Source organism: Sabethes cyaneus, chromosome 3 (assembly GCF_943734655.1).
Source record: "Sabethes cyaneus chromosome 3, idSabCyanKW18_F2, whole genome shotgun sequence".
Lineage (NCBI taxonomy): Eukaryota > Metazoa > Arthropoda > Insecta > Diptera > Culicidae > Sabethes > Sabethes cyaneus.
Window position 1 is genome coordinate 232,464,544 of NC_071355.1, and position 144,179 is coordinate 232,608,722.

General features: G+C 39.8%; 4 protein-coding genes across 4 annotated transcripts in view; 2 read left to right on the top strand and 2 right to left on the bottom strand.

Moving 5' to 3' along the window:
* Positions 1-20,884: 20,884 nt before the first annotated feature.
* Positions 20,885-108,885, bottom strand: LOC128744636 (serine/threonine-protein kinase phg2-like). The gene is made up of 3 exons (XM_053841790.1): positions 106,480-108,885; positions 86,507-86,999; positions 20,885-21,506 (listed from the first exon to the last, which is right to left on the bottom strand). The coding sequence occupies exons 1-3, from the start codon at positions 107,931-107,933 to the stop codon at positions 21,171-21,173; spliced, it is 2,283 nt and encodes a 760-aa protein (XP_053697765.1). The 5' UTR covers positions 107,934-108,885; the 3' UTR covers positions 20,885-21,170.
* A 23,469-nt stretch (positions 108,886-132,354) lies between these two features.
* LOC128740872 (trans-1,2-dihydrobenzene-1,2-diol dehydrogenase-like) lies at positions 132,355-133,498 on the top strand. The gene is made up of 3 exons (XM_053836444.1): positions 132,355-132,559; positions 132,624-133,162; positions 133,229-133,498. The coding sequence occupies exons 1-3, from the start codon at positions 132,355-132,357 to the stop codon at positions 133,496-133,498; spliced, it is 1,014 nt and encodes a 337-aa protein (XP_053692419.1).
* A 45-nt stretch (positions 133,499-133,543) lies between these two features.
* On the bottom strand, positions 133,544-134,739 carry LOC128744637 (anaphase-promoting complex subunit 11). The gene is made up of 2 exons (XM_053841791.1): positions 134,590-134,739; positions 133,544-134,210 (listed from the first exon to the last, which is right to left on the bottom strand). Exons 1-2 carry the CDS (start codon positions 134,606-134,608, stop codon positions 133,975-133,977), a joined length of 255 nt encoding a protein of 84 aa, XP_053697766.1. The 5' UTR covers positions 134,609-134,739; the 3' UTR covers positions 133,544-133,974.
* An 8,195-nt stretch (positions 134,740-142,934) lies between these two features.
* The window catches only part of LOC128740873 (ATR-interacting protein mus304), a 3,142-nt gene continuing 1,897 nt past the window's right edge, over positions 142,935-144,179 (top strand). The window contains exon 1 of the mRNA XM_053836445.1: positions 142,935-144,179. This exon is cut by the window's right edge and continues 645 nt beyond it. Within this exon, the coding sequence (XP_053692420.1) occupies positions 143,094-144,179 (1,086 nt within the window). The 5' untranslated portion in view covers positions 142,935-143,093.

Below are 144,179 nucleotides of genomic sequence, written 5' to 3' on the forward strand. Positions count from 1 at the left end.
CGCGGTCACCAGAAATTCCAAATACACGAACTAACTCCTAGTTCGTCGTCATTAACGATTACCGTCGGTGGAAGTAACGCGTTTGTTTCCTTTGAGCCTCTTCCTTTGATGTATTTGGTCTTTGACGCATATATTTTTGGTCCAATCCTCCCAGCCTCCACTTTCATTCTGGCGTAGATTGTCTTCGCGGTCGCAAAGTCTCTAGCAATAATGTCAAAGTCATCTGCAAAGCCTAGGATTTGGCTATCCTAAATGAAAATCGTACCTCGCGTTTCGATGCGCGCTCTAAGGATCATCCCATCATGAGCGATATTGAACAGCAAGCAGGATAAGCCGTCACCTTGTCGTTGCAGTGTCTGGAAAGGACTCGAGGGTATCCCCGAAATGTGCACGAAACACATCAATTTAGGTCTGATCAGTTTATGTGTAGACCCGTTTTCGTATATCAACTGCCTTTGCTGGTCTCGACCGACTGTATCGTATGCTGCTTTGAAAGCAATAAAGATGTGATGCGTGGGTACATGTTACTCCCAACATTTCTGCAAGATGTGTTGGATGGTAAAAATTTGGTCCGTGCCCAAGTAACAACTCTAAAGCCACTTGGTTTTACTTGAAATGGCTGTACCGCGTCTCTTATAAACTTACCATAAGTGTGGCATAGCAATACAAAATGACGAACCTATCAAAATTGATCTTATCATGGCTGCTTGTCAAACCGCAAAAAACTGTTAGTATTATAAAGCTATTAAAACGGTAACACCCTGACCAAACAGTTTTTCTGCTGCTATTTTATGAAGAATACTAAAGTTCAACACTAAATCATATGGCAATATGGTCACGCAAAAGGCCATATTGCCATATTCTAGTATTTTGTTTTACCTCGCAAACGTTATGCATAAAGAAACTTATTATAGATCGCTTTTCCTGTCGCAGGAAGCAACTAAAATGAATCAGCAACCCGATCATTCGTCTGATTTCTTGGAGTCTTCTAGCCGCACCTTCTAGCTTGGTCACTCAATTACAAATTGAAGTATTTTCAGGTATGACCAGCCAGTGTTGAAAAATTCATAGCAGCAAGAAACTCAATTAGATTTCAAGCACCATGAAATTTCAACCTTGATCAGAAGCGCCGAACTCACATATGAATTTCTCTTGCTATTATACGCGATGTCTCTGTTACTATGCGATGTGAACCAAATTCAGCTGTGAGCATTTTGCTTACTTCTTCCACAGCTGGCATTTCATACAACGAACCAGAGAGCGAAAGAGAATTAACCGCCAGAGAAAACATCAGCAGCGAAAAAAGCTAGCACACATTCATGAATTAAGATGGCAAACAAATTAGCGGAATTTACATTTTTCCTTCGCGGGAATCGACATTTTCTTAACTAGAAAGTAAAAAGCCTAATAAGAACTAGATAAACATGTAGTTTAAAAGTGTGTTTTAGTTTAACTTTACGATTTATTTAGAGATTCATTCTCTTACGCTCACTCACAGTTACGTATCGCACGAGAGAATGCCTATGCTGTTCAACAACGATTTTGTATGTATATGTGTATAGCTCCGGGCAAAGCAGAATGTGATCAAGCGAGAAGAAATATGTGTGAGTTTTGTGCTTCTAGCTATGAAAACAGAAAAAATCACGCGTGAGTTTTTTCTGCATAGGATCAAGTTGACATGATTCACAGTTGATTTTGATTTTTGGTGAGTTTTGAGATTTTGAGTTTTTAACATCACTGTTAGCCACTCGGAGGCGCTGCGCAGGGGCTTGGGATGGCAGAACTATGCTATCATACTTACCTTCCCCGTTTTGTACCCTTTCATTTCAAAACAAACGGTACTTTACATAATACAAATTAAAAATAAAGATAAACATTTTATTATATGTTCGTATAATTTACCAGTTCTTGACAAATTTCCAGTTCTATGCGTTTTTATCTGACAAAAGACAACAGTTCAACCGTGCGAGTAACGACTACAATAAACGCAACAGATTTCTGTACCAATGATATATTCTGCGTATGCAAACGTCTCTGTGCAGGAAACCAAACCGTTTGTGGTATTCCGTAAATTCCAAGAAGAATGAAGCTGGTCTGCTACTGTTAGTTGATCTTGGTGAGCAAGCTATTAACTCTGAACTTCAGAAATGTGATCTTTTTACCCAACTCAACCCCTTATAAACTCGTTCAACGAAAGCTCTACCTTATCTGATCAGGTCGCCATTGCCACTGACTATTGTCCTTTCATATGCTGCTGGTCCGCACGGCATTCTGAAGCGTTCATGCTGAAGTTGTGTTTAGAAGTGTTGCTTGTTCCACTTACCAAATTATTCAACAGATCAGTGTAAATCAGTGCAAATTAACTGAACCGTGGAAACGCTCATTTATGCTCTCTTTTTAAATGAAAGAAAACGTTTCGTTTGTTCGGAATGACAGAGAAATCAGTTTTCAAACCTTTTGAGATCACCATCAAGGAGGCGTTTTCCCGCTCCTATTCTAGGCGGATTGTTGCGACACATTTGACCGTATTTGCATCACCGCAAGGTCACAAAATGGACAACGGCGGTCAAGTTGATGCTGTCTTCACTGATCTCAAGGCAGTATTTGATCGAGTGAATCACGGAATTGATCACCTCGTTCAGATCCTATTTGACAAACCGATCGCTTTGCGTTAAGATCGGAGCTTCTCGTTCTGATGTATTTACAATTGTTCCCGGCGTTCTGCAGGGGAGTAAAGTTGGCCCGCTTTTGTTTTCGCTATTTTTCAACGCACTTTTTGTTGCACTGCCATTTGTACGCTGTCAGTTTTACGCACAAAATATGTAACATCGTCGACGCAACAGTGCTGCGACTGCTTGCAACTAAACGCAGATCGTATATTGATGTTGGTGCTCTCGGCATATTTTGACACTTAGCATCAAATTTCATCGCAGACAGAGACCGATCCTGTTTGTATATTCAATTGAAATTCGTTCCTTGACGTAAAACGCTTCTCTTTTTGTTTCGTTGTAATCTCATTTTAAATGAATCGTGTTGGGTGTTGAATTAGTATTTGAAAACTGCACGAATTCATACATTACTCATAACACACTTGATCACCGCGTGCGATGGACGCGGTCTGACGCGTTTGGAAAACAACAATAGCTTCAACGGTAGTTCAGCAGGAGTACTGCCTTAGAGCCACTTTTGCTTGAATAATCCTACTAAATTCAAGCCGCTTAGCTTTATCCGCAGGCAGTAGCTCCTGTACTGAAGCTGTGCTGCTGTGCGGAAAGGATTCCAACCAACATTTTTGTTTAAGAATAGATTATTCAACTTTTGACAGCTGATTTCCATGGAACAAGTGCTTGATAAGCTATTATACAACAAAAATGTTACTTGAGGATGCCCTTTTTCCTAGGTCAGCACGCTCCACATCTTCCAGTGTAACACGGAGAGCTTTGCTTTGTGTTTCTCTTAGGATCATTCCCCACGATCCACAAAACTTCATGGTCAATTGCGGATGCCACTTGCTTATGCTACTCTCATCGAAGGCTAGTTTAAAACAAAACGTTCTTCAGTTATTCTTTGCTGAACCAGCATAGGAAAAAGAAAAAGAAGACAAAATCGAAGTGAACTCTGTTACTGCCTTTGGATTTACCTTTGCAATGTTTCAACTTTCAGTTCTATTCTGTGCTATCAAATTCATAGTCTTGTCTCTAACCACCACCAAGCCCCTGACAAGACGCCTTATAGTTACCTAACGTTGGAGGTACATTTAGGCGTTTTGATCCAGGTTGCCTCAGTTACAGTAAATCTAGGTTATCACATCAAAAAAGTGTTTTTACCGGTATGTATTATAGAAATTTACTTTGTGGATTCATTATCAGTTAAACGCGAGGCGAAGCACCCGGGCCCAACTAGTGTTTAATAACTATGTAATGAAGGAGATTTGATCATATGCGTGGAAAGATTTTTTTCGAATATTTACACCGAACTACGTAGCACCCTGTTTATGCAGGGAAGGTTACTGATGTTTACAAACGGCTCTTCTCAGCAGTCAAAAACAACGCAAGAGTGGTGTCGTCAGAATTTACCCTATTACATTTTATCACAAGAATGGCATGCACCATCACCGGATCTCAATTCCTCGCAATAGTGACGTACAGATTCGATTTCATATGGAAGAAAATCCATTTCTGGTAAGGAACGACTATTTTTAATTTCTTTTGTAGTAGAACTAAATGAATTTTTTCTTTTCTCGAAATTTTCATGTTAATTCGTTAATTCTACTGAGATGCTAGAAAATAATTTATAATCATTCTGACACTGTTTTGATTTTAATATGTGCTACTTCGAATGTGCTCTCATCACAAAAGCATTTCTGTAGGCGTCCTATTCTTATGATGGGAGAAAAAATAATCGCTTAGTAAATTATTTTCTTTTCAACCACAAGCGGTAAGCTATTTCATTTCACGCTTACCTCACGCTAAAACAGACCCGGTTACATATATATACTCGAATCCATAAGGTTCGCAAAGACTTCCGATCGTGTACGATCGTAACAGAGTCGCTCTTTCACGGGAAAGCCGCACGTTCGCAAAACTGTTCCGTCAAATTAATCATTTCATTTCATTTTTTTTCGCCAACCCACTCAAGACCTCGTTTTCTTCTCTCTTTCGTCGTCATGCGATCACAATTCAATTGAATAGTTTTACGCATCATTGAGCATAATTGTTTGCTAAATTCTTTGCTTCCCCCACGTTGTGCCATGCCTGTGCCTTGCACAGCATGCAAGCACCACGCCACCGGCGCGCCATTTCCAAGACCCGAAGGATTGTGAAGGGGTTGAGCGCTGTGGGTTTTGAACAACAGCAAAATTTATCGAACGCCATCACTCACTCCCGTGAAGCCTTTTCTTTCCGGCCGTATGGTTTTCTTTCGCAGAGCAGAGGGTCCTCATTGGGATGGATTTTATTTGTCACTTACTTCCGACAGAGTTAAACGCCGATCGGTGGTGTAATGTTGATTTCTTTTATTTGTTATTTAATGCAGGATTGGACTATTAAGAAGAGCTCGCTGTTTTCTTAGTTGTTGAATTGGTTATTTAACCATTAATTAGCGGCTCTGCGCTCTACCAAACTTACGACTCATAAACGGAATGTATGAAGCAATCTGTCACTCGTTCTAATAAGCCATATTGCGCCACTTTTCTTTTGAAGCCTGCCTGAGCACCGTTGGTTGGTTGAGTAATGAGTACTTTCATTTATCGGTACCTCAAAGGGTTTCGAACAAGCTTTCTTCGCAGATGCCGTTTGAGGGTTCTTGAATAATAATCGACGGTACATGAAACATTGACTTCACCGCGAGCTTATTGTTAGGTTAGCTCCTCCTCGAGTTTTTGAAAAAGTCGATTGTGCTGGATGCTGGCTCAAGTATCGATGTCACTTTTTCGAACTTACAACAGTCTAAGAGGTTCGTTGTTCCAAATTTCACTTAAGCATAAGTAGGTACTACACAAATAACGCAAAATATGCTTCATTTTTGTCGTTTCGCTTTGTGTTAGGTAGATGGGTTCTAAAGAGGAGGTTGCATTTAAAAGACATCTTCTTTCGTTATATTCCATGAACCACACGAAACGAAAGAGAAATTTTCTCATGGGTTGGGAAGGAGTCACTTTCAAAAGATGAATGGATTACAATCGGTGGTGTTTATTGAAAATTTGATCCCCAGGGGGAAAAGAGTTTAAAATACGCATTGATGTTAGTTGTACTATTGATTCAATAGTCTTGAACAATGCAATGTTAAATTAGAATCGTCGTATCAAAAATAGATGCTATCCTAGTAAGTTCCGTCAACCCAATGATCTTCTATTGAGACATAATTCACATAAAAAATGACTTTGCACCCAGCCTTACAAGCAGAACAGGCGCTGCTCATTGTTTGCAGATGCGTGGGAGTTAGACTTGACGGATGCTGCAAACGTTGGTTGGTTGAAGGAGACGAAAGGCAAATAATGAGAATATTTGAAAAATTCCTGCCGGTCTCTGCTAGTCACACTACTTTTTTTCTCTCACTCTCGGGTCGGTCTGGATACGGTCCATTGAAGGGAAGCGAAAATTAAAAGAAAAAAATCAGCATCGATAGACCAAGAGACGTTTTCAAGTAGGTAACAGACGTCTCAGGGTTACGTTTGAACGTCATCGTTCTTTGTTGTACGATGGACCTACTACTCTATCGGTCTGTTTGGACCACTTGCCGAGTGAGTGCTGAGTGGTGCGGCGAACCACGGTGAAGTGGATGTGGATGGTGCGTGTTCCTTGTTGCCACCTCTTTTGAGCATCGGGTTCCGGCTTCTCCTGGTGCGCAGTCAGACTGTCAGCTTGCCAGAGAGATCGTCCTTATAAATTATTTATACGCACATTCCTTGAGTGATTGTTCGTGAGAAATCGGTGTTTGCTAAAATGGGTGATTCACAGGATTTAGCTTGGAATTGGAAGAGAATGTTAAGGAGACGTAATGATTTTATTTATTCTGCGCAGTTGGATGCTGTTGGCATTAACGTGATTGTGATGAATGTTTACCGTAACTGCAAAACGGTTGACGCTAAGTAGGAAATGGCATCTAGAAATGTTTCATTTCCAGGTTAATAATACTGAAATTTAATTCGTCAATATTCTGTAGTAAAACTAGACTAGCTGAATAAGTATTTTGATTAATGTTTATGTTACAATTTTTTCTATAACAAATTAGAAAGTTCGAAAACAGACACTGATGAAGCCTGCAAATACGTTGTCGAAATACGTATCTGTCGCGAATAAATGTAAATAGTAGAATATTATTTGGAAAAGTTTTCTTTTTATTCAATTGCAGGTTTCGTATTCTAAAGGGTGTCCCACATCAAATTGCACCACGGACGAAACGCTGTAGAAAATTACCTAATGACCCGATCCTTTTTAAAAACTTTCAGACAATAAAATATAACCCATTAGTAAGCTTTTGGCATATTTATTTCATTCAACTTCAATACCATATGCTCGCACCTTACGCTTAACTCCACTCATAAGGTTATGTACAACATCTGACTGCAGCTTCTTCTGTTCGCAACCCCACTTTTTCTTCATGTGTTCCTCAGATTTGACCTCCTTGGGATGTTTCCGTAGTGCCTGCTTAAAAATAGCCCAGTATTTGTCGAAGGGCTTTAGTTCCGGACCGTTGGGAGGATGTCCTTGAGTATGAAATTAACCCCGCTGGCTTCATACCACTCCACTTGAATAGTGGCACGAAGCTAGATCCGGCCAGAAGATCGTAGGACCATCGTATTACTTAAACAGAGGAAGCAGACGTTTCTGTAGACACTTCTTGAGGTAGATCTGCCCGTGTACAGTCCCGGTAGACACGAACGGCGCACTCCGCTTGCCACATGAGCATATCTCTTTCCTGGCAAACTTTGAAAGTTTCTGCTTTCTTATTTCCTCCGGAACATCAAACTTGTGCTGGGCGGTGAAGAACGGTAGCCCCGGAAGCTGCCGGAAGTCCGCCTTGACGTAAGTCTCATCATCCATGATGAGACAATGATACTTCGTCAGCGTCAGGGAGTACAGTTTCTGGGCCCGTGACTTTCTCACCGTATTTTGCCATTCGTCACGATTTGAAGCTTTCTGTACTTTGTATGTATGCAGTCCCTCCCGTTCTGAATGAAACACTGGGACAAATTCAGCTTTAGAATTTTGGCTTCATTCCTGACCGAAGCATTGGGATTCTGCTTAAACGCTTCCACGACACGCTGGTGACCCTGATCACTAAAAGAACATCCATTCTGACCGAATTTCTCCTTCCGTTCGATGTTTCGTAGCAACATTTAACCACACGACTCACAGTTGAATGCACGATTCCGTGTTGTTTTCCGATGTCCCGATAAAATAGTTGAAGATTTTCCAAGTGCTTGCACAAAATCAATTCACGACGTTCCTTTTCGGGTGACGCCATTTTTCCAATTTTCGAAAAACTGACAGCGATAAAAATACAGTGTAAAGAATAAACTCTAACCTATTTCTACCTATATTTTCAAGAGAAAATACCCAATGGGTAATTTTCTACAGCGTTTCTTCCGTGGTGCAGTCTGATGTGGGACACCCTTTACTAAGACGCGCCAAAAAACTTTAGTAAATTATATTTTAATTTTTCTTATAGAAAAAAATGATGGACAAAACACGAAGAAACTCCGCAAAGCCCTTATCATCTTGCAGGTTGAAAGCTTCCACCATCTTCACCGTAGCTTAGCTGTGGTCGGTTTCCTAACGCAGCGTCACCACCTCTGGGACGCCTGGGTCTCCTAAAATGACTTCACCACCTAGCATAGCGTCGAATGGTGAATCCTTAGATATCTCCCAAGTCATCTGTAGGACGCAGTTCAATTCTCGATAGGGGCGCACTTGAGCTTTATTTGCGAATCTGCTCTTACTCGAATGACATAACCACCTCACATATAGTGATGAAATTCTGCCAAACTTCCACCATGTTCACCGTAACTAGTAACTTATTAGTGACTAAGTGAACATTCATTTAGTGACTATTAACTTATTAGTATCGTAGCACCGGAACTACAAAAGATACAGCAGGACTTTATTCAGCAACATTGTAGATAATAACTAATTCTGAAAATGTCCCATACCTAACTTTGTCAAATTTTGCTTGGCTGAGACGATATTGTAAAATGAATCAAAGTTGAGTCAAAGTCCCAAGTAGCACTTGTAACTAATCATAAAAATAAAAAAATACAAAAAGGTTGCACAGCAGTTACATTTAGGATACTTGTAACGAGTTAGGTTACATAAAATTAAAAATAGTTACTTTTTAGTTTTCTAGTGACAAAAATCTCAAAAAGTTACCAGGTAGTTACCAAATGACCAAATTGAAACCTTTTTTTTGAACTGTCAACAACTTGGTCGTCGCAAAACAGTCACCTTTCAGTTACGAGTTACCAAATAGTTACCAAGTGACACAAATGAAACCTTTTTCCAAACTGTCATCAACTTGCTGGTCGCAAAACAGTTAATTTTCCGTTACGAGCAGTTACGAAGTCAAAAAAAGTCGGCTAGTAACATTTTCGCAACAATTTGTTCACTGTTCCTTGTAAACACAACGGATTAAGGAAAAACTAGACCTGAAGAATATTGCTAATGGTAAAGAAAAACAATTGGTACACGGGTTGTGAAATGCTCTTGTAAATGCGTTTATTTACTTAATTGATAGTACTTGGAATCTTCTCCGCCCAGACATTGGTATTAAGTAAACAAATGATGATTATTCTCAAACGTCAAAACGATCAAGTTACATCGAAACGAAACCGGCAATGAAAATAGGTTACAGTGTAACTTAGAAATGACGACATAAGAAATAAGTGACTACAACAGATTTAATATTGGTTACCGTATAACCGATACCGTAACCAGGTCGAAGGCTAAGGTTACGTACAACTAGAATGTAACTGAAATGTAACCTTCTATGATTAACACTGGTGGTAACTGTTTTATTCAAACTGAAACTATTCTTTGATATTAAATTAACACTTTCTTTTCACAACAATCACTAAAAATACCTTTTCCCGATATCAACAATGTGAACAATGAACAATGGCTGCTTAAAATCATTTCATGCAATATGCCGAAAACGATACAAAACTTCAAGGACGATGGTGTAGTAGTTAGAACCAAAGGCAAAATGGCTATGAATTTTACTGTGATAGAAGTGATAGCGAAAACACCTTGATTTTTAATGGTTTCTAGGTGAATGCTCCACTAATTCATTTTTGCTAAGAATAAATTTAAAAAATCAAAAAATTAAAATTTAAATCTTTATATTTGATTGACAAAACATCAATTTTTCAAAGAAGTAAATAACGAAAAGCTATATTAAATAAGAGCGCGTGAATTTTTCAAAGCTAGAATCATGCATTTCACCATAAATTTGAAACTGCATTAAAATTTGTGTTGAAATAATAATTTATACACTCTTCTATATTCAACAGTTAAATTTACTGCTTGACATTGACAGCCATAGATTGAAATAATAAACCTGCTACATTTTCGCTATGCAATAAAAGTTACAAGATAACTAATTTGCCACCAATTGAAAGTCAATTTACAGTTTATGTGTAACTTCAATAGTAACCATTTTGTAACTATACATGTTACATATTGGTTATTGAGTAACTGTTAATGCAACCAGATTTAGTTACATAAGTTGCGCTATTTCGGTTACACAACTGTTATATTTTAGGTTACTGTAACCGAAGTTTTACATTTAAATTTGTCGCATATCAGCCGCTGCGACTCAATTGTGACAACGTGTGCTACTTGGGGTGATTGCGCCATCCCTGCTACCAACAAAACAAATAAACATCTTGTTCCAATACGTTATTCAGTTTTCGAAAAATAGGTAGTTTGTCGTAGTGGTCGTTAGCAAAGAGCCGGGGTGATTTTTGCTGTTTCAGACAGTCCGTCACCGTTTTCCCAGGAGTCGTAAAAATCACAAATTGCTGTCATCTAGCACGTTAGCTCCCTCTGTTCTTGGGGGGTCATTGAAAAGAAATGTTTTCGTCACACTGTCGACCGGCATTCTTACAACGTATCCAGCGCCAACTTTCACCCCAGATGTACGATAAGAAACTCTTCAAGCAGTGCTTGTAGCCCATAATTCAAATATAAAACTCTTATGGGAGGCGGTCCTGACCGACGGATTCGTTGATCTTTAGCAACCCGATTTCTCGTTTGACTTCTCGGAGATTAGGTCCTGGGACATTACAATCTTCCTTCTGCAACTTTGCCATTGAGGTGTTCATCAAAAAACTGTTGCCGCCTGTCGAAACGAGTCTTCAAAGATTAAAGAGGAAGAGTACCAGCACCGCGCAGAGAAAGTATGTTCGTGTTGTTAGAGAAGAATCGACCATCCATGGGAACGTGGTCAATCTGGTTCATTGTATGTCGGTCAGGTGATATCCAGGACTTTTTGGATACCCTTGCCTGGGAAAAACAAGCTTCGGATCACCGGCCCGCGTATGGGAGCATTTGCTCTAACTGTTTTATTCATACGGCCTAATATTGGGGGTTTTCGACATTTCGACACACTAATATTCAATAAGTTTTCGATAACCGTTGCAGTTCAATACCCTTTAATACCGCTTATTTGGTTTCGAGGTACAATGCTGGTCTAAAAGCCAGTCGTCATATGTTCGAATCTAGGTCAGGCAGTGTTGCTAGATAGAGTCAATAGGATTGTTGCACTAGCCCCGTAACTGTCCTGTACTCTAATAGGCGGCAGAAAAGTCTGTTGATAAATAAAGGACAAGTCGTAGAAAAGACGTTTAAGCACAAGGCTTTCCTTTGCAGTTCAATGCAGTCCGTTATAATTCGGACGACAAGAAAAAATTTCAGATCATCAGCGTAAAAGAGTTTACAACCAGGCGGGATAATAAAACACACCTCATTTAAGACTATAGAGAACAGTAGCGGTCCCAGGTTATTCCCCTGTGGAACACCAGACAGGGTAATGAAACTGTCTGATTCAATGTGGGCAAATTTAACAGAGAGCGAGCGGTCAACGAAATAAGATTTCAGCCACTCAGTAAAGTGTAGTGAGGCTCCGAGACGTTCATTTGCTGGACAAGAGACCGACAACCATTGTGGGGTCTATTTTATTCCGCAGCTGATTTAAGCACCAATGGTGCTCATTATAGATGCCAGATATAGATACATAAAGTTAAGGGGACATAAACGATTAAAACTTTTGAAAATACCATTATTTTTTTTAATTTCAGATTTTGATTCTGCAGTCTTTTCCGCTAATTTTGATACTAATTTTGTAGTGATCCGACCACGGGAAGCGGCCAAAAAACGATCATTTACAGAAGCGTTCCAGTGCGGCGTGGAACAGCCTCTTCGGAAAAAACGCCGCTCCTGAAAAACTACGATTTTCAAACTTTATGTAACTTTTTTTTAGAAACTACACAACGTATTGGAACAAACTTTTTTTTTGTTTTGTTGGTAGTAGCTTCACAAAGACTTTTATAACTTTTGTGCTTTGTAAATTAAACACAGCCAGATAAAAAAGAAAAAGAAGACAGAATTTTATTTTTTCGGTCATCTTTTCCTCTTCTTTTTCGTTTTTTTCAAGCTGCATTTCGTTTACTAACCTCAAAAGTTATAAAAGTCTTTGTGAAGCTACTACCAACGAAACAGAAAAAAGTTTGTTCCAATAGGCTATGTAGTTTCTGAGAAAAAGGTACATAAAGTTTCAAAATGCTGGTTTTTCAAGAGCGGCGTTTTATTCCGTCGAGGTTGTTCCTCGCCGCACTGGAACGCTTATGTGTATGATCGTTTTTCGGCCACTTCCCGTGGTCGGATCATTATAAAATTGGTATCAAAATAAGCGGAAAAGACTGTAGAATCAAAATCTAAAATAAAAAATAATGATTTTTTAAAATTTTTAGTCGTTTATGTCCCTTTAAATAAAAAAATACAGTTGTTGGGGTTTGTCACCGTAAAATTCTATATATTACTCTTGTTGACTTTTTCGGTGAGAAATAAGAACTAAAATGTTTTCAGCGGACGTTTCGACTTACTATGCTTCAGTCATTTACTACGCGTTGAACATCTATTCTCACTGCCTCGTCCTTTATAACTATGTAACTTTATAACGTTATAAAGGACGAGGCAGTGAGAATAGATGTTCAACGCGTAGTAAATGACTGAAGCATAGTAAGTCGAAACGTCCGCTGAAAACATTTTAGTTCTTATTTCTCACCGAAAAAGTCAACAAGAGTAATATATAAAAAAAATACAGGGTATGAAATAGGGAAGGCAAATGAGGAGCGTCCAATATAGCTCTAGCCATCCCAAGTCCCTACCTAGCGCCTCCACGTGGTCATACCTGGTAAAGCTCTATTGAGTAGCCAAGCTAGGAGGTGCGTTGCTGGGTGGTTCCCGGCCACCTGGTCTCAAAACCGCGGTTTTGGGCAGACGGTGGAGCCACACGGCCTAGCTAACAGGTAAGCCTAATAAGTTATTTTAATTATTTTTTTTGTTTTAGCTTATGAAGCATCTCCTGCTATATAGTAAAAACCTTGGCCAAAACGAGTTTTAATACTGCACATGGATACCAGAATGAAAATTTAAATTAACTATTAGAAGCATTTATGGAACCTCAAAGGACGCTACTCTATTCCATACGAAGGACTGCTGGTGAGATTGTTCTATTTTTACCATATATACCACATTTCATCTTAACAGTATTATTATTGATATCATAAATGTGGAAGGGTGGATGACGGAGTGGATTGCCAACCTGAATCCTGGTCTGAAGCAAATATGGCACTTCTCAATTCAGAACAAACAAATCATCACGTGGGTTAAAGTTGGTACAGCGAAATCGATTATTACATGGAAGGATCCTAATGCTGGAAGGCGACTCTTATAACCCGGGAATGCGCACAAGTGCCTCTGCTTGTGGGTCCGCCCAATCCCTTTTGGCCCTTCTGTAACAACATTAGTGTGAAATTCATTTGATAATCAAATTTGGATCTACTGTAATTCTACCCACATACATTGGCAAGTCCTTGAAATGATGGTGGCTTTCGCTACTACTACTACTACTACTACTTTAAATAAAAAAAATACAGATGCGGTGTTGTAATGCGTGGAGTTTGTTGTATATGTGTATTGTTGTGTATGATTTTTTTTCATTCACTCGTGGTCGAATTGTTAAAAAATTACTATAAAAAAGCCGACAAGTGTAGAAAATCGAAGTCTGAAATACAAAATTCTGATTTGTATCCTAAACACTGTGTACTTTGATGTTCTTAAAAATAATTATCTTTTTTCAAGTGCCTGTTGAAACAACTCCTATAATACCACAACTACGTGCTACGTTTTGTAAAACATCGATATCGGTTGGTACGCAGGTTGGTGTTGCAGATGCAACACCCCTGTATGCTAAATACCAATATGCTTCTGTGTATGGACTTGGACAGATTCCATATAAAAATTAAAAATAATTATCTTTTTATTCAGGTAAGCAATAAGAAGTCGAATTCAAGTTGGAATATTTAAGGTTAAGTTATAATATTCTCTCAGATAATTGCAAATAATTGCGGATAATTGCAGTTTGATCACAAGGTTGGTAAAGAACGACAGATCATGAAGGTACTTGAATGAAAAGAAGTTTTTTTTTAATTTGCCTTTATTTTTTACCAATATTAACTAAGTGTTTCTTATGAGGGAGTGAACGTGTTTTTTGTGAAAAACGAACATTGGAAGAACTGAGAAATTGATATGCAAAATGTGAAAAATAATTGACTGTCCAGGTGGTATTAACTAAGTGATTCAGCTTGTGCTTGCCATACTAATAAGAAAACAAACAAACACTGTCAATCATAAACAAGTTTTAGGCAAGGTTAATTAACTCACCTTGGTTTTAGGTTCATCACGCTAACAGTATATTTTCTCGAATGATCTTTGACTAAGGATTTTCAATTATCTTTAATAGAAATAGACAGTTACTTTGAACCCTACAGTATTTGAACATGTTGAAGTATTATTTCTAGACTGAATAAACGCAGTTGTTTCGCGTACCTAAAACAACCTTAAGAGATTTATTAGGTATCAGAACAAACTTCTGCAAAATAATTTTCGAATCTTTGTTGATTTTGTTTAAGTATTCCATTAAAATAAGGAATATATTTCATTGGATAACGCTCCGTAGTCAATTATGTAATATCTCATTTGTATCAACTAGGATGACCGCATCGCCGGATTAGGAAGCCTACGGACTCACCTTCAATCATCGTCTAAACCCCGTTCGAACCAATCACGGTCATATCGCATACGAGGAGGTGTTCATAGGAAAATCTGTCGGGAGTCCGTAAACCACATGAAAAAAGACCGTTTAGCGACTCTATCCGGTGTGGTGATCTCGTCAACCGCAAATGCCGAAGATCGAAAGGGAGCACAACAAGAGAGCAACTCCCACTACCCAGTACATCAGTACATCAACCAACGTCGTCGTAGACGACAACGACGACGACGATGGCGGCGACAATGGTAATTGTTTCTGCACGACTTGACGGAAACCCACAAAAATTCGATCCTCCTGCCAGCGGCGAATACACTATACAGCCAGCGCGCTCCGTTCAAGGGAAAACAAAGCCACAGCGCAAATTGACCGGATGAGTGACTGACGAACTGATTGACTTGACACCGACCGACCGGCCGGCCGTGGTCCAGAGAACGTCCAATCGGTATCGGTCCGTACGTCCGTCCATCCGTCTGGCAGGGAGTAGTGGGTGGCTTGAGGGAGCTATGTAGAAAGACGCGCGGCGGCAGGGTCCGTTTCGTGTCGCGCGCGAAATTCCAATTCTCGGGCATAATGAGGCACGGTATACCTAGCGGCAGAACGACAGATCCGTCGAGAGCCCGAGTCGAGGCGAGGCGGCAGCAGCTTAGCATAGGCGTTTGGAATTGTAGAATAACACATACCCACATACATACATACATAACTTCAACGAACGCGCAGCGCACGCCAACAACGGATAAAAACCATTCTATCACATAGGTAGCATGCGATTCTGGGCCCGGGTGGCGTTCGTGTGTTCCCAGAAATAGGTGTGAATTACTGCTGGGATATGTTAATCAGTGCGATTTGTCGCATAAACGTACGAGTATGTGAAAGGTTCGAAATTAAAACACAACGCGTATTAGTCAGTTAGTCGGTTGGATTATAGCAGGCACGCGAACGGAAGAAACTTGCATCGGAAATTGTGTACAAGTTATGCTTTCGTTAAAAGTTTTTCTCAACATAGATTGTTCGTGGGGTGGGTTTTATGCTATCCGCTGTATGCAACGCTGATGCAATGATGGTTCGTACAAAGTGAGCCTGAATGTAGGCAACAATAATCGATTTGTCTGATTTTGCCATGGCATATTTACTTACCACGTAACCGTTCAAGGAAAGTTTCAAGTGATTTTAATTGATTTTATAAGGAATTCTATATTCTTTAAGGAATTCTTTATTCTATACTATGTGTTCAATTACTTGTAGAGACTTTTTAAGAATATTAGAATTATTTTATTTGATATAATTACAGTGCTTCCACAATTATGGGTCACGTAACGAATCGTCGCACTACAAAATAAATTATTTTCCAGTTTAAAGTAAACCGTTTACCACAACAATCAGACACACTTCGAAAAAATCTTGTAATTTTACGTCTTCTGACCTGCACATAAATGGAACATCGCAAATTATTTCACTTAAAGGCTTGTTTATTACGTGTGGATTGATATAAAAACATATCTTTAAAAGCGGGTAAGGCTGCTTACGTTTTATTTTATGGAAAATTGCATCAGATTTCTATTTACGTCGAATGTGAGATTCATTTTTTCGTTCTGTGTATATTCTGATTAGGGGGAAGGGTTGCCAAGTGGCCGGTTTTTAGCCGGCCCGACCGGTTTTCCCTTACAAAGCCGGTGGTCGGTCAATCCGGCACTAAGGCCGGTTTTCCGACATATGAAACCGGATTTTTACTTTTTGCCTGATTTGTTAAATTTTCTGATATATTTATTAGCAATCCTGAGCAGCGGATCACTAAAGATAGCTATAGTTTTGCAGTGATAATATCTTGCTTCTGGCGGTAATTTACATTAAATTGTCCAGTAGCGCCAGGAACAAGTTGTTGCCACTCTAAAACTAGCTATCTTCAATAAACCATTGATCCATTCAATGTTCGTTGTGGTTGCGGCTGTGATACCCCGCAGTTCGGTATCTCCACAACTGACTGCTCATCCCATTTACATGGGACACTGTCAACCGACTCCCGCTTTCTTTCTGTGACGGTTACATGCTACACATTCCAGACAATATGCAATAATCAGCCCGGTGTCACCAATACAATCTCACATATGATTTGACAGCACCCCCATACTGATGGGCCCCTCGATGCTGGGCCCCAAACAACAATGGCCGCTACATAGAATTTTTATGAAGTGATTTTCCGCCCAGTGCTTTTGACGTTTAGAATTTAGGCATAGAAAAATGGCGATGTGCCGAGGGGTCGGAAATAATCCTCTAAAAATTAGGGGGAAGTCCCCCAGTACCGGAAACCTAAGGATTTTGACATATTTGTCAACACTTGGCATAACTCAAGTTTTTATTCACCGGAAGAGTAATTTAGAAGCCTATTTTCTAATAAAAATAGGATACACGTAATTGCATCACCAATGAATCATTTTAGAAGCCAAATGGGAAATCGATAAAAATCATTACTTAAAAAATGTGTCTCCCAGTACCGGACACTTAGCAGCAATCATAAAATAAACCAATTCAGGGCTTATTGCTTACTCACTTACTTAATTGGCCTAACATCTTACGACAAGGCCTGTGCAGTATAATTTCCCCATCTATTTCGGTTCATGGCAGCTGATCTCTAGTTCCGCGGGCACTCAGTGCTCGCCAGATCTCGCTCCACCTGGTTCTGCCACCTCGTTCGCTGCCATTTTTGCAGGATAGTTGTCCGGCATTCTAGCAACATGTCCTGCCCAACGTATCCCTCTAGCTTTAATCACTTTCGGAATACTTGGTTCGCCGTAGAGACGCGCGATTTACTCGCGAGACCATTTACTTGCACTCCACCAAAGATGGTTCTTAGCCCCGCCGTTCGAAAACTCCGAGTACTAGTAGGTCCTCTTCCAGCAGTGTCCACGTTTCGTGCCCGTAGAGGACAACCTGTCTAAATAGCGTTTTGTACAGTGTGCACTATGTACGGGAGCTCAGATTAATCGACCGCAAATGTTTGTGGAGTCCGTAGTAGGCCCAACTTCCGCTGATAATACGCCTTTTAATCTCACGGCTGGTATTGCTGTATTCTGTTGCCAGTGAGCCAAGGTATACGAACTCGTCGACTACCTCAAACTCATTCCCGTCGATTACCACGATGCTGCCTAAGCGGGCCCTGTCGCGCTCGGTCCCGCCCGCCAGCATATACTTCGTTTTAGACGTATTTATCTTCAATCCAATCTTCTCTGCTTCGCGTTTTAGTCTGGTGTACTGATCTTCCACCGCCTCAAATGTTCTTTCGACAGCATCCACGTCGTCAGCAAAGCAGATAAATTGACTGCATTTATTGAAAATCGTGCCCCGCATTTCGATCACCGCTCGTCTTATAACACCTTCAAGCGCAATGTTGAATAGCAGGCAGGAAAGATCATCTCCTTGTCGAAGTCCCCTGCGAGATTCGAATGGGTCCGACAATTCACCCGAGATTCTCACGCAGCACTGGATCCCATCCATCGTAACCATGATAAGTCTAGTAAGCCGGAAAGCCGTTTTCATCCAAAATTTTCCCTAGCTCTTGTCGATTTACACTATCATATGCGGCTTTGAAATCGATGAACAGGTGATGCGTGGAGACTCGGAATTTACGGCACTTCTGGAGGATCTGCCGCAGGGTGAAGATTTGGTCCGTTGTAGACCGACCCTCCATGAAGCCGGCCTGGTAACTTCCCACAAATCTATTGGCTATTGGCGATAGTCGATGAAAGATGACTTGGGACAGCACTTTGTAGGCTGTATTCAGGATAGTGATTACTCGGTAGTTCTCACAATCCAGCTAATCGCCTTTTTTGTAGATAGGGCAAATAACCCCGTCTTTCCACTCCTCCGGTAGTCGTTCCGTATCCCAAATCTTGACAATCAGTTGATGCAGACAGCCGGCCAACTTGTCCGGGCCCGTTTTAATAAGTTCCGCTACAGTGTCATCCTTTCCCGCTGCTTTGTTGTTCTTCAGCCGCTGGATGACTTCTTTATCTTCCTTTATCGATGGGGGTGGCACATCTTCATTGCTTGCTACACTAATGTGGTCACTTCCTCCGCTATCATGGTCTTCCGCCTGCACGCCATTTAGGTGTTCATCGTAGTGCTGCTTCCACCTTTCGATCACCGCACGGTTATCAGTCAAGATGCCTCTATCTTTATCTCTGCACATTTTGGCCCGCGGCACAGAGCCTTTGCGAGATCCGTTGAGTCTCTAATAGAACTTCCGTGTGTCGTACTGCTGCTCGAGTTCTTCGCACTTCTCCTCTTGGTGGCGCTTCTTCTCCTTGAAGAGTCGGGGTTGCTCCCTTCGCTTCTGTTTGTATCGCTCCACATTCTAACGGGTGGCCCTACGCAGCATTTGTACCCGCGCTGCGTTCTTCTCAGCCAATATCTGCTGGCATTCCTCGTCAAACCATTCGTTACGTCGATTCGGTGCCACACGGCCTAGGACGTTCTCCGCTGCGCTGCTAATGGCTGTTTTCACGACATTCCAACAGTCCTCAAGAGGGGCTTCATCCAGCTCACCCCCTTCTGCCAGCCCGGTTTCGAGAGATAACGCGTAATTTTCGGCGTCCTCCGGTTGCTTCAGTCGCGCTAGATTATACCGTGGCGGGTGCCGGTATCGTATGTTGTTCACAACAGATAGTTTTTGACGTATCATTACCATCACTAGGTAGTGATCCGAATTAATGTTAGCGCCCGGATAGGTTCTGACGTCGATAATGTCCGAAAAGTGCTGACCATCTATCAGAACGTGATCGATTTGTGACTCTGTCTGGTTGGGTAGAGGTTATGCTGGAAGAAGGTACTACGTATGGCCATGTTCTTGGAGGCGGTAAAGTCGACAAGTCTTAGGCCGTTTTCATTCGTTTGCGGGTGAGCGATGAACCGTCCAATCACCGGTTTAATTTGCTCCTGCTGACCAACCTGAGCATTACAGTCCCCGATGGTAATTTTGACATCATGTCTTGGGTAGTATTCACGCTACAACTGCGCGTAGAATTCATCTGGGACTTCCGAGGTGAGGGCTGTGCACGTTAATTATGCTAATATTAAAGAATCGGCCCTTGATTCTTAATCTGCAAACTCGGGGGTTGATCGGCCACCACCCTATCACCCGCTTCTGCATCTCGCCCATCACTATAAAAGCTGTGCTCAGTTCGTGTGTATTGCCGCAGCTCTGGTAGATGGTATGACCATCTTTATACTTACGTACCATCGTTCCGTTCCAGCATACCTCCTGCAGCGCTACGATGTCGAACTTGCGGCTCTTCATTTCTTTAGAAAGCACGTGGATACTTGGGTACAATCTGGATTTATTGAAAATCGTGCCCGCATTTCGATCGCCGCTCGTCTTATAACACCTTCAAGCGTAATGTTGAATAGCAGGCAGGAAAGACCATCTCCTTATCGAAGTCCCCTGCGAGATTCGAATGGGTCCGACGATCCACCCGAGATTCTCACACAGCGCTGGATCCCATCCATCGTAGCCATGATAAGTCTAGTAAGCTTACTCGGAAAGCCGTTTTCGTCCATAATTTTCCATAGCTCTTGTCGATTTACGCTATCATATGCGGCATTGAAAGCGATGAACAGGTGATGCGTGGGGACTCGGAATTCGTGGTACTTCTGGAGAATCTGCGGCAGGGTGAAGATTTGGTCTGTTGTAGACCGACCCTCCATGAAGCCGGCCTGTTAGCTTCCCACAAATCTATTGGCTATTGGCAATAGTCGATGAAAGATGACTTGGGGGTACAGGGTAGACCCTGTGATTTGCCGATACTGGTGAACCTTTGAACCACAGCGGACCCAGTCCACAGTCCATCGTTAAGAATTTCGAAGTGATTTTCAAGGAAACGAGCTCTAGGAAGTCAAATCTAGGAGCAGTTGTAATGTTTGGTTGACCCAAAAGTGGATTTTGTTCTTCAAAACTCCAGTAACTGTTGTAAGCAAAGCACAAAAATGTTCTCAAATTTTCTACCCACAGTAAAAAGACGCCAAACAGCACCAGAATCGATGTGGTAATTTTAATTTTGGAACAATGTTTCTTTATTATTTAGCAGTTGTCACATTTGCAGGAATTACGATTACTTAGTATGTACAGAAAATGACGGAGCAAATACTTACTTACGATACCGGCCGGGGAATTTCCGCCGCCGTTTGTCTTGTTCTATTGACTTATGTTTTGTGTATGTGTTTGCAGCATGCAGTAACCACCCCCTTCTCCTGAACCTGCGCTGGATCATCGCGAAATACAGTAAGTTAAATTAGTTATTGGCTAGAGTAGAGCTTAAGGGTAGAGCTTTTTGGGATATTGGGGCCATTCAAACCGGCCGCGAGGGCGCCTTCCGATTGGGTGGCGGTGGAGGTGGCGCCCGCATCCGGTTCGACTGGGACGAAGCGAGCACCGTACCGGCGGCTACCGATTCGATCAGATTGTGGTGCTGTCCTGGCACGATTCCGCCGCCGACCGTGGCGGTGTTCGATGATTCGTCCTCATCTTCGTCGGACGACACGGAGTTGACGTCCGAATTGGACGGCGTAGGCGAGGGTGGCGAGAGAGTTTCCTGCTCCTGCAGCATCGTACGGAACTCCTGAATCGATTCGTTCAGGGCCCACAGTTGGGACAGCAGCGACAGATCCAGCTGTCTTAAGCCGTACTGGAAGGAAAGAAGAGACGGAAAAGTATGTTAGTAGTTTGAGTTAGATAACAACAGCTATTAAATCGAAAATATTGTGGTGAAACTGTAACCAACAAGAACAGTTAATGCTTGTAGAGATAACTTTATCGCTGTGGAAAAGATAATTACAAATTGTTTTAGCGCTATTGTGAAGAATTTGTTCAACATAATTACTTCCCATGACAAGAAAAAGTAGTTTCCACGGCAGCGGTCATTAAAAACAGTTCGCTGGCAAAGCTGGAACGAAAGCAGAACTTTTTACCATTCTGCTAGAGCAATTGTGTAGTCACTTTTGGAATGTGTTTCTTTCCTATGGCATCATAGTTTTTAACAGACACATATAGTAGAACGATTGCTTCGAAATATTCACTTAAATTTACTTGAACTTAAACTTCGAAAGGCAAACATTACACCACACCGTTAGGTGGATTTAAACAGGTAACCTATACGGCACACAATGAAGCACCTGGGAGAGATAATTTTAAAAACTTGTTTTTTGCGGAATTCCCACACTACTAGAACGGTCATCACCAGCACAACAACCGGACCCGTTCTGAACTGCAACCAGTCGACAAATCACAGCGAGTAATTACTACAACAGCATCGTAAAATAAATGTGTAATAGTTTTCTCAAGATGATGAAGCTGTTTGTTATGGTTGTAGTAACTCATGCGCAAAGAATTTAAAATGTTTTGCTTAAAATTTCCGGTATTATAAATGCCTGAATTCTATTAAATACAATACATTTCACCTACCCTGTTATCAACATCCTTTCAAAACAATAAATTGTTTTTCTATCAGTTACTGCAATCTGGTACCTTCCGGCTGATCACCCACTGTATAGAAAGTGCATTAAAATTGGCACTATGATACTATCTATTACTGCACTGAAATGGTTTAAGCTCGCGATAAGCGCCTGCTGCTGCTGGGGTTGCTACCGCCGCCATCATCCGTTGGCTTTACGCCGTGTTCAATTAGTGTTATCTCCGATAAACAACCGGCGGCGGCCAATTGTGCAATTGTCGCTATATAAACTCTAACTCTCACTCGAGCGCCCCGCAGCAGGAAAGCTGCAAACGGATTTCAATCAAATGCCAGTTGCAATGCAGCGCGGTAGCGCGAAAAAAAAAAAAAACAAACGCAAATTTAAATGTGATTTAGTGACTTTCGACTGCAGTCGTCTGCACTAGGCTGCACTGCAGCCAAACGGCTGCCGGTCATTGCAATGGGAGGAAGTCAGCTTAACGAGAGAGGGAAATGTAACAAAGTGTTTAATCCTATTCAAGCGTACTAAAATGTCACACTTCAAGTGGTTTTATTGAGGAAATAGTGCGATGCGGAATAAGCAAAGGAGGGCAGAGGCAGCCGACTTCAATTCAAATATAATAAGAAAACCGCTCAGCTCAGCCCGGAGAAAGAAGGTCTTATTTCCTACGGTTCCTTTCTGGCTGATTGCCGACATAAGCTGCTCCGGTCCGGATTGATAGACGGGCGCAGGAAAATTGCAAATTACATAAAAAAGCACTTTTTCTCGAGTTTTATTTGTGACTTTAATCTGTCGGCGGCGATTATGAGGACCCTTGCAACCCGGCCCAGTAAGTCAGTAAGCTAAACTATACGCAAAGCCAGAGGATCAAGTGGTGGAGGTAATTGATTTGTTTGAGTTTCTATTTCTATGGTAGTTTGCGGAATTACCAGCCGATTAACGTATGATATTAACGTTTACATTATACCTCGAAAAGCAACCGTGCTATATTTTATACTTGTAGGAAATTTCCCATACGTAAAAGTTGCTCATGACCCCGATTTTTACTATAATTTCCCTTACCCATAAAAATTTGCAAATAACTTCACGCTAAAATTTTTATCTACGTTTCATGAAGTAGGGATATAAATTTAATTACAATTTTATAGGAAAATAAATGGCCACGGTATGTTAAATAATAACCGTTGTACCGTTGTCATTAATTTTACTGTAAAACTCTAATTAAATTTTTATCAACTGTTTTTATTCATAAAACTTAATCACAAAACTAGTGCACACTAAAATCTTACTGGTGTTGTTTTTTTTTTATTTGTCAGTGTAAAGGGCATAGATTACTGCATTTTATATTTATTGAAAATTGTTTCAGACTTACTTCTTACCCTAGTCAATTGCTCGAATCTTGGCTTGAACTTTTTCTTGTTGGTTGCAATTCCACTCTTTTTCAGTTTGCGCTACACAATGGATCAGTTTGGCTCAATTGCCCTTAGCTTCAGGGTGTTGATTGGGTTTAACTCCCGTGTGGAACAGTGACGCCATTGTCATTGTACCACTATTTGTTCGAATTCTAATTTAAAAGAGAACAATCTCTTCTGAAGGTACTGCTTCTGATACATTTTGTTGGTCACAAAAGTTCCAAAAACGTTATTTTTCACTCCGCTGCTGCAACTTGTCAAACAAGATTTTTTTTTCGGGAATTTCGACCGGCTGAAAATGGCCTTAGAGTATGTTTCATCATTCATAATGACGCAAAGTATGGATTGCCAGCAAATTCTCGTAGAATTTGGTTGAGCGTTTCTTTGTTTTTCATTACAGTCTGGTAATGGTAATATTATTATCGAGTGAATTCACGAATTCACGAGAAATTTTACGGAAAAATTCTTTTTCATTCTGATGCTACTCGATTTTACGAATTTAAAGCAAAGCCATGGGTATAAACATCCTTCAGAGCTTGACCCTTTTTTATCGACAGACCTCGCTAGCCGGTTATTAGAGTACCGTGAAAGCACCAGTCGCCGCGCAGTTCCAGTGGCTGCGCACCCGGCCATATTTTCATTAATTAGATAAAATTAAGATAAAACATATAATTTTATGCATACAGTTCTGTTGTTACACTTTTTCTGTTTATGTTCAGCAAACATTTTCGTATGCATATCAGAGTAACAAACGAGTTATATGTACCAATATATACCCTGAACAATCGTATCTGTTGCACAAAAGTAGCATATGCGTACTAATTTGGAGGCCATATACGTACTACAAAATATTAACAATTAAACAATTAACAACAATTCAACTTTATAAATCTTTTTATGCGATAAGACCTGACTCAAAGCGATTAGTTTTATAATGCTATACAATTCTTTACTGGAAGTCGCAATTCAATCACTTACTATCGTCAAATATGACAGAATATAAACTTGTGTGCATTACACTAGGCTACATTTATGATACTGAATTTATTAAAAATCAATCACGATAATTTGATATAAGAGTTGGTGTTTACTGGGTTGTTAGCATCGTACCCCGAAGCTAACTGGGAGGGCAAGTTTACGAATTTATATATTTCTTTTAGTATTGGTGTCGATTAAATTTTATATAAAAGCAACTTACTCCACATTACGGAGAAAATTCTGTAAACAAACCAAGGTGCACCCATGGGTGACTCTTTTTCGCTATCTCTTTTTATGACAATCGTAAGCATAAACGGATAGATAGAAACCCCTTACCAGGCCAGTGATTGTGAAGCTTTTTTTACAACAGCAGTTTTTACAATAGACGAAGGAAACGGTATAAAAAAAGTGGAAGGTTGGTTTCAAGACTACGCAAAGTTGATGTAATAAAATGTTGGTGCAGATCACAAAAAGCCTGCGGTACTGTTCTACCTTTGTGATTCCTCAATAACCTTCAGGCCAATTAGCAGATTTTTGATAATTGCCTAGCTATTAATAAGTACTAGCGGCTTGCAAAAAAAGCTGTAAAGGGAGCCAGCTATAACCGAATTCGAACCAAACTTATACCCTAGCCCTGTGAAGAAGAAGAAGAAGAAGAAGAAGAAGAAGAAGAAGAAGAAGAAGAAGAAGAAGAAGAAGAAGAAGAAGAAGAAGAAGAAGAAGAAGAAGAAGGAGTATACCGCATCTAGCGTTAATTTTCATTTTTCAGTTACGGCCGTCGTCCAGCGTTGCCAGACTTTGCTGAAGATAAATCCGTAGTTTTAAGATCTGCGTTTTTGTCAACGAGAAAAGGGTAACAATTTCGTTTCAAAATTAAGAAAGAAGCGAAATTTAATCGGAACAACAAGTTGAGCAGGTAGACGCCTTTCAATATCTTGATAGACAGATGACGTCCGACGGTGGTACCATGACTGATACAGTCACACGGATCAGGAAGGCCAGGGGTGCCTTTGAAGGTCTGCGAAACATTTGACGCTCAAACCAGATCACTTTACAAAATTTAATCAAATTTTATATTAAATAAAAGTTGATACTAAACATGTACTGCAGATTTGTTAGTATTAAGTATTTGTTAGTTTTGCTAAAAAGTGTAAATTAATTTCGATATGTATAGTTTACTAACGCTTCTTTTTACACGAAAACTTTAATCACTTTTTCGTTATGTACAGATACTAACGCTTCTTTTTACACGAAAATTTTTATCACTTTTTCGTTATCTTTTCATCGCATTTTTATCACGTTTGTGTTGAATTGTAAGAAGGCTAAAATTCAACAGTTTCTAATTATCGCGCAAAAAGAGTAAAGTTAATAAATGCAAATATACTCAAGTCTCTTTTCACACGTTTTTTCTTTGATTTTTCTTTCATTTTTTGTAACTTGCGTTCCCGATTTTCGGATTTCCTTTTTGCTTTTTCGTTTTCAGTTCTCGTCTTTTTCTAACTCTCTCCCTTCTTGTTTTTCGATTTCGTCTGTCTGTCTGTCTGTCTGTCTGTCTGTATGTTCCTTATAGACTCGGAAACTACTGAACCGATCGGCGTGAAAATTTGCATGTAGGGGTTTTTGGGGCTAGGGAAGATTCTCTTGATGGCAAAAGACCCCTCCCCCCCACTAAGAGGGGAGGGGGCTCCCATACAAATCTATGCCTATAAAAATGGATTTCTGTCTGCTCTATGTTCCTTATAGAAGCGAAAAATACAGAACCGATCGGAGTAAAAATTTGCATGTAGGAGTTTTTGGTGCCAGGGAAGGTTCTTATGATGGTTAGAGATTCCTCCCCCACTAAGAGGGGGGGGGGGGGCTCCCATACTAATCTATACCTATAAAAATGGATTTCTGTCTGTCTGCCCGAATGTTCCTTATAGAATCGAAAACTACTGAACCGATCGGCGTGAAAATTTGCATATAGGGGTTTTTGGGGCCAGGGAAGGTTCTTGGTTCTTATGATGGTTAGAAACCCCTCCCCTAAGAGGGGGGGTTCCCATACAAATGAAACACAAATTTCAGCATAACTCGAGTACTAATCAAGCAAATAAAACCAAATTTTACAAGTAGGTGTTTTTTAGAGACAAGTATTTTTTCTATGGTGAATTAAAACCCCTCTCCACTTTAGGAAGGGGGGCTCCCATACAAATACAAGTTTTCTCATAACTCCAGAACTAATCAAGCAAATGGAACCAAATTTATCATGTGGGTCTTTTTGCACGCAAATTTTTTTTCTATGGTGAATTGAGACCCCTCCCCTCTTTAGGAGCGGAATTATGACCCCTCTCCCTTTTAAGAAGGGGGGGGGCTTCCACACAAATGAAATACAAATTTCCTCATAACTCGTGAACCAATCAAGCAAATGGAACAAAATTTGACACGTGGGTGTTTTTGGAGACAAGAATATTTTCTATGGTGAATTGAGACCCCTCCACACTTTAGGAGGGGCGGCTTCTATACAAATTAAATACAAATTTCCTCATAACTCGAAAACTAATTAATCAAATGGAACCATATTTGGCGTGTGGGTGTTTTTGGAGGCATGAATTTTTTCTATGATGAATTAGGACCCCTTACCTTTTTAGGAGGGGGGGCTCTCATACACATGCAATACAAATTCCCTCATAACTCGAGAAATAACCAAGCAAATGGAACAAAATTTGACATGTGGGTGTTTTTGGAGACAAGAATGTTTTCTATGGTGAATTGAAACCTCTTCCAGCTTTAGGAGGGGGGCTCCCATACAAATGAAATACAAATTTCCTCATAACTAGAGAACTAAGCAAGCAAATGGAACCAAATTTGGCATGGGGGAGTTTTGGAGGCAGGAATTCTTTTAATGATGGTTTGAGACCCCTCACCCCTGTGGTAGGGGGATAAGGACTCTCATACAAATAAAGCAGAAATTTTTGCGTAACTCAAAAACTAATCGAACTCGAGAAATTTTAGACTCTTTCATAAAACATTAATCAATAACAAGACCACCAAAAACTATGAATAGTAACATTAGATAATTCCGCGAAACGGCCACAGGCCGCGAGTGTTGCCGGCGACCTGCCGTCTGAAGCGCCGGCCACTGCAGGGGGCAGCCCCCCGTAGAGATCACCTCTATCTAGGTTTATTTATTTTTCTAGGTCTACTGACCTCTATTACTTTCCTTCAGTTAGGTCACCCCTGCGAAATGGTACTTTCTACGAAATGATTTTCCGTGAAATGGTACATCCCGCGTAAGGTTTTTCACGAAATGGTATCCTGCGAAACTCTATATTCCGCGTTGTGGTCAACCGAGAATTGGTGTTCCGCAAAATGGTATTCGGCGAAATGGTTTGTAATGATGGCGAATATTTAAATGCTATCCGCTTTATTTTATCAGGCTAAGTAATGGAGGGAGTTGTTTTCTACTTTACTGTGAGGAAAATTTATATATTAAAACACCCATGAACTGCCCAGAAACTTGCAAAACTCAAGATTGTGACAAAGGTCATCCGAGATTCACGATTTATGTACAACACAGTTTAATTTGTGGCAATCCGAAGTTTGTCGGGTCAGCTAGTCTAAAATAAAAACATATTGATTTAAAACAAAAACATAATTGTCAAGTTCCCTTAACTAAATTAGGTGAAATTTTAAAATCATTTACCAATAAAATAAATGGCAGCACTTTCTGTGTATCCGTTTTTTTGTGTTCAACTTAAATTTGTAAATTTTATTTTTATTTTTATTTACGTATTATCCGTTAAAAAGACTATTTGAGAAAAGTGACTACTTTTTCCCACAGACGGTCAATTTTACTCAATCCAAACAAACACTTGCGTTTTATTATAGACCTACGGTTTACCGGTTTAACGGGTTTAATGACAAAAAACGGAGCGAAAAGTATGCATTATTATTCAAATTGTTATTGTGGGTATGAAATGGGGAAGACAAACAAGAAAGCGACCAATATAGCTTTTGCCATCTCAAGCCTCTACCTAGCGCCTCCACGCGGCCATACCCGATAATGCTCTATTGAGCAGCTAAGCTTGGAGATGCGATGCTGCATGGTTCCCGGCTGCCTGATTTTAAAACTGCGATTTTGGGTATACGGCTGAACCACACGGCCAGGTAAGCCTAATATGTTATTCTAATAATTTGTTTTGTTTTAGTTCGCCAAGCATCTCCTACTGTACAGAGAAAACTTTGGCCGCGACAAGTTTAAATAATGCACATGGATATTGGAAGTAAAAATTTAATTAATTATTGGATATTAGAAGCACTGATGGAAACTCAAATGACGCAATAATATTTCATTCGACGGATTGTTGGTGAGATTGTTCTATTTTTTGCCATATACGCTCTATTTCATTTTATTTTTACTATTATATTCATATCGTATATTACTGGGTACAAGAACACCTATGAAGATTGCGTGAATTTTTGTGCATCATCTTAAAGTAGGTGTTCAATTAACGTACCCATTTCTACAATCTTAAGGACATGGCCAGGTGTATGGTGTACTTATGGGTACACCATATCAGTCACCATGTTTCATGGTGTGTACGATTGTCTATGCTAAGCTATGCAATGCTATTATTATTCAAATTGTTATTGTATGCTAAAACGGAACAATCAGACAAAGAGCACGAACCCATGAACCTGCTGTTTAATTGTAAAATGTAGAACAATTGAGTGATGGTCCCATTTAAGCGGTTAAGCGCAAGTAATGAATTATTTCAAAGAGACTATAATGTTTGTTACCATTCTAATTTCGGTCGTTAAACTTTCTTGCGCTAGTCTAATCGCGCACCCAATAGTTATTTTTATACCTTCACTAAATAATTGAAATTCCTCTACTTTTTTCGCATTTCCCACTTGACATTTTTGTGCATGGGTAGGCCAATGATGCTAGTTCGCTTCAAACGAAAGCGACTTCTGGTTTGACGTTGGGAAATCTTTAGCAGTTCGGTCTAGAATTTCGTTCAATGGCAAAACTACAATAAAAATAAATGCCAAATTACCATTAACCTTTGGCAGTGTCATTTGCTGATCGGAATGCATAGCAGAGAAAAACGACGCCAGCAGTCCGGTCGGTCAGTCAGTCGGTAGCGCCCTTAGAGAACAGGTTAATGAAAAAAATTGTTGTTAACCTTCCCAGCGGCTGTATCACGACATCGATCCTCGACAAAATGCATTTCAATTTCCGATGCATATAATCAGCTTCGGTCTGCTCCGCAGCAGAAACTAGAAACGCGGGGCAACATACCAAACCCACATGCATAAGGTTCGGCCATTAGATCAGCGCCGCTTACAGATCAGTTTCTATCGAATGGGCTGTGAATTATCCTGCAGCCATCCAATCTAGTAGGTGCCATGTAGGTCCATTAATTACACGGTGGGTGTGCAATACCGGCTCCGAGGAGAAATTCCTTTCAGGCCGCGGCGCGGTAAATCTCAAAGAGCATTTGCTAGTAGAGCAAAGCAGGAAGCGTGCCATAATTCAAATTATCAATGGATGGCTCCTGCCTGGCTGCAAGGTAAGAAATCGGCTAGAAAACATCGATCATTTCTCTACCTTCATTACTGCCCGAAACTGGTTAAACAGTTCAGTACCGGTTTCTACCGTTAGTGAACCCAATCGTTTTGATAAACGTACTCTCGATCTGTCCAGGTCTGAAAAATCCTCGCATCCCAGATAATTCATTCGATTGTGCAAACGGTCCGAACGGCGCGTAATAACATTCCGCCCATCGATTACATAGCGTCAATCAAATTAAATCATACCGCACCATCGGCATTCACCCAATTTTTCCAGCGATCAACCGTAAACAAAATGCCTCTAAGCCATTCGTTTAAGAGAAAATAAGAGGGGAAAACAAACCGAACGGTACAATTTACTTTAATCGATTAGATAATTTACTGTCTGCGGTTCCGAAATACATATTGTTCACCGTTCATTTCTCATCAGCTTTTTTTTTTATCTCATGGTTTGAGAAAGCAGCACAGCATTGTATACGACTCTTTGTGGTCCAGTTTTCCACTTCACAATTTTTTTCCTGGTATATATCAAGCTATCTGTTTCCCTGGAAAAGTCACTACCGGCGCGCCGGTGGGTGGAGCGCACCGACAACGGCAGCACTGGTTGGGAGTTTCCCGCCCACAGATCCACTTTTCCATGGGTAGGCAATTTTTGGTACCGTTTCTTAAACGGCTGTAAACTGTTTTGGATTCATTCTAGTTCGTTTCCTGAAACACGCATTTTCTTATCAGCCCCTTTCGTTAAGTGTCCTAATGGAAAACTTTAAATAGAGAAAGGAAAAAATAACATAAAAACTATTTTCCGTTTATTTCTAATGATAGAATTAAATGAAACGCAGTTTTTCTCACCTGTTCTTTCATTTTTCATGCTCTAAGAATCGATGCTGCTACGCTCAGCAGTCAATCATATTGATTTTTCCACTCTTTTTTTTTCAATTACCGAAACAGCAGCAGGCTCTCTTTCGGCACTCCCAAGGTCAATGTCAGTGCAGTAAAAGCAGCGTTTCGTTCAGCTGTCAATGCCAGATGCTGGAGCTACCGCAGACAACCGAAGACGCCGAACGGTGGCGATCCGCGTGAAGTCCGCACATGCTGCGAAAGCATAGACACGCCGAGACTGATGGCGATAATAAGGCGGTAATGAGTCATTATTTTCATTTCTTTGTAGTGGCTATTTTGACTGTTGCTGCTGCTGCTGCTGCCACTGCTGCATCACGATCTGATGAGATACTGTATGAGCGAAAAAAACAATGTTTTTTTTTGCTTTTTGTTAAAACAGCTCCATTTTAATTATCAAACAACATACCGAACATACACTCCTGCAGATGGCCTTGAACGGGGAAATCAAGAGCATCTCGTTCAGCTGGTACACTGTACACTGTACCATATTGCCTTCAGGGTGTTGTTTATGTAATTTTAATTACTGGCAGCATGATGTGATTCATTGAGGCTCAACCTAACTTAAGCCTCACCTTGATCAAGTTGAATCTCCCAGTTGAATTTCAAGTTTAGGAATTCGTCAAAGTAAATCCTCCGAATGCTAACGAGGAAGTAGCAAAACCGTTAATGCATCAACCATTTGTTCAATTATTTTGCATTCGACCTTTAGCTTCAGCTGGCCCCCATTTGCCATGCACTGAAGGTTCCACTTATGTTATCATTAAATGCACCTGTCAAGAGGCAGTTTATTCCCGTCACAGGGCAACTAAACTGTTGTTTATGCAGCAATTTTTTACGTTGAAAACGCACTCCAACCGAGGCAAAACGCTGCAGAAAAAGCAACCTCTGCCTCCGGGCGACACAGTATTTGATCATCTCGACCTGATCGTAAATCTACCGGTACGTACTCGCAGGCTTGCTGGTATTTCATTTGCATTCACATGAATAATGGTCAAACGATGCCAGCAGCAGCAGGAGTAGCACCCACCGTTCGCAGTGAATTTCTTGCAAGTTCATCCTTTGCACACTCTCCGAGACGGGCATTTTGCAACAAAGTTACAAACGGTCAATTAATTTACCCGTGTAGCGACCGCGCGCGACAGCCAAATGGATCCGGTTCAGAGAACAACCGTACCAAATCGAAATGTCGTCGCTCCTGTCAACATTAGTCGGCTTAATCGATTCGCTCATTACTTCCTCACGACCTACCATAACTACTTTAGCTGGTAAGATCAGCGGGGCCAATTGAGCACCAGAAATCCATCCATCAGTGGTGATAATTCAATTAGCCTGACAGCGGACGCAGTTCGGCACTAGCATAATTCAATTTGCAGAAAAAGTACACTCGAATGTCTGTGAAACCCCATTGACATATTTGTTGCCACCGCCTCCACCGGATAATGGCGAAAGTGTTAACAATTGGTCACCCACCAGACGAGACGCAGAGGAAAATTTTTAGGCTTGGCAGGTCTCAATTGACCGTACCATTTATGAATGCTAATTGGAACGACGATAGGGTCAAACCGCCCGCTCGCCCTAGAAGGGAAAGCGTCAACCGAAGCTGGTAAAATTTCCGATACCCGAGAAGTCGTGGGCCGATTAATAAATGACACTTTATTAAAACCGCATGCTTGAGCTGAACCACCGACCACGTATGGATTAGAAATACATAATTTCTGTGTCAGATAGTATTGGGAACCATCCTCTCTCCTGGGTTTCTTCTTTTTAGCTTTTTGTCGGGGTGGTTAAAGTGGTTAATGGGCCAAATTATACCATTTTTAACTGAGTGATGAATGAATATTTGTAATCGGTATTAGATTACAGATTACAGATTAGATTAGATTACGGTATTATTTCATCATTGTGATTTAAATTTGTATGAATTCTTTATATTATTTAAACTTGTTTCCCTTTCCAACATTCTAAAAAATGCATTGGTTTTCAATGATGTAGGAAACATTATTTGACTACATGATAAATAGATAGATCCCAAGTGTAAGCCCTGGGGGACGAAGTGGTTAGATATGAATTTGCCCGAAGTTCAATCTAAATTGTGACGACCGACGTGCTCCACAAGAGTTTACAAAACTATGCACTTTTGAGAGGGGTTATATTCAGCTCAAATTTTCGAAAAATCGATTTTTTTATTTCATGGTCGTAGTGTACATATATTTAAGTATGCACACAGAATATAGCAGTTCAATCCGTCAAATATGAATGAAGTTACACGCGTATTTGTAACGACGTGTCAGGAACGGAACTTTGAAGGTAAGGAACGCGAAATTTTGAACGCGTGTTTCTCAAAACCGTTTTTTCAAAGTCGGTGCGCAGGATTTCTCGAGAGCCGCCGAACTGATCCGCTCCAAATTTTAACATAGGTGTGCTAAGGATATATGCTAGAAATTAATTGAAGGATTTCCCTCACGGATTAATTTAATTTAATTTTAATTTATAAATTTCCTAGCTGACCCGACAAACTTTGTATTGCCACAAATTAACCTGTGTTGTACATAAATCATGAATCTCGGATGATCTTTGTCACAATCTCGACGCGTGGGCGACGCTTCCGACGGCGAGTCACCGGCAACACTCGCGACCGTCTCGTCCTGAATGATCTAGTGTTACTATAGATAGTTTTTGTGGTCTTGTATTGACTAATGTTTTATGGAAGAGTCTCGAATTTCTCGAGTTCGATTAGTTTTTGAGTTTCGCAAAAATTTCTGTTTTATTTGTATGAGAGTCCATATCCCCTTACCACAGGGGTGAGAGGTCTCTAACTATCGTAAAATAAATTCAAGACTCCAAAATCTCCCACATGCCAAATTTGGTTCCATTTGCTTGATTGGTTCTCGAGTTATAAGGAAATTTGTATTTCATTTGTATAGGAGCCCCTCTCCTAAAGTGGGGAGGGGTCCCAATTCATCATAGAAAAAAAGTTTGTCTCCAAAAACACCCACATGCCAAATTTGGTTCCATTTGCTTGATTAGTTCTCGAGTTATGAGGAAAATTGTATTTCATTTGTATGGAAGCCCCCCCTCTTAAAGGGGAAAGGAGTCCTAATTCCCCTTCTAAAGAGGGGAGGGGTCCCAATTTACCATAGAATAATTTCTTGTCACCAAACACACCCACATGCCAAATTTTGTTCTATTTGCTTGATTTGTTCTCGAGTTATGCAGAAATTTGTGTTTCATTTGTATGGGAGCCCCCCCTCTTAGTGGGGGGAGGGGTCTCTAACCATCACTAAAACCTTTCCTGGCCCCAAAAACCTCCACATGCAAATTTTCACGCCGATTGGTTCAGTAGTTTTTGATTCTATAAAGAACATCCCGACAGACAGACAGACAGACAGACAGAAATCCATTTTTATATAGTAGATTATTTAATTTTCGACTTAAAGAACGTCGCACAGACATAATAAGAGGAAGAACGGAACAGATGAAAACAAAATAAATAGAAAAGAAAATAACGGAACAGGAAACAAAAAACGAGACTATAAAAGAGGAAACACGGTCGAAAAGAGACCATAAATGGAAGGGAAAAGAGAAAAACAACAAATAATTAGGACAGAAGAGGGTGAAAAACAGGACAGAAGGAGTGAAAGAGAAAACAGCGGGGAAAACGTATAAAAAAAGTAAGGAAAATAAGACAATCCACCAGTGAATACGGGACAAAAAAAGAAAAATATAACAAAAAACAAAGGAAACCAAAAGGAAAAGAATAATAGCGAGCGAGAGAGAGAGAAACCGATAAAGGAAACGAGGAGGACGGGAAAAAGCGACTTCGAAAACAGACACTGAGGAAGCCTGCAAGTCGTAGGCGAAATACGTATCTGTCAAGAATAAATATTCATAGCAGAATTAAATTAAAAAGTTTACTTTTTAGACCAAACTCGTGTTTTTAGTGTTTGACCTTGAAATGCGGTCAGCAATGAATTTTTTTTTGAATGGAGGGGAAATAGCGGGAAACTGGGGGGGGGGGGTTGTTGGTAGCTAGGTAGCTAGGCTTAACAAGTAGTCGTCATTCCCGCTCTTTTACCTCCATTCCAAAAGAAATTCATTACTTTCCCCTACCGTCCCTCCATCAATTGTAGAACCACCGTTTCAAAAAATAATAATTTTCCTTTTAATTTAATTTTACGGGAAAAAGGTCAAACGAGATATAAAAGGAGAAAGACGGACCCAGTGTAAAATAGGAAAATGTAACAGAAAAAGAAGAAACGAGAAACAGGAAAAATGGACCAAAGAAAAAAGTAAAACTGGAGAGAAAGATATTGGAAATGGGAGATAAAAAAGAAGAAAGCAAAGGGAAATTTGGAGCCAAAAACAGTATAAATGTGACAGACAAAAAAAGAAAACCGAGATATTTTAAAAGAAAAACGAAACACGCGAAGACGAAAAACGAGAAAGAAGAGTGTTAGAAAAAGACGAAAACTGAAAACGGGAAACAAGGAGAAAGCGAAACAAAAATTATAAAAAATGAATAAAACCCCAGAGGAAAAACAGGACTGAAAATAAGATGAATGAGACAAGAAATAAAGAAAAACGAAACAATGAAACAGAAAAAACGGAACAAAAAAGAAAAAACGACAGAAAAAGGGGAAGAAACGAAAAACAAAAGAAAAAAATTAGAACAAAAACCAAGAAAACGATACAGAAAAGAAAACCCGGAACAAAAGGTGAAAAAATGGGACTGGCAAAGAGAAATAAAGAAAAAGACAAGTGGTAAAACGTGTGAAAGAGTAAAAAGAAATATATCGATCTTAATTTTAGGTAAAATTCGAGTTTTTTTGTTAGATTATAGTCACTTTAACAGCTTGGGTCATTCGTGACTTCTGCGGGGTTGGGATTTGAACCCGGGTCCTCGGCGTGAGAGGCGTGAATGCTAACCACTACGTCCCGTCGTACGTAGACCTCGACTGACGAATTGTGTGTTCGATGTTAAACCCAATTTCAGGTCTTATTTAATTCTAATTTTATAGGTCAAATTCTGATCCCAAGTCCGATTTCAAGTACCATTTTAATTCCAATTTCATGTCTAATTTCACATGTTTGGAATCTATACCTTTAAAAATGAATTTCTGTCTGTCCATCCGTATGTTCCTTTTAGAATCGAAAACTACTGAACCGGTCGGCGTGAAAATTTGCACGTAGGGGTTTTTGAGGCCAGGGAAGGTTCTCTCGATGGCAAAAGACCCCTCCCCCCACTAAGAGGGGGGGCTCCTATACAAATCTAAGCCTATAAAAATGGATTTCTGTCTGCCCTATGTTCCTTATTCAATCGAAAACTAGGAGTTTTTGGTGCCAGGGAAGGTTCTTATGATGGCTAGAGATCCCTCCCCCCACTAAGAAGGGGGCTCCCATGCAAATCTATACCTATAAAAATGGTTTGCTGTCTGTCTGCCCGAATATTCCTTATAGAATCGAAAACTACTGAACCAATCGGCGCGGAAAATTGCATATAGGGGTTTTGGGGCCAGGGAAGGTTCTTATGATGGTTAGAGACCCCTCCCCCCATTAAAAGGGGGGGGGCTCCCATTCAAATGAAACACAAATTTCTGCATAACTCGAGAACTAATCAAGCAAATGGAACAAAATTTTACATGTGGGTGTTTTTAGAGACAAGAATTTTTTCTATGGTGAATTGAGACCTCTGCCCACTTTAAGAGGGGGGGGGGGCTCCTATACAAATGAAATACAAATTCCTTCATAACTCGAAAACTAATTAATCAAATGGAACCATATTTGGCACGTGGATGTTTTTGGAGGCATGAATTTTTCTATGATGAATTAGGACCCCTCTCCATTTTTAGGAGGGGGCTCCCATACAAATGAAATACAAATTTCCTCATAACTCGGTAAGTAATCAAGCAAATGGAACCAAATTTGGCATTTGGGGCGTTTTGAAGGCAGGAATTTTTTAATGATGGTTTGAGACCCCTCACCCCTGTGGAAGGGGGATAAGGACTCTCATACAAATAAAACAGAAAATTTTGCGTAACTTAAAAACTAATTGAACTCGAGAAATTTTAGACATTTTCATAAAACATTAAGTAATAACAAGACCACCAAAAACTATCAATAGTAACATTAGATAATTCAGCGCGAGACGGCCACAGGCCACGAGTGTTACCGGCGACCTGCCGTCGGAAGCGTCGGGAGGCAACCCCCTACCTTATGTCAACTTCAATTTCAAGTGATTTTCAACTCTTATTTCTAGTCCTGTTCCAAGTCTAATTTCTAGTATAGTTTCAACTTTGATGTTAAATCTAGTTGCACCCAAAAATCTGCAGTTATCAACTTAATCGGCATTTTTGTTATAAGTAATATAGGATTCGCCATCCTAGGTTTCCCTGATTTTCCAGACCAAAACAATTTTCTGAAAGGTCCGGTTTCCCCTCCTTTTTTTTATTTCTGGACACATTTGGTCAGCATAAACCTTGTCTCTAGCATCTAGATGAAACCTACAGCAAAAGGTCAAGCGCAATCAAATTTACTGGTATGTAGCGCCATCTTACGGAAAGCAATAGTCTTCTTTAAATTTTAATCCACCTCATTCGCCCCAAAAAAGAACAAATACTGAGTAAAGTTCCACATTTTTTGTTTTACCTAACATGAATACGGTTACTTTCCTTTGGTGCTGATTCAATTCCGCTAAAAACTTCGGCTAGTAAATGGCTGAGTAAAGCGTCGGTGCCTTGCGCAGCCGTAGGCATAAGATAGACCCTAGAGTGGTTCACAGCTTCTTATTAGCAGTGCTTTAGTTCTACAGCAACAGCAGTGCGTTTCGAATGATCGCAAGTTTCGTAAACGTTTTGCTTCATCCGGTTGTGAGACTCTTCAAAACAAATTCCAAATTCCATTATTTCTTTGTGACAACATTCCAACGCCCTTCTCCTTAAAACTTCAACCTGCCCACTAAGAAAAACAAACACCAACCTTGCATTTTATCGAAAATTGGTAACAATCCTCCCCGTCTCGAACTTGTCTCGTCAGTCAGATCGATCGTTCGTGGATTGCCTCACTTCGCACGAATTTATGGTATCGTTCCAAACAAATCAGAATCAGTAGCTGCACGACGTTATGTCCCTCGTATGCAAATTTGATTACCGCCAACAAAGTGCGGCGATGACTGCAAATGAGTCCTGATGAAATCTCACATACGATACGTACGGCACAGCCTTAGATTATACCATCATCATCATCATCATCATCACCGTCGTCGTCGTTCTGTTGATTAATACGGTGACTTTATCGCTGCGATTTGAAATTTAAATCAGATTCCGATGATCGTGAAACGCATTTGAACGCTACCTGAATGACTAATCAAAACTAACGGAACTCCGAAACTCCGAATTAAGGCATTCTCTCCTGCCGATGACGTACGCTTAACTGTGCACGGGTTGGGAAATGTCCAGATCTACAGGTCGGTTTTGCGGTGGTACAAAAACAGACTCGAACTGCGAAACCATTCTGAACGGAATGTATGGCACGTAGATTTGATTATTATCATACAGAATGAAGAAGGCATTTCTCACGGATACACACGGCACATCAGCATAATTAGCGGGGTAAGCCATTCTGGGCAAACGAATAGCGAACTGCACAATAAATGTAGCATTATTCACTAATTATCTCATCAGGGCACTAAACTGATAGGCTGGTATCATCGTAACTTTATTTGTCCGTCTGTCGGTGAAAAAAATGGCAACATATTTTCAACATACCAGCAGCAGCACACAGCTAATCTTCAGGTGCAAAATGCATTTCTGTGTTCATTCCTCCTCCCCTCTGACTATCCACTTACTTGCTGGGTGTTGTTTTAGAGCATGTGTGAAGGCATGTGTGGTAATTGAAACCTCACGAAAGGCCGTCTGCTTGTTTGCTCAACGGTTGTGTCTTTTAATTTTTGTTTTTAACACCTTCTATCCTCTGTCCTACTAGCCCAAGCAGCCACTTGGGTCTGTGGGTATCTCAGGAGTATCGGTTTTCTCGGTGCAATTTCGGCGAAAGCTGTCCCCACACAGTTGGAGGTTTTTTGAAGTCGTAAAAATCAAAATAAACAACATTGTCATGTGATTATGGTCGGTGTGATTATTATCAGTATTTTTTCGAGATTTGAACAACATAGTAGTTGAGACGGTTCGAATTCTGGTGAAATACCTTCACTTTGTGAATCTTCTAAAGGCCCAAACAGAATGCGTCAGCGTCAATATGACAGTAAACCCATGGGAACTGACGGACGCGTTGACGCAGCATTTTGTTTTGCCCTCAAGTCGAGTGAACCTATATATATTCTATATGTTTTATATGTTACAAGCAATAAAGGAACTCGACAGTATGGATCAATTACAATCGTACGATAATTACAATAGACCGTTGTATTTTTATTAAAACATGTGACTTCTTTTCGGTCTCAGATTTCTTATGAAAAATTTATTTGACGTTTCGAAGTTCTATGTCGTCATCCTTGGAGCAAAACTTTAACAATTGTTTTCTTAGTCAATTGTTGGGATGTAAACATTAAAATGGTTATTTTGTTTAACCCTCTATAACTACAACCTTCCAGGCACATCACAACCAAACTGATATTGTAATTGAAACCTAGATTCAATCTGGTTGTGATGCGTGGAAGGTTGTAGTTATAGAAGGTTAAACAAAATAACCATTTTAATGTTTACATCTCAACACTTGACCAAGAAAACAATTGTTAACGTTTTGCTGCGAGGATGAAGACATAGATCTTCGAAACGTCAACCGAAAACGCCAAATAAAGTTTTCGTAAGAAATCTGAGACCGAAAAGCCACATCTTTTAATAATCAATTGCAATCTATTCACGAGTTTATTTAAAATTTATCAGGCTTCCAATGTTGGCAACGCAGCATTCTAAGCCGAATAAAAAAATTGATGTTCAAATCAATTTTGTTCGATTCACAATTATAGTTTTTTCCAGCGTTAGTTCGCTAGCTTGAATCACGCCCAGTTTTTCAGAAAAACGTATACCAAAATTAAATGCTGCAAGCGGAAAAATTGCACATTAGAATCCGTAACTACGGTGAAGAAAAGCAAACCGACCGGTACACCAAAAGCAAAGCAAAGCCTTGGGTATAAACGTCGTTCAGAACTTAACCCTTCGTTATCGACAACAAACAATGAAACCAACTTTGTTGTTTCATTCTTTGAGCAAATATACAACAACATCGAAACATACTTTGCTTAACCAGGCATGTTATAGAATCTAGATCACCCGTCCAAAACTATAGAATTTTTGTATAAAAAATTCTAAAGGTAAGAAAGATAATTTTTGGGTATCTATTTGTGAATGGGAAACGAAAAACACAAGGTCTACCATCGGTAATGCCACACGGTACTGATTTAGCAAGCTCTCTGACTGATATTTGCGAATTGTTTGCCAAACATATTCAAAAGCAGAATTATTCCTGCTCAGCAAATCAACGGGGCTCTTCTACATAAATGTTCAAGAGTGTGTTCTAGAAATACGTATCCTTACGATTTCCCAAGCAGACGTTAAAAGTGCGTTTTACCTGGACCTGGATCAGATGGCATTCCATCTATTATTTTTAAGAAATATTGTAATGTTCTCTGTGCACCTCTCACTGCTGTTTGCAATTAGTCTATATCCCAATCGATGTTTCCAAATGCTTGGAAGGAGCTCATTGTATTCCCGATATTCAAAAAGCAAGACCGTGCCGACGTGACCAATGGAATGGACCGTGGAATTTCCTCTTTGAGCAGTGACTCTAAACAACTGCTTGAGATTCTTGTCAGCAAGCCTCTAATGACGAAGCCTAGCAATATATTTTCTGTGATCAGCACGGATTTTATCCTGGGTGATCTACTATCACTAATCTTGTTGGATTTACATCATACTGTATACGAAACATAAAAAATGGTGCAAACTATAACCTACTTGTGGTAAAAGTGCTCAACGGTCAAATAGATTCCCAGAAACTGCAGTCTATGATAAATTTCCGTGCATCACAACGTGGGCAGACCTTCTCTTCGATGCATGTAAACTAATTTCACCGAACGAACTTCGGTTATTTTGAACCAATAGCATTTTATGTCACAATATTCAACAGTGTTGATCATCTGTTTGAATTTGGTGAACCTACTCATTTGTTTAAAAATAGATTAGTTAGAAATAGTTCGTTTTAAATGTTTCATTAACACACTTTATCAGATGATGACAAATAAACAAATAATTGGCGGCCAATCTAGCTTGGCTCAATCCGCAGATCTCCCAGCTTGGGTAAAGAAGAACGTTATACAAACTTAATAAGCGTTGCAATGACCCTCCTTTACCTAATTTTCCGCTCTTTCTCCCTCTCGCCTTGTCTTCTCTGAGACACTACCAACACCTTTGCTTCATTACTTTCATCTACCATTCACTCTTCACTACAGTTATAAAAAATTCTTTAATGCCTGACTTTATTATAAAGACCAAGGTAACAAAACACGAGGCTGATCTAAATTACACCTACCTAAAAACAGTCTATATTTACCAATACAGTTACAAAAATCCTATGTTTGCTGAATCACTAATCTAATAAAGATTTTTTCTGAACGTAACAGTTCATAACTTTTCCATACTACTCGTATTTCCCACAACTTTCCCATAACGGACCACAGACCTATGATGGATTTTTTTTCCTAACATCTTTTTTTTTTTTTTTTTCATTTTATCAATATAGGGTCCCTTGAACCTGTGTTCGTATCAATGCCTCACATAATCTAGAGTTGGCAAAAGTAAGTCATGGCTTACTCATAAAAATCAACAAAATGAACTTTTTTGTGTGGTGAATGACCCGTCGTTTAAACCACTCTATAATAAACAGAACAACAACAACTTTTTTGTGTTAGGAGCTAGACATGATTTCTTTAGCAAAGCTGTACGAAACGGAAGAACAAGCACAACAAGCTGAAGAAATGGTTTTTGTAACCACATCGAGTGCAGAATTATAGAGCATTTTCTTTGGAAATTCATTAAAACTTAATTTTTCATATTTAACTTTTGTAAGTTCCACTTTACAAAGATACATCGCTCTAGGCAATTATCGGAATACTTAAAACACACGTTTATGCAGAAGTCCGCAAATCTCTAAGGCCTTTACTTGCAAAGTTATCGCATATTTAAACTTTTTTCATATCTTTTTTATTCATAATTAATGTTTTGCTACTTTCAAAGGCCCAAATGGTGCACAACTAGACGCTGTGGTAATCCTTCGCATAGCAGTTGAAATGGGCTCTAATTTAAAATGAAACCAAAATAACATTTTTTGAAGTTTTCTAGGAATCAAAGAATTCGTGAAGATATTTTGCACAATCATTATCATTATGCTAAAATAAACAACCATATTAATAGTAGTCGTAACTGATACATCTTTTCCAGTGAAACTCGATGCAAAAATGTACCCGGCTTAGAGAGCAACACAGAATTGCTATTTGATCACTTAACCGTGTTTCGTTGACGATATTAGCGTCTCATCATGCAATTTTACTGAGCACGACCCATCATCCGATTCCGGTAGTTGTCGTGCCGCCCCGCCGAGTGCAGTGTACTCTAAATGATATGCGTGATAATGCGAACGATATCACGGGGCTTCCTATAATAGCCGCACGTTGAGGCTGGCTGGCTGACTGACTGCATTTGCTAAGCTAAGCGAAAATCCCATGAAAAACGAACATGGGAAAGTAAACATTGTATGTATGCATACGATGCGCCGCGCATTAAGCCACTTGGCAACGGGTGCAGTTAAACGGTAGCAACGGGACTTACGGCCAAGTGCATACGGAATATGGCGGACGTAATCAAAGGTTGATGTTCTGTCTATTAAACCCTCTGGCGGACCGGCAGCAGCAGCCGGTTGAAGTGCGAGAACCAGAAATCTGTAGTTTTGCACCACACCCTGGCTACGGATTGGTATGCTAACGAGCGCCGATTAGCGTTAAGTATGTAGCTTTATTGGTGCGTAGACGTAAAACAGATCAGAATGCTTTGTTCCGATACGATGATGATAATGTTAAACTTTCTAGAGCAAAACCGGTCGGATTAAATTATCGCACATTACCGTAACTATTTCCATGGTAATTTCAGCTTACTTTCAACTTCATTCATGCTGTTACTGCAAAGTGTTACAAAATTCGAGGACTTCTACAATGAACCATTCACAATCATCAAGCTGCGGTAGCTTCAAGGATAACCAATTGTACCGAAATTATCAATTTCCCAAAAAAGAGCAACAAGAGCTGAACTGAGCCGAGAGCAACAAGAGCTGGAATAAGACACCACAAATTAGAGGGCCCACAGAAGGCTAGCATTGCTGCTGCATGTCATAATTTCGGTTTCAGTGAATGCTGAAATCTCCTCTTTAATTGCTGGCTTTAAAAGCGATCAATGCAAAGGCCAGCCAGCGCAAGTAAGGTCGATAAGTAGCACGAACGGCTCCTAGGAGCTGCCTTCGTACCTACGTGTAAGCTGACTGATATTTCGCTCGTTAATTATAGACTAGTGGACCGCAATTTTTTCGTTGTTGCCCCGAAGAATAGCTTTCCGAACAATGATCAATGTAGCCCGCCGTTTAATATATTCGTTCCCATCGTTTTTTGTTAAATTTAGTTGCTCAGCTTATTGTTTTCGGAGACAAAATGATCAATAAACCTTGATTCAGTTTATTGTATTACGGAAGGATATTGTTCCGAATTCTAAAAAATCATCACCTCAGCAACACCTTAGGTTGAAGCATCTTGAACATCTTCACCGTTATATCTTCCCTCTAATGGATACTGTATCACATGGAGGCAACTTCCAAATTGCGCTAATTCCTCTCCAAGACCATCTCAGCATGAAGATTGGCCTTTGAAGACTGATAGCTGGGAAAAAGCAACACACGCGGCTCCGTTGCGTTGGTTTAACATGTCCACATCATGCTTGAAAGAAGTACATGCTAAATTGGTTTAACCCTACAAAATAGTTAAGTGTTAACTAACTTTTCATGACGTGAGGAAGTGGGAAACAGCTAGATATGGTTATAAAAATACGTAAATTGATTTTGGTATTTTTATATTTTTTACTGCTCGCATAAGTTTCCCTCATAGTTTCAACTCAATTCCCGTGGATTTATTACCATCATAGGCCTCGATATAATGTTAAGCGCTTGACTAATTCATTATTCCTACTTCCAATTCATTACAATGTTTCAAATAGAAAAAAAAGCCTTACTTCACACCACATTTCACAAATGTGCCATCGAGCGCCCGTACTGCCACCATCAGGCGGGGCAGTAACTGGGCAATGGGATCGTTTCGCTTGACGAGGTTCCTGCTGGTCGAATTCCCACCTAAATCGCAGCGTTAATGATCGCAACGATTCCGCATTATGCAATTCGGTGTGTCGGTGGTCGATTCGGTCGTTTTGTTTTGATTCTGTTTTTCCACTGCACCACAATTGCAATGCAATGCAGTGCAATACGATGCAGATGGTATACTGGTGACTGACTGTCTATGCTCGATTCGAAGAAACGCGAATCGAAATGAATTCGCGGGTTACAATTTGATTGGGGCTAACTTTGAGGAAATGAATGGTGGAAAATAATACCGGTGCCGTAAGGGCTTTTGGGAGTTCAAATTATTATACAGTTAAGTGTGCACTCCGAAGAACCGATTTTAAGCAAACATTCTTCTTCGTCATACGAACCCAGATCGTCATTATAACAACAAATCTGTGCACTTCGAGCAAAACCATTCAAAATTCCATGTTGCGAAAATTTATCGACACAAAGAGCATCTCCTAAGTGTCCTCTGCGTAGGTTCTAAATTCGCATTTCTTTAGGAATTATTTCATCCAAAATATTACCGAAAACGTTTGTCATCTGAAAAAAAAGCTCTATATGACCATGTTCGATAAGTATGAAAGTGCACGTGAGTATGTAAGCTTCGCTATAACTTCAAAACGCCCAAATGGTTCTTCATCTAACTTGACATACAGGTTTCTTGACAAAAAGGAATCGACACAGAGTGGTTGAAAAAAAGGACAAACCGTGGCAGGAGCTTGATGTGTTTAAAATGGTATTTTCCTATACGCCCGACGTTTCGGCCACTAATATTGGTCTTCCTTAAAACATTGAAACACTTGAGTCCCGAATAAGAATGCACGTAGGTATTTTTCGAAATTATTGTACAGGTTTGGGCTGAGTTTTGCATAAGCCAAAATTTCTAAAAAATACATGCAAAGAATTATCAAATAAGACTTACACGCATCTTCCAGTACTAGACTGAATTGCCACTTGATAGCGGGGCAGGTAAAGAAACTACGGGTGACTCGTTCGAAGGAAACAATGATAATCCTGTTCTCAATGTTGCAAATTGAGTGAGAAGCAAACGAGGCCCACTTTCACGCGAGCAAGGAAGACAATCGTAGCATCTTCATGTACGCAAGCGTACGGCAAATAACCGCTGGTGCTGTGTGCATACATTCTGTTACCTGCACACTCGTGAGTGCAAAGCCTCGTAGCGTCTTTCTGCACAACCCGCTCACGAAGCCAACAACTCATGAGCTACTAATAGCTCGCGAGTGCCCCATTAAGGTGTAGGGCTGCAGATTTTCCTTTACTTCTTCTCTTTCTTTTCATTTTACGCCATCGCTTGCACACGTGGGTAAGAGTGTGAGCCTTGCGAGCGATCGGTATCAACTACCCAGGTTACACTGACGAGCGATAGCGCCGACTGTTGCTGATAGCTAAATACACACTCGTAAAAACTCATGGCAGTGCAAAAAAAAAATAAGAAGAAAAATCCAAAAGATGCTCATGCCAGGTTGTTAATTAGAATGAAATCGTGCGTATGAGAAAATAAAATCACACGAGCCTGCAAACCATACTCACCCTAGTGTAAAGACCCGACCCGAAGTCGACGTCGGAGGATTATGTTCGTAAGGCGTGTTCTAGCTTCCAGCAGCGTCATCTTGAAGATATCTATACCTATATAAATGGATTTCTGTCTGTCTGTCTGTCTGTCGGGATGTTCCTTATAGAATCGAAAACTACGAACCAATCGGCGTGAAAATTTTCATGTAGAGGTTTTTGGGGCCAGGGAAGGTTCTTATGATGGTTAGAGACCCCTCCCCCCACTAAGAGGGGGAGCTCCCATACAAATGAAACACAAATTTCTGCATAACTCGAGAACTAATTAAGCAAATGGAACCAAATTTGGCATGTGAAGGTTTTTGGAGGCAAGAATTTTTTCTATGGTGAATTAGGACCCCTCCCCACTTTAGGAGGGGGAGCTCCTATACAAATGAAATACAAATTTCCTCATAACTCCAGAACTAATCAACCAAATGAAACCAAGTTTAGCAAGTGGGTGTTTTTGTAGGCAAATTTTGTTTCTATGGTGAATTGAGACTCCTCCCCTCTTTAGGAGGGGAATTATGACCCCTCTTCCCTTTAAGAGGAGGGGCTTCCATACAAATGAAATACAAATTTCTTCATAGGTCGAGAGCAAATCAAACAAATTAGCAGGTGAAGGTTTTTGGAGGGAAGAATTTTGTCTGTGGTGCATTAGTACTCCTCCCCACTTTAGGACCCCCCTCCTCTCCTAAAAAATACGTTTTAAGCATTTTTTCTTAAAGTTTAAACGTGAAAACCAAATCCATTCTTGCTTTCCATATACACGTTATTATTTCCCATGCAAAACCCTACGAAAAGAATGACAAAACGAAAGAATTTTTTTTCCGATTTTCGGTAATTCTATTGTTTGAATTTCCATTTTTGTTCCGTGCTACAAGTGTTAACTCCACTCGTACACTAAATTTTGGAGCTCGTTACCCTGCAGAGCCCACACACAATTGACTGCACAAATCGTAGGTGGCTATATAATCGCATTATATACCAGGCTACGTCCGAACAACCGCAGGGGGAATGGGTAGGAATGTTAGTATAGCATCTACTTTTGAAAGTGCAGGGAACCCATATTACATTCATATATGTTACAGGAAAGCAGAGCATATCGTGTTAGTGGGGCAAGGCAAATAATAAGGATCATGAGGAATATTTATTCAATAATGAACTGTATATAGTACATATTGAGTATATATGGGCAAAAATAGAACAATCTCACCAGCAATCCGTCGCGTGAAATACAATTGCGTCTTTTGAATTTCCATCAGCATCTAATATCCAATAATTAATTTATTTTATAAAAAAAAATTAATTTATATCCCACAAATCATTTTTTTGCCCCCCGAGTTTTCAAGCTTCAAAGAGGGGGGGGGGGGATGACAAAAATTTTGCAAATACTTTGACAATGATTTGCAATCGCCGTATAAAAAAATGCCTGGGTTATGTTTCAGACACGACCGGTTGGCGAAGAACTACGTTTTGCGGACGTTTTTGTGATGAAAGGTTGAATATAAACAAACAACACAAGCAATCGAGTTGAGATTGCTTGCTGAGTCCACATGACGATATTTAAGCCTGAGTACCACTGGTAGGGTATAAGCTTAGATCGGAGAGAAATGTTGACCTGAAGCTGAACAGCTCGAGACTCGAGCATCGAATGAACGACAATAACAGTTTGGCTTTTCTTTTTACAGTATTTCAGTAGCCTTTACAAGTGAGGAAAGCGGGGCTACACAAGTGTCTAAAGTTTATTCTTCTTTTCCTCCTTGAAGCAGCAGCCGTATGCTTGGTGTATGTAATAATCGTCCGTGCCTGTGAAGGGAAGTTATCGCATGGAAAATGTATAGGAAAAATTAACCTTGAAAATTTCCGTTGATTTTCACTATCTAGCGATTGAAAAACAATCTTTTCATGAAAATCACACATTGCGGCATCTTATGTGAGTCGAATGGTATGCGAACCAACAAAATCCTTTTTGAATTGGAGGAGCTATTAAGGGGGCATAGTACTTTTTCAATTTAAAAAATCGAAATTTTTTTTGATTATTTCGAAAGATTAACATTTTGACCATATGTGTTTCAAGTCATTTAGATGAATTTAGAAGAAGATGATGTACCGCGCATGTCTGGAGCGATTACACAGCGAATAAAAACTTCAACGTCGTTTTTCTCGAAACCAGGTTTTGAAAGTCGGTACCATAAATATCTCAAGAACGGCTCAAGCAATTCTCATGATTCTTTTTTTGTTTGAAAGCCAACAAAATTGTCTAGTGTTTGACCCATCCTTTTTTTGATATTACAATTTTTGTATTTTTTAGAAATGTTTAAAGTCAATTTTTTCGACTAAAAACGTTACTTTTATGTTTAAATGTCCGCCATTTTGTTATGCGTTCGAATTTTAAAAAAGGATGGGTCAAACACGAGATAATTCAATATACTTGTCGTTGTCATGTCGTTTAGGAATTTTTCAATTCGGATAAGCCCCCCAGCGCCAATCCATGGTACCGTAAATCATGTTTTTTTCGAATGATCATGTTCAAGGAGCCGTAAGGGAGAGGGGAAGAGGTTCACATTTGCAAACAAAATTGTAAATATTAGTATAAAATGCAATGTTTTGAATGCAAAAAACCCGAATCGATTCGCTTTTCGCGTTATCGAGAAAAAAATATTTGAAATAAGGCAAAAAATATGGTGTAAAAAGTACTGTGCCCTCTTAACAGTCAAAATCTTTCATTTTTTCGTGACGCTGGCTTGAGCCTAAATTTTGGATCGACACCCTGCGGTAAAACGTAGTTCTACGTCAAAAATATTTCCTAGACTACAAAATATAGAATCTAGTTCAGCGGAATTTACAGATATTGAAATAAACGACTTTATTTCGAAAAATTATTCATTGCTTGTGAACTCCAGTATCGAACGAATGGTGCAATAATAAAGCGCTTTAAAGCAAAATGGGTCATTGAATTCACCGATGATTCTAAACCCACAAATCTTAAATGTGAATGATTTTGACCTTGCCATTTATGGCAGAAATGTGAGACTTCAATGTCAGCCTCTCGTTGACAGCATAACTCAAAAATACTTCACATGTTCCACCGTACCAACATTTATTAACACACCAACACTCCTATTTCATAGAAGAGGCGACATTTATAGAGTTATAGGTTTCCCGGGGATTACAATTTAGGATTCTCATACAAAAATTTTGGTTCTATAAGCATATTGTACGAATCTTGTGCAGAATTCCTCCACAGGATTCCTACGTGTGAAATCACAGAGACTCTGAGCGATTGTTTTTTCTTCGTTCGGGCAGTTTAGTTCCGGATATTTCATAATCAAATTCTATTGTGCGATAATTGATTACCCGTGTAATAGTTAATAAATAAATCTAAATGATCCTGTAGCACTCTCGCAATCCACGATTCGTCAGACTACAAAATAATTTATGGAATCATCAGCGATAACAACTTCTAAATCTATTGAATAATAATACTGCGTCGTCGATGTAGATACAAAAGAACAGTGGTCCCAAATTACTAGCTTGTGGTACACCAGAACTATTAATAGACAGATGCGGCAGACTAGCTGGCTTCATACTAAATTACAGTATCAAAAAAGTTTTAATTATGTCTGACTTTTACCCAATTGTGCTTCTTTTAAGTCCAGGTACGTTTCGGATTCGCTTAACTGTTGTTTGAATATTGTTCTTTAATTTGTTACAATTTTATTGTAATTTATAATAACTTGGAAAGCTTTATTAATAATCTGAACATCCCCAGAAACACACAAATCTCTTCCTACTACAATTTAGCACAGGGATAGGCGACGGTAAGACGCGTCACACCAACATGGCTTGGCCGTTGATATTCTTGCTAACGCTACGCGGCGTGCCCCGATTATATAGCCCGTGGCGGCCAGTTATGCAGTGGAAACTTATCCAGCATAATATATGCCAACAATCATGCGAATGTTGCGCAATCCGAAATCTTCACAGGCCACCTCCACCTGCATCACATGCATCACGATGATGCATCATGGATGGATCAGGGCAGATGAACATCATCACGTGGTCTCGGAGGAGAAGTGCATCTTGCTTGCTTTGTCAAGAGCGGATAGGAAAATATGCCATCGAGTTCCCTTTTGTATCGCGTAGTCACATTATTTCGATTTATGAGTTCATTGTTGTCTTTGCTGACTGAAAGCGAGAGTTTTTGCGTAGATGCGCCACATTGTACGCCATGAGACGGATGGGAAATGTGTGTACAATTCCGTTCGGTTTGTTGGCAAACATCCCCGAGTGCAGGACATGACGCCGACCGTGTCTCTTTCTGTTCGTACAGAAATTACGTGTTTTGCACAAAGTTTTCGAATTGGGCCAACAATCGGAGCATGAAGGTGAATAGAATTAGCTTTTGTTGTGGTAATTTGCTTACTGCAAAAAATCCCGAATTTAGAGGCCGGTCACAAAACCTTCGGCCTCATATGCTTAAGCTCATTGGGGGTGTGGACTCTGGTTTGTCGCCTAGCCTTATTATTTGCGATATTAACAACGAACGTTCGTTCATTCGTACCGTACGTACCAAGTTTGTGTAATCCTATTTTTCAGCACCGTGCTCCATTTGGGCAAATGTCCAACCAGCAACCTCCAACCACAGTGCACTGAGTATGCAGAAGCATTAAAAGTGCCACATGCGGAGAAAAGCCAATAAAATGAAGCAAAATGACATTATGGAAATGGACAGTAGGCAGAAAGTGATAGCGGATTAGCATATGTAATTGCAATATTGCATTATATTCACCGCACACTCTGAGGCAATATTCTCGTTAATTGTTAACTGGTTTGGTCGTGTATTGACCAACATGGATGATCGCTTTTAAGCTCCACTCCAATTACCGATAATCAAAATTGTATAAATAGATTTTATAATTAGGACAAAAACGACAAGAAAATCCCTAAAATAACTGTAAGTTGTGGCAATGAGGTTTAATTATATACGTCAGCAGTCTTTCGATGAGGAAGTTGCATATTGATCGACACACGTGCAGCGTTTCTACATCGTGGATAAATGAGGAAATCTTCCCGATAGATATTAAATGCAAATGCTCTCGTATCGCTGACCGTCATAACCATCATCGGAGTGATCAACACCGTACTCCCAAGCGCGTGACAAAATTAATGCAACTCGAGAAATTTCCTTGCGCTGCACTCTCTTTACTGCCCATCTGATTTATAACCCAACACAGCAGAAAGAAAATATTTTATTAAATTTCTCCAGCAGATACATGTAATGTCTGTCAACGAAGGCAATGAAATACTCACGACTGCAACAAAACAGGACACCAGTTAAGACTGATGCTGTTTGCTCGGTGCGACATCCCACTAATTAAATTTACCCCGCTAGACAACACCAAGTCCACGCACTTTTCACTAGTTAGTCGAATTAGATTTGCATCAAATGGCTCACGGACAAAGCGAGTGCCTGTTGACCACTACTAGCTACTCTCGAGCGTCCATTGCAAAACTTACTGGCAGGCCAGTTGTCACGACAGACGCACACCGGAGAAATCTCGTCCGTTCCTGTGGTCAGGAGCGTTCGCCCAGTCATAAATGGTACCTCCGCAGATCGGCACTGCAGAAAGGTACATCATTTGAAAGATGCAACTAGAAATTAATCGCAATTAGGCTGTCTTTATTAATTATTCAGATACCTACGTGTTTCATTTGCAGTAAAATGGTAGGTCTGTTTGTGCCACGACACTTTTATTGCTCTCGTTTTCTTTTCAATTTAATATTACACGGAGGGTACACCACTTCGGAGCTGGGCCACAAACAAGTGAAGGTACGACACAATAAACTGCAAGGGTCAAACTCGTATCATTAATGCAAAAAAAAGTTACATAAATGCAATTTAATAAAGATTTTTTAGTGTTTGTCTGGTAGTAATGCATTACGGTTTTGAATTAAAAAGCCAAACAATTACAATGAGAAAGTCAGACATAAAAATTTTTCACCCGTGTCTAACCTTGGTTCCAACATTATCATTTTTTAAACATACATGTTCTGGGTCGTAAAAAACGCTAATTTCACCCATAAGAGTTAGATTGCCTTTTACAGCCGGCGAGTGAGGAATGCTTGTTGGCATTTGCTTGCACTTTAGTTGAATGCTGTCGCAGTCTTATTTATTTTTCGTAATTATAGATTAACAGAAGCGTCTTGTCCCTCTGCAAGACACCGCCCATTGAATAAACCACTTTAATGAAAAACTGCTGTTTAACTGCTAGAGGGAAAATTTACCAATTCAATTACAAAACATGAAATTAAAATGAACTAAATTTAAAGGATAAAACAAGCGACTAAAATTTAATAATACCGTGCCATAAAGGGATCAATTAATCTCCTCGGCCGGAAGTTTTTTTAATTTTGTTAAATTTGTAGCATCTTACCACATAGATTAGAAGCAAGCTTCTCACGAACAGCTAATTTTCACCCCGATTTATGTGTTATCAGCCTATTCGTTTATGTTACAAACGCAACCGTTTACGTTACAAAGCAACAAAATCGCATGTAAACGGTTTATTGTTTGTAAACACAGTTTATCTTGATTAATACGTTCGCTTCCAGCTTCCGCTACACATGCACAATTCAATTCAATTCTGCAACACGGGACCCAATATTTTGCTAGATCGCTGGAAGTTGCAATTGCCGCCGAGTTGTAAAATTCGCATTGCACCAGTTTAGGTTTGCTGTTTGTTGCTGCTGCTGCTGCTGAAATGTTACAAGATAGCCTCCATTTTTCGCTAGCGAAGCAAGCAACATCGAGCACGTTTCAAGTGTTTTTAATCCAAAGCGGTACATGTTGGGAGTTATGAATTGCAACACCCACTTGCACTTGTAATCGCACAAAAAAGCGGCAAACTCTCTCGAAGTGGGCTCCGCTATATCGCGACTTGACTTGATCAGAAATCCGTGATCGAAAATAAAACACCGCGCACACGGCAGGTAGGTACTCACCTGAAAAGAAACCGAACAGAAAAACAACCATTAGTGAAAGAGAAAAATATAAATGTTTCACAGGCCATTACTTATATGTACTTAAAACAACGATTAATCTGACACATATGACACAGCGCATAGCGATACGCGGATTTTTTTTCTTCTCCCGGACCCGTCTGCTTTTCCACCTGCACGTCATCTTTGGGGTGTTCATTAATATAGGCAACAAAGTCGGTAACATTTTTCTTCCGACAATCCACAAACGCGCTCGATTTTGTTTCCGCGCACCCAGACAAGAGAGTAATTAATTTTCATGTGCAGAGAGCAACGCACCCATCACGATGGGAAGCTGCCGAAAGGACAACAACAACAACATATTTTAAAGTAGACGCCATAGCTCATAACAATTTATATCTTGTTTTCGGTGCGAGCCGGATTACGCGAATTGTGTCATATTGGGGACCTCTCCGAACAACAAGCAAAACTGTATGAGTCGTTTTGATATCGTAGATATTTTTACAATCGCGAGACTTTCTTGCCGAAAAAAAACCGGGAAAATAAACAGGCAAAATAACGACCGACCGAACAACTGACAAGTTTTTGTTCCAACGCAAAATGATTGCCGGTTTAATAATTTTACACAGGAGGATGCTGACGAGAAAGAAAGTCTGTGAGCGTACCTTTCGACAGCAGTAAACGGAACCCGAACTGCCTACCTACCTACATCTATACGAAACGAACGTATGTGGTGAAAAGAATATGTCAGCTTAACATTGGCCATGTCAGTACTTCCTCTAAAAAATGAGGCAATAACCGGTAGGCGATACAAAACTACGAAGAAGAAAATATGAACTATAAATAGAAATCAATTATTATTAACAGGTAATAACGACCAACTGAATGTAAGTAGGTTTATGCTTTACAAACTGAACGGAACTAAATGAATGAAAAAAAAAATGATCAGATGCGAGGAAAGTTAATATTTTTTAAAAAGGAGGCACATCCGTTTCATAAAATCATCAAAATATTGGTGCAAATTGATAAATTGGGAGTCAATTTAACATTGGTGGTCAATGGCAAATTCCATCATATCTCAAACATCGGGCCCTTAATTTGACTGGACCATCTTCTCCATTTGATTTATTCATAAATAATTTTTTGATAAAAATAAAACATTTCCTTTTAATCCTATTATTTGTTTATACTTCGATAAATAAGCGGCAGAATAGATCCGATAACAAATCAAATTTTAAGTCTAGTTTCTAGCCCAAATTCAACTAAAAATACCATTTTTACAATACAATTTTTTTCAATGTCAATTTCAAGTTTAATTTGTAGTTAAGTTTTAAGTCGTATGAATAAAACAGTTTTCCCGTGTCCAGTCCCGTGTAAATCTTATGGGAGAGTTTATTCTGACTCTTTTATTCATACAACCTATGTCCGATTTCAAGTAAAAATTCAAATACAATTTTGAATCCTATTTCATGTTCAATTTTTTGACCCATTTCAAATCCTATTTTATGCTGAATGTCAAGTGCACTTTTAAGTCCAATTTTAGGTCAATTTTTATGTCCAATTTCAAGTTCAAGTTTACCGCCCAGTTAGCTTCGAGGTATGATGCTGGTCTAACAAGCCAGTCGTCGTATCTTCGAATCTCGGCTAGACGGTGCTGTTAGATAGAATCTATAGGATTGTTGCACTAGCCTCGTAACTGTCCTATACTCTAACAGCCGATCGCAAAGTATGTCGATAAAGAAGGGGCAAGTCTTAAGAAAGACGTTTAAGCCCAAGACTTTTTTTTTCAAATTTAATTTCAAGTCCACCTTGCCTTGCAGTTTGAAGCAAAGCTTCTAGTCTAATTGGTCCAACCAAATTTAAGTCCAATATCAAGTCCAATTTTATGTTCCATTTCAAGTCCTATTTCATGTCTAATTTCAAGTCTAGTTTGAAATCTAGATTTAAGTCCAACTTCGAGTTCAATGTTAAGTTCATTTTAAACTCCAACTTCCAGTTCAATTTATAGTTCAAGTACAAATTAGTGGAAAATGAAATCCTATTTCATACCAATAAAAAGTCCAATTTAATTTCCTATTCCACGTAAAATTTCAAATTCAATTTTTAGTTCGATTATGTGTCGTTTCAAGGAAGTAAAATTCCGAGTCTAATTCCACATTAAGTTTCCGATTTTGAAATTAATTTCAAGCCCAGTTACACGTCCAATTTCAAATTCAACTTCATGTCCCATTTTATGTTCTATTTCATGTCAATTTCAATTCGAATCTGAAGACCAAATTAAAATCTTATGCCAACTCCGTATTATGTCTAATTTCAAATCTACTTCAAATCAAAACCGGAATGCCCAAGTTGGGACACGTGTACCGTCTTCTCTATGACATTTAGTGTAAACAAATCCTGAAGGTTTATACCGAAATCTCGAAATTTTTAGTCTGATCGGTCAATATAATTAGGCTAAGTAAATTGATTACGTAAAGACAGATCCGCCATCCTACGATTAGTTGATTTTTCTAGCTTCATGCTTCTGAAAGGCCGATGCCCCACCATTTGTTTATAACTGGGTTTATAACTAGCATGCTCAACAAAGAAACAATGCTTTCTCAGTTTTTCACACTGTACACTGAACACCGGACATAATAGACCGGACATTGGACACTGACCACTGCATATTGGACATTGAACACTCGATAATAGACATTGGGCACTGAACACTGGACACAGGATACAGGACACTATATATGGACATTGAACACTGGACACAACACATTGGGCACTGGGCATTAGACATTGGACACTGGGTACAGGACTTAAGACATTGGACTCTGGAAATTGGACAGTTTACACTAGACACTGCAACTGAACTGAACTGTGGAGCATTAATAAATCAAAGAATGTCAATATTTGGAAAGGGATTATTAGAGCCCCACGAAATTTGACAAAGCGATCCTGGAAGGGTATTAGGTTTTATAAAACGAGTCGAGCCTAACTGGGATCGTGTGCTATGTCAACCATTGTCCTTCACACCTTAATTGTGACAGAATATTTGGCTAGCACCAAAACAAATATTGGTCATACAACAATAGTCCTTATCAATGGACGCAGTTGTGATATAGCTCTACAGGAAAGGAAAAAAACTGAACGTTCGACATAGGACATTACCCAAACAGCACAATTTTAGTACTTTTAGTCGCATGAACTTAATTATGACAAGAATTAGTCATATGTTGGTTGCCACTACTGCTTTGTAACAACTGTGTTAGCAGGGTAGATACTGAATACTGGACTTTAGACGCTGGGCAGGTCGCACTGGACACTGCAAACGGACATTAGGCATTGGACAAGGGATGCTAAGATTTGGTTACTAGACATTAGATACTTGATTTAGTCATTGAGCACTGTGTATTGGACACAGTATACTGAACACTAGAAAATGACATTGAATTTGAACATTAGACACTGCGCGCTGGAAACTGGAATTTAATTATTAGACACTAGATATTGGACATAGGATATTGTATATTGGACACTTCTCACTGGACTTTGGACACAGGACATTGGATACTGAACATTGCACACTGGACACTTGACTCTCGATAATGGACATTGGACACTGAACACTGCATATTGGATACTGGATATTGTACACTGGACTTCGGACACAGGACATTTCATACTGAACACAGGACTTTGGACACTTGTTACCGGGTACTGGACTTTAGACATTGGATATTGGGCACTTGACAGTGGACTTTAGACACAAGGTGCCGAGCACTGGACACAGACGAGGATACTGAACACTGGACAATCGACTTTGGGTGCTGACCATTGGAAAATTAACACTGGAAACTGAACATTAGATTAAGGACACTGAACACTAGGATTCATCCTAAACTGCGCGTGGATGCTCTCATAGAAAACAGTTCCTTGCTGACGGTACGTGCTGGGAACTGACGGAGTATTGAAGAACGGATTTCAAGGATGATTTTGAAGCTTTATGCCAATATATAAAGTACAACGAGAAAAGCAAAGGGCCCATATTGTTGCTCTGCGGTACACCCGATTTATTGATAAATGTGGAAGAAAGACGTGAGCTAAGCTGTACACGTAGTGTTCGATCGCTTAAGAAGAAACATAACCACTGGACGAAATGTGGCGATGCACCAAGCCGGGAAAGTTTTCCTCAAATTATTCGATGATCCATACGGTCAAACGCAGCCTTCGGATTGGTGTAAACTTCGTCGATTTCAGATTTCTGCTCGATATGCGAGATGCAAGTTGACGTGAAATGCAAAAGATTAGTGCAAACAAATCGTCCTGATATAAATCCATGTTGATCGAAGAAAATAAATCTTTAAATAAATCGTATGAGCAAGAAGAACAACAGTACTTACAATTATTTCAAAAACCTTACACGACGCGGAGAGGCTAGTTAAACCACGGTAATTTCTTATGTGGAACATGAAATAAATTAGGATCGTTTTGAGTGAAATGAAAATCACTGAGTGAGCATTGAAATCTATGGAAATTTAAAAAACAATCACTGCAAAACAGATTGATATAAAATTAGGTTTTTGCGTTGACAGTGTCTTAAATTGGCCCTATCATTTCAGCTATTGATGAAATAGATTCAAATTGTCATATATAATATTTTACTTCGGTTTGTAAAACGTTATCAAAATCTGTATAAAATAAGATGATTCTTTAAATTTGTTCGTAAAAAATAATTACACCTACAAGCAGATGCAAATCAAAAACATTTGAAGAACGAAAATGGAAAATGATTGACGGAAATGTCGTTCTTTTCTAATAAGATCTTAAAAGAATTCTTATGGGGTAAGCTCGTTTCGGTAGATTTGAAATTGATCTGTACGTTAAGTACCGGAAGGCCCCACTACGCGATCAAAAAGTAATGCGAAGCTTTTCTCGACATCCTTTTATAAATCGATTTTGTTGTTATAATAATTATTTCCAGCAGTATTGAAGCTGGTCAATTGGTATTGATTGATTCTTTTCATTGCATGATGTTCATCAATCAGGTCAATAGCATGATCAGTTAATAAAGCGATCGTTAAATACACCAGTAAAGAGTTATATACTCTTTATTGTTACCAACCATTTGTTTCAATGGTAGTTGAAGTACAATAATCTCAGACAATAATCGGTCATCGACGATCGGGTCAGCCATTAGAGAAATGAAATAAACAATAAAGAAAAAAATTTCTGTAACTCAGGATGCAACATGACGTGGATGCAGCATGATGAAATAGTAACATTTAATTCTCAACTTGTAATACCCTGCGTACGTTGGCATGTGTTCAGCTAAATGCGAATTGAACGTAACTATCGATTTCCTGTCTTACATCTTATTACTCATCTGTTTCTAAAAGACGCAATGTAGTTTTCTCTTCTTTGTGCTAGAGATGTAAACTGACCAATCGCTTTTCGCTTGTGAGGTATATTTACTCATAATATCTTTCAAAAATGCATTTAAATGGTAAAGATTTAAGACAGATCCTTTAGGATGAAGTGAAATAAATCTGTATTCATTCACAAACGGCGAAAAAATTGACTATGTACAACGACTCCTAGGAAAATTGTACATACGAATTTCCATATTTGGCTCAACAAAAAAAACAACTGTTCCGCCGACCACGCCATCGATTAATACTGATAGCATAGGAACACTACTCGTACCTATTCGATAACTTTAACATAAAGCAAAGCAAAGCCTAGGTGCTACATTCCGTTATCGAAACTTGACCTTCTGTTTTTTTATATGACAGACTTCGCAGCGAGCTGTTGAGTACAGAACGATTGCAGGGCCAGTTGCTACGATCCTATTGACTCTAACAGCTTCTCTCAGCCGAGTTCGAACATTTAACGACTGGCCTATTGGGCCAGCCAGCATCATACCTCGAGGCCAGCTGGAAGGCTTAGACAAACTTTGACATACAAAATATAAGTACAAAAGTTATGTTCTCTCTTAGGTAACATTTCCAAAATATGGTTTTCCTTTTCTAACGATTTTTAATCTTCTGACAGCATTATTTTTTGTTCCTGAGTTATGACCAAACAGCTAACAATTAACGACGGCACATGACCACTTGGTTAATTTTCGTCGGTCAATGGAGGAAACCAATTACTTAGACTATTAGACTCGTCAAATGATTAGTAGACAATGACTAAAGTAATAATACCGTATAGTAATTATTATTGCTATGAACACGTTCTATGTAATTTGATTAGGCTTATACACCGATAAAAAAAATCTGTCTTTTCAATGAATAGGTAATTCGGAACTCTCCTCGTGCCACGCAAATTAATTTACCTGCTTTAACACAGTAATTATCATACACTCAAATCCACTCAGCCAAAGCTTTTAAACAACACATAAAAGCTTTTGCTCAGTGTATACTAGCTTCTTCGTAGTATTGCTCAAGGTTGAATCCATTTGCCTCTGAAATTTACGCGAATAAGGTGTCTTCAATAGGTACACCCGGACGGTAGGTAATTACCGTAGAACCTGAAACCGACTCGTGAAACGATGAGTCAAACTGCGTTTCGCTATCTCTAAAATACATTTTTATTCAACAGGCAAAACACGAACGGCTGTGTTTTCCCCTCACAAGCCATTGCTGGAACGTAGATAATACGAGCCCAGCAGTCGGTTGGAGCTAAGCCGTGTGAAGAATGCACTTTTGGATTATTCCCTGCGTCACACAAAAAAAACTCGCTACTGGAATGTGTTTACGTTTAAAGCGCGAATCAGTTCCGCAATAATTCAGCTGACTTTGCATGTCTGTTTGGTGTGATGCATTTTTTCCGGATAGTTTCAAACCACACGACTAAAGCAGTGGATCTGGCGAGGAAGGCACGCAGGCACATGCATTCTTGCTGATCGATCCAACAAGTGCTTGGTGGGATGATTAATCGCTCAATTAACCTTCGCTTCCCTGAAATGGTTGGGTGTGATAAACTGCAAGATGAACTTACTACCGATGTCAAGTCGAATCAGTAAGATAATCTATCAGATAATTAAATGAGGCGTGCTAGTAAACAGCGCTAATTTTTCGTGGAGAAAAAAACAATTGTAATTTCAAAATGAAACACACCACTATTTATCTAATCGTTCAGCATAAACATTTACTACACACGTCTCTTATGAATTACAAATGCGACCGTAACCAGCCAACGGAACGGACCATTCACCACCTCGCATCAGGCAGTGAACCGAGCTCCGAATTTCTCCCCGTATGACTCAGGAGTTCAGTGCCATGCCTTCTTGATTAGTATGTATGTTACCCATCCGGTGTCGCTTGCCAGACTATAAACATTTTATACCACTTACGATAATCCGTTTTTGCCGGCCTGCATTAATATTGTGCAAAAATCATCGTGTAACGTCCCATGATTGCGGTACCTCATGGTACCAATCTCCAATCTGACAAGTGGGGGCGAACCGGACGATGCGGTTTTGGGATCCCCTGAAAGAAGATCACGTACCTACTACCCGCATACGGGGGTCTCGGTCGGTTGAAATTCAATCAAAACTCAGCAAGCAAATGCCTCCGTAGTCAGGGCTTGCATTTTGGACGTGAGAAAAATGATCAACCACCGTCCGTCATCGGTGTCGTCACAGTCACAGGAACGGGTGAAATTTGCGCAAAGTCCGGATTCATTGCACGAACGGACAGATTAAAGTGATCTGGTCCGGTTGTCAAGGGACAACACAAAAAGTAAAGTGAAGCGGCACGCAAAGTATAGTAGCACGAGTTTAATTCAATCAGGCTACTCATTGGCCCTCACTAACCTATCATAAACATGTTGAAGTTTGAAATGAATATGTAGCACTAAAACATTTGCAAACTCAAAAGTGTCAACTTTTACATTCCATTGTTGTTTTTGTTATGATTTACTTTAAGTTTGACCTTAATAGTTGTTTCACTCAGCCAGCAATGCGTGTCACCAACGAAGCGTAATTTGAACGCGAATAATAATGTTATGCCTACGATGCAAGCTGAACTGTTATGAATGGATTGCAGCATTCTACTGCATACATAAAACTAATTGATGGGTTGACAACATTACAGGCAATATACAGGCGTCAAACATTGTTGGTTGGTTTCATGTTATAAAATTCATTCAAAGCATGAATTCTGCTGATTAATCTACTCCACCGGCACAGACATCCTGCCGCACTTGCAATCGCAGTCGTTCGTCACTCACATCTAGATCGGTCTAATTTACCGTGTCCAATGAAATTACTTCACCCAAACCGCCAACGGCCGCGGCAAGGCAAGCAAAGGTTCGTTTTGAGTGCTCTCCTCCGGACGGCCATGTGTTAAACAGCGGACAGCCTACGAAAGGCCGCCAACCAAAACCAAAACACACACTTGCGTAACCCGAGACGCCGCGATCAACGATGCTTGAAGGCAACTCGAGGCTAATCAGTGCAAGCATCGAGCAGGGACTGGAAAGCCAAAAAAACATATAGGTTATGTACCTATGCTCTGCTCACTTCCATTAGCATCGTCGACATCTTATTTCAATCTAAATAATGCCGGTCGCTCGAGGGCCTGCCTGCCAGTCTGTCTGCTTTGGAAAAGTAAACTCATTGTTTCTTCTCCTTTCCATGCGATATGCCCATGTAAGCACTTTACCGACCTCAACCGGTATTTGTAGTGTATGTAGGTATAATGTGATCTTCTCAATGACAACTGGGGCGGCAGATCACGTTTGCCGCCAGAGGCCACGCGATCCGACTGAAGCAAAACGGTAAATGATCTACATTTCTCTATCTTTCTAGGAGGAATGGGTTGTTTTTCTCCTGGTCTGATGAATTATTTAACGGACTATTGTGAAGAAATAAATACCTGCATTCATTTATTGCTTTCAAGTTGACACATTTTTCTTTCTATAGAGAAAAACTGATCCAGAAAAATTCAACAAGAAAATTTAACTAGTGTAAAGTGATTCAATTGGAATTCGAGAATCATAAGATCGCAAATTTCTTTAACGAAATTAGCTGCGACATATCGTCATCGTCGTCATCGTGCTCGTGCTATTGAAAACTGTCGTCTCTATTCAACTCGATCATGTGCCACTCGTCGACAATTTCCCAGTCGTCTCAAAAGTCGCAAATCACTTTTGACCTGCTCGGCCCATCTTACATGATAGCCCCCCCCGCTGTAACTGATGCCGATGAGCTTGTTTAAGAGAACTATTTTCATCGTACTGTCGTCCGACATCCTTACGACGTGTCCAGTCCATCGTAGCCTACCGACTCCTTCACTCTTGAATGCCCGCTCCTTACTAGTGTTGTATCCTCGGTCACCAGCGATTCCAAATACGCGAACTCATCTACCACTTCTAGGTCGTCGCCGTCAACGGTTACCGCCCGTGGGAGGCACGGGTTTGTATCCTTTGAACCTCTTTCTTCCATGTATTTGGTCTTCGACGCATTTATTTTTAGTCCAAACCTCGTAGACTCCGCTTTTAGTCTGGCGAAGATTACCTCCGCCGTCGCAAAGTTCCTGACTATGATATCAAAAGCATCTGCAAAACCTAGGAGTTGGCTATCTTTGCTGTAAATCGTTTCTCTTGTTTCGATGCCCGCTCGTCGGATCACCCCCTCAAGAGCGATGTTGAACAGCATGCAGGATTAAGCGTCACCTTGTCCCAATCCTCGCCGCGTCTCGATAAGACTCATCAGTATCCCCGAGATGCGCTCGAAATACATCACTCGATGGAATGTAGTTCTGATCAGCCGCGTCAGTTTATCAGAACTCAGAACACGGAAAATCGTGTTCGTGTATTATCGAGCATAGCTGGTCGACTGTATCGTATGCTGCTTTGAAATCAAGCAATACAGGGATACCTCGATATAAGACAATTTACAATTTCTAAAAGTTGTCTTATATCGAAATTGTCTTATATCGAAACATGGTTTTTTAAAAAAAAAATTGCATTAGCGGTCGCCAGTTTTGCTTTGTGTTATGTGTTGAACTATTTATTATTGTTTGAACTATTAGTTTTTTACTATTTTTGGGGTTATTTTGAAATAATGAACATCTTCCTGGCTCCGATTTCAGAATGGAGAATCAGCTCTGGTATCGTTATCAGCTATGTCAAAGGGATTTGTTTCGATATAAGACAAAATTGTCTTATATCGAATTGTCTTATATCGAGGTTGTTTTATAACGAGGCTGTCTTATATCGAGGTATACCTGTATATGTAGCGTGGGCCCATTGTACTCCCGACATTCCGCAAGATCTGTCGGATGGTGGAAAACTGGTCCATAGTTGCGCAAAATTCTATGAATTCCCTAAGAAACCTTGTGCTATCGGTGACAGCCGGCTTAACAGGATCTAAGTGAGTACCTTGAGGCGGTGTTTATCAGCTTCATGCTGCGATAGTTGCATCAGTCGAGCCGATCACCCTTTTAGTAGATGGGACAACTCCACTCTTCATTCTCGGTTTTTTGCTCAGAAGTTGCTCATTTGACTACAGCGCCTCAAGTAAATAGAATTCGAAAAAGTAGTGTAAAGGGAAATTGTAGAGCTAACTATTATCTACATTATTGTTGAAGAAAGTATAGTTTTATCTTTTGTATTTACGGCGCTATGCGATTGCTACCCCATTGGTAGCCAAATGAACGCTCGTTTTGCTACCAACGGGATAGCAGCCCCATAGCGCCGTAAACACAAAAGATAGAACTATAATTTCTTCAACAATAATGTAGATAATAATTAACTCTACAATTTCTTTTTTCACTACTTTATCGAATTCTGTTTCGTTGAGGCGTTGCAGTCAAATGAGCATTGACGCTAGGCCGTCAACGAGGCCGCAACCGCGGTGCTAGAAGTGGAAACCTCGAGTGCACGAAACGATTGGTTTGACGGGGAATGCCAACAAGCGACAGAGAGATAAAAGAGAAACTATCCAAGCATATCACAAGAGAGAAGAGAGAGTGCGGAATGAGTTGACAACGATCCTGAGGAAAAAAAGCGCCAGAAGGAGGACAGAAATCGTGAAGAACAACTATTCCTGGCTAATGACACGCGCAAGTTTTACGAGAAGATGAACGAGAAGTTGTACACACCTAAACCTGAAATGTGTAGAGACGAGGGAGGGGATCTAATCACGAGCGCGAGTTAACCGGAACCGCCGGAAAGGACCGACTCCATGCGGAACTCTACAAAAATGGCCAAGAATCGTAAGTAACGGCATTTCATTGGATAATTTACAGGATTTGTGAGTAGGAGAAACTACCGGAGAAGTGGATGGAAGGTGTAGTCTGTCCCATCTACAAAAACCGGCGACCGGCTTGATTGCTGTAATTACCGCGGCACCACGTTGGTCAACGCCGCCTACAAGGGTGTACTCCCAAATTTTGTTGCATTGTCTATCCCCAATAGCAAGAAAATTCGTAGGGCAGTATCAGGCGGGATTTATGCGGGCCCGATCAATTTTTTACTCTCCGACAAATCCTCCAAAAATGTCGAGAATCCTTTGGAATCGCGCAGAGAAGGTGCAATCCGGCATCGAAACGAGAGGAACGATTTTCAGCAAGAGTAGCCAACTCCTAGCCTTCGCAGACGACCTTAACATCATTACTAGAAAGCTTGGAACGGCGGAGACAATCTACGCCAGACTAAAAACAGAGACTAAGAGGATTGGGTTACAAATCAATGCGTCGAAAACCAAATATATGGTAGGAAGACGCTCCAGAAAAAGCAACGTTTGCCTCCACGGATAGTGAATACTGACGGCGATGAACTGTAAGTAGTCAATGAGTTCGTAAATTTGGGAACTCTGGTCACGACCGACAATAATACGAGTAAAGAGAACCAACGAGGCATTCAAACTGGAAATCGAGCCTACTTTTTTCCGCAAGACGCATCGATCGCCACACAAAGCTGACGATGTACAAAACGCTAATCAGACCGGTAGTCCTCTACTAACTTGAGACAGTAACTTTGTTTACGGAACACATACGTGCACTTGCCGTGTTTGAACGAAAGGTGTTGCGGATTATTTTTGGCGGAGTACAAACAGAAAGCGGAGAGTGGCGGAGGCGTATGAATCACGAGCTACAGACACTGCTTGGACCGATTTCCATCGTATACCTGGCGAAAATTGGGAGACTGCGGTGGGCCGGCCACGTCCAAGGATGCCGGACGACTGTGCAGTGAAATCCGGTCTCTTCAAGAACCCCACCGGCACCAGGAATGGAGGGACCCAACGTGCTGGATGGCTCGGCCAGGTTGAAGTCGATTTGCGTGTGTCGAGACGCACAACGAGTTGACGACGAGTAGCCCCCCCCCCTCCCTCCTTCCGCAAAAATCACTTATGTCCAAGATTATTCGCTTTACTTGATTCACTAACTACAAGTTATTTTTCCTTAGTTTTCGCATTGTTTCGACTCTAACAGTGCGGTTATGTGAAATCACACATTGCTTTCCCAGCACTGATGAAAGCTGTAAGTAGTAAGTAGCAACCGAAATACATATTTGCTAAGTATTTTTGAGCAAGGGAAACAATTGGTTCCACGAACTATTTTTAAAGTGAACATTTTGTGCACAAATCACACACCTGTGTAGTAGAAATAAACGAAAAAAAACCTTTTTCATTCATAATCATTCTACCATTCCCTGATAAAAAGACTACCACTATAGAAAATTTTCAAAGGTTGAGATTGAAATTCAGCATGTCCAGTTAGCTTCGAGGTAACATGCAGGTCTAACTGCAGGCGGTGCTGCTAGAGTCAATAGGATCGTTATCGTAATTGTCCTGTAATCTAATAACCGGCTGCGAAATCTGTCTGTAAAGAAGGGTAATATCTAATGACGGTTATACCCAAGGCTTTGCTTTGCTTTTTGCCCACTTTTCCAACATTGGATATAAATCTTACGACCTTATCTTTCGGTAAGACATAGCCACTTCGTCAAAACAAGTTAACATTGAACAATGAGCCGACTATCAAATTGTTCAAAAATGAATTTATTAGAAATTAGTGTTGTGTAAATTGAAGAAATATAATACAATTCGTTTACCAAATCCTTCAAAAGCATAACACGAGAGAGAATTTGGCCAAGTATCGACGAGCGCGGAATGAGAGAACGTTTAATGATTTAATTTTTTTTATCAATTGTGGAATTTGGCTTGTTGTGTTTAAGTACAAATAATAATTCCGGCATTAAAAAAGGCAAACTGGGATTCCAGAAGCGATCGCATAGTTGACATAGCTGATTTTGTAATTTCCCTTCAGGGCAGCACAATTACGAATACCGCGAATGATTATGATGAAGGAAACTGATTAAATTTGAAAAGAAAATAAACTTTAATTACTAATTCAAAATTTAATAAGAAATAAAACGAATTGAACAATAATAGAATAAATGTGCAAAATTCTTGATTTACGATAAATAATAACCCCCATAAAGTTGCTAATATGCTCATTTGGAGGTACTTGTGCTCTCCTTGCCGGAATCCACGAAGCGTAAACACAAAAACGCATAAATGCAATCCCTGCTAAGAAGTACCGCTCTGTTTGGCGGATTTCCTCAACCGTCCATCCAAGCCAGCTAGCGCTATTTATTTGCGATCTCACTTTAGAGAACATAATCTTCACCAGCTTACCTGTGTTTTATATATAAACAGCTTTAACGCGAAGATTGACACCGGAAACAATGAAAACAAACGGAACGAACGAAACAGAAACAGAACCCATTTCGCCGAGGTTATGGGAAGCAGTTTCCGGTTCGGTCGGTTCATTCAATGGAACGTCTTTTGCGGACTTTTGCTGCTAATCGGATTCAGAATCTGTGAACCAACGCGACCGCGCGCGGCTCGGCTGCAAAGAACAATGACACCTGAGTTTGCTTGCACGTTTCAGGTCGCCTTGTGAAATGAAGCTCAACCAGAAGTCTTCTTCTTTACTTTTTGCTGACAGGTCATTTGATTATGATTGTTTTATGATTGAGATTTTTGGCCGGAAGTTTCGACCTGGTGGTGTCCGTCGCCGCGTACAAGGCTGTTTATTTCGGTGTAAAACGGAAAGACGAGCATAATTGTTCGATGGTGGTGCGTTCGGGAATGAAGTGGATTTTCCCACACCTGTGCAATTAAGTTTTTTACCTGTTTCACAAGAGATGGTTGGTTAACGGTTTTTTATTCTCTGGAGGTCTCAACGAGGATTGAAAACCTGCAATAATTGAAAGAGTGATCCAACGGCATTGCACTGTTTTCCGAATCGAAGCAAATGTTTGCCGTAAGACGTAAGCGTTCTCAAAATTCAAAATCAAAATGAACTTCTCACGACTTTATGTGCTGTTTGATTTAAAAATAAATTGTTTTTCTGTTTCTCAGGAATATGGGATTTCGAAATGTCAAGGTTGTAGAAACGTGTTGCACACCACATCGTCCGAACATTTTAACTAAATATAATAAAAAAATGTTATTCGAAACTACAAGGATCCACTAGCAAACTGTTTCATAACGAACAGAATTTTTCAATAGCATGTACCTGACCAAGTGTCGTTCGCAGTAACAACATCAGCCGGCAATCTCCACAGCAACAACGTGATCAATCATTCGTTCCGCGTTCTTGAGCAGTCCCTCTCGTCGATCGACGAGAGCCCAACCTAGCATTTTTCATGTTGCACATATTGAAACGATCAGTGTCAATTCAGCTCGAGCTTGGATACTGGTTTTGATACAGCGATCAAGCGTTCGTCTCATTGATCGTCGCAATCGTGGCGATTGTAAAAAAAAAGACTGATCAAGCCTCGACTCCCTGCAAAGTATCGACACTCTTACTTTCGATTCGTTCTGCCGGGAAGAACTGTAGAACGTTGGAAAAAAATGTGCTCAGCTCAGGTAACACTTCTTATGTGAAACTTGACCATTAATTAGTAGATTTGAACCAGACGATGTTGGTTCATCGTTGCTGTGGGTTAAAATAGAGACATTTCTTGTTGGAGTTATGCGACGTGTAGTCTGTAATACACACACTGTTTCTACATCATCGAATGAGGGTGCACATCGTATCGTGCGAAGAAAAAGCAAGACTTGATTTGCGGTTTACATTAAGCAAGAAACTTGTTTCTGTTCCAAGGAATATATGGTATATCAACAAATCTGTAGCAACAACAGGAAAGAAACATGAATCAATATATGGATCATCGGAGCGTAACCTCAATTTCGTTTTTGCTATCTGTATGCGGAGGAAATAAAAATAAAGAGATGCTGACATCTCCAACCGGTTTTCACAGCCGCCGAAAACAGTCATTCCCGTCGAAGATTTGCTTGTTTCCGGTTCTCATGCGCTACGTCGTCGTTGTCGTCGTCGACATCCGCGCAGCGCGGAGGAGAGACAAATAACCGGATATCAAGCGTCAGAATTCCCTTTCTCAGCGCCCGGGGCGGTACGTTCGAGCAATCACGCTCGGTTCGGTTCCACAGCAAATCGGCGATTATTTTGGACGGTGTTAATTCGATCTGTTCGGCGCATTTGCAGCGAAACCGGTTCGGTTGGATGAAATCGATCGTTTCGGAAAAGTAGGGCACCACCGTGCGGCGGCGGACGGTGGGTGGATGCATCTGACAATAACAACGATGAATTCATTCGAGCTCTGTGGTGATAATAGACATTCGGTTGACATTGGATGACATTTCTGTTCAGATTATGATGAGAGTCAATTTGATTTTTATTTCGATTTTAATGGAGGAAATGCGTTTCAAAAAAAATATTTTTTATGTTTTAAAATTACACGTCTTTGCACTAATTATTACAAGAAAATGAATGGAAATGTTTTTTCTTGTCGAACATATGTCGCAATCAGTTTTCCAATGGTCATTTATGCAAATGGCTGTGGTACGACTGATGTTTTTGTCACGAGCGACCACCACGCTTGGCGCTACCGATCGTGAGCTACCACGATCGATAAACGGATGTCACTGTCCTACACCCCATCGTCACCGACAGGAACATGTCGCAATGGTCCATTAGATCTGCAGCAGCCCATTTCGATACCGACAATTCAGACTGTTTAATCTACATATCGGACCGTAATGTTTGTGCAGCTAACCACCATTAGGCTGCTGCGCGGGTTCAGTAGACCACGTTTCATAATTTATGATCACGATTTCGTTGACGACAGCACGTTGCATAGGCACTGTGCATTGTAGTGTCCCACCAGCCAGCGCAGCAATGTCCTCTAGATTGGCCGGCAACCGATGAATTCGTAGGTCGATTCGGGGATCAGCAGGAAAAGTGTCACGATCTCTTTTTATAGTAATTTCGGTTGATGGATACGATTACGGATAAAGAGATGGAAAAAGGCGGACACTAGTACCGAAGTTGCAATCGATAATTTTTTACCAGCAAAGCGAATGACCAGAAATGTTTATGCAAATCAGCACGAGGGCGAATAGACAAAATCGCTTGCAAACACCGATTTGCTTGGTTATATTGAAATATAATTGAGTATTTCCTAATTTGCAATCATTTGCTTTAAGGTATATTTCATAATAATCGTATAAAATCGACCGAAAGAACCCAGAATTTCATTCAAATTATGTACACGTGCACATGCACAGTTAAAAGGACAAAACATTTTAAAAAATCGAGATATTTTATTTGGCATGGCATAGCATAATTTGATTTCGAAATCTTCTATTTACAAGAAAAAGAAACTTTCCGATTTTCTCCAACATCGTTTATTAAAAAAACTGACACCTCTTAAACCATGTATTAACAATTAATATCATAAGATTTAGATCCGAACGGCTAAAACTCCTTTATTACGAAGTTTCATCTCTTAAATGAAACAAACTAAGTTTAGTTCTGAATAGAAAAAGTCGGTCATGTTTCCTAGCTTCAAAAAAGATCGAATGTATTTCGGAGTTAAACGTCTGTGAGATCATAATATTCAGCTGCAATTGTTACATCTCTTCGCGGATGATGGAGTTTACTACTCACTACTATGAAGCGATCGGTAACGGTCATCAGGTAAATGCCCAAGCAACACAATTTTGATACGTCTAGTTGTAGTGACTTATTTATAACCGGAATTAGTCATATAATCAGTTTCCACAACAAATCTATAACAATTGTGTTAGTACGGTGTGATCTACATGGACTTAAACGCAGCGTTTGATCGCGTTGACCAGGACAATGTCATTAAAAACATCGACGGAATCTTAGTTCAAAACCAGAACCCTACAAGTCAAAGTTGACCCAATCTTATCGCATGAATCCTCTACTTGGCTTAAGCGAGTGACTCGCGACTTCCACAGTATTGAATGCTTAGTAATGCTTTACGGGTCGCCTGTTCGTTCTTGATTAGAATATTGTAGTGCTGTATGAACTACAACAACTACAACAACGCCATTCATCGCTTCGAAAGCATCCAGCATCGAAAGTATCCAGCATCGCTCCATACGCTACGCACTTCGAATGCCTTGGAGAAAGCCAATGAGGAATACACGACACAAGGATCGCTGTCAGCTCATTCGCATTGACACCCTTGAGCTACGCCGAGAAACCGCCGTGCCATCAGTGGTCTGCAACGTGCATTCAACCGAGTTTCGGCAGTGTTCAACTTTGATCTGTCTCGGCAAGTGTTACATTGTTTCGATGTTTACTGTATTAGGTGTTAAGGGCATTGTTGCCTGTTGTTTAAATTATAATAAAGTAATAAAAGTACAACTGCTCTGGAGTTCCACAAGGTATCAACGTTGGACCTATTTTATTTTCCTTATACTTCAACGAAACGAAACTTCAACGAATTCAAACAACGGTGCAATGCACACTAGTTGATGTCGAACATTTTAAAATTTACAACACCGTTGAAAATTTCGCTGACTACCACGTTCTTCAAGTCACATCTTGGAACAGGCAGAAGTTATAAAAGACTTATGTTTATACTTAGACGCGAAGCTTATGTACAGACAGCAACCAGCATCAGTGGTGGACAAAGCTGATCGGCAACTCGGGCTCATATCTAAGATATCACAGGAGTTTAATGAATCACCTTGCACCGGGCACTGGTTTATGGATTAGTTGGCTCTTACCTTGAGCTTTCGGCTATTATTTGGTCTCCGCATCACATGAATTGAATAACTGTCGCATCGAAAATACTTAGCGAAAGTTTGAAATGTGTGCCCTGAGAAACCTACGATGGGTTGACCCACTGATCACTCAAACCGCCTTAAGAATACCTCTGTCGGTGGCTTCACTCAAAAACAGGAGGAAAAGCGCTAAGACTGTTTTTGCTGTTAAATTTTTTTCCTCTCAGATTTGCGGGGTCTATCCCAGGCATTTAAGAGTTCAGCTAAGTGCTAAGTATTGTCAGTATATGCTCAGTATGCCAGTCCTGATTATTGTATCTTTGTTATTTTAAATTACCACTGATTACCAAAAAGAAGAGCTTTTCATGCCTTCCCTGTATTTCCCCAAATTTATTAAGATACTAGTCAGATGAGTAATCATTAAATAAAACGACAGTGTTTACGATTTTGGTTTTTTTTTTGGAAAATAGGAGGTTTCAATATTTTTGAATATAATTCGTTCAAAAGTTCATTAAATATGCTGACGTTTTAGCTTACATAAAACTCACCGCGGCCCATATTGTACAATTTTGAAAAAAAAAATCAGTCATTGACCAATGTTTTAACATACCCAAATCTATTGACAGGGCATGCAATAATTAATGTATTGTAATGTATATTTTAAAGTGATCATTCTGGAAGTGATGTCGGCCGCAACGATTGGCGAAAATTCTATTTCAAAGGATTGACCAATTCCGTGTGAAAAGTCCAAATCTAAATCAGATCCAACTCCAAAACCAAATCAAGTTTCAAATCCAAATCCAAAGCGAAGTTCTAGTCCATATCGAAATTCAAATCCAAATCGAAGTCTTAATCTAGGTTCGAATTTAAGTCTAGGTCCAAATCTAACTCTAAATCCTGATCCACATCGAAATGTTAGTACAAATCCAAGACCAAAATCCAACAGCAAATCGAGGTGCAAACCCACATCAAGGACCAAGTCCAAATCTAAACCAAACTCTATGTACAAAACCAAGCCCAAGCTCAAAACGAGCTCCAGTCCAAATTGACGTCCGCATAGAATCCAAATCAAGATCCAAGTTTGGATCGAAATTTAAATCTAAATCTAAGCTAAAATGTAAACCCAAGTTCAAGCGCAAGTCAAAGGCCAAATCTGAGTTTAAATTCAAGTTCAAATCCAAGACCAAATCTGTGATAATATGCAAGTCCAAATCGAGGTCCAGACCTAAATTTTAGCCCCAATTAAAGTTTAAACCAAAGTCCAAATCGACGTCCGCATCAATTTCCAAGTCGAAACCTAATTTAAATTCAAGTTCAAATCGAGTTTTAAATCCAAATCAACATCCAGTACAAATTGACGTCTTAAGTCCGCATTGAGGTCCAAGTTTAAATTTCAGACCAAATCCAAGTCCAAATCTAAGTAAAAATCCTAGTCCAAAGACGAAAACGAGGTCCAGTTCAAATTGAGGTCCAAGTTCATATTTAAGGCTAAACCTCCAAATTCAAATACAAATTCCAAATTCAAGTCCAAATTCAAGTCCAAATCGAGGTCCAGTCTAAATCGAGATCCAAACTGAGGTTTAGGTCCCAATTAAGATCTAAAACCAAATCTAAGTCAAAATCCAAATCTAAGTCAAAATCAATATCCAGTCCAAACCAAAGTCAAAATCAATATCCAGTCCAAATCCATGTCCAAATCGAGATCCACGCTCAAATCTAAATCTAAACCAAAGTCGAACGTCAAGCCCAAATTTAGGTCTAGGTTCAAATTTAGATCTAAGACCAAATCTAAGTGAAGAACCAAGTCGAAGTCTAAATTAAAGTCCAGTCCAAATCAAGATATCCCAGTTCAAATTGAGGTCCAATCCAAATCGAGATCCTAGCTAAAAACCTAAGTCCAAGCCAAAGTTCAATTGCAAGCTCAAATTGAGGTCTAGGTCCACATTAAGGTTCAAATTTACATCTGAGTTCAAATCTAAGTCAAAATCCAAGCCCAAGTACAAATTCAAGACCCGTTCAAATTGACGTCTAGTCCTAATTGACGTCTAGTCCTAATTGAGGTAAAGTCTAAATTGAGGTAAAGTCCAAATTGAGGTCCAAGTTCAAATTTAAGACTAAACCTAAGTTCAAATCCAAGTCCAAATTGAGGTTTAGGTTCAAATTTAGATCTAAAACCAAATCTAAGTCAAAATCCAAATCTAAGTCAAAATCAATATCCAGTCCAAATTGAGGTCCAAGTTCAAATCTAAGTCCAAATCTAAATCCAAATCGAGATCCACGCTCAAATCTAAATCTAAACCAAAGTCGAAAGCCAAGCCCAAATTGAGTGTCAATCTAAATCAATATCCAGTCCAAATTCAGGTCCAGTCCAAATCGCGGTCCAGTCCAAATTGACGCCTAGTCCAAATTGAGGTAAAGTCCAAATTGAGGTCCAAGTCCAAATCTAAGTCGAAACAGAAGTCCAAATCGAGATCCAAGCTCAAATCTAAACCCTAACCAAAGTCCAAATTCAAGCTCAAATTGAGGTCTAGGTCCACATTAAGGTCCAAATTACATCTAAGACGAAATTTAAGTCAAAATCCAAGTACAAATTCAAATCAAGAGCCAGTTCAAATTTATTTGTATTTGTTTTCTTGTCTTCGATATAAAATCGTACAGACTCAATATTAAGCTACGTGTCTTATTCAAGTTTTTAAAGGTTTTTTCGTAATACCAAACTTGTGGACACAGGAGATATATGAACCATTATGTCCATAATTGGTTCTATGGGCTGGTAAGTTGAGGAAAACTTCGCAGATTTCTCCGAGGGACGTTGAAGTTGATTTGCTGCAACAACTCAGGGCAATTAATATTTCCTTCTATAATGTCGAATACAAACATTTGCTGGAGTTTTCTTCGCCGTGCTGATAAAGTTTCCAGACCAATGAGCATGCAACGGGAAGGGTAGTCAGGCAGATTTACTGGGTCATTCCATGGGAGTCCACGTAGTGCGTAGCGGATAAATTGTTTTTGCACTCGCTCCAACTTAACGACATGCACCACCACCTTCTACTATGTATATTTATTCTTAGCAGTTACGTAATTCGCCTACGACTTGCAGGCTGCTTCAGTGTCTGTTTTCGAACTCTAGAGTCAAGTTCAAATTAAGTTCCAAGCTCAAATCTAAGTCCAAACCCAATCCCAAATTGAGGTCTAGGTCTACATTAAGGTCCAAATTTACATCTAAGATCAAATCTAAGGCAAAATACAAGTCCAAGTCCAAATCAAGATCCAGTCCAATTTCAGGTCCACTTCAAATTGAGGTCCAATCCAAATTGGAGTCCAATCCAAATCGCGATTCTGTCTAAATTGAGCTCCAAGTTAAAATCTGAGACCAAATCCATCGACCACTGGTCCACATTGAGGTCCATGTTCAAATCTAAGTTCAAGCTTAAGTCCAAATTAAGATCCAAGTTCAACTCTAAGATCAAATCCAACTCTAAATCGAAGACTAATTTCAAATATAGAGCCAAGTCCAATTGGAGTTCAGAACTAAGTCCAAATCCAAATCTCAGTCCAAATCCAAGTGCATATATAAGTTCAAATCGAAATTCAATCCAAATCGAGAGCTTGTCCAACACCAAATCCATGTTTAAGTTCAAATCCAAGTCCAAATCGAGATTCAATCCAAATGGCGGTCCATTTGCAAATGGAGGTCCAAGTTCTAAGTCCAAAACCTAATTTAAATCTAAATTTAAATTTAACACAAATCTTAAATGCAAGTCCAAATCGAGATTCAAGGGCAAAACGAGTTCAGTCCAAGTCAAGATCCACTTCAAACTGAAGTCCACGTTCAGAACTAAGTCCAAGTCCAAATCCACGTCTAACCCAAGTCCAAAACAATGTTCAAAGTCCAAAATCAACTCTAAATCCAAATTGAGATCCAATTCTTATTGAGGTTCAGATCCAAATCTAAGTCCAAATCCAAATCTAATTCTAATTCCAAACCTAAATCGAAATCCAAATCAAAATTTATGCTATTCTACGTAAAACAACGTGCCCCGTGATTGGTTCTGTCGCTTCAAAGATGGTGATTTCGACCGTTAATGAACGTTCCCGGGAAATAAAGTTAAACATCTTCGAAGACGCCGAAGTGTTACTCGATTAGAATCGCTGCCAAAGGTACGAAAAGCTTGCTTTAGGCCAAGCCACTTCAATGCATGGGGAATGATTCAAAAGCAAGAAAGTTGGGTTCCTTCTGATTCGAAGCTAAGGGGTGATACCTGCTTCAGCGGCCAATAGGAATAATTTTCTTCATCGCATTATGACAGATGACGAAAAATAGAGCACTGTGCGAAAAACGACCATAATACGAGCAGAGGCACGAAAAAGTGATTCTACAGCATGACAACCCTCGGCCTCATCTTGTCAAATCTGTTAAAACCCCTTTTGGAAACACACAAACGGAAAGTTCTACCCCACCTGCCATTTTCCACATATACTGCGCTATCCGATTAGTACTTATTCCGTCTAAATAGTCTGACCAATCAATAGTTCTGCACATGTGAAGACATCAAAAAATGAATTGATTCGTGATTAGCTTCGAAAAATTAAGTTGTTTAGCCTAACGAAATTCCAGACCTCCGTCAGAAAAATGAAGCTAGCAAAGGAAAATATTTTGAACGATTCATTTGTAACCCTGTTTCCACAATCCAATTCAATAAAAACATTAGTTACACACTTAACTAATGTTATTGGTCTAATTATTTTGTTTTTGTGCATGTTAGGTTATAAAGTCCTAGCCTTCTAGAAGTTATAAACCGGTTTGAAGAGTTACTTTTCTTAAAAACTTCATTGCTTCACCGAACTATAAAATAAACCAACGAACCCAATGCGGGCGGGTATAATGTATCAATCACTACAGAGACGTAGTTTTAAATTGTGATTTATTTGTTTGTAAGAGACCGATCTAATAATCTTCCGTAAACAGATAAGCCCCTTAACGTAGATGTTCGTCGTCATCATTTTCTCTGCACGCAAATATGGGACGGCTTATACCTCGAGCTAATGCTATTCGTCGTATGTATAATGGTTGGGAAATGATGGGTGAAGTTTTCACACTTGAAAAAAAAATGAGCAGACATTTTTCTGTACGGTTCGACGGCGTCGGTAATCGATTAGCTCCGCTCGCTCGAAGGGGTATACATATCTCGTATGCTAATTTGGAGCTGCCTTCTGGCGATGCGCTGCGCTGGAAAGAAAATTTTTCTACGTGCTCAGGAGAAGGGCACGCAAAAAATGTTACCTACTCAGGGTTTAACCACCGCAGAACAAGGAACAGGAAGAACCAAGAAACCAGCTGTAGGCCTACTAAATTGCAGGTTGATTCCCTTGCGGTGCTTGCCAACACAAACAACAGATGTTCTCTCGAGTTTTCGATCTTTTCTGCATAACTGTTTTTTTCTTTCTCCGATCGGCTACATTCTACGGCAGTTAATTTTTGGTGCCGACTGGAACTAATCGATCTTAACAAGATTTGCCCACGTTTAGAAGGCACTGACTTAGGTTGAATGGCTACTTCTATGTAAGCTGTTAATCGTATCTTTCACAGTATCATTGGTGAGTGGCTCTTTTGATTATTTTTGATTGAGCCACTTTATACTTTGGCAATTTACTGCAATTCTATGGATCGTATCATGTTATTCGGTTGAGGCGGTTCATTCGCCTTGGTCGATAGAGAGGATTAACATGTGTAATAACTATTTATTAACCATCGATCGCACGCGTTCCTATACTGACAGTAGAAAAGCGTTACTGCTCCGTGCCTCGCATTAATATCCGATTCGATCGAATAGCCGGGGGTTGCACTTTGCACTTTCACTAACTAAATACCATCATTATGGGGCTACTAAAACTGAACAACATTCCGTGAAGGACGTGAAACCGCCCATAGTGGCCGCCGCGCTAGACCGGTAAGCGAGCGATACTAGTCTAGTCGATGTGAAGGCGCGTATGCACCACCTCCAATCAAAGTCGAACTTGACCGTTCCGTTCGGACATGATAACTGTGTGGCTATCCATACGGTTTGGAATCGCGAATGCTAGCATACTAATTGCCGCAGCACATTAAAAACCGCTCGTAAATCGTACTCACTTCGCGAACGCAGTTTACGGTTGTCTTTGCGTGCTGGATTTCCTATTCAAAGTGGATATAAAACAATTTAAAACCTAAGTTTGTATGCTATATTTATGTTGCAGTAAAACGGCGCGTTGAATTTTTATTGCAACCCCGAGAAAGCAGGTTTCGAATTGACACGCCCTTTCTTTAGCTAAATAATACCTTTCGGTCTGGAAATATGGATACTGTGCGAAGTTCTTAATTTAATCCTAACTTTAGCGTTGCATGGCCTTAAGCAAAACCGGTTAGTGGTTTTTAGTTTTTAAGCTAATGTTGTTTCTCAGAATATTGTGTATTTTCTCTGCATCCTCGTATAGCACTAAATCAATTTTCACTGTTTTTGACGCACCACTACCGTGATGATGATGATGGTGCATACCATTCAATCAAGCTAAACCACTTGTTAACGTGTGTTGCGGCCAACCGTGTTGTTGTTTATTACCCAATGCTGGTTGGAACCATTTCGCGCTATTCATAAAGGCTCCATCATCACACCCACTCTGCCCACTGCTGCTGGCTGATCGAATCTGACTGATTTGGACCGGCAGCTAGCGGTTGTTGCAATTGTTTTATATATAGGTTATGCACCTAAAAAAAACCGGTGTTGTGCTGAAATTTGCAAGGTGCAGCGTAGGCAAAAAAGCGCGGACATAGACCGTGTATGCAAAAATTTTCCGCCAACTCCAGCTAGCGCTGCAGCACAGCGCAACGGTTTGGCGAGTCGGGCTGCATTTATGCGGTAGTCAGAGCATGGAAATGTATGTACAACGGAAAGGTCATGTTGTGCAGCTCCAACCTGATTGTTGGCTGTTGAAGTGCTGTCAGGTACATTTGTAAATTGCTGATGCAAAACCGAGATGGAAGCGAGGGGTAAACATCACCTGAAATGGACCTGGCAGTTATGCTGGCGTTCTGTGCTAGCGTTGGCTGAGTGTCGTGTACAAAACGAGTATTATTGGTGGTCGTTGAACTATTTTTATTTTATTCAGCGGGATTTTTTTTGCCTGCAGAACACAGCCGGGCGGAAAATTTTCCTCTCAAATGTTAACAATCAATTTTGTTTGTATTTTATGTATGTTCATGTCTAAGCGTGATTGATTGTAAAATTGTTTGCATTACAAATGTGACTTTCTTATTTTATTGATGCTACACTACTCAGAAAACGGAACATTATTACCTTCTCGCGTGTGCATTTTCTGCGCACATGCACACGGTGAATTCAAAATCATTTTCAAAGTGCTTTGCTTCACTTGCACTAATTTCCATGGCAAGAACAGCGAAACTGCACTAGACTGAGACGCTACACACGCAGAATTGTGTCGGTCATTAGGCAGTGCAAAACCCGTGACCTAGAAGATATGAATGGGTTGTTCCGAAGTGTAAGTGATGAGTTGCAAATGGTGCAGTTCTTTTTAATCGTGCACAGAGATCTCGAAACTAGATGCGTCATTCAATCGCTAATGGTTTCTCACGTTTTTACGTAGCAATTAGCATCATGCCATGCGGATCTAAATCAGATGGTGAACTATAATTGCACACAGTTTCAACGGTATGAAACATATCTGACCGTGACACGCATTTGATGCCACCCTTTAGGTGAGCGAATGTTGGTTTCAGTAAGCAGGCCTCAGTTCTTGTTTAAAATGATTCGCCCGTATCATGTTGAGTACCAAGCTGGTTTCCATGAGACTCGCTCCTCGAAGGATCAGATGTTTACCCTCCGTCAGTTACTAGATAAGTTCCGGGAGTACAACTCAGAGTCATTATATGTTTGTGGTCTTTAAGGTGGCGTACGATTCGGTCAAGCGAAACGAACTGTGGTAGATAATTCAGAACATGGTTTTCCGATGAAACTAGTTAAGCTGATTCATGCAACCCTGGATGGATCAAAACCACGCGTCGGAATAACAGGTGAGACCTCAGTCGCTTTCGTGACGTTAGATGGACTCTTGCTGGATGGATGGGGATGCACGCTCTAACCGACTATTCCACATTGCCTTTTAAAGTGCAATATGAAGAGCAAACGTGCAAGGAAACGGGATTACCATCATGAAATCTCACATACTTCATAGTTTTACGGGTGACCTCAATATCAACGGAATCAACCATAGAGCAGGGGAAGAAGCCCTTAATTTGAAAACAGCGAGGTTGGGACTTACCATTAACTCCGTCAAAACGAAGTACATGGTTGCTGGCTGCGAACGCGGGAGTCCAAATGGTATTGGTGCCTAGGTGGACCTGGACGGGGAACGATATGAAGTAATGGAACATGAATTCATATTCCCTATCGTCCCTTCATCAATTGTAGAACCACCGTTTCAAAAAATATTAGTATATATGTATGACCGCATTTCAAGGTCAAGACTAAAAACATGAGATTAGTCTATTTCATAGGAACGGGGCCTTTCCCCAAATACCCGCGCTGAGAATCGCGGCTAACACGCTGACAGACGAACAACGTCACGTGTAGTACCTTGCAAGTCGTAAGGGCCTACATAGTGTCGTCGTTCTGCCAGTAAACATATCTCGGTCGGTGGTTATCTACAGTAGACGGAGGAAGAGGCACAGTTTGTGTCTAAAACCCAACCAGACGAAAATAAGTGGGTTTTGCAGTCTCCTTTTGTCCAGCGCCTCTATGGTTCAAAGGTACAAGTACCAGCGAGCCACATGCCCTGGCAGGTGTTGTGGGTTCGAGTCCGGTTATAATTTCAGATTATAGCTTGGTTCGACCCATGCACCTTCCAGCATTGGACAAAAGGTAGGAGTCAAAACGAGTACTTGTTAAAAGTAGCTACCAATATCCCCCCCCCTCCTCACCTTTCCGCTTTTTCCCTTCCTTCACCAAAAAAATTTCATTTCTTTCCCCTACCGTCCCTTCATCAATTGTAGAACCACCGTTTCAAAAAATATTAATTTATATGTAAGACCGCATTTCAAGGTCAAGACTAAAAACATGAGATTAGTCTATGTCTATATTTCCTAACACGAAAAAGTTATTTTTTTATTTTTGTTATAGTAAGCGATGACTAACTTTTAACACTTTTATACTAAGCAGGATATTCATACGAACAAAAGTGCTGAAGACCATAAATGATTAAATGAAAGCAAAAGAAACTAGGAAAAAAGTTCCACTTTTCGCCCTTTTGGACCACTGCGATGGTCCTTGATGGATATGAATCAGGAATCAGGAACGCTGCAGGAAGCTGGTCGACGAGTGCTTGGGGTTTTTGGGTGTAAAATTCTGCGAACAAAACTTAATGCCAACAGGAAAAATGGAGTGTGGAGCAGACGCATCATGTGGCATAAAAATCTGGCTTGATTTTTGAACAGTTTTGTAATGCATCGGGCATTCTGGCCACGAACACCCAGTCCAACGTAGCATGTCGCCTTGTCCTTTTTCCACAATATCAGCATATTTCTCGCCTGATTTTTGAATAGGTCGTATCTGCAAAAGAAAGATTCTTTTCGTGTTTCGTCTCTTACGCTTCTACCGACGATGCAAATGCAATTGAAGGTATATTTTTCGAAAGAAATGGTTACTAGCGTCATTACCTTAATATTTTTTTGAAACGATGGTTCTACAATTGATGGAGGGACGGTAGGGGAAGGTAATGAAAATTATTTGGGAAAGGAGGGGAAAGAGTGGAAAGGAAGTGGTGGTGACTCCTATCTTTTGTCCAATACTGGAAGGTGCATGGCTCGAACCAAGCTATAATCAGAGATTATGACCGGATTTGAACCAACAACACCCGCCAGGGCGTGTTTCTCGCTGGTACCCGTGTAACTTTGAACCATAGAGGCGCTGGACAAAAGGAGACTGCAACCCGCCTTATTAATGTAGCGACGTATCGGATTTTGTTATTTTTAGACACATAAATTGTGTCTCTTCCTCCGTCAACTGTAGAAACCACCGACCGAGAAGTTTTAGTCTAACTTGTTTTTACTTTCAGGACGACGACACTATGCAGGCCCTTACGACTTGCAAGGTACTGCGTGTCCGCGATTCTCAGCGTGGGGTTTTCGGAGAAAGGCTCCGTTCCTTTGAAAGTTGACCAAACTCGTGTTTTAGTCTTTGACCTTGAAATGCGGTCAGGCATTAATATTAATATTTTTTTGAATTTTTTTGATTTTGTCTACCCCCGATTTTATCAGCTTTTTATCCCGATTTTGTCAGCATATAAATTTATTTTGTTTAACTTTTGTGCTTTTAAACATGGTGTATAAAACTTATCAGCCTGCTTGAAACTATTCTGATTTTCTGGGGAGAGTTTCTGAATAAAATGATGCCTTCTTGCGAGTAATTCGGGGTCAAAATTAGAGTATTGTTATAGTAAAAGTTCTATAGTTCCTAAACAAGCAAAGATAGAGGTATATTATATTCAGCAATGTTGTGTATTTTTACTATTTGTACAACTTTGTAAAACAGGAAAAAGTCACACAACAACTACAAAAATAGCTAAAATAGAAAAACTGATTTTAACGATTTTGCATTTATGAGAAATAAGATTTTTCTAACATTGCTGAAGAGATAGAATGTTACTGTGTTCAGCAAAATGTCTTGTAATAATATGCTGTAAAACTTCACAAAACACATCAATGTGTTATATTGAAACTTAAGAACTTTTCTTTGCTCTTTTAGAGGAATTAATCAAAATTTGAATTCCGCTAGACGATAGAACCTTTAATTTTAAGAGACTCTTCCAAAGGTTCCATAAACCTAAAACCAAGTTTGCCCGCTCAAAGCTAATGCGCACCAAAAAAAAAAAGGTTCTGGACCAGTGTGCTGTGCCCGGTTCATTGAGGTTTCGGTTGACTAATAAAGGGTTAAATTTGATTTTTAGTAGAAGTCTTCGATATTGCAAGATCATAAGTCTTGAATTTTGAAAAAAAAATTCCGATTTTGTCAGCCCAACATTCAACATTACTGTATCTTTATTTTGTTACAACCAGTTTTCGAAAATTGCAAAATTTTGATGACGCGTTGATTTCATCCACCGATACAATTTAATGCGCATATGCTACAAACCAACGGAGACTGCTGAAAATTTATTAATCATTGCGGAGATTCCACCTATTTAGACTCACACGCGAAAATTGTTAGCCTGTTTATTTTCTGCATGTCCCACACATGTTTGAAATTTAGCAATTTGAACCATCAGTTTCTCACTTTTGCCTCCCCACTGCACCCCTCCTTGCTTGACAAACATATCTTCAATGTAACTGGTAAGTACAAGATAATTATTAATAAAATATGAATTTGCATAGGATTCTTAAAATTGCTGCAAGATAGAGATATTTTGTTATGGTCGCCAAAAACCAAATCGAGTAGGATGATCTGACAGTAAAACTTTAATTTTTTATTGCTTTCAACTGTTCCCCAAAGTTATTCTGTATGTTATAATACGCATTTTTTCTTAAGACTGTTTTTCAATAAATAAATTGGATCGAGTTTTAATCGCTTTAATTAGGTTTTACTGTGTGTTTAGGGGTGAATTGGGCAAAATGAACTACTCTTGCATTTCGCACAGTATGGAATGGACGGGATACTTTCTGGTTGTTTTGGTGTTTTGCCAACATTCGGAAGTTAAAGCAAAGCCTAGGTGCACATTTCGTTATCGAAACTTGACCTTCTGTTTTTATACGACAGACTTCGCAGCCAGCCAGGACAATTGCAGGGCCAGTTGCTACGATCCTATTGACTCTAATAAACCCTCCCAGCCGAGATTCGAACATACGACGACTGGCTTATTAGGTCAGCGTCATACCTCGACACCAACTGGGCTGGGAGGCATTCGGAAGTTATTTGAGTTTATTTCACGGGCGGCAAACAAATTTTTATACCGTTTAATTGGCTTTTGCAGTGATTTTTGGGGGTACTAGAGCAAAATGGACATCTTTCCAAGATGGGACTATCACCGATCACTTTTTTACATAGGAAGATACCTACTTGTAAGATTCCAAATCAGCGGCTTCTAGTAATTAGGATTACTAGCTCATTTTGCCCATTGTACAATGTCTTGAAGTAGTAAGAATCTAGCGATAACCTTCATGAAATGGCGATTGAACAAAAGGTTGGTACCTAACAAAACACCAGAATTGCTAACGTAATCTAGTTTCGCTAGTTCTTGGACGTCGATTCAGCAATGAATCCAATAGTCATTATGCGGTAAAAAATCATAACATAACAATGCCAAGAACAACACGTAAGAAACCAGTTTCTACGGCACCAGCTTATGACCATAACCAAGAGCTATTGTTATCGACGAGAGTCTTTTATATTTAGTTTGGTGATAATTAGATATTACCCAATCGACTGAATTAACATATTCATTTCACAACTGATATTTAAAAGTAAGAATTATTTACAACCGATTCTAATTCCACAAACGGTCGTCAAAACATAATAACGCTTAAAATGCCAGAGATGTTATTATCTGTAAGGTTGTATGTATACGTTTTATTCTTTTTTTACAAAACTAAATGGAGGTTAAGAATAACTTATTTCTAATTACACATTGCATGTCGAAAGATACGTGCTGCTGCTTGTTACAGTTAAATACAAAGGATGGTCATGAATAAATAACTTTTGTAAACCTTTTCATACGAAAATGGTTTCGACTATATTTTTATTATGTTGCTTTTATTAGACAAATTATAATTTCATACTCTGCAAAAACAATAGACCGCTAAGCAGGAGGAAATCAGCAAATGAGAACAGGCGGCCAAGGTAAGTAAGTCGCATTGAAGTAACTTTCCCATCATCATAACAAAGTTTCATGATAAAATTAAGCTGAACGGCCACTGCTAACAGATGTGGTCCAAAAAAAACGTCGTCGTGTGAAACAATAAAACCTAAAGTTCATTCGAAACGAATTCGATTCACTCGGTTCAAAACGAGTTTCTATCACCATCGGCAAATCGGATTTCAATGTCGTTGTCAAGTTGTCTTTATTAGCACCTCGCCGAAAGTTATTTGTTTTTCGCTGTGTGACCGGAAATTGAATGGTAAATCCTAAACAAAATCCAATCAACAGGAATAATCATTTGAAACAAATATTCTTATCGTTTAAAATTTGCTTGAGCGGTTTTATGCTTCAATAAGTTTAGGCCTCCACGGTTAGGAACGTTACTGACCTAATTTATTAGTTAAAAAGTTTCACTGCGCTGGAATATATGATCAACAAATTTCTGCATTTTCGTAAACAATATAATCATATCGGAAGAGGAAAGAAAATATCACAATATGATCAGAACAATGAAGAATTTCACATCATCAAATGCAAAAGTTACAGCTTATCGATTGAAAACATACAACCAACAAAGACCAAACGAAAAGGCCAGAGCGATTTCCTAGCTAGTTGGCAACAGCCCAATGAGCTCAAAACGCGGCAAAAGAAGATAATCAGCTCAGACAGCAGTAGAGCAGCAACCAATCAAACAAGAAATAAAAAGTCAACATATGATAATTGCACTCGTTCTGAACTTTGCAGGACGACCGCTACAAATGAGTCAGCTTCGAAAGTGGCATACGTAGGAAAAAGTTAATTCTGCGATCAGATTGCGGTCGTGAGTGAGTATATTCCAGCAGGCCCAGCAACGTGACTCATTCATACAAACGATTTGGAACCTGTTATTGAGCGAGACTTTAACTTTAACTGAAGATTACCTGCACATACATGACTCAACGTAAATATATGGCGCAGATTGGAGGCTTTAGGCAAACGATATAGGAAGTTGTATGAAAAAAAACAACCAGTCGGTTTAAGAAGTTAGCATCATCGTTTTAGAGATTGGAAAATTTTACGCTTCGAATTTTATATTCGCCGGCACAGAGTAAAGCTTCAAGATGGTAAAAAGCAGATTCCTATTCTATTTGCTTTACCTGTTGCTTCTTAGAGGTTTTTGAAGTGGACTCAGAAGCTCCCTTGTTTGCAGCGTGTGAATTCAAAACAATTTGCTTCAGATGACTCATGCCAGTCGAATGTTTACCGATTTTTAACTGTACAAAAATGTTATTTTCTAGTTGATTCTATAGACAGCAAAAAATTGTTTCTAACAACAACTTTCGAGGTCTCTACCCAACTAATTTAAAACCATCCACCAAGCTGCTTCAAGCGACACTCCGCCGGTAGGATCAGCCGATAATAATTAGCCACTCTGTCCACTCACCAAAGTACCGAGCAAGAGGGAGAAAGGTCATCCAAACGAAGTAGCTTGATTAATCAACCGCGCAAACCGTCGTTCGTCGGCGATCGCCATCGGTCATAGAAAGCTACTTCCGCTGAGTGAAAGATCACAATCAACTTCCCAGCGAACCTTGCGAAACCACTTCAACTTCACTCTTTATCTGACATAAATAATGATCTTCTCCTATAGACCGGCGGCGGACCTGGGGGCCCACTTTCCGAGGAGACCTTGCCACTACTTTCGCGCATAGCGACGAGCACACGCGTACTGACCTAGAAGCCGAAGTCAACGCGGCGACTACCAGTCCGTCTATTCACCCAGCCAGCCAGCCAGCAAACCAACCATTCAACCATGGAACCAACTAAGCGTGAAAAGTGTTGAATTTTTAATTTCGTGCTTAAGTTTCAATAATTCAGCATCGAACACTAGCCGTGCGAGATCCAACAGTGTGGATGATGCTGCGATCAGTCGGTAATGGTCGGTCATTTTCGTACCTCCTAGCTCTTGCTTTTGCATCGACGAATTCGGAGGTCACGGGGTAGCTTTTTAAATCTTCCACTCTCGCCCCGTTCGATTGCGCTTCCTCGTTGTTGGCGGGGTGGCGATTTAAATTACTATTTTCGTTCGACTTCCACACGGCGCCGGCGTGGCTTTCGGGTTGGGAGCAACATTGATGGATCGGCGAAATTTGTTTAAGACAAACGAAACACGAAAAAGAAATGAGCATGTTGTGTGAATTTTTATTCGCCTGGTTCAAAGGCTATTATTTTCAATATGCTATTAACGCTGCTCTATTGAAGATTAACCGATAAAACGTCAGTAGAGTGTTGATATTGAGAAATTATTACGCTAACGGATTTTTAATGACCGGCATTAGAAACCAGTTGCTGTGTGCAGCATAAATATCCATCCCTCAGTATACTTCTAGCGCTGTGAATCACTGTGTCATGTTCATGCTTCCTCTAAACAACATCAGCAACTTACCATTTCTCTTCGCAAAACAGCCAACTGGGTATCCAGAGTGGTGGGTTTCCTGGCAGCACCACCGCCGCCACTGGATCCTCCGCTGTTCGGTGTGACCGGAATACTACTACTGCTGCTCACGGTACTAACCGGTGATTGACCACGCTGTGACACAAGAGAGGCCATGCTAACGCTTTGCAAATTAACTCCCATCGGGATGAACGGGTTCGTCGGGTGGTGATTCAGCGACGGTGGCAACTGCTGGTGCGGCTGATGTTGCTGCACGGGCGGAGGTTGCAGATGATGTTGCTGTTGTTGATGCTGAAGCTGATGCAGCTGCTGCTGCTGCTGATGGGATGACTGGTGCTGGTGGTGTTGTAGTGACTGCTGCTGAAGGTGCTGCTGGTGCTGCTGCTGATGGTGTTGCTGATGAGATTGAAGCTGCTGGCCAGCCAGATCAAACCCGCTAAGACTCTTCGGCAGTGGAGGCAGTCCCGGCAGGGACATCGTGATGCTGCAATCAAAAGAAAAGTGATCATTAGACAAACGATAATTGGAAACACTTTAACAACGAATGATAAACCAACAACAATAAATCCTACAATGACCGCATTTGATTCTTTTCTCATCAAGCGAAAACTACCAGTTATTAAATCGACGAACAATCCCAGTCTGTTTAGCATTACAAAACAAAATTCACACAACACACCGAATGAAATTGTTAACCCGTTTCTCATTCATTCCGTTCTTAATAGCTCGGTAGTTCCAGAATGTGGTTTTCAGCTCTAAGGTGTGGAACGATGCCCGATTCATTCCTACCTACCAAACAAAATTTGAGTGACCCAGATCTTTCTTTCGAGTCATCTTTCCAGTGTACTTTCTTGGCCACAGAAGATCTGCGCCTGAGAAATGGTAGCTCGTTTTTTCCCACTAGTTAAGCCCTCAACACGCATTATACAACGTCGGACCAAATTATGTTGAAACTTTGCGGATAATGTACATTGAAAGCCGTACCGAACAAGCGGGACATTGCGATTCGGAGTGAAACCCCAGCTAGGTATAACCCGATTGGCTGTGAAATATTAAACCGTTTTAACAGACTGTGGAACATCATCATCGACAACACGGGCTTCAATATATAAATATACGGCGGCGCACGCAATACTACATTTCGCGTGCATGGGAGTGAGTAGCGATATGGTCGTTTGAGACCATGTCTAAGCCCATCTACACGCCCGACTGGCGCCACGGCGAAACACGAGCCTCAACAACCGACATCATTGCGGTGCAGTTTATTACTATACAAAGTACAATATTGGATTTTCATTGATTACACGTCGCCGGCTAAAGCAGAACGTGGAAGGTGGTGAACTTTACCATGAGCAAATTCACGCAAGTTATCGCAATGTCGTATCTTAAACGACCATCTCCGGGTCGACTTGAAATGTATCCACTGACTGGTTTATTGTAAGTATTCTGAAAACATAAAAGCAAAGCAAAGCAAAGCCTTGGATATAACCATCTTTAAGACATTATCCTTCTTTATCGACAGTCTTCGCAGCCGGAAACAGGACAATTACGGGACAACAATCCTACTGACTGGTAGTACCGCCCAGTCGAGATTCGAACATTCTACAACTGGCGTGTTAGATCAGCATCGTACCTTAAAGCTAACTGGGTGGTTTATTTTTTAACATACAAAACCGTTTAGTTCATCGTCATTTTTTTGACAAGTTGCAGATTAGGAATAAACATGATTCGACGTCAAAATTACGCGCCTGGTTTTTAACATCGTCGCCTCCCAGTTGGCTTCGGGGTATGACGCTGGCCTAAGAAGCCCGTCGTCGTATGTTCGAATCTCGACTGGGAGAGGCTGTTAGAATCAATAGGATCGTAGCAACTGGCCCTGCAATTGTTCTGCACTCTAACAGCTGGCTGCGAAGTATGTCGTATAAAAACAGAAGGTCAAGTTTCGATAACGGAATGTAGCATCTAGGCTTTGCTTTGCTTTGCCGAGAAGAGTTATTTGGATTTTCTTGTAGATCTATTTGAAATTATCCGAGAATTCATTCGAAGTTCTTTACAAAGATTTATTTGAAGTTCTCTGTGGAGTTACTTTCTCTTTCTGGCTTTTCAAATTCCCAAACACAGACAACATATGCGTATACAAACCGGTTACTAACTATGAATCAATTTTCGTGCCTTAACGGTTGCAGCTCAGACCATTTTTGGGAGTTTAGTTCCATCTTTGTTATAGAACAAAGAAAACTGTAAGAAAGAAGTTATGCCTAGGTAAATCAGAATTTTCAACTTCAGAGGTACAAAAACAGCAAATATCGGATGGAACCTTACAGGTGTAGTTTAAATTACAAATAGCAGGGCAGTGTTGTGCGGATAGGAGACACGTGCTCGTGAGTAGTTCAGTACAAGTTAAGTTGATTATTTTTATATTTAGTGTAGGATTTGGGTAGAAAAACTAGTGAGCTTGTCTGCAAAACTGTTTTCGATTCCAAAACGTAGCTAATTCTAATTTTTTCCATGTTAATAATTCACCTTTTAAGGTGGATGTGGAGGTGCTCCGACACGGATCAGAGCCAATAAACCTGATCCTTTTCGTTAGGTTATAAGTTGTCAGCAAGTTCATTACCCTCGATTCCGCAGTAATCGGGCACAGAAAGTTGTAAAACTGGTCATATAGCCCCCACAATGCTATGCTGCACCCCCAAGCTGATTTGTACACGCATTTACCGGATTTGAATGCCCGTAGTACATCTTGATTGTTCGTAAAGATACCGGTTTTGTATGCTTATATGTAAAGCTGCCAGAATTTAGGTAAATATCTGCGATCCACAGGGTCGGAGAAAGAAGTTGTGTTCGAATGCCGTTATAATTGGCTAATTCAATTCGATCCGCTGATTCCCCAGCTTGGGTTAAGAGGAATGTTATACAAACTTAATAAGCGTTGCTTCAATGATCCTTACGTAATTTTCCGTTTTCCCTTGAGGTCTTGTCACAGTCTGTTTGGATATTTGGTGCCCATTACAAATTGGCACGATCTGCGGATTCCCCAGCTTGGGTAAAGAGGGATGGTACACTTCTTAATATTGCGTTGCTTCAATGACCTTCCCTTATCTAATTTTCTGCTCTTTCCCTTTCTGTTTGGATACTACAAAAACACCTTTGTATCATCATTTTTTCCTCGCATCCGTCTCCTCCGTCGATTGAAAAATTTATCATTATTAAAAAAAATCAAATTTCCAGTTTCAAGCAACCATGGAATATTAATTGAAAACAGCATGAAAACGTATGGAGGTCTGTGCCTAGGAAAACGAACGAGGGTTTCACGTAGGACTACGAATGCGGGTACAATTCGACTATGCTTGGTAATTTGAAAATGTTCAGCAGTTCATTACGCAAATTTATAATTTACTGTACTGCAATAAATGCCCTAAAACATTTATATAAATTTGTTAAATGAAGTTAAGTTTAAATATCCTAAATGTCTACACTATGTATATAGTTTTCATCAGTTTCTTAGAGTTTGTAGTTCCACTAAGAGTTAAACCATCAGGCTAACAAACATGTAGACAGCCAGTTAAAATATCAATTAGATAACGTCTCCTGCATCTTGCAAGTTCTTTTCGACACTCCACTTTACAGCTTTTTAATACAAAAATACAATTGAAGCCTAGTATAGATTGCAAGCGACTAACTGACACAAAGCAGCAAATGAAACGCTCAAAAACTATTCTCGGATTAAAGAGTCGCTGATTTTCCTCGCTATGAGAATTGCTACGTCACATCACATGCACAAGTATCCCTTCAGCCCTGTTTCCGTGCAAGACAACAGTTTCGAACAAATTCTTGCAGTATATGGATGCAATCTGTCAAAAGGAAAGGATGTCGTTTCACTTTTAGGACATCAAATTGGACTAGATTCAATGTTTAAAGATAAAATCGGTTGAAGAAAAGGGGTGGGTTTACACTTTAACAAAATTGATTAGTTTCAGGACATCAAATTGGATTAGGTTGTTCAAACGATAATGTTCAGAAATGTTTAAACGATAAAATCAGTAAAAGGGGTGGTTTTGCGCAATGGCGTACTTCCCAAACACAGAAATCAAATTGGTATAGGTTTAAAAGTCGCAAAGAATCTTCGACGTGTTGGGACGGGGAGGTTTTGTTAATTTTTTTTTTTTTTTGTAAAAAGAAATTACACTAAACAAATGGTGTGTCTGTCGTCCTTTCCAGTGAAGCAAGGCGATCACGAAAAAAATGTATGCGGATACAGGAATACCTCGATATAAGACAATTTATAATTTCTAAAAGTTGTCTTATATCGAAATTGTCTTATATCGAAACATGGTTTTTAAAAAAAAATTGCATTAGCGGTCGCCAGTTTTGCTCTGTGTTATGTGTTTACGGTTTTTGAACTATTTATTATTGTTTGAACTATTAGTTTTTTTCTATTTTTGGGGTTATTTTGAAATAATGAACATCTTCATGGCACCGATTTCAGAATGGAAAATCAGCTCTGGTATCGTTATCAGCTATGTCAAAGGGGTTTGTTTCGATATAAGACAAAATTGTCTTATATCGAATTGAATCGTTTGTTTGAGAAACCCCACAAGTCCACTCGACACTATTGTTGGAAAACAACAAAAAACTGATTTTCTCAAAATGTTGAACCAATCCTTATATTTTGTGGTATGAGGTTCTATGATAATATCTAAAATATATTATGTAGACTTATCTTTTGATCAAAACAATGACTCTAGCTGAAATTACAAGGCTTTAAAGTTGATGGATATTTGGGGTTTCTCAAACAAACGAGAAATTGACAGTGCACTTAAGTAGTTTTAGGCCGTTTCTATTAAAACTTGTTATCTTTCCATGCTCATAGTATGTAATTTGCTACCATATATCACTGAGGATGTTAAAAAAGTACGTACCGCTAAGAAGAAGAAGAGGGGAGGGGCGCTAAATATTATTTATTAAAAATTGTAAAGTAGAATAATTCAAGTTTTAGAAACAGTTTTGTACTTTTTTAATCCAAATTTTTATCATGGTTTGCATTTACCTATTAAAAAATAAAAGGTAAATGGAATAACGGCGGTTTTTGAATTGCATAAATGGACCACAGTAACACGAATTCACATCGAATAGAATACCTTGATACTTTGCTAGTAGTAATTAAACATATTATAACCAGAAAACAAACATTTTAAATCTCCAATAACAACTGTACTATGATTATGGAGCAAAATCTGAGAATAAGGGTCTGTTCTCAAATTACGTTATACCAAAATGAAACGGAGATACGTGAACAGCACCTTAAATACTTCGAAATGAAAAACTATTGATTTTACAGTTACTCGGGAGAGCTCGACGGATTACTTACATTAGGAAACAAGTTTACAAAAAAGATAAATAGAAGATTAAACCTTTTATTTATATATTGTGCTATTATTAACATTGTATAGTAAATGGTGTGTTACTGCTTTTGTGAGAAACGCATAGATAGTTTAGTCTGTCGATTTCTGGAACGAGATTGCTACAGTTTTCACTGCATCTAGATTACAAGTACGGTTTATTTACGTTTATCTTGTCGACTAACTAATCCAAGCTTATCTGCCTTTGCAATCAGCTCGAACTTTTTCAGTTAAAACATCCTTTTCTTTTCGATTTCATACGCCGTTCTTTTACTTTTAATAACTTTCGCCTTGTATTCTGTAGTCCGCCGAACACTATGTTTCTTCTTTTTGACTGTGTCCAACTCGTAATTTTTCGATTCCGAAGACATTTTTATACTATTGAGTTGTGTTGCGAATGCTGCTTACAACATTGAAAGTAAATATTGAATGATAATTTTGTACCGATCGCAGCGCCGCTCTAGGTGATTATCGGAAACATGGATATTTGGGGTTTCTCAAACAAACGGATATTTGCAACCCCAATTAAAAGGGGTTCGTGGAACTAACTTTTTCTGGAATTTTGAGGGAAGGTGTGGATCGCCTTAAAGATTCAAAAACCGTTAAAAAGTCAATTTTCATAAAAATGGCGATTGTGGGGTTTCTCAAACAAACGATTCAATTGTCTTATATCGAGGTTGTTTTATAACGAGGCTGTCTTATAACGAGGTATACCTGTATTTGATCATGAAACCTTTCGTTAATTTTCACTATTTAGTGATTTAAATGAAAATTGTGATAAAAACCACATAATTGATACATTTATTATGAATCGAGAACTATGAAACACCCCTAGTAGCACACTTTAGGTCCATTTAGTTGGAGCAACCGGATTACGACTGAAATTAGTCATAATTTGGTTACCACAACAACTTTATAACAATCGTGCTAGTAGCGACGTAAATGTGAATGCACATTCCGCCATAACTCCGGAACGCCTGGATGGTTCTTCATCCCCATCATTTTAAATGATATGTAAATGATAAATGCAGTAGGGGCAAAGGGGAAGAAGCGGCCTCTTACAAGGAGGAGGAAGATTTAGATTGGTAAAGAGGTGGGCTTCCCTTCCATTTGGATAGATAGCACTTGTACAAGTGGCTAAACGAAAGGCGATTTCTAAAAGGGGGATGGGATTTCCATTGACAAGAGGCAGGTTCCAAAACGATAAAATCTTTGTCTGGCTTTAAAGGGGTTATCGAAAAGAAGATCTAATTCTTGGAAAATATTTAAAATATGTCTTTCTTCTTCACTGACACTTAGAGCCTTATTATGCAAGTTATATCGAGTGGCATTTTTCTCAACCGATTTTTTTTGTCGGAACATCATTATTCATAATTTCTGCGACCATTGTTTCGATGTGTTGTAGTATACTGGTGCTCTACTGGTTTATTTTGGTATTATAGAAGTCGAGCTCGTCACGATTCTGTCACTACTGGTAAAGAAAAATTACTCGACGGTCGATAATACGACCATTTCGCTCTATTCGACAGTGACTGGGACGAATCGATTTATTTACTCGCCTTACCAACCTTTCACTAACCAATACATTACACAACGTTCACCAAAGAGTTTTTTTAAATATTGTTTTCATAAACCATGCGCATATGCTAAATTTCATGAAATTCAGAGACTCTTCGGCCCAAATCTGTAGGATAATTTTGAAAAGCCACAAAACAATAGCACAATAGCGTTTTGGTTGCTCTTTTAAGTTATAACCGAAAAACTCGCTTCAACAATGCATACCAAGCATCTGATGGAAAGGTGCGCTAATATCTCAGCGATTTCCAAATCAATTTTCAATATAGTTAAATAAATCAATCGGGAAGTCTTGTACGAATCAACACCAAAAATTAAACATTAATGATTTTCGAGTGTGTGCTATTTATACAATTGCCAAATGTCATGCCACATCTTGTTTTTAATTTTAAACGAAGTGTATAGTTCATTTTCGAAGTCACGATTGCCCAACTTTCCAAGCACAGACGACGTAACTGTACACGATCTGACTACTTAATTATTGCCAATATTGCCATTCAACATGTTTTTCAATTAATTTATTTATTTATTTCTGAAGTACAACATGTGAATTTTTATACTGTTTCGACGTGCTTATCATTAAGGTTTTTTTAATTATGTTAATCGAGTATTTTTTTAGAGTTATAGAACAATCGTTTCGACTGTTATAAAATTTTGCGCATGAGATTACATAGACAGGACAAAAACATGCTGATGTTGTATCTTGTATCATGTCAAATATGCATTTTTTCAATAAAAAACATAATACTGTACAAGTAGCATAACTTTTTCTAACAACATACACTACACGCCACGCGTTGGAGCATTAGGAGCTTCATCTACAAAAAGTAGAACCACGGTTTAACGCTAGTGGTGCTAGAGCACCGCAGTGCACTTAACGGCCTACAATAGTTTTTCTTTTCTTCTTTACATAATCACACTTTTTACAAACCGCCCATTCGCGAAAAGCATAAGAAGTTGTATAACAACTTGCTTGCTGATGCTCGCGTTGAGTGTTGTGGGACAGACGTTTAAGTAAGTAGTATTATGGCCCGATAACTAACTGCAGCTCGCAAATCATAATCTAGCTTAATCCGCATCTATCACAGACCGTCACATTTCGCAGATAAAATTAGCAACTGTAACCGAGCTTTTAAGTGGGCTCACACATTGGAAACATGCTCTCAAGCACCACCGGCAAGCATGCGTTTTTGGCTTGATCGGCATCCGAAGAGTTGAATAAAAAAATGCTGTCTCCAGGAAATGGGTTGGCACCGTTGCACCGCAGAAAAATCTCACATATCTATGGATGGGCTTTCACGTGCGGGGTTGCTGTTTCGGGAGGGAAAAACTGGCTTCTCGCCTGTCATGATGATAGTTAGTCAGCGTCAGTGCCCGTGGCTGACCGATGAAACCATACCGGGTACGGGCGGAAAAGTGTGCCATCAAAGTGTAACTTTAGTACTACTATTCGAATGGTACTCAAAACCGAGGCCGGTTTCTAATAAATGCGCACACCTTGCAGGTTCGATAGCAGCGCAGTAGCACCATTTACCGGCAGATACGCGGTGGAAAATCATTCATCGAAATGCATGCTGCTGTGGTTTAGCGTAACCTGGAGAGTGTTAAACACTCATATGTCTCCCAGCGTATGACAAACGAGATTTTTTTTTCGCAGAGCAGTGGTTATAGACGTATGCAAAAATAGTGCCGCAATGCAATGGTAGGTTCTCATAGGGGCAAAAGTTGGCTAGCATAGCCAGATGTTGTTACCTAACTTCGGTGACAATCTTGATGGATACTTGTTTTCACGAGATTGAGGACAAAGCATTTGTTATGACATCGGTGGGATAAACTTTGTACAGAATTGCGCATTCGTGGCACTGCGGATGGGCAACGCATGATTTGCTATATTTAAGGCAATTTTTAGCCCACAGTTGTATCTCCGCCTCATGCCTGTACTTAAAGAATTATGAAAAGAACCCGTTTACCATTGAAAAAGCGGCGCACAAAAGAATAATATTTTAAAAATTTTCCACGTGGCAGAACATACCTTTTTTTTGTTTTGTTTGTAGTTTTGTGAAAACTTTTTCAAAAGATGCATTTGCTGAATTGAAAATGTACTTGCGAGCACCTCATGAACACTCTGTCTTCCAGGGCAGAATCAGTTGTGGGCCCGACAAAGAAGATTGCTAATTTGTGGTTGTGTAGTGGGTCGCCTTACTTTACGCCTTACTGGAAACCCCTTGCGCACACGCGATTTGTTGTGTTGTTGGTGTTTTTTCCACTATGCTGTTGCAGAACTTTTTAAACTGGGAGAGAGAAAACCACTAGATCAACCACAAATTAGCAATCTGTCAGCAGAGCTTACGCTGCTATAATCTTTCATATGCTGACAGAGAGCACTTAAATTGAATATCAGGTATCATTGTGATTTGAAATTATATTGAAATATATAAAAATAGTCAACAGAGAGCGCTTACGTCGAATGATACGCACTCTGTTGTTTAATATACACTGAGGCACGGAAGTTTTAACCAGGCTACTAACATCAGTACATTGCTGTATTACGAATTTTTAACATTTTGAATCCCTTATTTTTCGGGCCCACGACAAATCCTGTCCCAGATGACGGAGTGTTCACACTAACTGTAGTCTAGGTGGCACATGTATTAGTTTCACTTTTGTACAAAACGTGTAGAGAACGAGCTGCAATTCTTACCACAAAAATATGGCGACTTGTCAGGGCCTGGTTTTAGTTACAGACAAGGCTCTTACATATTAGATTATTATTATTAACATTTAAAAGAAGTAATCGTTGTTGGCAGGCAAAAAAATTGAAGCAACTTCACGAGGACTTCACAAAGCCCAAACTGTTATTGCTATTTCTTAATAAAACAAATCAACAATTATGAATGATGATCTCGATTGAGCCCTTTTCTCCACACGCGCGGCAACAAAAAGTCAGACGAAACATAAAATTAAAAAATAAGCATGTCTGGCCAATGATCCCTGTATGGTGTATGTGCAAAGATGTGCAAAAATCACCCCCAATTACATTGCCTACGGTGCCCATTCGGTGCAGGTATGTAGCGTAGGTACTCGGAGGAGTACAAAGTGCTCACTGATGGAAAGAAAGCGAGATCAACCGTTCAGCCGTGCCAAAGTAGGGCGATAAACAAAACTCAAGGCGAAATCTTAGACAGCGTCTACCACCATTCCACCGGCCGATTGATCGATGTGTCCATATAATAACTACGTAGTTTGAGTTTATTATACAACTAAAAATTGGGTTTCGTGTACTCTCTCGTTCGCGAGGACCATCAGCTAGTAGTTGTCGGAGGCGGGTGGCTAATATTTGTAGCAAACTGAACCCAAAAGCGATGGGCAATGACCATCAAGCGAAACTTCAACAGCCCCTTGGTTTTGTCTGTGGTGCAGCAGCAGCAACAGCAGCAGGGCAGTGGAGCGCGAGAAAACAGACAGTTTTTGCTTGCCATCGCTCACTATTTTCATTTTGTATGTTCATCGTCATACGGTCGGTGGTCATGAGCGGTCCTCCGAGTTTTAATATCGCGGTCAAAAAGTGTGCTAATGGTATGTTTTCACGACGTTTACCGAGAAGAAATGAGTTTTTATTTTGGCGGATGTCAGTAATGATGATGACAAGAAGAAAAAGCAAACGGCTACAAAACTAGTGATGGGAATGACTATGTTGACGGAACATAAATCCCACCGGTAATTGACTGTTTACAACTTTATTATAGTTCGGTCGCACTGTAACGGGGGTTTAAGATGATGTTCCGAGTGGTGGAAACAATAGGTCGATTTGGAACGATGGCGGGGAAAATAAAACGATGTCACACTGAACATGTTGATTGTATTATATTCGTACTAGTTTTTCAACTTACATACACCACGACTTCACAGGTGTTGAACCCAACGCACTCGGTGAGCTTTGCCTGTGGGGCACTAATCGGATGGCTACTACTGTACGTGCCCACATCTCAAATCTAATCAATTTATTCGCGTGTGCAACAAAGGTTTTAAAATCATAATTAACCCAATAGGCCAACAACCAGGGTTAACTAACAATTGCCTACCGAATGGGATCTTTAACGAGTTTTTTTACTTCTACGCTTGCTTCAGCACTAGCTTCCGCTCACTATTATAGCCTGACTGAATATAGAAAAAAATTAATAAGGGTGCACATATCAAGGTTTAACCACACTACACCTTTCACATAATAAAAATACTAGCTTTGAAGGGTCTTAGAAAAAAAAACACACGCACTTGTCAGAAGCTTTCAAAAAAAAAACCTTCAGTCGTGTAAAATTAAATGAAAACTCTACATAAACCTGCGTTTCCCATATTTCGGCAACCAACTGATCATGGCTGACATTTCAATTTGAGATCGAATATTTCTTGGCGTTACTTACCAACCAACGGATTCAACGTGAGTGCTGAATTTGATCCTAAACTATTTAGAAGAATTCAACCATACATAACCAATTCGTAAGGCTAATTTAAGGTTATGAAAAACTTCTCGAAGAATTTCTTTGCTGGAACACATTCCTTGACATTTGTTTGCGCAAACAAATCAACGGAAATGAAACTAGTATTAAATTGTAACCAACATCCTACCACCAACCGTCGTATATTTCCGCATCCACTCCTCGTCCCGCACATATCTGCCTTTCTATGAACACAATCTTAACCGTAAGCCCAAAGGACACAAATGAAAGAACTTTTGTACAGGAAAGACAAACAGGAAAGTTGCTTGAAAGTCTTTATTTTCTATCGTAATAGCGGTCATAAAGCCCTCGCATAAACATAATTAAAATTTATGGTGTTACAGATTTTGCAATGAATTAATACGACTATAATTTTGATCCAACCGTTTGACTCACGTGATCTAGGAACGACATAGAAACACAGTTCACACAGCTTTACCCCAGTTACTGAGTCCAATTATCTATAGCTAGTAAACGGCACTAACGAGAACGTTTGAAACTTTAAATCCGTAAAGAGAAGGTATTTTTCTTGTCATTGGATTGAGGCCTTTAATACTCGAGCGTTGTATAGCCTTGTCAAACTATTAATACTTTTCCTTGTTGAGATAATAGTTGCGAAGATTTAACCCAGTTAGGCACTCTAGTCCGTCTCATGTTTATTATCTGATAGAGATTTTTACACCATATTTCGAATGGCTCAAGCGATCCAGTACTAAGAATTATAGTCTGTTTTATACAAATGTTATACACTTTTTTATTTCATCTAAACACAGGCAAGCTTTTCCACAGTTTTGTTATATAAAAGGCGCTTTGCCTGGCGATATTTCTGCAGATGTCATTTAATGTTGTCATTTACAACCATATGTCTCCATTCTCAGAGCTTTGCTATGACTGCTCCCAATAGCCCTTCATAGAAAGGTTATGAGACAATAAAATCGACGGACAGTCACTAGTTAACAAGAGTATTGACTTTTTTAATTACTTCCGCTTCGCAATAACCCTTTGGTTAATTGCGCCAGATACAGGATGCGCGCCCCCGATACTATTTGGCCCAGAAGTGCGTGTAACAGTACAGGGTGTTCCGGTCAAAAGTTGGTCCTAATATCACGACAAGAAAGCGTGTAAATGACCTAAAATATATATATATATATATATATATATATATATATATATTTTCAATTTTAATTAGCATAAGATACAAAAAAATCTGCTTAGCAACCAGTTGACCGAAGCCGTATTGCCGGGCCTTTCATTAAACTTCGGCCAACAGAATCTGTGCAGTTCACCTTGTTCGCCGCAGAACGCCAGTTTGCCTTAAGCAGCTATCTGTTTTCAACAAGTTCTTTTGGTCTTCTTCAGGCTCTCTTTTACGATGGTCCAATACTTCGTGGTTGGATGAAGATCTAGTCTTTTGGGAGAGTTCTTTTCCTGGCACACCAGCTGCACATTGTTGGCGGCATGCGAAATCCGGCCAAAACAGCATGAATCGTGTTGTTTCAGAAAAGGTAGCATACGCGACGTTTCTACACACACTTGTTCACGAAAATTTCTGGTTGCAACAGCACCGGTTGCAATGAAAACCGGCCAAATCTGTTATTTCTTAACGAACTTTACAGTTTGCTAATCGAAAAACGAAAATCTTGTCTAGGAAAGTGGAAGACTTCGGGTTTATTAAATGTTGTTTTCCTTAATGAGTCAATTAACTATGTTCGCATACAAAATTTCTTGAAATTCCGGAGCCAATCGGCCCAAACCTGTACGTCGTGATTCACTATCGAACAGTATTAACATTTCAGCAAGTTTGTTATTTATGTGTCGCAGATTTATTTGATTACAACGGCCACGTGAGAAAAATCTTCAATACACAACTAAATAGATTTTTCTGAGTAGAGAAAATCACGGAAAGTAATCCGATTTCGATATTATAAATAAAATCATATTTTGACGGACCGACCGTGAGGTGGCCGAAAACTGAAAGTATCACTTCGATGAACACCTGATGGCATCGAAGCAGAGTCTATTATAATTGTACCAGAATTTGGCATACAAAACAGCTACCGGAGGAATGGTGGAAAGATGGGGTTATCCACACGATCCACAAGAAAGGCAACAAGTTAAAATGTCAGAACTACCGTGCGATCACTGTTCTCATTGCCGCCTACGAAGTGCTGTCTCAAATCATTTTCCACTACTATTATCATCAATTGCGAACAGATTTGTGGGAATTTATCAAGTTGGCTTGAAGGACGGTCAACAACGGATCAAATGTTTACACTGCGACAGATCCTCCAAAAAGGCCATGAATACAGAATTCCCACATACCATTTGTTCGTTGGCTACAAAGCTGCATATGATACCATCGACCGAAAAGCGCTATGAAAAATCATGGACGTGAATGGCTTCCCCAGGAAGCGAATCAAACTGATTCAATCTACGATGGATGGTACACAGTGCTATGTTCGGATTTCGGTTGGTTTGTTGAGTTCATTCAAATCACAGAGAGAATTTCGTCGGTGTGTCTCATGCCTGATTTTCAAATTAACACTGCAAGGGAGGAAGTGTCTGATGCAAAGTATGATTCATTGCATGAACTGGGAAATTTCGATATAAATCAAAAATATATTGGGTTGTGTAATGACAGGTGGGGCTCGCAGTTACGCTCTTTTGGTTGGTAACCGAATGTTTTACTAACTAAACTACTGCCGCCCATTATGTTCGGTAGTGTAATACCTAGTTTGGTTTTATTCACCAATTCTAACATTTTACATTCGCATCACACACTCCTCTTACAACGATATTATTTTTATATGACTGCTCTTTGTTTATACCGCTGAGAAGATAGACTGTTATCTATTCGATTAGTGCGATAGAAACAGAAATTGCGTTGCCGACTGTCGCTCTAGTCCAACTTCGGCTTCGGCATTCTTCGCATCGGAAACTTCCTCCCTTTCCAAAAAAGAGTTCACGTCATAAGCGCGTATTAAATCATATACAACGCTACAAGATGTTATGAACCGAGCGGATATCAACGCGCGGGGCACGATCTTCAGCAAGTCTAGTCATTTCATCTGGCAGTAGTTAAACAGTATACCAGACAAAAGTGCAAATCAGAAAAGATTGGATAAAAGGTACTAGGCAGTCTGATAGGTACCTGAAAAATAAAACACGGAGACGTTTTTTTGGCCAAAGTCGGTTTTATTTTCCAACATACCCTCCTTTTAGGTCGATACAGCGAGTCCAACAATTTTCTAACTTTTTGATACCGTCCGAAATGTACTCGATCGGAAGGTCTCCAAAATACGCCTCAGTTTCAGCTATGAGCTCCTCATTTGAGTAAAAAACGCTTACCGGTGAGCCATCTCTTCAGGTTAGGAAACAAGTAATAGTCGCTGGGGGCCAGATCTGGTGAATACGGTGGCTGAGGAACCAATTGGAAACCGATTTCATGCAATTTTGCTGGTGCAACTAAGCATGAATGAACAGGCGCATTGTCGTGATGATAAAGCGGTTTTTTCTTCTTCAAATGCGATCGTTTTTCGGCGATTTCGATTTTCAATCGGTCCAATAATGATGAATAGTATGCTCCGGTTATGGTTTTACCTTTTTCAAGATAGTCCACGAATATTATGCCATGTGCTTCCCAAAATACGGAGGCCATAACCTTTCCGGCCCATTGTTGCGTTTTTGGACGCTTCGGAGCACTTTGGCCCGGTAAAACCCGCTGTTTTTCCTGTTGCGTTGACTCAGGAGTGTAGAAATGGATCCAGGTTTCATCCATGATTATGAATCGGCATAAAAACTCGGTCGGCTTACGCGAAAATAATGCCAAATTCTGCTGGGAAGTCGTCACACGAATTCGTTTTTGGTCCACTGTGAGCAAACGCGGCACCCATCGCGCGCAGAGCTTTTCCATGCCCAAAACTGAATGCACGATATTGCCCTCGCGTTCCAATGACATGCCTACAGCATTAGCTACCTCTCTCATTTTCACTTTGGGATCATTCAACATCATATCATGGATTTTTTCGACGTTTTCTGGTGTAGTGACCCCTCTTGGGCGTCCAGATCGTTCAGTACCAACTGTGCTCGTACGGCCACAACGAAACTCGGTAAACCACTTATGAATCGTTCCAATCGACGGTGCAGAGTCCGGGTAATACTTATCCAGCTTGGTCTTGGTCTCGGATATCGTTTTCTTGCGTAGATAGTAGTGTTTGATCAAAACTCAAAACTTAGACTTTTCCATATTAAAAAATCTCGGAGGTTAGTACGTCTAAAACAAAGTACATGCAAGCCGGTGGAACCGAGGCAGACCGACTCTGCTTAGGCGATGAGTTTGCGATAGTTGACGAATTTGTCCCTTGACTCATTGGTAACGGTGGACAATGACACCAGCCGTAAGATTTGGAGACGAATTTCCAGTGAAAATCGTACTTACTACGAGATTCATAAGTAATCGCAGTCAAACAGACTAAGCGTGTACAAGGCTACGTTTCTTTTAGCGTTCCTTTTCTGTCTTGCGCTGACTGAAAAATTACATGAGGATGACACCCACCCGCGAGTCGCCACTAGTTTAAACTGGGTGGATACGATGGACATGATGCTAGAATGCCCTACAAACATGGTGTTTGCTTCGAACCTGGTAGGAACAAGACGACCATGCGCGAAGCGAGCAAGGTGGTTAGACGAGATCGAGCGATATCTGGCGAAGAGTACATGGTGTCCAAGGAATTGCCCATAACCCAGTGAATTGCAGAAAATTTTTTACATCAAGTTATGTCTTAGGAAGGGAAGCTAATTAAGTAAGTAATGAATAACATCATGAAATCAAAAAGTTTGAAATGCTGTGAAATCATGGCTAATCTGCCAATCAGGCAACACAAAATCGTGAATATCATCAATTATGACTTTGTGTTAGCTTTGTACTTCATTATTATCTTTATTAGGTCTGGTGTATTTTAATAAAATATAAGCCAGAATCTTGAAACCATGGTAAAATTTCACTCATTTTAAAGATTTCTTTCGGTTAACTTTTTCACAAAGTTTTATTTGGCAGTGAAAAGCACCAAGAAGAATCGGAAAACCCAAGTCTCTTAGTGACAAAAGTTTCACGAAAACGTTTCTTTTTGTTCCAGATTTATGTCCGGACAACACGATTTTTCCAAACATAGGGTTTATTTCTAATTCCCGTCGTAATAAATAAAACCATTCTAATTTTCATCATTTGCTAGATGGATTTAATGAATACTCCAAAAGTTCTTGTGCTAATTTGACTCTGGAAAGCGACTATTAAAGCATATTATTGAAATTACGCAACTGACTTTATTTCTAAAATTCGTCGTAACGTTTTAAAATCCGTCCATCAAAATTTTTCATCGTCCGAACTAAAAATCACAACAATGTTTACGAAGCTAACGCGCATGTATTTGTATAGGACGGCAGGACAAATGTTATTCTATAAAATTTCTGCAGGTCAGGCAAGTTTTCCTGGCTGTAGAATAACGACAATGCCTCGCGTGATTTATTTTCATTTATGAATGACGGAAATTAAAACGATTACCTAGTCGACATTTTATTCTTAGTCGCACCGAAAAACATAGGAGATTTGGCTGGTAGGACTTCTTTAATGATAAAAAGCATTTAAATACTTCTCAGCTCACTTTGATTGATCGCGTATGATAGACAACTAACTAAAATATTAGGGAATAACTAGTTTTGCATTGTGTGTCATAAAAATGCTGATATTTTTATTAATTTGTGTTGGATAGGACGGGAATAGGCAGTTACGACGATGTAGCAACACACCCTATATTTGCTTGAATATTCATATCTCAGAAACCAAGCAACGCAAAGTAAATATTGTTTTATGAAAATATGTAAATTTATGTAACTTTTCTTAGTTATCCAGAAAAAATATTATCCACAGCGGTAAAAAATTCCAAAGAAAAGTCGAAAAACTATGTTCTAATTTTCGGACAATTTTTAGAACAGCGTAAGCACTAAAAAATTATGTCCAGAAAGGTGTTTCACCGTAAAAATTCGAATAAAACCTGCTTTTAGTGGGGAACACCATATTCCAGTTTAACGGCTTCGAACTGCAGCTGCATATCCAAATACGTCGTTGAATAATTTAATAAACAACAATAATGATCCCAGATGGCTCCCTCATGAGACGCCGCTGATTGAATGTAAAACAGACTAGAAGAAACATTATCTAATTTCACTAAGAGGTAGCGATTTCAACCAGCGATTTCAACCAGTTCACAGTAGAAAGCAGCTTTCAGATCAATGTACACCGTGTAGATTTAAGCCATATTTATAATGTATTTCAAATTTCACATGTGGATTTTAAATAATCGCTGCCGTATCGTCCTCTCTGCAGATTGAGAAAAAACTAACATCCGTAATCTGGTACTTATTTCCAAGGGTGTCCATATCCAGCAGATAACACAAATCTTTATATTCCGTAAAAATTTTCGCATTTTTCATTATTGATTTGCAATTTACAAGCTTACAAGCTACTTATGTCAGAAACACCAAAAAATTTGCAAATTCTTTGAAGCTTTAAGCAATCCTGCTTCTTCCTTAGTGAATAAAAGAGCTTCACATCATCGGCGTAAATTAATACGAGGGTATTATCAATTACCATAGGCAGTTCATTCATCAGTAGGATGAACGGATGTGTTCTTAAATGATTGCCTTGCGGTACAACTTATGTTACTCGTAAAATTCTGAGCTTGCTCCATCCAAAAAAATTTTTTAAATTATTAAACACCCGTTACTTGTGATTTAAAACGGAAAACGTAATCGAAATCAAGTCAATAAATTGCTCCGTTTTTGAGTAATCGAAAAAAAGCAAATTTACTGTTCTAAATATACAAAAATATCTTTGATTTCAGTATCAAGGAGGTAAATTGTGGCTTCATTCGTAGCCCTACGTTGTTCCCGTGGTTGTGCGACTAGGCACAGCAGACCATTCTACTGTTTTTCCACGTAAGTTGTAAATAAGGAAAGTAAAAAAAGTGAAAGAGAAGTGCCACAATCTGCATTAGAGTGGCAATTTTTGTATCCTGGTTATATGAGTCCATGAACTATCTCCGTGTATAATTTTCAACAAAGTTTTTGGACTCAGCAGCCCGAACCAGTGTATGAAAAATCCGCATTAACCCATTATGTCCCAGCGTATGAAATTTAATTAATGATTTCAATTGACCCCAGGTCATAATGGGCTAATAAAAACCAGCTTTACAGTTTTGACCCACAAAAACAGTTACAGTTTTTTTTTTTTAAATCATTGTATCATACTTCTCCTATACAACGGTAGTAATGTCACCGCCAAACCAACAATGGGGGATCGACCAAGAGTAAACCACACAGCGGAAAGTTCATTGTAGCCCAGTGCAAACGTAATCTGAACGAAAAACATAAATATGAAAACTCCATAACTAATTCATAACGCCCTGCCACCGGAAAGAACCATAACAGAAAAAAACCTCACTCAATGGGTAACCAACCGTACAGGTCACTTACACGTACACATACGCACATAATCGGCACGGAGCATTTCTAAACCAACAGCAGCAACAGCAACAATAGAGCTAGATAGAGCCTACCGATGTTGCACGAGATTCGACATTGAACAGCAAGGGAGGCCTTACAGCCGTGCAAATGTTGGTTGGAACTAATAATGTATGAATTGTTGGATTCCCTTCGCTCGCGTGCTACCCCTTTCCCACACGCTTATCCATCTTCGTGAGCCATTTGGCGGCACTCCTCACCGGTCGACAATACGGTGCGAACACCAGCAGCAATCGGAAAAAAAGCTTCGACCGTCAGCCCCAATGGCGATGCTATCACATCAGAACGAACCAGTCACATTAAAAAATGTACATTCATATAAGTACGTTGGAAAGGCTGTCGGCTCGTGCTACGGTTCAGAATTCAAGTGCAAAACGTTGCAACTGCAGCTCACATCGATACGCAGCAACGTTTACCGGACCGAGGAGAAATGAAAGGGGAATTGTAACTTTGTTGGAATTATTCATGATTGCCGCAATCCAACGGTCAAAATGGCAAAATTGTACACTGCGTTGCACGCCATACCAGTGCCAAGGCAAAGCAGTTGTTGATTGACCGACCGTAAGATCGAATTTAAACATGCAAAGAAGAAATAAGAATCTATTTATTTGCAGAACCCCGCACTCGACAGTCATTTCCCAGCAACCTACACACATACAGCAAATAATGGCTCATAAATCACTGAGCGTCCCTATTTTGGCATGATTCACGCAGATAGCAATCAACGTGCTATATTCTATCAGGCCTTGTCTAACAACACTCCGAGACAGGCGATAGTTTGCAGCAGCCTTCGGGCTGTGAACTGCCTTTGGAAAACTTGCCACGAGAACAATGCTCGCTCACATTGCACACATCCCCTCCCTCTCCCCCACCCCAACTATCTTCAACCCATCACACAATCAAAAACGTGACTTACCGTTCCTCTGCATCCTTCACACTATCCCAGGAATCCCCCACTCCGGAAGACGCGTCATCCAGCTTCTCTTCGTCCTCCATGCCGGAATCCTCTAAGCTTATTTGGCAACTGGAGAGAACCACCTCCTTCCCGTTGTCTTCAACCTCAATCCAGTCGGCCGTTCTGATCCGTCCCGCACGACTAGCAGTACCATTCGGTGAAACATCGCTCGAGGATCGAGTTTCAGGTGGATACCGCTGACGTTTGGACACTGTGTCAACTGGGTTCTCGTAAGCACTTCTCATTGCGGTTAATTCCGAGATGAGTAACTCGTGAAATGCAACCTTCTTTTCGCTCAGCTTCGAGTCAATCGTTCTTGGGTCGATTGCCGGCGGTTTAATTACTTTGACACTACTTTGAAGGTTCTGATCGTTCAAGGGCGTCACATATTCGCCACCCTCCGGTTCCGGCCGGTACGGCAACCGGATCGACGAGCTTCGTATCACATGGTTGTTTAATTCTGGAGAAGATCTGTTGTTGTTGCTTTTGTTGTTGTTCATGAGGGTACTATTTCGAGCTTCGATGATGGTTGGACTGCCATTAGTGACTACCGTTGCGGTGGTTGAAAAATTGTCAGCACCGAGACCGATAATTATTTCGGTCATGTGCGATTTGCGGGTTTCAAGATTTTTCAAATTATTTTCCCGTTCGAGGGAATTGCTACTCGCGATGCTGTTGGTGTCGGCCGAGTTTTGCTCGGTGCCACTGTCATGCTCCGAGGACGCCGAATTGATCACAATCACGTCTGACGAATTACGCTTAATTGCGGCGTCTTCTAACGGATCCCCATGCCGACGGTTGTAAGAATTAACTTTTTGGCTGGAGATGCTATCGTCTTCGTCGGCGGAATTAAGATGATTGGGATCATTACCGTTAGTGCTTCTGCTGATGACGAGAAGATTCGGTTTAGATTCTGACTTCTGAAGCGTCGACATTGGAGAGGACGATGTCGAGGTGGACGCCGATGAGGAAGAGTTTACTTCGATTATACTGCACGTTGACGTATAAGTATATTTGCTGTTTTCCATGTTTGAAATAATTTTGTTGCTGCAGCAATTAATGCTAATCTCGGCAGGATGAATCGGTCGCGGTACATTAAAACTGTTAGATCCATCGAGGTAAATCTCGGACTTCAGCGATGGACAATCGACAACTCGATTCAAAGAAGAGTGGTGGTTTAGAGAGCCATTAAAACCGTAATTTGCTTGGCTGACAATTTGCTGAGGAGGATTCTTCAGCGGATCATCAAGGTCGGGTGACTTATAAACCACCGTTCGTCCGGGATGTGGTGGCTTCAGCGTATGAATACCCAAATTGCTGGGTGAGTTCTCGCGGTGCTTTGCCAATGCAGTGGCGACTGCCGCCGCACTCGGCCTTGGCGGAACCGGAGGTCCTGGTTTTCGTGTTGTTAACATTGCAACTCTCACTCGCTGGTTTCAACCGGTAACGAATTCATGCCACAAATCAATAATAAATGTTGCCTAAACGACCACCAAAACAACCACTCAAACTTTATACGTTGCACAAGTAAACAAACGTGAGTGGATATATTGATTACACTTGATTGAATACACTCGTCCGTAGAAATCGATAGCAGAACTTGATAATCAAATCACGTCAACTCGCGTCACCCCGCAACGGATCGAACGAGCAATGAAGTTACACCAATCGAATTATTCCTACATGCACTAACACACAGGCACCAAAGTGGGGTCGAAACGTGACACAGGGCTATTATGATGTTTGCTCTGTGCAGTGGCTGTGAATCATCAGCTCACTCAAGAAACTATCTTACGCCAAGTTCCAGCTGACTGCGTTCGCCTGCCGATGGTTACAAATCGTCAGGAGACCTACTTTTCTCACTTTCAACTGAGCCCGGTGTGCCTTCGATGGCGCTTCTTTGGCTCACTTTGCGGTCAAGTAACCTCCAAACATACGATACCTGCACTCACTTCACCACCCTCAACGGTCCTAATCGACACACCATTCCGTTCATTGAAGGGCACCATTCATCTTCAAATTACTCCAATATCGCAAGGCACAAAGCCCGGGTGGCTAACAAGATGCTTTTAGTGATTTGCTACAAAACGGCGTGAAACTACATAAATGGATATCCTTCAATCGTCGAAATTCGCGCACAAATTGAACACATGATGATCGATCGGGCTCAGCAGAAGAAAAAAAACAACAGCGGACTTCAAACTTGTTTCGACGTACGGGTCGAGTATCTCCCGCGTGTCTCGTCAGTTTCGCGAACTACTTTTTCTTTATCCGAAATGCAGCTTCGCTGCGAACGCACGTACAACAAAACAGGAAAATCCCTTCGAACTCTACTGCAACTCTGCACAGCAAGCAACGAACCACCGAACCGTCCGACCGATATTCAAACGCAAACTAAACAGTACTTCGCTGCCAAGCGATACTCGACCGGAGGTGTTTCGAGCGGATCGACTTGCTCGAACCAATACCAACCAACAGGCCAGGCAGCGAGCGCAGGTGCGTGCGTGTAGACGTGAATGGAGAACGACTAAAGCCGCCGCTCAGAATGGCTAAGCGAGTCGGGGTGTCTCCGAAGGTAGTGGGCCCGAATTGTGGTTTAATTCGAAATATCACTTGTACCAAATTTTTCATAACATTTAATTTTAATTAGATATTTATTGTCTAAGTAAAACGATTTTCACTCTTGAAAGAGATGACGAAAACAACAATTGTTTTTGAAACAATCACACAAGGTGGAGAGAAAAAACTGACCACCCCGACTTCAACTCTCCACAGCAAAAGGAAAACACAAAGAATCACCCAGCCACGGAGCAGGAAAACGTGAAAAATATGCTGCCTGTTTCGGACTCTCCGGTTGTCGGTTCAGCTGATACGCGTGTCCGCATGACGTGACTGTTGTCGTCGGTCGGTTGTTTGTTATTTTCCTACTGTTATACTTGCAGACTTGCACTTTGTTGGAATTATGTGTATAGCAAGGTTTAGTACCGAGACAGAGCACAGAGTCACAGAGTATCCCTCGGAAACTATCGCAGCTGTTTGCCGATTGCTTTCAGCAACTTGTTTTGTCCTTTTCTAAATGCGTCATTATTTGAGGGAAAAGTTTTGTAGTCGAAAGCGTACGTACATAAACTTTGAAATGACCCCACAATGTTTTGTTGCTTGTTCAGTCATAAAATTATATTTCAACCTATCGTTCCTCAAAACCTGTTGTATTGCGACCCAAACTAAAAAAAATATTTGGATAGATTTTTTCCTATTTGACTGTGCTGCCTTAAATAAGCAAAATTTGAAATTTTATGTAACAGACATTTGTAAAGCTAATTATTACCTATAATATTGCTAAATTAAGTATTACTCTATCCTTAATATTTTACGGCGCACTTTCGGTTCACACCCGCATCGTGCACAAAGTAAGTTCTTTTCAATTTTGCTTGGCTGAGGCGGTACAGCTAAATAAGTAAAATCTGAGCATAAAGAGCAAGACAGCCTAATGACAAATCAAAACCACATGTAATTATGTATCGAAAATTATCTACTGTAATTTATTGTAATAAAATTCTACACAAATTGTAGTAAATTTCTCTTACAATTGTGCGCATAAAATCTCCGGGCCTCTTCCGCAGTGTTATCCAATACTTTGGATTGTAATATTATAGTGCCTTGACAATAGTTACTTTGTCTGTACAGCAGTTTTATGATGCTTCGATGTGATTATAGTTCCACATTTTGGGTTGGTAAACCATTTAATATTATCTCTTTCTGATGTTTTCTATCAAATATTGCTTTTCTTTTCCTCTCACTTCAAATCTCTATCTCTTATTTCTTTTTTTCACTTTCTTAACCTCACTTTCCATTACAGTAATAATCGAATTTGGCATGCCTCAATTTTGGCAACAAAAGTATCCGTTATTGGCAACACAAAATATTTCCCTAACAAAAATATGCTCAAATATCAATCAGTTTTCGTATACATGCTTTAAATAATGCGAAAATGATGCCCTCAGTGTTTTCATGAAAAATAGTTTGCTATTATAGAATGTTTCGAACAATAATATGTTTATTGCCGTAGAACTCTTACCAACGTCTTACCACAGGTTGCCAGAAGCTTACTTGCACCGGACGGATAGCTCTTGGCAGACTTTTCAAACATAAAATGGTCGCCATCGTTGATTAATAATATTTAATATAATATCAATTTGAATAAAGTTTAAATTTGAGACACTTTTAAAATAAACTTACAATAAGTTTCAATGTCCACAATAAAAACTGTTGTAGACGCATTGCTTCTACCACTAAATTTTATGTACATTTTTTTCTGGAAGCCTGCCGTCGAATATTCGAATGTCGGCTGGGACCCCAAGTAGCACACGTTGTCACAATTGAGTCGCAGCGGCTGATATGCGACAAATGTAAAACTTCTGTTACATTAACCTAAAATATAACAGTTGTGTAACCGAAATAGCGCAACTTATGTAACTAAATATGGTTACATTAACAGTTACTCAATAACCAATATGTAACATGTATAGTTACAAAATGGTTACTATTGAAGTTACACATAAACTGTAAATTGACTTTCAATTGGTGGCAAATTAGTTATCTTGAAACTTTTATTGCATAGCGAAAGCAATGCAGCAGGGTTTTTATTCCAATCTATGGCTGTCAACGTCAAGCAGTAAATTTAACTGTTGAATATGGAAGACTGTATAAATTTCGCTTGTTATTTCAACACAAATTTTAATGCAGTTTCAAATTTATGGTGAAATGCATGATTCTAGCTTTGAAAAATTCACGCGCTCTTATTTAATCTAGCTTTTCGTTACTTACCTCTTTGAAAAATTGATTTTTTGTAAAACAAATATGGACAAATATAAAAATTTTCTGATTTTTTAAATTTATTCTTAGCAATAATGAATTAGTGGAGCATTCACCTAGAAATCATTAAAAAACTAATTGTTTTCGCTATCACTTAGTAAAATGTATAGCCATCTTGCCTTTGGTTTTAACTACTACACCATCTTCCTTGAAGTTTTGTATCGTTTTCGGCATATTGCATGAAATGATTTTAAGCAGACATTGTTCATAGATATCGGGAAAAGGGCTTTTTAGTGATTGTTGTGAAAAGAAAGTGTTAATTTAATATCAAAGAATAGTTTCAGTTTGGATAAAACAGTTTACCAGCAGTGTTAATCATAGAAGGTTACATTTCAGTTACATTCTAGTTGCACGTAGCCTTAGCCTTCGACCTGGTTACGCTATCGGTTACGGTAACCAATATTAAATCTATTGTGGTCACTTAATTCTTATGTCGTCATTTCTAAGTTACACTGTAACCTATTTTCATTGCCGGTTTCGTTTCGATGTGACTTGAGCGTTTTGACGTTTGAGAATAATCAAAATTTGTTTACTTAATACCAATGTCTGTGCGGAGAAGATTCCGAGTAACATCAATTAAGTAAATAAACGCATTTACAAGAGCGTTTTACAACCCGTGTACCAATTGTTTATCTTTACCATTAGTAAAATTCTTGAGATCTAGTTTTTGCTTAATCCGTTCCGTTGTGTTTACAAGGAACCGTGAACAAGTTGTGGCGAAAATGTTTTTTTTCCTTGTTGGGGACCTTGGACCACTGCGACCAGTTCTTTGATCTATTGTGGCGAAAATGTTACTAGCCGACTTTTTTTGACTTCGTAACTGCTCGTAACGGAAAATTAACTGTTTTGCGGCCAGTAAGTTGATGACAGTTTGGAAAAAGGTTTCATTTGTGTCACTTGATAACTATTTGGTAACTCGTAACTGAAAGGTGACTGTTTTGCGACGACCAAGTTGTTGACAGTTCGAAAAAAAAGGTTTCAATTTGGTCATTTGGTAACTACCTGGTAACTTTTTGAGATTTTTGTCACTAGAAAACTAAAAAGTAACTATTTTTAATGTTATGTAACCTAACTCGTTACAAGTATCCTAAATGTAACTGCTGTGCAACCTTTTTGTATTTTTTTATTTTTATGATTAGTTACAAGTGCTACTTGGGACAGGATCGTATCACTAGCACCGCAATTGTCCTATACTCTAACAGTTGGCTACGAAGTTTGTCGTATAAAAACAGAAGATTAGGTTCAAATAGTGGAATGTAGCATCTAGGCTTTGCTTTTTTGTTGGGAAAGTGCACCAGAAAAAGTGCTAAAACCACTAGGTTCCAACAGGCCGAAATATTTTAACGACGATTAACCTATACCAATTGGATATCTGTGCTTGGAAAGTAAACCAGAAAACGTGATGAGCCCGCCGAATTAAACATTAAACCTATACGAATTTGACGTCTGTGTTCGGGAAGTGCACCAGTCATTTGTCATTTGTTGAATTGAGACGACATTTTTCGTCAACGTGGGGGAAGGGTTGGTAATTAGTTTATTTAAAGATTTACACATATATAAACTTTTTTCCCAAACCCAGCCGTTCTCAAGTTCCATCCAGGGTCCATCGATACGATAGCTCTTCATCAGATTTTAAGGCATAATTTAAGCTATCTTTTAAAAAAATAGGCAAATCGGAGGGAAAGGTTTTGAGATAATTGACATTTTATAATTTTTATCCTGGTTTTGAAAAGTTGGGGGAACGGTTGGTAATAAAAACAATGTTTGATTGCTGTAAGGCAATAAGATACTATAGCAATAGTTTTGTTCTTGATTTTGTTTTTCCAAATGTGCATATGAAACACTCGCATAACTCGAAAACCAATCAAGCAAATGGAACCAAATTTGGCATGTGGGAGTTTTTGGAGGCAGGATTTTTTTCTATGGTACTTCGAGTCCCCTGCTCCCTTTAGAAGGGGACTCTCATACAGATGAAACCAAAATTTCTGCATAACTCGAGAATTAATCGAAGTCGAGAAATTTAAGACTCTTGTTCAAAATATTAGTCAATAACAATATCACCAAAAACTTAGTTTGACAATGAATGTAGGAGGGTGATGGATGAGAACACTGCGCGGACGGCCAAGACGCGCAGTGCCACACGTCAGAAGGTGAAAAGACACAAACAGAAGATGGTGCAGCGAAAACAAATCTTTCGGGAGAAAAATCACTATCTGGAAGAGCAGGAATATGCAGAGTTAGAGCGGCTGCATCGTTCTCTGGAAACGCGAAAGTTCTACCAGAAACTGAATGGATCCCGCAAAGGGTTGGTCCGCGAGCCGAAAGATGTCGAGATAAGAATGATAGTATTCTGACGGACGATCGTGAGGTGACCGATAGGTGGAACCAGCACTTCGACGAACACCTGAATGGCGCCCAGGCGGAGAACCAAGGCGGCGGGGGGGAAAACGATTTCGACGGTGCAACATTCGGGGAAGAGGTGCCGGCCCCAACGATAGGCGAAGTTAAGCAGGCCATCATGCAGCTAGAGCACAACAAGTCAGCTGGGAAAGATGGCATTGGAGCGAACGACGCTGCTTGGGCAGTGGTATATTGATCGACGGCGATGAGTTTGAGGTAATCGACGAATTTGTCTACCTTGGCTCACTGGTAACGGCGGACAATGATACCAGCCGTGAGATTCGGAGGCGTATTATCAGCGGGAGTCGTGCTTACTATGGGCTCCACAAGCAATTGCGGTCGAGCAGACTAAGTCCCCGTACAAAGTGCCCCCTGTACAAGACGCTTATTAGACCGGTTGTTCTCTACGGGCATGAAACCTGCCCTGCGAGTGCTCGGAGTTTTCGAACGACGAGTGCTAAGAACGATCTTTGGCGGCGTACAGGAGAACGGAGTATGGAGGCGGAGGATGAACCATGAACGCGCACAGCTCTATGGCGAATCCAGTATTCATAAGCGAGTGTTGCTGGCGACCCCTCGTCGGAGGGGGCGCCACTGAGGGGGGCAGCCAAATGGAAGCGAATTTGGCATGTGGAGGCAAGAAATGTTTCTATGGTAGTTCGAGAACCCTTCCGCATTGGAAGGGGGGCGGCTCTCATACAAATGAAACACAAATTTCAACCAATGAGAATTATCCAGGCAACTATAATAAACCAAATTGCATATTTCTGGGGTAAGGAACATGTTCTGATAGAAGTTCGAACTCCTCCTTAGTCAAGAAAGGGTTATGCTTGAGCTACTTGTGACAATACTCTATCCCGAACACAGTGTTCTAGCTGAGTGGTTTCAATAAGCCCTAAATAAGGTCTAAAAAATCGAAGAATTGGAGACTCTACTTAGTGGAAGCTCGTGTCAAAAGCAAAATGGGCTCATAAAAGCACTATTCGTAAGATATTTCCAAATGTTTGAAAGCGTCATTGGAATTGATGGAATTTTTGCAATAAATTTTTAATGGTGGCTAGTATTCGTCTCCATTATGACTATCCGAAGCGCAACAAATCTAGAACCACCGACAGAAAAGCCGAATATGCACAAATCCAAGAGAATACTCATGTATTTGGTGGGCATTTTGAAACGAACATTGACAGGAAAACAGCCGGAATAAGTAACAAGTCATAAATCAATATAATTTTTTAACAACCCTGTACATTCCTAGTTTAATTCCAAACTTTCTACGGCAATGGTGTATCACGTTCGCCTGTTCATTATTCCCATAGCTGGAAGCACCAGCAGAGCGTTATGCGTATTGTCGATACAAGCAACTGTATAAAAACCCTCGAACGTAACAAACACAATCGCATATGTACCGTAACGCAGATAAAGCCCCATTGCACCGACGAAAACAATCGGTAGACGAAGATAACAACTGTGTAGGTGGGGTTCGCCGCGACCACAGGCCGGGTGTAAATTGTACTTCATGCAAATTAATATTCTATAGGAAGTAGGTGCGAGTATTTCCATTTATCTAATCTATAGGTGGAAAACCTAACGCGGCAGAATAGACCCGACGGAAGGCACGACTGCTTTAGGTGCCCATGCGGAAGGTTGGGTCAATGCGTATTTGCACCGTTTTTTTCATCATTATTTAGCTTTAATTAATTCACATTCTTAAACATTACTCAGTACTTATCGCTACATAATGATCAAATTCACTCTCCCCTGTAGTACAATGATTGAACCAAAGCAAACTGAGGTACAAACCAACATCCCACCACGGTGAGAAGGAAGGTGATGAAGAAGTGAAAAAAAAAATCACACAGTAATGTGGCCCAAAGAAAAGGTGAAAGATCGTTAGAACTGATAGAACGTGAGTTTTTACGCTCTGTACGATTGGAGTTGGATTGCTGCAAGCAAGGGTCACCGAAGAGGTCTTCATTACCATAATATGCCCACACGAGCACAGAGTAAAACCTCGGGCGACGCAATAAATGCTATCTGTATTTTTCTCTCTCTCTCACTGAGACAATACTGATAGCATAGAGAAAGGAAAATATTCCATTCTTAGTTTATATTATAGTAATAAACTTCGATACGTACACGCTGAAGTGAAAAAGTCCAACAGGCTAGGGTGTATTGATAAAAAGCAAGCACCCAAACAAAGTACAGTGACAGTGACAGTGACAGTGACATTACCCGTAATCACACTTACGATTTGTACCGCACCATATTGAAGTGACTTATCGGAAGTTCAGCTGTATGCAAGCCTATGGATGGCATTCTAACGGTGAAGTGTCCGTTCACGTACTGCACGTTAGTGCCAACTTGATAACCGCTCAATCGAATGTGCCAGTAAGAACAACAAAATGCTAATGCATGTGTCACAAGCATGGATGGCAAAACCTACGTGATGTAATTGCTATTTTCAGTTTCAAATCTCCAGTTAGTACATACACGGAAAACATGAAAGAATTTAGACAAGCTAATGAACAGTAGCAACCAGCAACAAAGTGACCGTGCTGTTTATCGCGAAAAAGATTTCTCTTACTAAAACTCTGCACGGATAACTTGTTTTACTTTCGAAAAACTAAAACAAAACCTCTCCCAACTGTTTAGGTACCAAATAAGTACAACATTTAGCAATAGAACGGAGTGTTTTGGTTGAATTAACAATCCATGCGGGCACTTTATTCCATAATAACTTATTACATTCATCATTTTTATCATAAATTTGCAAAGGCGACCTGTTCAGCCTATGACAACCCGGAAATTCGAAGTCTATTAACAGATAATCCAACAACCCTACTGTGCTGACATTAATACAGAAATAAAAAAAATTAAAACTACACAGTACCACTTGTGGTCAGCACAATCTGACATCCCCGTAAGTAACAGAAAATCAATTACACTTCGAAACTACAATCCATTACTGCCGATTTCTGCACCCAACTGACCGGCGTACGCCTACAAACTGTATATGTACCACGGATTAGTCGACAAGAGATAGAAATCTGCAAAGGCGACTGCCGCAGTACTGCCCGGACTGGGGGGTTAGTACCGACCATTCCGGCACTTGGCAATTGTTTACCAATTTCACTCTCGGCTATGACCGTTTCGCATGCGCGTGTAAATGGCGGCAATTTAAACCTTGTAAGCACTACTCCGGTGCAGATCAGTAATAAATCCGCTGTCAAATTACGGGACGCGAAATCCGATCAGCACCATCGCATTAGGTCGGTCCATCGGGCTTGAAGCCAAACCAACGACGGCGACGACGACGACGACTATGGACGGAACCGCACGCACTGCTGGGCTGCTGCGGCTTATGTCCTGCGAGGATCGAATTCACCGTCGCAGTAGTGCTCGGTAACGATGGGAAAGTTTTCTTGCTGATGGCAGCGCCAGTGGTCGGTGGTCAACGTGATCACCATTCGCATTCGGTAATTGGCCCCGGCGTCTGCAGTGAGCCGGCCAACCAACGCAACGGGGTGATAAATAACCAAAGACGGCGATCGATTGCGACGATAGTTCTAATATGTTCCGGGAACAGGAGATTGACTGCGCACTTTCCCCTTTTGCGGTTACCTACCCGGTGCAACCGAAACCGCAACAGACGAATGGTAAATATTCCTCTGTCAGCACGTTGTAATGGAATTATTTTCCAATCAATTGTGCTCTTTGATGGGCAATTTGTAAGGGAAACTTCAATTGTTCATTGAATTGCCCGGACATGAACTGCAGCACACTGGCAATGCTTGCCCTGGGGGGATTTGATTTTCCTGCTGCTCCACTTCATAATACAGTTTTAAAAAGCATTCAGCAGAAGAAAGGTTGTCAGTTAAATCAAGACAGAAATAGAGACGGCTAATTTTAGTCACATGTCGCATGCAGGCTGACTACATAGTTGTTTACGTCGGACGGCGCTAGAATATTACGTAACTGTGCAACCGGTGATCACCGTTTGCAAAATAACATTCCGTTGACGCTAGAGCGATGAGCAACAGTTGCAAAATTGTCATAATGTTCATATCTCTACTGCAAATCTTCTCCAATAACTAACTAGTATTGCTGACACCTGCGGATCGATTATTGTCATTGTAGAGAAACATTTTGATTTGATGCTACTCATGAACAAACCATTGGACCCGATTAATGATTTCAAACGGAGATTGGTCTGATCGTTTGAAATTTCTCTGAAGATGTAATAATTTTTTTAATATGTTATACGATTTATGCAATATTGCACATTAGGTATCATCTTACAGCTCTGTCTGCTGTTTGATTACTGATGAATATCTGAATAAATATCGTAGTTGATTTGTCTACTCTCCAATGTTCATGACAAAACAGTGGCTTTTGTAACGGTGCGATGAAAGACGATTTGCGCTTAGATTATAAATGGTAATTTATTAGTTCTCAGTTGCCGTATGGAGTATGGAACCATATTCTGAAATAGAAAACAAGTGTGTGCATATTTTTACATCACAAATTAGTACGAAGGATCTTGTTTCATTAGTAAGGTAACTTGTTAATCGTTGAACTATTCAGACTCTTTTTTAACCCGTGAAAACGAACTACCTGAGGTGATTCGTTAATCGTTAAACAACGCTGATAATATATTAACAGAAATGATTAAAACAGCATTCATTATCAATTAAATGTATTGAAAGATTAGAGATAGCAAATCGTAAAAACTAACGCATCAAAACATTTTAAAGACAGCCAACAAATTTTTCGAATTGATAGTCCTTGCAATTGTCCCGTACACTAACGGTTGGCTGCTAAGTCTATCGAAAAAAAAAATCAAAATACCCCAAAATTCTGTCGAAATGTTGCACCAGTACTGCGCTGCAAACCTGCCATACCAAATAATCAAAATAATAAGTTAACAAATAGCCCTAAAATACTCTCTACGGTGTACGCTGATATAAGCAAAAGACAAATGATTTGACTCGTCTAACTTGAGTCCCCACTACTGACTCCTATCCAAACCTCCTACCGCCTACCGGAGTACGAACAACCAAAGAAAAGATCGGATACTCAGGTTGGTGAAAACTTTGTCGGTATGTGTACTAAAAAGAGGGTCATTTTCAGTAATCCCCCCCCCATATCAAAGGCTGTTCGCGGCGTTTGACCTGGAACCATTGGCAGAACTAGGGGCTAAGCCCCCCTAGGATAGATTTACCCCCCCCTAGAAAAATGGAATGGTCGAAAAAATGCCGGGGGCTATAGCCCCCCCCCCCCCCCCCCTAGAAATGAGCGCTAGTTCCGCCAATGCCTGGAACCATATAGACTATGGAATACTGCTAGGTAAAATGGTGGAGCGACCTGGACTTTCTACGGATACCATCTGCTAATTTAGATCTTACCTGAGTTAACGAAGTGTGTGTGTGTTAAAGTAGGACCTACTGTTTACAACCGCTTTTCCATTGAATTTAGGTTCCGCAAGGTAGCAACCTGAGTCCGCTTGTTTTCTCGATTTTTATAATAACGTTGAGCGATTTTACAACCACTCTTATTCTGCGAGTCACGTGACTCAATACAATTGTCAATCGCCGTGACTCACCACTCGCCAGTCGAATTGACTGCTGTCACCTAGGTGACAACCGTGTCACCTGGGTAACAAACCCGTGTCACCTAAGTGACAAACTGTGTCACCTGTCACCTCATTCGCGGTGACTCCAAATTAATCACGTCACTCGCCTTGCAGAATAAGGGTGAACAGCTTAGCATGCATGCTCCTGTTAGACTCTTGGGTCAAGGAAATGTTTTGTACTTTGAGATGCGAAATCGCTTATTTGGAAATCATATACCGCTTAAAATTATGTGTCATCGTTTTAATGATGTTCCATCGATTCTACACTTAAAAAACAGTAAACTCAATAACGTCCTGGCAACTCTAGAAGTCTCAAACCAATCATATGGTCAAATGGCTAAACTCGTATCTCAGTGATTCGAACTCGGATCCAGTATTTCATCGGAATTCACCAATATATCTGGAGCTCCTCAAGGCAGCTACATAGGACCTTTGCTTTTTCGATATTGTCACCGCCAATCTGAATCTTTGGTGGGACACTAATAATTAGTTTTCTTAGAGCCTCAGAGTCGTTCAACTGAACTAACTGAGGTCCATCACGTCTGATCAACGTTGAACGAAGTGAAAAAATAGTCAAACAGCTAAAGAATGGCAAGGCAGCTGGGAAGGACAGCATACCAGCCGCGCTCTTGAACTACCTATGAATTGGTATGAAGCGATTCATACACCAAACTGAATAGAAAACTCACTGCCTCTTTCATTGTATTTGTCTGGCAATAACTCTCAACTGTGCAACAACAAAAATCTCTTCCACATTCAACAGACTGAGCCCGTTGCAGAGAACCTTTGTTCGCAGTTTTCAAGAGAGGTGCCACCACGGTTCAAATAACCCAAGTAACATTTTGAGTTTTATTGCACTCTTATGATGGCGCAATTAAGACCAAAATTAGTCATGAAGACCGCCATAAGAGTACAATAAAACTTACATTGTTGCTTGGGAATAATCTTGACTTTGCCTCTTTTCTTTTTTTTTTGTGCGAGTTGAGGAGCTGCAGCGTATTGTTAATTGGGTCTCGGTTCGACTCGCGAGCCTATGTTGGTCGCTTGAACGACATTCCTCGGACTAAGAGGACTTAAGTTGCTCGAGATTAATGTCGGTGAATCGTCATGTCGAGGTCATCGTATTCAGTCGTCTCTTCACTCTTGTCCTAAATTATTTTAAAAAAAAGCCGGTATTTCTAAATATATTGTAAAAACCGCAGTAAATCGAAAATTGTCATAAAATAGACCGTGTCAATTCAAAAGTCGACTTAAGAAAACCGCGTTAATTCAGTCATCGAAGAAATTGCCCAAATTTAAAAATCGTTGAAAAAACCACGTAATTCGAAAAATTATATGAATTAAATGTCTTTCCCGGCTGGGTGCATCTCCACAGATGATACAATGTCTGAGCACGTACCTGCGTGGTAGAGTGTTGCATGTGAAGCTAGGTTCCTGTGTATCCTCTCAATTCACTAACATTTCTGGTTCCGCAAGGCAGCACTTTGGGCCCGTTGCTTTTTTCGCTGTTTTTCAACGATGTCACCTTCCAGTTGGCCACCGGATGCAGACTTGTGTATGCTGATGACCTTAAACTGTGTCTGGCTGTTGAAAAAGTTGATGATTGTCGCCGCCTACAAGCTCTACTCGATATTTTTGTTGTTTGGTGCAAACGAAACTGGCTCACACTAAGTGTTGCTAAATGCGAGGTGATGAGCTTTTATCGTTTAAAAACCCCGATCTTCTATAGTTACCAAATTGATGGACTTGATTTGCGCAGAGTCGAACATGTTACGGACCTTGGCATTTTACTTGATACTTAGCTAACGTTTAACGCACATCGCGAGTCAATTATTTCTAAAGCAACGCGTCAACTCGGATTTATTTCAAAAATCGGACGGGATTTCAAGGATCCATACTGCCTCAAATCACTATATTGCGCCCTTGTCCGACCGCTGCTTGAGAACTGCAGCTTAGTATGGTGTCCCCAGCAACTGTCGTGGAACTTGCGCATCGAAAGAGTGCAAAGAAGATTTATCCGAATAGCTTTGCGACATTTACCTTGGCGTAATCCGGTGGATCTTCCACCGTACATGGATCGTTGCCGCCTACTTGACCTCGAATCTCTGGAGTATCGACGTAAAACCCAGCAGGCGGCGTTTGTGTCTAAAGTCTTGAATGGTGAAATCGATTCCCCACAACTTTTATCGCTCATGGATTTCCGCGCTTCACAACGAAATTTGAGATCAACCGGTTTACTGCAAGCACCATTTCATCGTACTGCCTTTGGATGTAACGAACCTGTAACTGCCTGCGTCAGGATGTTTTCGAGAGTAGAAGAACTGTTCGAATTTAGACAGCCATCGCATAAGTTTGTGCAGAAAATACGAAGCAGCAATTTTTTACAGTAATTAGTATTCATGTAGACCATTATAGTCAGATGAATTAACAAAATAAATAAATAAATAAATAAATAAAAATGTACATGTCAAAAATCATTATAAAAAACCGCGGTAATTCAAAAATCGTCATAAAAAACCGCGTCAATTCAAAAATCGTAAAAAACGTGTAAAACGAACTTGAGTGTGTGTAAGCATCGATTGTATGAGATTAGCCTGGGTATTCGAAAATTTTCTTGTAAAACCAGTGATTACAAAAATTAAGATCAAAAATACACCTTTTTATAAATTTAATGTAATGGTAAAATGGTAATAACCCACCATAACTTGTTAATTTAAATCAAAAAATACTATGCACATGCGAGAATTACGGTGGCTCGAAAACCTCGTGACAAACTTGAATTTATTATACCTGAAAATAAATATCGGGCACAATGAAACGAGTCAATATAGTTGCGTCAGATTTTCGATCAATTTCCGAATCCAACCTACAGACGCCAGCAGCATTTATAGATTTCAAGGCAGCGTGCGATTCAATTTGTTTCATTTTTGACATTTTGTAAGAGTAATAAGTGTTGTATCTTGTCCGTGATTGGCTCTAGTGATTGTGACTCTTACGTTGACACGAAAAATTTAATTTGATGTTAAAAAAACTTACTTTAAGATGATTCATGTATGAATTTCAGATGAATCACCAATAATAAAAATATCCTAATCGATGGTCGGCATCTATACGACTTTAAACACCTACGATCTCTCTGGGAACCAAACGTTGATTCGGATGATTATATCGTGATATGCAATGCCCACAACCGGCTGTTCAATGGAGTGTTTAAATTAAGGCAACTTGGCGTCCGAACTGAGGGAGGTATGGCGGAAGAAAGCATTGTTATCTGCCTAACCGGCTTCCGCTTGGTCTATTCCTTTTGGAAACATCTTTGTCTCGTTTTTGTCGGATCGTTATCGAGAATCATTTTACTGGGTTCTCCACGGAATTTATGTTCCACAAGATTGTAGATGATCAACAAGGTGGCATGGCAAATTTTACTCGACGGTAAGCATGCCCTTACTAACACACCAGGATTCATGCTTCCAGAATAACAAGGATTCCTATTTCATAGTAAAAGCGATTCCTTTACCGAGTTATAGGTATCCCGGTGTTTCCAATTTTGGACTCTCATACAAGATACCTGGTTCTATAAGTAAGGGATTGTGTACGAATCTTCTGCTGAATTCTTCCATACGACACTATGTCTCCTCTCCTATCTCTGCTCTATCATTAACCAGCAATGCCTTCTCGAGTTCTCACAGCAAAGATTTTTTTCGGTAGATCAATTTTTAGAAATTTGATTACCTAAGCTAAGCTAACTAAGCTAGATCAGTTTCTAGAAGTTTAAATGATTTTACAGCTTTGTGCATGCGGGCTATGGACCAACCAGATCAGGTTGACGCCCTTTATACTGACCTGAAGGCAGCATTTGATCGAGTCGATCATGGTATTTTGTTAGCTAAGCTTGATAAACTCAGAGCTTCGGCTATTTTTACAACATCGCCTGTCTCTCATCTATAGAATCGCACATTGGCTGTGAATTTAGGTGCATCTTTATCTGACTGGTTCGGAAATTGCTCAGGAGGAGCTCAGGGTAGCACTCTAGGACCTTTACTGTTTTCACTGTTTATGAATAATTTTGTCCGAATAATACCGCCTAACACGAGATTATTTTATGCTGACTCCAGTAAAACACAACTATCTGCCTGAAATTAAATAAAAAGAAAACTATTCCAATTAAATTCGACTATCTATATTTATTCGTGACAGATACGTATTTCGTCTACGACTTGCAGGCTTCATCAGTGTCTGTTTTCGAACGTTTCGTAACTTAAACAGAAGAGTTCAGCAAGTTGGAGGCGAAATACGTATCTGTCACGAATAAATATAGATAGTCGAATTTAATTGGAATAGTTTTCTTTTGATTTAATTTCAGGTTTCGTATTCTACTAAGACGCTCCAAAAACTTCAGACAACTATCTGTACCAAAATGGACTGCCCAAGACTGCAAGAGCCGATCAACTCGTTTGTGGAGTGACGCGATAGTAATTATATGACGATTAACGTCCCGAAATGTACAGTTATTAGTTTCTCCCGGTTAAAGCAAACAGATCAATGAGACAATGACGGCTACATTTGTAACCAGCATCTGCATCGTAGTAATGTTGTAACGGATGTCGGCATGGTGCTAGACGATCAGTTAACCTTGCGACAGCTTTGAGACATAATAATTAGGTAAATTATTCGCCAACCCGGGCTTATCACGATGATGAAGTTTGAAGAAGTTTGAAGAAGTTTGAGGAAGAATGAAATTTAGGGACCCAGGTACATTGCGAAACCTTGATTACTTACTTGTGCAATCAATACTGGAAACAAGCTAGGTATAATGAAATTATAATTGTCTCAAATATTTATTATTCGTTCCAACCCGCTTAAAAAATATTATTCTTACATAACACTTATAATAACTGTAAACATAATAAAACCAAAGCTTCATTTCCAATGCCGAAGCCAAACAATTTAATAATTGTAATTTATGATCGTCCTGTGCAATCAGTAAATACAATTTTTTTCAACGCGTTGATTACCGCTCCTGGTGCGTGTCGGCGAATCGTAAAACAAACACTAGTCAAAGCAATCGTCAAAAATCCCGCTAAACGGTGCTGACACCGGCACTTTGCACACCTGTTAAAGTCTGCCTGCTAAAGCCTGCAACCACCATGAGCTGGAGGTGCCTTCATCTATTTATCTACAACACATGTACGATACCTCATACTGTCACTCCGTAAGAAGCCGCTCGACAAAGGTTACCGGATTTCAAGCTAACTTTTGCGTAGAAAATTTCTCTCCAACAAAACCAAAGCTCGGAATGAATAATTTATGCCGCTTGGTAGTCCAACGGGTGCGCTGTTTTGATTGAAATTTATCTTCGCTTTTATTCGGCCAAAGTTTTGCAATCACGGATGAAATCGCTGCATGTGTCTAGCTATACCTACTACTACCTACCTATGGCAAAATTGCTCTGCGCAAATCTGCTTTTTGGGATGAGCTCCGCGCGTGAAATCGACCCGCCTCCTCTTGGCCGGGGCGCTGGCTGGAAGACCCGCAGCAAGCAGCCAAGTCACGCGTGGGTGACGCCATTTTCACACCGCATCTGGTCATTCATAGACCCACTCTGCCAGCGGATGTTACACCATATTGACGTTGGTGTTATTGTTTTTGTTTTTTTTTTTTGCTCCTCTCGACGATTTTAAGCAAAGTGTGGCCTGCTACTAACAAATCGCAAAGTAGCGGAAAATAACAGACATTTTAAACCCGGTCTGCGTGTCAAGATGATATCACACATTTCATCGCTTGATGGCACAGCAGTAGTTGTGACTGTGTAACAATGCCTAACAATGATGAGCTATAGTGATAATCAACTGTGGAAGTTTTTTGTTTTTTTTTTTATCTTCAGTGATAGAGATTCGACTTCTCATGAATTCCGCCGGAATAGAAAAGCGGAATCAGGTCATCCTGTGTCACATCTAACCTAAATTGGAAGATGATTTATCTATTACAAGAGGTTTGTATGAGAAAACGGCCGGCACACATTTCTTCCAGATTTTATCTGACTACCCTATATCGATTGTGGATTAGTGAACAGAATAACAACCCAAACCAGTAATCATTTTTCCAATCTAAAACGCTACATCGGTTGTCGTTTATCAATAGAACAAATAGGTTTAGGTAAAACTAAACAACAAAACGATATGCAACGACATACGAGAAGCATGATTCCCTGTTTTTCCTCATATTTTATCAACTCTTATCGCCTTCTCGCGAGCTAAGAAGAAACGAACGAAACAGTCGAGACCGGTTTATGCAAATAACTGTACGAGCGTGTTTTTGGAAATGATCCCTTGTTTAGCCCTTAGTCGTCCCATCCCAAGGGTTCCCTTGAGGTAGTTTATCAACTGACGATGAAAGCCAACTGCCACAGAGAAACGGGAAATTGAATCGATCATTATAACCTAATTAAAATTATTCGACATGCTCTTAATGGCTGTTTTCTCTACGAGCTGACATGATTTGGAGATGGTGATCGAAAGATACAGATGGCACAGGTCTTCCAATGATTTGCTTCGCGTTGAAATTGCTTAATTATCTAGTATCCATGTCATTGGATTGTAGCCATGTTGCTCACAATTTATTATTTAACTAGCTGACCCGACAAACTTCGTATTGCCACAAATTAACCTGTGTTGTACATAAATCATGAATCTCGGATGATCTTTGTCACTTCTCGAATTTTGCAAGCCCCCCAGTGGGCGGCGTTTCCGACGGCGGGTCACCGGCAACACTCGCGACCGGCTCGTCCTGAATGATCTAGTGTTACTATAGATAGTTTTTGTGGTCTTGTTATTGATTAATGTTTTATGGAAGAGTCTCGAATTTCTCGAGTTGGATTAGTTTTTGAGTTTCGCAAAAATTTCTGTTTTATTTGTATGAGAGTCCATATCCCCCTACCACAGGGGTGAGAGGTCTCTAACTATCATAAAATAAATTCAAGACTCAAAAATCTCCTACATGCTAAATTTGGTTCCATTTGCTTGATTAGTACTTAAATTATAAGGAAATTTGTATTTCATTTGTATGGGAGCCCACCCTCTTAAAAGGGAAAGGGGTCGTAATACACCACAGAAAAAAAATTCTGCCATCTAAAACTCTCACATGCCAAATTTGGTTCCATTTGCTTGATTAGTTCTAAAGTTATGAGCAAATTTGTATTTCGTTTGAATGGGAGCCCCCCCCCCCCCCTCTTAAAAAGGTAAGAAGTCCTAATTCATCATGGGAAAAATGGTTGCCTCCAAAAACACCCACATGCCAAATATGGTTCCATTTGCTTGATTAGTTCTCGAATTATGAGGAAATTTGTATTTCATTTGTGTAGAAGCCCCCCCTCTTGAAGTGTGGAAGGATCCTAATTCACCGTAGAAAATATTTTTGCCTCCAAAAACCTCCACATGCCGAATTTGGTTCTATTTGCTTGATTAGTTCTCGAGTTATGGGGAAATTTGTATTTCATTTGTATTGGAGCCCCTCCTAATGTGGGAAGAGGTCCTAATTCATCACAGAAAAAATTCTTGCCTCCAAAAACACCTACACGCCAAATTTGGTTCCATTTGCTGGATTAGTTCTCGAGTTATGAGGAAATTTGTATTTCGTTTGTATAGGACCCTCCTCCTAAAGTGGGGAGGGGTCCCAATTCATCATTGAAAAAAAAATTGTCTCCAAAAACACACACATGCCAAATTTGGTTCAATTCGCTTGATTAGTTCTCGAGTTATGAGGAAATTTGTATGGAAGCCCCCCCTCTTAAAGGGGAGAGGAGTTACAATTCCCCTTATAAAGAGGGAGGGGTCTCAATTCACCATAGAATAAATTCTTGTCACCAAAAAAAACACCCACATGCCAAATGTTGTTCTATTTGCTTGATTAGTTCTCGAGTTAGGAGGAAATTTGTATTTCATTTGTACAGGAGCCCCTCCTCTTAAAGTGGGGAGGGGTCCTAATTCACCATAGAAAATTTTCTTGCTCTCGAAAACCTTCACATGCCAAATTTGGTTGCATTTGCTTGATTAGTTCTCGAGTTATGAGGAAATTTGTATGGAAGTCCCCCCTCTTAAAGGGGAGAGGAGTTATAATTCCTCTTATAAAGAGGGGAGGGGTCTCAATTCACTATAGAATAAATTCTTGTCACCAAAAAAAACACCCACATGCCAAATGTTGTTCTATTTGCTTGATTAGTTCTCGAGTTAGGAGGAAATTTGTATTTCATTTGTACAGGAGCCCCCCCTCTTAGAGTGGGGAGGGGTCCTAATTCACCGTAGAAAATTTTCTTGCCCTCGAAAACCTTCACATGCCAAAGTTGGTTCCATTTGCTTGATTAGTTCTCGAGTTATGAGGAAATTTGTATGGAAGCCCCCCCTCTTAAAGGGGAGAGGAGTTACAATTCCCCTTATAAAGAGGGAGGGGTCTCAATTTACCATAGAATAAATTCTTGTCACCGAAAACACCCACATGCCAAATTTGGTTCTATTTGCTTGATTAGTTCTCGAGTTATGAGGAAATTTGTATTTCATTTGTATAGGAGCCCCCCCTCCTAAAGTGGGGAGAGGTTCTTATTCATCATAGAAAACATTCTTGCCTCCAAAAACACCTACATGCCAAATTTGGTTCCATTTGCTGGATTAGCTCTCGAGTTATAAGGAAATTTGTATTTCGTTTGTATAGGAGCCCCCCCCCCCTCTTAAAGTGGGGAGGGGTCCCAATTCATCATAGAAAAAAATTTTGTCTTCAAAAACACACACATGCCAAATTTGGTTCCATTTGCTTGATTAGTTCTCGAGTTATGAGGAAATTGGTATTTCATTTGTACAGGAGCCCCCCCTCTTAAAGTGAGGAGGGGTCCTAATTCAACATAGAAAATTTTCTTGCCCTCGAAAACCTTCACATGCCAAATTTGGTTCCATTTGCTTGATTAGTTCTCGAGTTATGAGGAAATTTGTATGGAAGTCCCCCCTCTTAAAGGGGAGAGGAGTTATAATTCCCCTTATAAAGAGGGGAGGGGTCTCAAATTACCCTAGAATAAATTCTTGTCACCGAAAACACCCACATGCCAAATTTGGTTCTATTTGCTTGATTAGTTCTCGAGTTATGCAGAAATTTGTGTTTCATTTGTATGGGAGCCCCCCCTCTTAGTGGGGGGAGGGGTCTCTAACCATCACTAAAACCTTTCCTGGCCCCAAAAACCTCTACATGCAAATTTTCACGCCGATTGGTTCAGTAGTTTTTGATTCTATAAGGAACACAGGACAGACAGACAGACAGACAGACAGACAGACAGACAGACAGAAATCCTTCTTTATAGGTATAGATTTTGCTATAAAAATGAACTGCAAAGCATTTGTGCATTTAGCTTTTTGTGCATTTGTGGGCATTTGAGAAGCTTCTAGATCAGCCAATCATATCATATATTATGGAGAACTATCTGCTAACGGAATATCAACCAGGGTTTCGCAAAGGATGATCTTGCAAATGCTATCGATAAGAAGGGCAGTGCGGCTCTGGTATTGTTGGATTTCTCGAAAGCATTCGACACACATCTGTCGAATGATCAAAGGCTCTGTTCGAAGCTAAAAACTCACTTCAACTTTGCTATATCAGCTGTAACCTTGATGGAGTCTTATCTGAAGGAGCGTACCCAAACCGTGTGCTGTGGAGACCACTACTCTGAAATCGGCATTACTACCTCTGGTGTACCACAAGGCTCCGTACTTGGTCCTTTACTGTCCTGTTAGCACATCAACGATCTGCCATCCGTTCTAAAGTATTGTTCGATTCAACTGTATGTGGATGTTGTTCAGCTGTACCTGCATTCTCGTGGAATGCTTCCCCACGAGCTAGGTCGGCTGGTTGATGAAGATATAGAAAGAATTGCAGTCCTTGGTCCTAATGCAATCAGCCGTTCGTCAATTAATCCAGAGGCAAGGCACTGTTCGTGAAGGGAAGGCCGTAGGGTGGTATCATCAAATCTACTACCCTCGGTTATCTTGGACGGACAGTTCATAGAATGGTCGGAGAGTGCAAAAAATCTGGGATTTGCGTTTCCAGCCGATCTGCAATGGGAAGATTTGGTTAGCCAACAATGCGGTAAAATTTATGGAACTCTACGCTCACTATATTATTGTGCCACTTTCGTTCCTGTGGACACACGTTTAAAGCTTTTCAAAGCTCTAATCCTTCCACACTTTATGTTCGCCATCCCACATTCTGGTGATATGGATAGGCTTCGTGTAGCCTTAAATTGTTGTGCGCTTTGTATACGGACTGAGACGTTATGATCGCGTTACTCACCTACAAATCAATTTGCTCGGTTGCCCATTGAAAAATTTCTACTCACATCGCTCATGTATGTTCCTGCGAAAACTGGTAGCAATGCATTCTCCGAAACTACTTTTACAAAAACTGCTGCCGTTCCATGGGCGTCGTTTACAAAATCTAATTATACCACCTATCAACATGGCTAGTTATTCCAGCTCGCTTTTCGTCAGAGATATAGTCAACTGGAATGCATTGCCTGATACAATCAAACGCTCAACGTCGGAAGTAGTTTTCAAGAGGAGCTGTCTCGAATATTGGAATCGTAACTAATTTAGAATGTAGTATGTAGTTCATTAGAAATTTGTTGTAAATATCCATCACAAAATTGTTGGTAGTAAATTATAAAGGGTTTCCTTTACGCTACTATGCAAATAAATAAACAAACAAACGAAAAGCAGTTTTTGAATTGTAGGTTCCGTATTGAATACACTATCAGGAATTGCGCGAGTAAACAATTTTGTTGTAAAAGTTTCCACACCAGTGCTCGAAAAAATTGAGAGCCCTCCATGAAGGCGAATAAAAAACGCATTCAATTCAGCGCATACGTTTTTACTCCTGGTAATATTCTTTTATCTGTCAGCCCATGGATATGACTACTGAGCTGCTGACAGTGTGTGTCTTTCTCAGTTTTCTGCTCTTCCAAGCAATTCATTTATGAATTGCAATGCTGAATGATTGCTCGTCATTCAATTTTCTTGCTCTTGACTGATATTTTAGGTCTCAAAGTTTAGTTTAGTAAGCTTTTAGGAATCAATTTGCATGGAAAACGAATTGCCGTTATGGTTCTGGTAGGGTCTTCTACGGCCCCTACGGCCGGCCTCAGAAAGAGTCATTAGCTCGAAAACAGCAATTATCGAGCTCTCCTTAACTCAGCATACGAAATTCTCTCCCATATCTTGTTTCTTAGCTACCCCAAATTTGGGTTTTCAGCGGGACACTCTACAACGGACCAAATCTTCACAGTTACCCGATGAATTTTGAGAATTTAGACTTACAGAACCTCTATCTGTCTATAGACTTCCAGGCAGCAGACGATACAGCTAAACGAAATTAATAATGGCGGACTATATGAACATGGTTTGGAACTGAACTGAACATGAACATGGAACTGATTATGCTGATAGGTGTCACCCTTGTTGGCTTCATGTCAAGCGTCCATCCAAGCGTTGAGGTACCATCACTGTCAAATACATTGCTCTACGTAGCATTGAAGTTGTGATTTGAGGTGGCTGGCAGGGTGGTCGTCGCTTTCGCTTGTCATTGCAACCTGAGCCAGATGATACCGAATGCTTACGAGGACCTGTGCTCTTACCCGCGTGTAAGATAGGAGCGTAAGATGAAGAATGCTCGCGATTGTGTCGTTTTCAGAGCGTCTGCACACAGCACCAGCCCACCCAGTTAGCTCCGGGGTACAATGCTGGCCTAACAAACCAGTCGTCGTATGTTCGAATCTCGACTGGGCGGTGCTGCTATAAAGTTAATAGGATCTTCGCACTAGCCCCGTAATTTTCCTGTACTCTAATAACCGGCTACTAAGTCTATCGATAAAGAAGGGTCATGTTCTGAAGGACGTTTATATCTATGGCTTTCTTTGCTTACCACCGGTTGTTTGTCGTACGCTTGCGTCAGTAGAGTAAGCGTTCGATGCTATGTTTCTCACTCCATTTGCAATATTGTGCGAAATGCCTTGAATTTTGCAGGAATGTCATGATTGGCTTTGAAATAGATATGTGTATGTTGGCTTTGGAAAAGCAAAAAATTATACCAGTAGCGCACAATGAAAAAAATCTTGAAATCAAATCTCACCCGCATAGCTTAGCAATTCTCGACCAAAAATTGTCGGCCAAGCAACCAACCAAGATTTTCGACTTGGGTCTGGTCTTCAATTCGAAACGAGAGCTCAAGAAACCGATTCAAACGACCCACAACATTGATGAAGCAGCGTAAGCAAATATAGCGTGCTTCTCTCCATAAAAATATAACGGACTGTCTTGGAAGTTCGCAATAGACTCACTAATGTTAGTCATTTCGACTTACATAGCATACAAATCCTTTTTCGGAATCGCTAAGTCATGCCTGAATGTACCTTAATGCAAAAAATCCTAACAGAATACCATGTCATAAGCGACAAAAATGCAAATAATGTGTCTCTATCTCTATATACTGGTGAAATCATCACTCTTCATATAACGGACTGTCTTGGAAGTTCGCAATATACTCACTAATGTTAGTCATTTCGACTTACATAGCATACAAATCCTTTTTCGGAATCGCTAAGTCATGCCTGAATGTACCTTAATGCAAAAAATCTTAACAAAATACCATGTCATAAGCGACAAAAATTTCAATGCTACTCAAACGATTACATAACCGTGCACTATACCATCACAAATTGTATTCAACACTATCTCAAACCAACAAGACGAACCAAAATTTCACCAACGGACGGCCTGCAGCCAAAAGTGATAAGATATCACGGATGAATTTAAACACAGCTCCGAGCGGGTCAATCAATCGTTCGGAGACATTCAACAGCGACTGTTCGTTTACACTTTTTACAAGCTGCACAACCCAAGATGGCACCTCTACGTTGGGGAATTGCTAGCGTTGGTTTAATTTCTCACGACTTTGTCACTGCGCTGGCCACGCTTCCCAAGGAAGATCACACGGTCGTTGCCGTTGCCGCTAGAAAACTCGAAGATGCCGAAAAATTTGCCAAAAAGCACGACATTGAGAAGTTCTACGAGGGATACGAAGCACTGGGGCAGGATTCAAATGTGGGTGAGTTTATTTGATCTGTTTTATGGTTGTAACAAGAGTGAAACAGCACCGCATTCTTTTACAGATGTGGTTTACATTGGTACGATCAATATAACGCACTATAAACTGGGAATGATGATGCTGGATTACGGAAAGCATGTTCTGTGCGAGAAACCGCTTTGCATAAACGAAGGTCAAGCCAAACAACTGCTGAATCACGCTAAAGAAAAGAAGCTGTTCTTCTTAGAAGCCATCTGGTCGCGATTTTTTCCGGCATACAAGCATTTAAAAAATCGTATCGAATCCGGTGACCTGGGAGACATCCAGGAAGTTGAGGCGGAATTCGGTTACCCACTGGCCGGTATAGAAAGATGCAATGTGAAGGCTTTGGGCGGTGGAACCGTACTGGATCTGGGTGTATATCCCATTCAGATTAGCCTGTGGGTTTTTCAAAATTATCCGGTAAAAATTACTGCAAAAGGCCAACTAAATGATGATGGCATCGACATGGCCATGGAAGGGGAGCTGCACTTTGCCGATGGTGGAGTTGCTCGTATCAAAACGAGTGCATTTGGATTGTTAAAAAATAAAGCGATAATACGAGGCACAAAAGGAGTAATAATAGTGAGTAGAAACTAAATCTGATTACATCCTATAGATATTACGGTAATCGGTTTCTATGTTTCTTAGATGCACGACTTTTGGAGTTGCGTTGCATTAACTGACATCGATGGAGCGTTTGTAGAATTCCCATTGCCAAAAGCTCGATATGATTTTAACTTCCCAAACTCTTGCAATTTGCGCTACGAAGCGGAAGCTACACGTAAATGCATTTTAGCAGGAGAATTGGAATCCGAATTTGTTCCACACAGCGAGAGTTTGGATATTGCTCGCATTTCAGATGAGATAAGAAAGCAGATTGGCGTTCAATATCCAGAGGACGAACAATTTAAACCATAAGTCAAATGTTACATTTACGAGAATAAATGTTTCACTTACTTTTTTGTCGAAAAATTCCGTTGAACTAAAATTTCCTCTGTCCACAATTAATTTGGTCCAGTTTTCAATTCAATCATCACGCCGAAATGATTTTGCACGCAATACACTGAACACTGATATTCATACTGAAATAGTAAGTATAACCACAGTACTTTGTTAGCACTAACTAAATTTACACTAGCACCTCGCTTGTATTGATCTACAAAACAACCGATCGACCAAGTTGATCCACCCACGACCGAATAAACCACAATTCCACGCTTTTTTCTGATTCAATGTATCTTTCTGCTTCGTACCACTTAATCTGCTATTACTCTCAAGGCAAAAATGTTGTTCCGAATAGTTTATCCTTCCGAGCAAATTGTGCAAAAACAACGATTAGCTCCAAAATGACACGCACCACCGTACACTTGCTTCCCGGCCAGTCTCGGTTCGTTCTACTTTTCGTTGAACTTCCAAGTCTGGCGACACATCGGGCACTGCTGGTTAGCCTGCGAGTTGAGCCATTTCACGATGCAATGCATATGGAAGCAGTGCGAACAGGCCCCCCAAACAAGCGGACAATCATCTCCCGGAAGCGAACAATCCGGACAGCAGCCCTCGAAGGCCATTCGACAGATTCCGCAATTGTCATCGTTGGCAAGCCATTTCCAGACGGCAACTCCCATCCAACCTAGTAGGAAACGAAAGGAGATAGGTAGCAAAATTTTATTTTAGTTACGTGGCCAGAAATTCTAACTCTTACAGAAAGATATCCTAAAGAACAACACGCGGCTAATCCCGAATTGGCGAACAAGCAGTTTTTTACCCGAATAAAAACTAATCCCTTGCTCAGATGTGTGAAAAGGTGACAGAAATCGGAGCAAAAATCAATAACCAGAGAATGTACCCATTTATACAGTCCCTCCTCTCTACACAGGTTTTCCGCAATAGAAAATACTCTTGGCCCTTGGCTTTAGACCACCAACATGCGATCAAATACTTTTGCCAATCAAAACAACTCGTCCCTTAATGCTGCTGGGTGCTATTAATAGACTACATTTTTTGCTTACTTTTCACTGTAACTTTCATCTTAGCGACCGCCACCGCACGCGACACATTGAACAAATCTTATTACAAATTAATCTTATCAAAGCACTCAACAATGGCACCAACAAACGCGATTAAATTAAGAAAATATAAAACGGAAATCACAAACTGCTGTTTTGCTCTCCGCCGCTAAGCTTCAGCTTTGATTTTGTTTGACGCAGATTGCACAAACACACAAACGTATTTGGAAGCAAAACTGACAAACCGCACACAAACACAAAATGTCAAAAAATGGCTGCGTCCGGTCAACGTAAATTAGTACCATGAAAAACACTCATTGGGCTGGCAGCTGAAACAGTGATGGAAGCTTGGATGGAGGAACTGAAAGTCCGCGAAAAGTTTTCCACCTTCACAGATTTTTGTAAAAAAAATTGTGAAATCTTTTTTTTTTGTGTAAATTCCGAAACGTGCAAGACAGCGTAAGCTTTAAAATTCGCATAAAAAGATAAATTCCAAAATTCGTGTAATAAACGGGTGGGTTCTAAAACTGCGTACGAAAATGGTGTAAATTCACGGAGAGAAAACTTTAGTTAGATAAAACAAAATTTAGGTTAATTCAAACAAATTTTCAGTTTGATTTGGTAATAAACATACATTTGCTTAATATCTACAATAAGTGTTGTTTGAAATAAACTATAATCATTATATCATTACAACCTGGTGGTTGTTAATTAGTTTAACAAGCAATTGGTTAATTGTAACCAAGTCTTATGTATTATTTTCAACAAGCACGATGGCTACACCAAACAAAATGTTTTTCGATGTAAACAAAACTTTGTTACGAATAAAAATATAAAATATTTCATTCAAACAAATTGTTTATTAACATTTAAAGCTTTTTCTTTGATTATTTTTACTAAAATTTTATTTAATTGTACTTTCTCAATATATTTTTGTTTAATGTGTTTATTTCATGATTAATTTTATTATAACAGAGACATTTAATACTTTTACAACTTTGATTTTAAATAATGCAATTAATGTTTCTGAGTTATCACGAAGAAATATTTTTAAAACCCACTACTTAGGAATTAATTACCTACACTATTTTTTAAATTAATTTAATCGACACTTCAAACCTCCAAGGCAATTTATATGGGACTAGCTGACCCGACAAACTTCGTATTGCCACAAATTAACCTGTGTTGTACATAAATCATGAATCTCGGATGATCTTTATCACTTCTCGAGTTTTGCAAGTCCCCCAGTGGGCGGCGCTTCCGACGGCGGGTCACCGGCAACACTCGCGACCGGCTCGTCCTGAATGATCTAGTGTTACTATAGATAGTTTTTGTGGTCTTGTTATTGATTAATGTTTTATGGAAGAGTCTCGAATTTCTCGAGTTGGATTAGTTTTTGAGTTTCGCCAAAATTTCTGTTTTATTTGTATGAGAGTCCATATCCCCCTACCACAGGGGTGAGAGGTCTCTAACTATCATAAAATAAATTCAAGACTCAAAAATCTCCTACATGCTAAATTTGGTTCCATTTGCTTGATTAGTACTCAAATTATAAGGAAATTTGTATTTCATTTGTATGGAAGCCCACCCTCTTAAAAGGGAAAGGGGTCGTAATACACCACAGAAAAAAAATTCTGCCATCTAAAACTCTCACATGCCAAATTTGGTTCCATTTACTTGATTAGTTCTAAAGTTATGAGCAAATTTGTATTTCGTTTGAATGGGAGCCCCCCCCCTCCTAAAAAGGTAAGAAGTCCTAATTCATCATGGGAAAAATGGTTGCCTCCAAAAACACCCACATGCCAAATGTTGTTCTATTTGCTTGATTAGTTCTCGAGTTAGGAGGAAATTTGTATTTCATTTGTACAGGAGCCTCCCCTCTTAGAGTGGGGAGGGGTCCTAATTCACCGTAGAAAATTTTCTTGCCCTCGAAAACCTTCACATGCCAAAGTTGGTTCCATTTGCTTGATTAGTTCTCGAGTTATGGGGAAATTTGTATTTCATTTGTATTGGAGCCCCCCCTCCTAATGTGGGAAGAGGTCCTAATTCATCACAGAAAAAATTCTTGCCTCCAAAAACACCTACATGCCAAATTTGGTTCCATTTGCTGGATTAGTTCTCGAGTTATGAGGAAATTTGTATCTCGTTTGTACAGGACCCCCCCTCCTAAAGTGGGGAGGGGTCCCAATTCATCATTGAAAAAAAAATTGTCTCCAAAAACACACACATGCCAAATTTGGTTCAATTCGCTTGATTAGTTCTCGAGTTATGAGGAAATTTGTATTTCATTTGTACAGGAGCCCCTCCTCTTAAAGTGGGGAGGGGTCCTAATTCACCATAGAAAATTTTCTTGCTCTCGAAAACCTTCACATGCCAAATTTGGTTGCATTTGCTTGATTAGTTCTCGAGTTATGAGGAAATTTGTATGGAAGTCCCCCCTCTTAAAGGGGAGAGGAGTTATAATTCCTCTTATAAAGAGGGGAGGGGTCTCAATTCACCATAGAATAAATTCTTGTCACCAAAAAAAACACCCACATGCCAAATGTTGTTCTATTTGCTTGATTAGTTCTCGAGTTATGAGGAAATTGGTATTTCATTTGTACAGGAGCCCCCTCTCTTAAAGTGAGGAGGGGTCCTAATTCAACATAGAAAATTTTCTTGCCCTCGAAAACCTTCACATGCCAAATTTGGTTCCATTTGCTTGATTAGTTCTCGAGTTATGAGGAAATTGGTATGGAAACCCCCCCTCTTAAAGGGGAGAGGAGTTATAATTCCCCTTATAAAGAGGGGAGGGGTCTCAAATTACCCTAGAATAAATTCTTGTCACCGAAAACACCCACATGCCAAATTTGGTTCTATTTGCTTAATTAGTTCTCGAATTATGCAGAAATTTGTGTTTCATTTGTATGGGAGCCCCCCCTCTTAGTGGGGGGAGGGGTCTCTAACCATCACTAAAACCTTTCCTGGCCCTAAAAACCTCTACATGCAAATTTTCACGCCGATTGGTTCAGTAGTTTTTGATTCTATAAGGAACACAAAACAGACAGACAGACAGACAGACAGACAGACAGACAGACAGACAGAAATCCTTCTTTATAGGTATAGATAATCCAGGGAAACGCAGGAAAATTTCTTCGAGTTGTTAGTGAAAAATGCCAGTGTCTAAGCGGACGCTGCAAAAAGTTCACAATTTGGTTAAAAACCCGTTAAAATGAGAACGATGATCCTTACTTCTATACTCGCCTCCATGTCCACTCGAAACGCTAAGTAGCTTTGAGTTACATGTAATCAAAAGGAGTTTTAAAATAATACGAAAAATAGCAATGTTCTCTAGATAACGCGAAAAAATTAATAATCCAAGCTTACATCTTAAGCACTTTTTTATATAACGAGACGATGATGCACATTAAAGCGCGCTTGTGAGAAAGAGAGCGAAATAATTGAATATAAATTAACAACTGCAGTCTATTGTTTCTAATCAACACTTTAGTTTATTTTAAACAAAATATTGGGTCGCGTGAGCACAAGCATCACAAAGTTTTAAAATAAACATAAATGAGAGTTTGTTTCAAGGCATCTTTAGGGGTTAATGGAAACATTTTGAAATAAAGTTAATGTTATTTGAAATAAGCAAACCGTTAATTAAAATTAGCGACTTTTTGGGTAGTTACAAGCAAAATCTTCGTTTGGGATAATATAGAAATTAAACATTGATTACAATATTGAGACGATTTCGTAATAAACTGAAATAATAATTTGGCGTCACAAAAATGTAATTTGAAACAGCAATAATTTTTGTTTGTTCGACAACCAAATTAATGTTTAAAACAAGTTTGTGAGATTATCCTCCGTGTTCCAAATTCACGTAAAAACCGAGTTAATTTTAAAATTTACGTAAAAACAACGTAAAGTCGAAAATATGCTTAAACAATTGCGTAAACTCCATAAATCGTACAACAAACAGCTTAAATTTCGAAATTTGCTTTGAAAAACCACTCAAGTTTCGAAGTTTGAGTTGTCACGTGAAAAGCCGGAAAAAAGTAACCATAGCACGAAGATAAAAATTAGTAGGATAAAAAATACAGTAAAAACAATAAAACTTATCGTCAGAAATGATAACCAAACCATCAAACTTATTGTAGCCCACCATAACATTCATGGTTTTGAGAGATTCTACCACAAAAATGACGGGTTGTTAAGTATCTTAACAATAAAAAATCTATTTTTTCGCAAACAAAAATTTTCACTGAAGTTTTTGGAGCGTCTTAGTAGAATACGAAACCTGGAAATTAAATAAAAAGGAAATTTATCCAATTTGATTCTACTATGTATATTTTATTCTTGACAGATACGTATTTCGCCTATACGACTTACAGGTTCCTCAGTGTCTGTTTTCGGGTGAGCGTATCCACCTTTTCGCGCGCCTAATGGCGGCTAGTGGGTACAGTTTTCGCACAGAGAACAGACATTCATCTTATTCTCGCGGGATGTGTAAAAACCTAAGCCGCCATACTGAAAGTAAGTGGTAATGCTCCCGTTACGTGGCGCTTGTATCGCTGAGAGGAACTTTGGTTACTTGGATTGGATTTGACTGCTCATAAAACATTACAACAAACCACGTCGCTACCGTAACTATAGTAAACCAAATTTAAAAAAAAACGCCGTCAGTTTACTTTTCTGTTGTATATTTGGTTATCAAATGGATATTAAGCGATAGCTAAATGGATAATGTAAAAACTGTCGCGAATTCTGTTATCAACGACTAGCGCGTAACTACCGAACCACAGTGCCGCAGTATTTCTTCGGTTAAAACCACTTTTGATACTTAATAATAGCAATAAAGCATCTCATCGATAGCATCTCTGGAGCGAGTAATGTGCTACGTGCGCGTTTCGGAGACACTCGTGAATCCTTTCGGATCGCGTAGAGAGTTGCAGCAAGAGGATGGACTGTTTTGTATATTATTCAATAACGCTATTGAAGGTGTGATCCGGCAAGTGGGCATCGAAACGAGAGGAACGATCTCCATTTGAACATCACGATTAGGAAAATTGCTATATGAATGAAAAGCAAAAAGCATTGTTATTAGAATATAAAATAATTCTTTTGACCTACCTTGCGCCAAACGCTTTTCGCCAAGTTCAAATAAACACCATGTAAAAATACATGCATGTTGTTTTTCAATAAACAACCACAATCGTTGCTAGAGTAACTGACATTGGAGTTGCCAGTTGTTCAAATATATACAACATCGCAAGAAAATAAATTGAATATGGCAACATGGACGAAGCGCAACTGATGCACCCTGAAATAGATGTCGCTAGTGTTTTGTTCAAAATCTTACACACCATTTAATTGAAATTTTATATGAACATAATTGTCTGTTCTCTGTGGTTTTCGACAATATTTATTTGCTTTTGGGAACTCCGCTCACGTATGCCTGAAAGTTCTACAACAACAATTAAGGCTGGAAATATCAACTTGACGTGAATTGCCAAAGTTGCCAAAGGCATGCTAACGTTCTCCGAAAGTTGTACCCACTAGCCGCGCACGCGAAACGGTCGATACAGTGGAAATTTCCACCTGCCACACACTGGATGTTGGCGATACAGGTGAAATCCTATAAGACAAAACGCATTAGAATAAGTAATTAAGTAATTAACCCGTAAAAAAATTACATCAAATTTTGTAGTAAAAACAATGCGTTTACAACAATTTTTATTGTGGACAATGAAACTTATAGTAAATTTATTGTAAAAGTGCCTCAAATTCAATAATTTCTTTATTGTTAAGATACTTAGCAACAACGTCATTTTTATGGTAGAATCTGTCAAAACTATGAATGTTATGGTGGGTTACAATAAGTTTGATGGTTTGGACACATTCCAGCGTGTCCCGCTACGACGAGGACCCGACTTTCATTGACATTTTGCTCCTGCTAGCAAAGAATACGTTTGTGACTAAGTTATGAAACAAGTTTTAAATTATGTCTGTTAAATGTACTTTCTAACGTAGTAGGGTAGATGCTCCATTAGTCGCGCGGTTAAGCACAATGTAACTTCTTTTTTCTTGTTTATTGAGGTATTTGCTTTATTTAATGCTTATGGGATATAAATTTATCAAACACAAGGTATTTGTTACAAGGCAAGACAATTGCTTTCGTTGTATGAGAAACTTTATAAAGAAAAAAATGAATTTTACGATTCAATTATATTGTACTAATATTGCTAATGGTCCCTTAATTAAGTTTGGTGTTCCTTTAATTGTGTCATTCCGTATACATTGCTAGGTTGCTAGGTGAAAAAAACATTGTAGCGCAACTATAGAAATGAGCGCCTATAGTTGTGCGCTTTAACTGCACAATATAGGGTAACCAACGTATTTTGGACCCCCTCAACAGCTGTACATAATTTGGACACTTACAGCAAAATCAAATGGAAGTGTCCAAATTATGTACAGCTGCTGATGGGGTCCAAAATAGGTTGGTTACCCTAGTTGTGTTAGATTTTAGAAAATCGGAATTTTAGCAAATAATGCTTTAATTTTAAATGGTGTAGTCTAACTAGGGTACTTGATCCAATAGTTGTGGTAGTACCAATAGGCGTTTTTGACAAGCTATCGCCCGCTTAGAGGCGCTGCATAAAAAAAGTGATGAAAAGTAAAATCGCTGTCAAACTCCATACATTTTTGAAAAAAGCTGAAATAAAATGCAGTTTTTGATTAACCCTTTCAATTGTCAGGATTTTAGATAGCGAAATATTGGAAGAAATTTGTTTATTTACGTTAAGGCAAGTGAAAATATTCGAATTAATTAACTTTATGGCAGAAAAATGTTAATGTTTGATTTTGTACCGCATGAAACAAAAGTACATAGAGTCAGCTGTAAAGTTTACATATCCTGGATAGAGAATCACCAATTATTTTCAGTCTTCAGTGTTTTCCAATGTGTTTTCAAATTTTTTTTCGTGATTAGCATAATCTGCGCCAAGATCCAAACATATAACCTATCAGTTCGTAGACATAAATTCACTTGCGAAGCTCTAATAATCTCCCGAAACAGAAACAATATATACCAAATGAAAGGTAATACTTTTTCTTACCTTTATTATCCATTTTCATCATTCCCACTGTTGGTAATTCAATAAAATATTACATTTAAAGTCGAGTTCCATATAGGTACCAGCAAGCATTTTGGGAATTGCACTTTTTTTGTAGTTCCAATAATCACAACCAGGTAGCGAACGGTTGCTATTAGTTTTGCTCGAACTCGCCTATAGTTGCGCTACTATTCATTATTAATGCATATTTTCGTCACCGTAGCATTTTAGATAAAACAATTCCATTCATTATATAAAACAGGTTTTTAGAAGTATTGGTAGTTAGACTACACCATTTAAAATTAAAGCATTATTTGCTAAAAGGCCAATTTTCCAAAATCCAACGCGCAGTTGGAGCGCACAACTATAGGCGCTCATCTATAGTTTTGCTACGATGTTTTTTCACTTAGCAACCTAGCAATGTATATGGAATACCACAATTAAAGGAACATCAAACTTAATTAAGGAAACATTAGCGCAACTGTTGGTACAATATAATTGAATCGGAAAATTCATTTTTTCTTTATAAAGCTTCTCGTACAACGAAAGCAATTGTCTTGCCTCGTGACCAATATCTTGTATTTGACAAATTTATATCCCACAAGCATTAATTGAAGCATATACCTCAATAACAAGCAAAACGAAGTTATATTGCGCTTAGTAGCGCAACTAATGGATCATCTACCCTACCTATACTCCTAAGAACTTGTTTTATATAATGAACGTAATTATTTTATTTAAATTGCTACGGTGCCGGTTTTTACTGTATGGTTGTTTTTACTGTATTTTATATCCTACTGTTACCATTATTTTTTCTTCGCGTTATGGTTATTTTTTTCCGGGTAAGTACGCATAAAAATTACCAAAATTCCTGTTGAAACGGAAATTACGAGTAAATCTAGATAGAATTAACAAAAGGGCGAATGTCGCAAATGTAAACAAAACGGGTGAGAGTTATTTTTTGCTGGACCAGCATAGGAAAATCAACCCTCACTCGGTTTGTGCACGCTTGCGACATTCGCCCTTTTGTTAATTCTATCTTCAAATGTAAAAAGGTGGTCCAAACAGACCGGGACTCCCCTACATATGGCATCGTCCATGCATAAACACTCCGCGGGGATCTAACATCTGTCAATACTTGACAAAGGCAAAAGGATCAACAGTCAACAATGAAAAGCGTGCCAAGGCAGAAAACGATTATTGTTTATACATGTTATTTGGAACATTCCACCGGATTTTGTTTAAGATTGTAAACTATTGTTCATAGTTTAGCCGTCTGTACAGTATTTTAGATTATTCAGTGATGTTGAGTTTTGTTCCTAGTTAGCAATGTTTTAAGATCTATGGAAATACAGGTTTTCTGTGTGTATAGTGCGTGCCTTATAAAAAAGGCTTATTGTAATCAACACGATGTCGTCAAAAAGATTCGGAAATTTCCAGTTGAAACAACCCTCTACTTCAAGTAAAAAGCCTCGTTTGGATATTGAAACTATATCCAGCCAACAGTATAACCAGCAAAAGGAAAAACAGACAACACCAACGACGGTTGCGAAATCCTCATCGAAGACTGACGTTCTCTGGGGCGACGAAGATGACGAGTTCATCATTTTGGCATCCCAAGCCGTCGAGGAGGTGGAGCTTTTCCAACAAACGCAGACGGGTGAAGTTACATTCGGTAGATTCGCAACGGGAACCGTTCCGACCAGTACTCCAGCAATGGTCAAAAAAGCCGATTCATGTGAACTGATGCCTCCGCCAGCGGCGATTCCGGGTCCCTCTCGAGTAAACCCGGTTTCCACGGCGGTAATTGATCTGCTTGAGGATGATGACGACGACGTGTTTAGTGAGCAATTCGATGAAAACTACGACAATATAGAAAAACACATCGACGAGTTTTTCAACAACGAGTTCGATGATGTCTTCAACCTAGCCAATCTGCAAAGTAGTGGAAGTGCGGAAAAAATTTCCACGGATCAGCATAATGGGCCAAAGGTGTCTCCGACCAAGAAAGTCTCCCAGGAAGCAGTAAGTGAAGCAATTCAAACAAAAACAAGCTTCAAACCGAAGGAACCTGTTTCTCGAGATGTTGGTCCCAAAAAGGTCTTCAATGGTAGATTACAAACACAACAACAACTGTCGCAGGCCAACCGCGAAGCGCAACAAATGGATCATGCTAAAGATATACAAATCAGATTCCTCAACAACCAATTGGAGATGGCAAGTAAGAAGAGCGAAAAGCTACAGGGTGATTACAATGATGTCTTGGAACGCATACAAATTCGAGATGGAGAGGTTTCTATGTTGCGTTACGAACTTAAAAATATCAAGAGCCAAAATGAACAACTACGTTTAGACAAGATGAAAGAAAGTGAAACTATTAGACAGGAACTGGTTGCAAAAATGAAAAGTTTAGAAAAAGTTATACTCGCTCAAAAAACCGAACTGGACTTTAAAAATGTAGAAATGATGAGTATGCGTACTAAGCGAAAGAGTACT

Coding starts and splice junctions, on each gene's coding strand:
- LOC128744636 (XM_053841790.1), bottom strand. CDS start 107,933: ATGTTAACAACACGAAAACCAGGACCTCCGGTTCCGCCAAGGCCGAGT. Junction 87,000..106,479: donor GTGAAGGATGCAGAGGAACG/GTAAGTCACGTT, acceptor TTTTGATTGCAG/CATCACGATGTCCCTGCCGG. Junction 21,507..86,506: donor CTGTTTTGCGAAGAGAAATG/GTAAGTTGCTGA, acceptor CTTTCCTTCCAG/TACGGCTTAAGACAGCTGGA.
- LOC128740872 (XM_053836444.1), top strand. CDS start 132,355: ATGGCACCTCTACGTTGGGGAATTGCTAGCGTTGGTTTAATTTCTCAC. Junction 132,560..132,623: donor GGGGCAGGATTCAAATGTGG/GTGAGTTTATTT, acceptor ATTCTTTTACAG/ATGTGGTTTACATTGGTACG. Junction 133,163..133,228: donor GCACAAAAGGAGTAATAATA/GTGAGTAGAAAC, acceptor TATGTTTCTTAG/ATGCACGACTTTTGGAGTTG.